The following is a 144,179-nucleotide window of genomic DNA, read 5'->3' as shown; positions in this document are numbered from 1 at the left end:
ACTATGACATTTATCAGGGACTGGATGAACCACAACCATCTTAAACTGAACCCCGACAAGACCGAGCTGGTTCTCACTGGTGGTTCATCCAGCCCCTGGAACTCTCTTTTCTGGCCCCCCTCTCTTGGCCCGGCACCATCCCCCTCCACCACGGTCAAAACACTGGGTGTCAAAATGAATAATCAGCTCACTCTTCACTCACAAGTCGGTTCCGTGGTCTCCTCCTGTTTCCTCACTCTCCGAACTATCCGCTCTGTCTCCCGCTTCTTCTCTCCCCAGGCACTTAAGATCATCATAGCCGCCTTGGTAATCTCACGATTGGACTACGCCAACGCCCTCTATCATGGCATTCCAGCATACAGCCTGCGTAGACTCCAAACCATCCAGAACCAGGCGGCCAGGCTGATCTACGGCCTTCCACGCTATCACCACTCCACCCCCCTTCTAAAAGAGCTTCACTGGCTCCCCGTGAAACAACGCTCCCTTTTTAAGATCGGATGCATGGTCTTTCAGGCCCGCCAGGGCACTGCCCCCGACTTCATCGCCTCACTAATTAAACCCTATGTCCCCGCTAGAAATCTTCGGTCTTCCTCCAAGTCCCTTCTCCAGATCCCCCGCTTCTCACGCAAAAAGTGGGGCGGTTCTAACTTCTCAACCCTGGCCCCTACTTTTTGGAACTCACTCCCAGACAATCTCCGTTCTGCAACTCAGTATCTCTCCTTCCGCAGAGACCTGAAAACTTTCCTTTTCAGCCAGGCTTTCCCCGCCTAATACTTATTCCACCTTTCCATGGTCTTTCCCCCTCAGGTCTGAACCTCCAGCGCCAAGAAACCGCAAGGTGTACGCCGCGCTCTACAAGTGTTTTAAATTAGAAATAAATTAGAAATTATGGCTGAGTGAAATGAGTCCATGGATGGCTGAGTGAAATGAGTCCATGGATGGCTGAGTGAAATGAGTCCATGGATGGCTGAGTGAAATGAGTCCATGGATGGCTGAGTGAAATGAGTCCATGGATGGCGGAGTGAAATGAGTCCATGGATGGCGGAGTGAAATGAGTCCATGGATGGCGGAGTGAAATTAGTCCATGGATGGCTGAGTGAAATGAGTATATGGATGGCTGAGTGAAATGAGTCCATGGATGGCTGAGTGAAAAGGGTCCATGGATGGCCGAGTGAAAAGGGTCCATGGATGGCCGAGTGAAAAGGGTCCATGGATGGCCGAGTGAAAAGGGTCCATGGATGGCTGAGTGAAAAGGGTCCATGGATGGCTGAGTGAAAAGGGTCTATGGATGGCTGAGTGAAAAGGGTCCATGGATGGCTGAGTGAAAAGGGCCCATGGATGGCTGAGTGAAAAGGGTCCATGGATGGCTGAGTGAAAAGGGTCCATGGATGGCTGAGTGAAAAGGGTCCATGGATGGCTGAGCGAAAGGGTGGGTGAATGGCCAAAAGGATGGCAGGAGAAATGAGTGAAAGGGTAGATGGATGTTTGGATAGGTTTGATGGACAGGTTTGGAGATGGATGGATAGGGTTTGACAGAGTTGTTGTGAACCACCCCCTCTACTTTAGCAGCTACAGTGGGGGTGAAGTTCTTGATGGGCCTCTTCTGTTTGCAACTGGACAAAGGCTCATAATTAACATGAAAGGGTGGGTGGGTGAGTGACAGGAAGACTGGATAGTTGAAAGGGTGGGTGAGTGAATGGAAGGATGGATATATGAACGGACGGGTGAGTGAAGGTATGGATGGATAGATGAATGAATGAAAAGATGGGTGTAAGGATGGATAATTGAAAGAACAGTAGATGAGTAAAAGGGATAATGGATGGACAGATTGTTGAGTAAAAGGTGAATGGATGGATCGGTGAAAGTATGGAAGGATGAGTGAGCAAATGCATAGATGAGTGAAAGGATGAAAGGATGAATGGATGGATAGATGGATGAGTGCATGGGTGAAAAGATGGGTGGCTGAGTAAAAAGATTGATGGGAAATGGTGGGTAAATGGATGAGCAAAAGGGTGGATGGATGAGGGAAAGGGTGGATGGATGAGGGAAAGGGTGGATGGATGAGGGAAAGGGTGGATGGATGAGGGAAAGGGTGGAGGGATGGATGACAAAGGATGGATGGCTGGAAAGGTTTGGATATGGATGGTTGGACAACATGGTGGGAGACTGAATGATGGATGAAAGAAAGAATAGATGGATGACAGAATGTAAAGGTCAAATGGTGGGTATCAGTGAGTGGATGGAAGTATGAATTGATAGATGCTTGGATGGAAGAGACTAGAGAGCTCTTCTGGGGAGGGTTGCCACGATTTGCTTTGTGTCATAAGAGCTTTGGTTCAAAGTGAGGCTATTTTTTTTTTTAAACCTTTATTGCACTTTATCATTTTACACAGCCATAGGCCTACAACCCAGAGGGCCGGCCGCATCAGTATTAAAACAAGTATAAATCAATAGGATAGTATCGCCTACCGGCCGCCATGCTCGGTGTTTGGCTAATTCGCAACATAATGAAGGTGCATATTTCGCAGTAGCATGCTGATCTATTTAGGTTTGGTTTTCTGTTTTATAACGTTAAACAACATAACAATGGAGAAACCACATTTAGGTCATCAGTAGAATAAGTAATTAGCTCTAACTGTGTCTGGTAGTGTTCCCGCTAAGGAAAGCAGTATAAACACTCCTAGCAGCGGCCGAGGCCGCAATGCCTGTGAATGAGTGCGGTCATGTGTGTCAGGTCCTACTGGGGCCTTGCACTTTCAGTCCCATCCTCTTCTACCCGCCGATTCTCAATCCCTCCCTCCCTCCCTACCTACCTGTGGCACCTCCCACCCCGCTCCCACTTCTAGGTTCCTTTAGTCGTCTTCCCCTTCATCATCTGATGTTAGTGCGTCTTCCTCCGGTAAGGGTTCACAAATCTCCCCCCTGTATACATTCCATGGGGCCCATATCTTGTTCCATTTGTTTGGACAAGCCCGGCCTGCATACACCGCCCTTTCTGTTATCACCCTGTCCATATTCATACACCATTGCGTTTTCGTTGGCACCTCTACCGCCCTCCATTTTTGCGCTATGTCCCTTTTTGCGATTATTATGCCTAAGGTAACCCACTGCTGTCCGTGCCTGGACAAATCGTTGGGTCCCCATACATTTAGTAAGCATTTTCGCGGCTCCGGGACCAAGGAGGTCTCTACCTTCTGCGATATTGTGCGCATTACTCGGCTCCAGTATTCCTGAATGCGTGGGCATTCCCATATCGTGTGGAAGAACGTGCCCTCCTCACCACATCCACGAAGACAGTATGGGTGTTGTGCACGGTGTATGAGGTGTAGCGTTGTTCTTGTATAGTACACCCTGTGTAGAATTTTTAATTGTACAAGTCGGAATTTAGCAGAGATGCCGACTTCTTTAGGCGACGCCAGTGCTGCATTCCATTCATTCTCGTCCATAGCTTCTACGTCTCCCTCCCATTTATCCTTGAGTTTAAGCATGGGGTCTGGCAAGTTATTAATTAACTTGCGGTATACGAGGGAAGTTGCTCGTTCCGGCATGAAGCCCGTAAGAAGGCGATCCTCAAGCGGAGAGGCCTCTGGGACCTCTGTCTCGGGGGGGGAATGGCCGTGAGTAGTGCGTGCCGAACCTGGACATATCGGAACAATTCCCAAGTTCCCAGTTCGTATTGCTCCCTCAGCTGATCAAAGGGGACCACCGCGCCTCTTTCCATAAGTCTCCCACCGCAGATATCCCTATGGTATCCCAGTGGGAGAAGCCCTTGCTATGTCGCAGGCTCCCCAGAGCCCGAGAGTCCCACAGTGAGGTGAGTTTGGTTATTCTTCCTTTCCATCCCATGGCTGCCAGCGCCGTGTGCCACAGTGTTGCGGTAAGTCTTGTGGGTCCCACCAGTTTGTTTATCTTTCGCTGGTCGTATAAAGGGGCCATTAAGGTGTTGGTGCCTAACTGCGCCCTGTCCGCCTGGAATGCCGGGTCACCCTGGGGAGCATGCAGCCATTGATTTATGGGTTTCAACTGCGCTGCCCAGTAATACAGTTTCAAATTAGGCAGTGCGATCCCCCTGTCGTACCAACCCCTATGCATTTTAGCCTGTGCAATGCGTGCCGGACGATTACTCCATAGAAGACCTGCCACCAACGCTGATACTTTCCTGAAGTATCCTGGTTCCACCGGGTATGGCAGATTTTCTAGAATGTATAAAAAACGGGGCACTGACATCATCTTATAAAGTGCCGCTTTACCCAGCATCGTTAGGGGCAGCCCTGCCCAATATGCAACGTCCTGTTTAAGCCGCTCCATGGGTGGCATCAAATTCTTCCAGGCAAATTCTAATGGATCCGCGGTGACATGGACTTCCAAATATTTAAAGGAGGAGCCGGCTACCTTTAAGAGGCAGTCTGTGTTTAACGCCAGAATCGGGCCCCTCAAAACATATAGTTCCGATTTAGTCCAATTCAACGTGTATCCCGAGACTTTCCCGAGTTCATCACAGAGGGCCAAGAGCGCTGGAACACCACGCTCTGGATCTGTTAGGTACACCAGCATATCGTCCGCATATAGGGAGAGGCGGTCCTCCCACCCCTCTGCCCAGGATATCCCTTTCAGCAGCGGAGTAGACTGTAACAGGTTCGCTAAGGGTTCTAAGGCGATTGCGAAGAGCAACGGCGACAGAGGGCAACCTTGGCGGGTGCCTCTCTTCAACGGGAATGTTCGCGAAATGTGGCCATTTGCCACCACATGTGCCACTGGTTTAGCATAGAGCAGCCTGACCCATGCTACGAACTTGGGTCCGAAACCCAAATGTGTCAGGACCTCGAACAGGTAATTCCACTCCACTAAATCGAAAGCCATCTTCGCATCGAGTGCCAATATGACCGCCGGTTCGGGGATCGATTCCGCCCTTGCCAACACCCCGTGTACCCTGCGTAAATTCATTGCCATGTTTCTATGTGGTATGAACCCGGATTTATCGGGATGTATGAGGTCAGGCAGGTGCTCCATCAACCGGGTAGCCAGGAGTTTGGCCAGTATTTTAACTTCCGCGTTAAGCAGAGAAATAGGGCGGTAGGAGGTGCACTCTTCCGTTGGCTTCCCAGGTTTAGGGATTGCAACGATGGTCGCCACTCTTTGATCATGAGGAAGTTCGCCCTTTCCCAAGCAGTCTTTATACATAGCAAGTAAGTGTTCGCTCAGTCTCTCCGGTGTGGCCTGGTACCACTCTATCGGGATGTCGTTTGGCCCAAGCGCCTTACCGGGCTTTATCACTCGGCCATTTGTATTTCTTCCGTAGTTATGTCAGTGTCCAACTCTGCCGACATCTCTGGCTGTAGTGTTGGTGTTTGGATATATTCTAGTGCCACCCTGGCCATGTCGGCAGATACCTCCATGCCTTGTGTCTCCACTATTAGTTCGGGGCTCGTGTGAACCACCCCTCGCCTGTCTTTCACTCGTTGGATACCTCTGGAGCTCCCCCCCTTTTTATCTAGCCAGGCCAGCATCTTACCTGCCTTGTCCCCTATATCGTAGATTATGTGCTGTGTGTCAGTAATTTGCCCCCTCACTTGATGACGTAAATGTTCCGCGTATAGTAGTTGTTGGATGTGTAGGGCATGGGACGTGTCGGGCCCGGGGTGCGCTTCGTGTGCTGCTGTCGCATCTCCCAGCGCCAACTCCAGTCCAGCAAGTTCAGTAGCTTTTTCCCTTTTGTAACCCGTGATCGAAGCTATGACCTGGCCCCTGAGCACCGTCTTATATGCCTCCCACAAAATTGCTGCGGACGGCACCGACGTTGCATTCTCCGCAAAGTAGTGCGTCGTCGCCATCTTGAGTGCCTTCCTGACCTTGGGGACCTTTAGGTATGTGGCCTGTATGGGATAAATTAGTCTACGTGATTTTTCTTGGGTGGAGATTGTCAGGGTGACCGGTGAGTGGTCCGATATGCCTCTAGGGTGAATGTCTACGGTGTCTACGTGCTGTATGCCATCTCCCAGTGCCAGGAAATAGTCAATCCTCGATAAACTGTTGTGGACAGTGGAGTGGAAGGTGTATTGCTTCTCTTGAGGGTGTGCATGCCGCCACACATCCACCAGACCCATAGCGGTTAGGAATCGCTGAAAGCGGGAGGGACCTCCCGTCGGGGCCACCACTGGGAATTTGTCTAGTAGGGTGTCTATTGTGGCGTTGAAATCCCCCCCCCGCGTATAACATCTCCCTCTGGTAGGGTTAAGAGGAAATCACCTAGTGCCGGGAACATGACGAGTGAAGCGCCGGGGGGGGATGTACACTGAAACCACATTGATGAGTCGCCCCTCCCATTGTCCCTGCAGTGCTGCAAAGCATCCCTGTCCGTCAACCTTTGTGCCCATTGGTATGAATTGTGAGGATTTCTTGATTAAAATGCCGGTTCCTCTGGAGCCAGAGGTGAATTCGGAATGTACTACCATTTTATAACCTCTCCTGTCTAGAGCCTAGGTTGCCCCTCCCATTAAGTGTGTCTCTTGGAGAAGTGCTAGGGTAGGCCCTTGTCTTTTCAGTGCAGTAAGTACCAGTTGGCGCTTTACATTATCCCCCAGCCCTCTTACATTCCATGTCAGCATGCGGAGTGGTGCACCTTGCTTCCTCGGCTCCTCTCCCTCTGCGCTACGTACCGTGCAAACGGCCATAGTTCAACTCTGAACTGACCATGCTGATTGAAGAGCTCAACCCCGATGCTCTCTTTCTGACAGAGACATGGCTCCAGTCAGAAAGTGACCCGACTATAGTATGGGCCACCCCCCAGGGTTATACTCTTAAGCGACTGGATCGCCAGACAGGCAGAGGCGGTGGATTGGCTATAATCTATAGAGACACCTTTAGATGCCGCATCACCCCTTCCACCATGCCAACCTGCGAGTCTACACTTCATTCTAGAATTCTCTCCTACCACCACCTTCTCTGGCATCCTAGCTTACCGACCTCCTGCCTCCCTTGGTAATTTTGTCACCAACATAACGGACATAGCTGCTAATCTAGTGCTCACCTCGGCAAATTTTACCTTGCTGGGTGACAAACCTACACCTAGATGATCTCCAGGATTCAGCAGCCAATAGTCTCCGATCTAACTTACAGGCTATTGATCTGCGCCAAAAAGGCTTTCATCCGACACACACCAAGGGACACCTTCTAGATCACATTTATAGTAATCTAGAGAGTCTTACTGTCGAGATACTCATTCCATTGCCCTGGACTGATCATTTTTTAATACCTTTCACGTGGTCCATAAGTTCCCCCCCCCTCACAAAATCACAATAAACACTGGGGAAGGAAATGGGCTTCGCTCCCGCTCCCTGAATGGGAAGGGGCTCTTACCAAACATCCACCTCAGAAGGTGACCAATCCCAATGTTGCCACGGTTAACTTTGACAACTGGATTTCCAGTACCCTCGATCAAGTCCTCCCGAGGAGTTCCCTGAAATCCATAACAAGATCCAAAGTCACTCCTTGGTATACTCCCGCCCTTAGAACGATGAAGCAATCCTGCCGCAAACTCGAGAGAGCTTGGAGGCAGGACCGTTCTCAACCAAAGAAGGCAGAGTATAGAGCCGCAATAAAGCTTTATAAAATTGATATAAAATCTGCTCAGGCTCAGTTTTATGAATCTAAGATTAATCTGGCTGTGAACGCCCCTAAAGAAATCTTCAAAATAGTTAAATCTCTTATCTCTCCCTCTCAGGAGCGTCTATCAGCCGACGGCGCACAAACCCGCTGTAACAACCTAGCTACTTTTATTTCGCAGAAGATTCAGGTCATCTATTTCTCTTTCAGTACAGACAATGATGACACAGAACTCACTACCACAACTGATTCCGACTCTCTTGCCCCCTGTCTGCTGGACAGATTTCCACTTCTTGATTCTATTACACTGGATAAATTAATTTCTAAAATCCCCTCGGGATCTCCTAATGATCCTGCCCCCCCGCAGACTCTCATGAAGGTCATTGACGCCATCCGTCCGGTCATCTTGGATGTCCTCAATGCCTCCATCACTTCCAACTCAGTCCCAGCCCCTTGGAAGTGCGCGATGGTTAAAGCCTTACTGAAAAAGCCCACATTGGACCAGAACAACTTGGCTAACTATCGCCCAATCTCCCTGCTTCGGCACGTCAATAACATCTTAGTAGATTATCTAGAGTCCAACAATCTGCTTTGCGTGTCTCAGACGGGGTTCCGTCCTCAGCATGGAACTGAAACTGCTGTGTTGGCGGTGACGGAGGAGGCCAGAGCTGTGCTGGACCAGGGAGGAAAAGCGGCCATCATCTTACTCGATCTCAGTGCCGCGTTCGACACGGTCCACCATGCCACATTATTACATCGACTGGATGGCTTGGGCCCTGGAATGGCTGACCTCCTTCCTGGATGAGCGATTCTTCCAGGTGTTTGAAGGCGAGACAGTCTCCCCCAAACATCCACTTACCTGTGGGGTTCCTCAGGGCTCCTCCCTAAGCCCCACCCTTTTTAATGCTTATATGCGACCTCTAGAAAAGATAGTTCTTCCCTTTGGTGTGCGTATTGTCACCTACGCCGACAATACCCAACTGGTGGTCTCTCTGGACCACTCTGAGGGGTCGTCTAACACCTTAGGCCCCTGTCTAGAAGCCGTCGCTAAGTGGATGCAATCTTCGTGTCTTAGACTTAACGGGGAGAAGACGGAGATTATGCTGCTGGGCAACCCTTCCCCGTCCGCCCTTACATCCATTTGGCCCACATGTCTCGGCCCTCCCCCCCTCCCAAACCTCAGATAAAGAGCCTCGGAATCTGGCTTGATAAAGCACTTGACTTTTCGGTCCAAGCCACAAAAACCGCTTCTACATGTATGGGGCTAATGAAAATGCTTCGTAAAGTGTTTCCTTTACTTCCATTCCAGGCGAGGAGGGTCATGGTTCAGGCCCTGATACTCTCCCGCCTGGATTATGGAAATGCCCTATATATGGGGGTCCCGGCAGGAGTGACCAATAGGCTTCAAGTCACGCAAAACTGTGCGGCCCGACTACTGTATAACATTCCACGCTGGCAATCAGCCAAGAAAGCTCTAAATGAACTTCATTGGCTCCCAGTAGTGGCCAGAACACAGTTTAAGGCCATGTGCATTCTGCACAAATCCTTCCACCGTACTGGTCCTGCCATCCTGCTTCCTATAGTTGTGCCCTACGTTCCGTCTAGAGCCTTGCGCTCTAGCGCATTACACCTAGCAACCACAACTAAAATTAACAAAGCCCGTTGGGGCGGTCGCTCCTTTTCCCATACTGCGGCCAGGCTTTGGAATTCTCTCCCGCTATCCCTTCGAGAGAATAGTAACCGGATGTCCTTCAGAAAGGCCCTGAAAACCGACCTGTTCGCAAAAGTGTGTTGATTCACCCTGAGCTCGCCACAGTAATCAGCTAAAAGCGCTGCGAGGCCTCCGGGTAGTCAGGCGCTATATAAGTGCAATTTTTCATTTCATTTCATTTCATTTGTGGTGTAATGTATGTTTGTCGCGCACTGCGGCACATGCGCACCACCCTTCTCCGACATTCAAGCAGTGCAAATATCCATTTGTACATCGTGACCCTATTTGTGGTTTTGTCATGTTTTCGAGTGTGTGCCTGTCGCACCTTTCGGCCCAGGTGCATCGTTTCTTCCTGACCTTCAAGCCGCTCAACGGTAAAACATTGTATCTTGACCGTACATGTGGATTTCTAACAACTACTAAACAACCCCCCCCCCTCTCCCCCCCTCCCTGCCTCACGGACCTTCAACTGCCCGCCTCCCCGACTGAGCAGAGCGCTTAACCCATCCCAAAACCAGAGTACTTGCGTGTTGGGGGAGAGCGTCTCCCCAGGCAGGCGGCATCCCTGCGCTCTTCCGGGCGACCCAGGCCAGCGTCCAACCGCGACTGTTAAGCAATTAGTTCAATCAGAAAAAGACAGCGTCCATTATTGCCCCGGTTGCTCCGAGTTATTCTCCTCCGTCGGCCTCAGTTAGTTCTTGTGTCGGTGACCTGCCCGCGCATCCCCTGCCTGACGTCTGCGACCCGGTCCGGCTGTCGTCGCGGTGTCCGTGGTTTGTTCTATGCGTCCTGCGTGGAGGTCCTGCGGTGCGGCACCCCTCGAGCCAGTCCCTGGCGGCATCAGGGGTGTCGAAGAACCAGACTTTTTTGTCAGCGACTACCCGAAGTCGGGCAGGAAACAGCATTGAGTAGGGCAGTTCTTTTTCTCGCAGAGTCTTTTTAACCTCGAGAAACGTCCTCCTTCTCCGCGACACTTCCGCCCTATAGTCCGGGAAAAAGGATACCTTGGAGTTTTGAATTTGGATGGCCGGCGCCACTCTGGCCGCTTGCAAAATGGCGTCCCGGTCACGAAAGTGAAAGAGTCTCGCTAGTATTGGCCTCGGTGGGGCCCCCGGCTTCGGCTGCCCTCCTGGCACTCTATGGGCGCTTTCCACAGAGAAGTGTGAGAGTCCTTTGGGATTGAGCTGTTTTTTGATCAGATCCTCTACATAGAGGTCCATAGCTCCTGTGGCTTCCGACTCCGGCACTCCTAGTATTCGGACGTTGTTCCGCCGAGAGCGCCCTTCCTGATGGTCCAGCTTCTCTCTAAGTGATTTATTGTCAGCCTGCATTTTCGCCATTTCTACTTGTAGCTCAGACACATCTTCCACTAATGATTTAGTCACAACTTCGACTTGTTTCACCCTTTCATTCATCTTTTGGAGGTCTGCACGTATAAGGGTTACTTCCGTCGCTGTCGCCCCCACCGTCGCTTGCACCTGTCCAGCGTGGCTTTCTTTGCCCCTTCGCTCTCCGCCGTTTCCCCCACAGACTTGCGTTGTTCCGTCAGAGGGGGATTCTGCTTTTCATAGGCAAATTTATCAAGCTTTGTCTTGCGTGGAGTTATGTTTAGGTCCTCTGCCCGCCATGGTTATGACCTAGGAGTCTTCCCGCCACCGAGGGGTGCGCCGCTCGTTTAGAGGGGGGGGGGGTGTTAGTCACTCACGCCTTTTGTGTGGGTACTGTACTGCTGTCCGGTCCTCGTGTACCCACCCTTAAGTGTTGGGTGCCAAGTGCAGGTCCAAGTGCGCTCGCTTTTAATCGACTGGAGCAGCTGTGGTCAATGTCTGTTCTGATTAGAGCCCTTCGAGTGGCATCCTCACCGGGGCGGCTACTTCCCTGTATGGTGTATTCGCCGTGATGCACCAAGCCCACTGCTCTCCCGCGCTGCCCGCGTAGCTCCAGTGCTGCTGGCCAAAGGAGGATGCGTGATGTCCTACCACCACCTTGCCAATCGAGTTGCCCACTCAAGCAGATGTGTGGGCCAGTCGCTGGAGTCTGTAGACACGCTGCGGGCCGCTACTCCGTACTTCCTTAGTAGGCACTACCGGACCTGCCCTGCCTGCTATCACGCGGCCAATTGCTGCCGCATTTACACAGAAGGGGGGGGGGGTCGTCTGTACTCACTTTGTGCAGCAGGTATTGCAAGGTTTGCTGTGCCCAGGCTATGTTATGCAGGCGACATGACCAGGCACTCAACGGGGGGTATGTATCATGCGCTTAGCCACCATGCCCTACGATCCTCCGCTCCGACACCTGCGGCGTCTCTAATGCAGGTGTCCAGCGTTTGCGTTCAACGGGTATTCTACCCGGGATGTTGCAGTCTCGTAAAGTGGCGGCGCCGTCACCTGTGTCGCGGCGTTTGCTTCTCCGCCCCTTCGCCGCCTCTCACAATGTTTTGCCGCAGCTCGATCTCACTCAGAGCCCGCTGGTGGTTCGTGAGGCTCCCCAGGCTTTTTTGTGATGTTTCCCGATTTTTCCCTCACGTCGTCCACTTCCGGTATTCGGTGCCCGCCAAGGCCACACTTCCGCCCGGGCGCCGCTTCTGCTTCAGTCCGCTGCTCGCCGGATGGCACTAGGCCCCTTCAATTGCGTCGTCTCCCCGCTAGTTTCCTGTGCGCCGCTGCTTCAAAATTGCTCCTCCGGTTGCCGCTTGGTCACCAGCCCCGGGCCACCTCTTCCGAGCAAGTTATTTGACGGATGTGCATGCGGATTGTTGCGGGATGCCGCCTTACACCGGGAGCCTCTCTAGGTTGCTGCCGCCATCATCGGCTGCGAGCCACGCCCCCGTGAGGCTATTTTTATTTTCAGACTTCTCCCTTGGGTTGGAGTGCGTACTGAGGGCAGTAGATTGGTCATCTGATTCTACGTTCTAGCAAATCTATTCTACACTAATAATACATGCAGCTACGACAGTGGTGACAATCTGAACAAGCATAATCTAAACATTAAGTCTTGACATAGAATTAAAAGTTTCATACCTTTCTCAACAAGAATTTGTAATTCTAATAAGGAGAGGAGGGTTATCCAACCCACAAAATGAGCATACGTATATGTATATTTTCAATAAGTTTTGTGCATTTTAATTGCTTCATTGCTGACATTGTCTGTAGCTCTGTAAATCACGTTTCATGCACAGAGATAAAAACTAATTGACAATTATTAGTTCTGCTCGTCTTTTGTTGCCAGCCTGTAGATATGATGGATTATCATTTATGTATTGTTGTTCCAGGTACGGAGCAATAGTAGGAGTGTGGATTCCTGAGTTGGGACCTGCCATTCTAGACCAGGGTGGAGTCGTTACAGTTAAATGAGGTAGATAAATGCAAGGGCTATTTTCCATAAATGTTGAATGTTCGAACTTTGCTGGTTCAAATAGAAAAAGGCAGCAAGATGGGGGTCTTTCAGTTTTGATTGTTTGAAGTATCAGTAATTGGTGGACTGTAAGTTAGGGTAGGGACGTATGGTCCTGAAATTCATGGGATTTCTAATTTGAAGTATATTATTGTGTTTCTACTGCCTTCAGTCCATGACAGTAGGGAGCGAAAAAGCATAGCATGATCCCCGCCTTCGTGCCCTTCCATGGATGAGAAAGTTGAAGACCAAGAGCAAGCTATCTCTTCTTATCTTTTGGGAACTGAAAGTCTGAGTGTTGATTTACCTTCTGTAAGAATTCAAACCGTTTGTTTGGTTTGAATAACTTCTGCCACTAAAACATCCCAGGTGAGGATTTGCTTTAACCAATTGAAATCAAAAAACACTAGCACCTGCCAGTAAAGGACAGCAGTGTCAGACAGCTGGCATCAGAAGTGTCAGGGAGAGACTTACAGCTAACTCCCCCTCCCACTCTCACTACCTGCACTACAGATGTGCACAAGTAGCACTGGTGGGAGAGGGTATGTCAAGAGTGGTCAGAATCCCTTAAACTGAGGATACTACTGCCTCATTTTGCTAGCAGCTCTCCACCCCTTCCACAAGAGCTAGAGAATATCTGACAAGACTACGCCACAGAAGATCTAGAGTTGCTGTAATGCCTGCAAGGCTTGCTTGAGGTCCCAACAGGCAGACACAGCGTGGAAGTCAGGGAGGATCCCTACAAAATTCGGGCCATAACAACTGCTGGTTGTAGGGATCGGCCGACATTACGAGGTTGAAAGGCCAACCTGGCTGCCTGGCTTGGGGCTCGTGTAAGTAGACATTATAGAAGTAGGTAGACTGCAGAAGCTTCCACACCCTCTTATGTAAGGAAAACAGAAATCTGCATGCTGTGCATGCATAAGGAGAATAGAATTTTTCCCTTAAACACTGGAAAACATGGTCGCCACCGAACCACCGGTTATGACAATTTGGGAGAACGGAAATGACCCACTGTAATAATTAAGAAGAAACAGTAAAAACAGAGCAAAGCCTACACATTTTCATGACTCCATAGTCTAAATGTACCTTTATTTATGAACAGAGGGGCGATCTACACCCTTTTGAATGTCACTATAGTTCTCTCTGGCGATGCAGTGTGTTTAGATTTCCATGAAGTCCGTGAACCTTGGAAAACGATAGATGGAGCTAAATGAATATGCTACTTACCAGTATGCATCTGTTCTTGGCATGTAGGGCTGCTAACATTCATATCTTTTGCATTAGATCGCCGCATAGTGTTGGGTCCGGATGATCGCACATTGTTGTCCTGGAAGAGTCTTCGAAGTATCCGGAGATAGGTGGCTCCTCCCCTGGACTACAGTGCGCATGGGCATCGGCTCCATCCCCAGATTGTTTTTAGCCATTGTGGCAGAGATGGAGTGTAAAGTGTAAAGGATGTCCATGCTAATGATTGAATGCAAGAGTATGTCTGCAGCTGTGACAGGCACCGGGGAGGAGGGTGGGCGATATGAATGTTAGCAGCCCTACATGCCAAGAACAGATGCATACTGGTAAGTAGCATATTCAGTTCGAGGCATGTGGGCTGCTAAATTCATATCTTTTGCATAGAATATATAGCAGTCCCTCCATTAGCGGCGGTTGCCCGTGCCAGCTGCAGAAACCTGAAAAAGTGTCTTGAGAACAGCCTGCCCAACAGCTGCTTGCTGTTTGGAATGCACATCAACACAGTAGTGTTTTGTAAAGGTATGTGGTGTAACCCATGTGGCTGCTCTACAAATGTCCTCTAAAGGAATGTTCCCCAGGAAAGCCATGGATGCCCCCAATTTGCGTGTGGAGTGCGCCCTTGGGGGTATTGTTAAGGTGCGTTTAGCCTTTTGATAGCAGATCTGGATGCACTTAACAATCCATCTGGCTATTCCTGCTTTGGAAATAGGGTTGCCCTTGTGCTGTGGCGAGAAGGCAACAAAAAGTTGATTTGTTTTCCTAAAATGTTGTGTCCTGTCAATATAGTACATCAACGCCCTCCTAACATCCAAAGTATGGAGCATTCTTTCCGCCACCGTTTGAGGGTTTTGGAAGAATGCAGGCAAGTCAATAGTTTGGTTGAGATGAAACTGTGACACCACCTTCGGAAGGAATTTGGGGTTAGTACGTAGTACCACCCTATTTGGATGAATTTGTATGAATGGCTCTTGGATTGTGAGCGCTTGCAGCTCACTGACACGTCTCAGTGAAGTGATAGCAATAAGGAAAGCCACTTTCCATGTTAGGAACTGGAGTTCACACGAGTGCAGTGGCTCAAAAGGTGGTCCCATCAGCCTGGTGAGGACCACATTGAAGGTTCCACACCGGAGCTGGCGGAGTCCTTGGGGGAATGACTCGTTTCAGACCTTCAAGGAAGGCCTTAATGGCAGGCACTCTGAAGACAGAGAGATGTTGCCTGTTCTGAAGATAAGCTGCTATGGCGGTTAGATGTATCCGAATGGAAGTGTAGGCTAGATTGCACTTGTAAAGATGTAACAGATAGCAAATGATGTTAGGGATAGATGCATCTAGCGGGTTTATGTTATTGGCCGTACAGTGAAGGACGAAACGCTTCCATTTTGCAGCATAGCATGCTCTGGTAGTCAGCTTCCTTGCCTCCTTGATGATGTCCATGCATTCTGGAGGTAGGTGAAGGTAGCCAAATTCTAGGACTTCAGGAGCCAGATCGCCAGGTTGAGCTGTTGCGGATCTGGATGCTGAATGTCTCCATGGTTCTGCGTCAAAAGCCTGGGCGTTAGGCGCAGCCTTTGATGCGGCACCACCGAGAGTTCCAGAAACGTGGTGTACCATGCTTGGCGTGCCCACGTTGGAGCAACTAGGATGAGTGTCATGGAGTGCTGCCTTAGTTTTCTTGCCACTAGCGGTATCAGAGGTGCTGGTGGAAAAGCGTACGCAAATTTGCCTGACCAGTTCATCCATATCGCATTCCCCTGCGACTGTGGGTGAGGGAACCTGGCGGCAAAGTGTTGGCATTTTGCGTTTTCGTTTGTGGCAAACAGGTCTATCTCCGGATGACCCCACTGCTGGAAGTACGGGCGGAGTACTGATGGATGTAACTCCCACTCGTGCATTTGATGGCTGTATCTGCTGAGCAGATCCGCCATCTGATTGTCCTTGCCCGGGAGGTGTTCTGCCATGAGGAAAATGTTCCTCTGAATGGCCCACTTCCACATGCTCTGAGCCAGATGAGACAGCTGCGGTGAGTGGGTGCCTCCCTGCTTTTGAATGTAGTACATCGCTGTCATGCTGTCCGTCCGGACTAACACCACCTTGTTGCACAGATGTACATTGAAGGACTTGAGCGCCATGAAGATTGCCATCAGTTCCAGATAGTTGATGTGCATCTTCTGTTGCTGCGTCGTCCATAGTCCCTGCACTGTGTAAGTGAGCAGATGAGCTCCCCATCCCTGGAGAGATGCGTCCGTTGTCAGGATAATCTGTGGCACTGGCTCTTGGAACAGTCGGCCCTTGCAAAGGTTGTGTGGATTCCACCAATGCAGAGAGTTGTACGCCCGACTGGTAACCAACACTAGGTCTGTCAATTGTCCCTGAGCCTGTGTCCACTGATTTGCTAAGCACTCCTGGAGCGGACGCATATGTAACCTTGCGTGAGGGACTATGAAGATGCAGGAGGCCATCATGCCAATCAACTGCATGAATACTCTCGCTGGAAGCGAGTGTTGTGGTCTGAACCTTTGGATTAGAGACTGCATGCTGTCTATCCTGACCTTGTTTGGCTGAGCCATGGCTGTCAGGGTATTTATCGTCGCGCCCAGAAACTGCCGCACATGTGCTGGTTGAAGGTGCGACTTTGGGTAGTTCAGCGAGAAGCCCAGATTGTGAAGGAGGTGAATGGTAGTCGACATGTCCGCGGCGCACTGTTGTTCCGACTTGGCTTGAACGAGCCAGTCGTCTAGGTAGGGGTAGACATGGATGTTCTGCCTCCTGAGGTGCGCCGCTACCGTCGCCAGACACTTGGTAAATACTCTTGGGGCGGTGGTCACTCCGAAGGGTAGGACTTTGAACTGATAATGCCTGCCTTGGATAGTGAACCTGAGATACTTCCTGTGGGACGGGTGTAGTGGTATGTGGAAATAAGCATCCTTGAGGTCTAAGGTTGCCAAGAAGTCCCCTTGGTTCAGCAAGGGAAGAATCTGTTGCAGTGTAAGCATATGGAAATGTTCTGATAGTATATACAGGTTGAGGGGACGCAGATCTAGAATGGGTCTGAGAGATCCGTCCTTCTTTGGAATAAGGAAGTACAGGGAATAGACCCCTGTGCCTTCCTCCTCCACTGGCACGAGCTCGATTGCGCCTTTTTGCAGCATCACCACTACTTCTTGCTGCAATAAGTGCAAGTGCTCTGCGGACATAGGCCGTTGCCTTGGTGGAATGTTGGGTGGAGTGGACTTTAACTCTAGACAATAACCGTACTGGACAAGCTGTCGTACCCACCTGTCTGTGGTGATGTTTGTCCAGAATGGCAGGAACTGCTGGAGTCTCCCCCTGACAGGTGTTAAATGGTCGGGGGGCAGTGACAGAGAGTCACTGTTTGTTTGGGGCAGAGGAACGGGAGTTGTTGTTTCCTCTGCCACGTCCTCTGGTGCTGTTTCCTCGATAACCCCCTTTATTCTGCTTGGGGTACGAGGACTGTGCTCCACCTCTAGTGAACTGTGATTGTTGACCCATCTGTCCTCGGGTGACTCCACGTGCACCTGAGCGACGAAAAGTGTTGCCCCGGAATTGTTGTGACTGAAGGGCCCCCATAGACTTAGCTGTTTCGTTGTCTTTCTTAATCTTTGAGGGTGGTGTCAACATCGGGACCAAACAGTCTATCAGGATTGACGGGCTGATTGAGTATGGTCGTTTGAATGTCTGGTTTAAACCCTGATATGCGTAGCCACGCCTGTCGTCTCAGCATGACGCTAGTGTTAATAGCCCTAGCTGCTGTGTCTGCGGCATCAAGTGCACACTTTATTGCTGCGTTGGAGATGAGTTTTCACTCCTCAATAAGCAGTTTGGCACCCTCTTGAAACTGCGTAGGCAGGTGTTGTAAAAGGTGTTCTAGGGTGTCGTAATGCGCCCTATCATAACGTGCCAATAGCGCCTGTGTGTTCGCAATACGCCAGAAATTGGCAGCCTGCGCAGCTACTCTTTTGCCCCCTGCCTCAAGCACTTTAGACTCCTTGTCTGGGGGAGGAGCTTCACCCGTTGTCTGGGAGTTTGCCCGTTTGCGTGCATTTGCGACCACAAGAGAGTCTAGTGGCAACTGTCCCCGAATGTATGCAGGGTCTGCAGGTGCTGGTCTGTATTTCTTCTCAATGCGTGGATTGACCACCCTCGCCCTGGTAGGCTCTTTGAAGATTTCCGCAGCATGCTTAAGGACACCTTTGAGCATAGGAAGTGTCTTGACTGTCCTTTCAGAGACTGAAAAAGTGTCAAACAGAAAATCTTCCTCTACTGGGTCAGCATGCATGTCCACATCATGATTAGCAGCTGCCCGTTCAATGAGTGCATGAAATCCTGCAGAGTCTTCTGTTGGGGATGCACATGCACTGAAAGGCTGTGGGTCTTGTCCCACATTTTGGATTCCCTGGTCACCTATGTCGTCATAGGAATCCTGTTGTGCATCGGGCTCATTGATGGGGAAAGTGTACTGGTCATCTTGTCCATATTCCTCTCCCTCAGAGTGGTCAGGGGAAGGTGTTGGGCTCCTTCTAGGAGGAGGCTGGATAGGTTCGATCAGGGCTGGAGTGTCCTGTGCAAGCCTTTTCTTTTTAAGTGGGATAACATAGGAGTCCACTGGCTGGGAAGTGATCTTCCTCTTGTAAAGGGTCAACTTGCCCGTGTCCGCGTCGATAAAGCGTTCAGAGTCGTCTCCTGAGTCGAGTTGTCGACCCAATACTCCAGCAGGCGTGGACGAGTCCGATGTCTTTGGCGCCGTCTTTGGCGCAAAGGCCTTTGGTGCCTCCTTTGGCTTCAGAATGAATAGAAGTTTGCCAGTAGGCTTTACCGGCATGTCCATCGTCTTCTGGTGCGACGGCGCCGGAGTCGCAGAAGTCTTATCCCGTATTCTTTGAAGTGAAGTGGCGATGAGGGATGCGTCACTCACAGCGTCACTTGGCGCCGACGAGGAGGACTTCACCTTGCCTTCGGTTCCGACGTCTTGTGGGCCCTTCGGAACCTTAGACGTCGATGCTGCAGCTGTAGACAGAGTCCTTGGACCGATGTGTTGAGCCTCCGCCCTTCGATCCGTGTGATTTTGCAGACTCCGCCTCAACTACGCGTCCGACTAACGACGTCCCAGTCGGTACCGGAGTCTTGTCGCTGACTTTGGCGGACTTTGACGGCGTCGTCTCGGTCGACCCGTGCCGGACGACTTTCTTAGAGGAGGCCTCCTCTGCGGACGACTTCGGCACTGTCGGTTCGACAGTTTTCTTCGACTTCTGTGGACCGGAGGCCGACGGAGTCGATGAGGTAGCAGGCTTTGGTGGTTTTGGTTGAACGACCTCCATCTTAGGTGCACTCGAAGCCGTTAGTTTCGGTTTCGTTTTCGGGTCGGCCATTTTAGGAGCAGTCGATACCGAAGGTTTCAGTTTCGGTTTCGATACGGGCTGCGTAGCAAGTATGTCCGTGGCCGGGCCTGAAGGCGGGGCCGTGGCTTGCGGTACAGGGTCTTGGGTAAGGCCGAGTGGCGATCCCGTGACCCGAGCCTGATCCGCATAAGTTTCGGGGCATAGCTCATCCCCTGAGCTATCTTCCGCGGCCCCATAAACTTCTTCGACGTCCCCTACCTCGTCGACGTATTCAAGGCCTTGATCCACGACCCCGTCGTCGTCTTCCGGATCTGCCTCGACCTCCGTCGCGGGCGGTGAGATTTCAAGATGATGGCTTAGGCCCTCTTCTTCCTGGTCGCCGTAGATGTTATCTGGAGCCGGGGCCGCTTGTCTGGCCTCAAGGCGCACTGCGCGCCGAAGCTTGAGCGTCTTCTTCGACCTGAATCTGGAGCAGGCCATGCAGCTGTCCTCGTTATGGTCTGGCGAGAGGCATTTGTTACAGACCGGGTGCACGTCGATATGTGGGTATTTGGACCCACAGACGGGACAGTATTTAAACGGGCTCCGCTCCATGTTGAAAAGTTGTGGTCGTGTTGCGATGAGAAGGCCTCGATGTCCGAAGAGTGATACGACTCCGCAGATTCCGACTCAAAGAGACGGAAGAACTCGAGACCGTACGCAAACAATACCGACGTAATGAAACGAAGGCCTTTTGGCCTTAAAGAAGCTAGTTTTCTCGGTTCCGACAGAGAGACGTCGAGACCGCATCCGAACCCAATGGCGGAAAAAAACAATCTGGGGATGGAGCCGATGCCCATGCGCACTGTAGTCCAGGGGAGGAGCCACCTATCTCAGGATACTTCGAAGACTCTTCCAGGACAACAATGTGCGATCATCCGGACCCAACACTAGGCGGCGATCTAATGCAAAAGATATGAATTTAGCAGCCCACATGCCTCGAACCAAATTATTAGCACTGAATATCTAATCGGATTTCACATCCATACATAGCTGGTACATCCGCCAAGATCTATGTATGTTTTCAATTTAAAACTATTGAATAAACACCTGATAAAAAAAGTGGAAAGAAGGTTAACAAATGGCCACAAGCAGATGAGGCCATATTGAAGAACACTTTAAAGACAACACTTTTTCCAGCCGCACAGACTTGTATGCACCGCATAGCATTGCTCAAATTATGATTTTTTTTATTGCTATATAATGGTATTGCCTCACTTATTCTTAAATCCAGCTTCATTTGACTTTTTTCCCAACGTTTTATTCGTTTTCAGTTTACATTTAAAGTAGAGCAACAATAGGAATAACTGTGCTGCAACGAACTCGAACCCCATGATTCCCAGACGAAGGAGTTACAAGAATATGTCACATAAGAGCTCATTCACAGATGAGAGATTCCGAGTATGTCATTCACCCCATACCATTTAGTGCTCGTCTAGGCACCCTCTAAATTGGTATACAAAGTTTTCTGCAGCAGTGGCAGCTACTCCCCCATGGTCCATTTCAGAAATGGCAGGGCCATGTCGGGCAATTATGAGGTCCAGGACCACCAGCCATCTCGTATGGTGAACCCTTCCCCAATGAGTCCAGCAGGCTCAAGAGAACCAACTTCAGGTCAGGAGAGACTGTTCTGTTTACGATCTGGGAAAAATGACTACAGATTTTTCCCCCAGTATGCTTGGATTATTGAGCATTCCCAGGCCATGTGGAAGAAGATACATGGGTGTCGGCACAGCCTGCATTGCAGTGGCAGTGCCTGGTGAATGAGGGGGGTGAGGAACATCAAATCCAAAATTATTGGCGAATCTGGGTTTTCCGCGGTTAGGGAGGAACAGAGGTAGTGCCCAGAGGTCGCCCACCTTCAACGATGCCTCATACTTTGGAACCAAGGGAGCGGTTAAAAGGGAGGCATATTTTTTTTTATAGACTTTGAGCGGGAAGCTGCTAGGTCCCGACGACTTCCCCGGTGGGGAGTGCCCTGATGGCCTCTGCCGTAATGGGTTCCTACAGTGTCTGTTGGTCGGTGTCAAACAGGCTGGGGAGGAGAAAATCTTCTACTATGGAATTGAGGTGTTCAGCCTCTGGCACTAGGCGGCTGGCCTAGGTGTGTGAATTAGCATGCAAATTGTTGGGCAATCAGTTGAGGGACTGACACCTCTCGGCGTGCTTCAGTCACTAGGGTAGGAACCAGGCACAGTGCTAAATCCCCGCTTGCTTGCCAATGAGAAGCGTTACATCTTGGTGCTGCAAAACATTCACCCATTGCCACCAAATCATTCTGGGGTTTGCCCTCCTTCAGGGCTCTATTAGTATCCAATCAACCCCTTCTCAAAACAAAATTAAAAATGAGACTAGAGAAGAACCTGAATGCATGGTTCATTTATCTACAAACCATATGCTCGAAAGACTTGTCCAACACTGAACATCACATGATTTCAAAACTTCCTACTCAATGTGCTATTACATGGAAATATATAGCTACCCAGAAGGAAGGCGATTTAACAGACTAGTGGAAGAGAGCAGATGCAGAATAGTTCCAATATCATTGCACAATACGACTAAGGTCTAAAAAAAAAATCAACTCAAAAGATAGTGTTGTTTATTCCATCTACAAATGTCTTGAAGTGATGTAAACTTGGGCTATGGGTTGGTCTATTGTAAATACCAAGAGTTAGATAAGCATTTGCTCTGATGTAGTGATACAGGTTAACAAGTTGTCCTGTAACCATGGCCCAATAGATTATTTTTGGCCCTCAGACTAGCACAGTTAAGCACCAACCTAGCAGCTAGAGTGGAAGATATAGACAAGCTGTGGCTCACAAATGTCCCCCAACTTCCATGGAGATATGCATTTTGGGCTACTATCATATCTTGTAAGTTACTATCTGTAATACATTTATATTTTTAGTGGGTTACTGATTGGCCTTTTTACAGGCAGGATAATATGAGCAATCTTCAAGTATGTTAGGTTGCTTTTCCTGAGAAACCTATGCACCTAGAAAGTGCTACCCTAATGCAGAATCTTAGGTATTCCTTCTGGAATGTCTGAAGCTCTTCTCTGTCCAATAAGCTCACAAATATGCTCTATATAAAGTTTGAACCTTATTTTAGAGGGAAATAAACCACATGACTTGTGATGTAAGGCGAGAAGAGAAGCTTGTGAATTATCTTGCACATTTGTTCAAAACCGGTCTTTAATTGTAACACTTTAGGATTACATAGCACATGAAAACATGACAAGACATGGTTAACGCATATGTATGAAAATAGCATCTGCACATTGTAAAATATATGGGACGCCTTAGGCAACAATAAGCTTCACAATAAAATACACACTGTGAAGAGGACAGAGGCAGAAATAAGGCAAAACAAGTAGCAGCAAGTTGGAACTTTTTTTAAATGACCCAAGTGCTCAAAGAGCATACCCGTTTATCCAGTCAACCAAATGACTGCCCATCAAATGAAATAAAGCCCATATAAGTTCATGATAAGCCCATAATAGGTCTTTCACAACCAGGCAGCTGGGACGGTTTCGAATGCTTGACCTAAAAACCAAAGTACCCATCTATTATATCACAATAATGGGGAGAGGATGTGGCCAAACAGCTAGGGCGGTTGACCTCAAATCTGGGGAGACTGGTTCGAGTCTCTACAACGACACTCAACATCCTGTGATTCTGTGCAAAACACTTTAATATCACGGTGCCTACCAAAAAAACCAAACAAAAAAAAAAACTGGTGCTCATGTAAAGCGCTCGGATACTTGATACCTTTTGGGTCAAGTTTGCGCTATATAAAACTCAGAACAAATAAAGAATGATCATTTGATAAACACCTTTTGGCGCATGCATGTCTGTGTCAGGAGACACTATATGGCTATCATGTGTGCTTCAACAAGGTAACATGCCAATTGGTACACCATAGATATAAGAACCATTAAAAGCAACTGCAATCAACTGGAAATAAAAAGGCACACCAGGAAGGACTCTGCAGAGAGCCACCTTCAAGACTGCCCTCGACTACTGAAGGAGACAAAAAGAACGCCCTGGCGGACCGCATCAAACCCAGCTCAGACCACAGCAAAGAACTCTTTAAAATTGTCAGTTCTTAATCACCATAGCCACCAAAAACGTAATCACCCCTTGCCAGGAACTTTATGACACCCTGGCAAACTTACTCCACGACACAATCTTCACCATCTGCAAAAACTTCGACCTTCAACAGCCCCCATCCGATCTCCTACTGATGCGAGCCCCGACCACCTACTCACCTTATGCAGCCAGCTCACTACACAGAATACCGCATCCATCATGAAATCTGTCAACTCAGGATCCCCTACAGTCCCCACCACATCTTGAACTTTGTGAGCAAGAAAATTAGAAGCAAGCTCACTACCTTCTTCAATGCATCCATCACCATGGCCACCTTCCCCGAAGAATGGAAGCACGCTGAAGTCAAACCCCTTCTTAAGAAACAATTTGCTGACCCAAAGAACTCAAGAACTACAGTCCCATCTCTCTGCTCCCCTTTCCCGCCAAAGTCCTTGAAAAAAGACATCAACCTCAAACGCACAGAACACCTGGAGAACAGTCTTCTGGACACATCCCAATCCAGATTCCAGACCAACCACAACACTGAAACCACCTTGGTCGTTGTAGACATCAGAACCATCCCCGCCTGGAGAGAAACGTCAGCCCTGATCCTCCTTGACTTTTTCCAAAGCGTTTAACACTGTATACCACCACACACTCATCAAAAGACTTCATCACATCGGTATACAAGGAGACGCCCTCAAATGGATCACCTCCTTACTCACTAAATTAACCCAATAAATATGCCTACTGCCATTCACATGAGAACCTAACAGCATCATCTGTTGCGTCTCCTAAGACTCATCCCTCAGCCCCATGCTGTTCAATACTTAATGACCCACCCCTTCCAACGCCCAGCCAGCAATGTCGGAGCCCATAAACTAAATATCATATCCTATTCAGAAGGCACCCAGCTCATCCTCTAATGCTCAGAAGACCCTACCACCACGAAGGCCAAGTTCTACATCTACAGGACCAGTGTCGCAAACTGGATGAAAAACAACTGCCTGAAACTAAACACAGACAAAACTTAAGTGCTGATCTTTGGCAACACCTTCCCGTGGAACCATTTCTGGCCGATCTCTGAACTAGGACTATCACCAACCCCGATAGAACATGCTCACAACCTCGGCATAATCCTAGACAGCAAACTCCCCATGAAAAGCCAGATCAACGCAGTCTCATGTGCCTGCTTCCTCACTCTGCGCATGTTCCATAAAATCTTCAAACTGCTTCCTGTCAATACCGGATGAAAAGTCAATCAAGCCCTAGTCACCGGCAGCCTGGAATTCAGCAATGCACTATGCAGTTATCACCACTCACCTCCTAAAGAGCCTGCAAACCATACATAATTCTGTGTCCAGACTCATCCTTGACCTCCCCAAACGGACCCACATCACCCCTCACTTCAAGAAACTCCACTGGCTCCCTTTAGATAAGAGATGTCAATTCAAGATGCTGATCCAAACCTACAAAGCCCTTCACAACCAAGGACCTGCATACATCAACCGTCTGAATTTCCACCAACCATCCCAACACCCATGTTCATCCTCCTTCTCACACAGCCTAAGCAACATTTGAGGACACTCCTTCCCCTACCTCACAGCTAAATAATGGAACAACCTCCCTCCATGAAAAGCCAGATCAACGCAGTCTCATGTGCCTGCTTCCTCACTCTGCGCATGTTCCATAAAATCTTCAAACTGCTTCCTGTCAATACCGGATGAAAAGTCAATCAAGCCCTAGTCACCGGCAGCCTGGAATTCGGCAATGCACTATGCAGTTATCACCACTCACCTCCTAAAGAGCCTGCAAACCATACATAATTCTGTGTCCAGACTCATCCTTGACCTCCCGAGACGGACCCACATCACCCCTCACTTCAAGAAACTCCACTGGCTCCCTTTAGATAAGAGATGTCAATTCAAGATGCTGATCCAAACCTACAAAGCCCTTCACAACCAAGGACCTGCATACATCAACCGTCTGAATTTCCACCAACCATCCCAACACCCATGTTCATACTCCTTCTCACACAGACTAAGCAACATTTGAGGACACTCCTTCCCCTACCTCACAGCTAAATAATGGAACAACCTCCCTCTAACCTCCAGACCTTCTCCTCTCCTAGAATTCCAGAAGGCACTAAAGACCTGGATGTACAACTGAATCCCATCTGGAGCTGCAACTCCCTCAGCACCTGGATACCCTCACGGGTGATAAGCTGCACTTTATAAATCATGTTTGAAAGGAACTGATCTGATCAACTAGGATTTAAACTTGTGAATGAAAACACTGTGCAAGTGCAAGGCATCATCAAAAATATGCACAAGCACAATATACATTCAGGTACAAATTGTGGATTACAAAGTGCTTTTGTTTTAGGAGTACCTCAGGAAACCCAAACAGCCACTATTACATATGCTTGGAAATGTACAACCGATTCAAACATTTTTAAAAACAAGCTATTTTCTTGCTTATACCACTGTTGTATGGCGTTTTAGATTCCAAATGAATTTTCCCAATTCGTGTCCTTATATAGGTACAATTTGCGTTGCCCTTATGAAGGCATAAAAATCAAGCCCTTATTTAGGCATAGCACATGCTACCCAAATAAGGCATGGCTATTTCCATCCGTTCACCAAATGTCACAACGATTTCTTGGAAAACCAGCTTAAGCCGTTAGGGACGATTTCTTGGAAAACCAGCTTAAGCCGTTCGGGACCCCTTGCTTGAATATTGATTTCTCCAAGAACTCAATTACTTTACAATGAACAACTATTCCCTAAGGGTTCATTCATGACGTTCATATGCCCGACTCTACGTCAAACATGGCATTCCTAAACACCTTCAAGGTATAAATATACCTTCACTTGCTATAGCAAGGTACGGTGGTTCAGTGCAGTTCGGCGACCTGCTTGCTGCAGCAAGTGCTGAAGGAAGCAGACTCTCCAAGCTGACGCACTGATCAGGAAGCTGCCCTTCTCTGCCAAGAAATCCAGCTCCAGTGTTTCAGACTCCCCTTGCGCGGTGTTGGGAAATCGAGTCCCGAGACAGAGATTCCAACCTCCTTCATTCTAAGGTATGGAGCCGATTAGAACCTAGAGAAACCTTTGGCAATTCTTGGCAGAACTGAAACTTATGCTAAACAATACTTACTTCCTCCCTCGTACTAGACCTAGGTTAGGTACATTGGGGTAGGCATATTTAAGAAGCACCAGTTGAGTATTTTTTGCCTGTGTTATTTATGTATGTATTTTTATATGGCTTAGAAACCATACAATGCTTTTACAGTATTATTTTATAACACTATTCTCGCTGTACGCATTATACTTTGGATTCTGTCTAACGATTGTAGCAGTTCACCTCTCTTGCATGAGAAAGAAGACTGTTCAATAAACCCTTTTATTGAAACGCCCGTCACTATTTTTGTGCACCCCCTGTAGAAACGAAGCATGCACGATTGACTGAGTGAAATACTTATCCATTGTTTCTACGACTCTGAAGATATTTTCCAGTCCTAGATAAACAAAGTTGTCCTGTGTATGCGGTTGTCAGAAACGAATCCCTTCTTGTGTATTCGAGAAAGTTTCTAGTGACCTCTGAGCTAGCTGGCACTCACAATTAAGTTTAGTATAGTCCTATGTCATATCTATAGGATATATTATTCCAATGCGCAGAGCCTATTGGGAATATAGGAACTACACTACACCACAGAGCTTTGCGGAAGCTGCTTGAGATGTAATTGACGCAAATATTTGAATTATACCTCCAGCTAGTACATGACTTTTAGGCACCGATGTTGCAACGAAGTCTAATATGTGGAATGATATGTGATTGCCTTAAGTTAATCCCCAGTAGCCACGCTGTTAAATGATATACGGTTTGACATAGGCCTGCAGTAGAGGAAAGGCTTCAATACAGTATTGAAATAAATGTGTCTGCTGCATGTTGCACCTTCGATAGCCGCATTCTCACGCTTCACCATGCACAACATACGTTTTTCAGTCTTCAGTCATGTACTTTTTAAAACGTTCTATAAAAGTGCTATGCAAACGGGAGGAACAAACAACATTTATGAAACAATAAAGAGCACAGACATTTCAGTGAAATTCAGAATTTATTTAAATGAGGATATTACTCTTTCATGGTGACACAAGGTTTGAATTCTAGCCACCAAAAACTCAATTCCAGAAAACGCAAGCTTAATTTGAGGGGTGGAATGCATGATATCTAGCACAGATTACTGGTGATGCATTTCCTTTCTCTGTATACAATGCATAAAAAGCACTCATGCGAAACATTAGGAAATAATTTATACCAGACTGAACCAATAGTGGTGCTTTCAGAGCAGAAGGGACTAGAAGCTCTTCTGAAAGACTGTTTTATTGTCGCAATAAACTAAGCATGGTGAAAATTCGAAAAGGGACAAACTCCAGGATAGCATAGCTCATATGGCACAAGTACTCCCGGGGTCACAGGTTCTCAACTATAGGTTCTCTAGGTATTTTCAATATTCAGAAAAATCAGGAAGAGGAGTGCACACAAAGTAGACTTCAAGTAGTCCTCCTTTGCACCCCTTAACAGAAGTAAATAAGGCAGTTTTTGGGGTGGAAAGAACTAGATTTAGAAGAATGTATTGGTAGAAGGGAAGGGACTCTTGAATAGAGAATGATGAAGACACTTCTACAGTAAGCTCTGAAAAAGTTAGAATAGTCATCACTTGCCCCAAACGAGAGCCACATTAGAATTAACTTGAACCGAAGTTGCTTTGATGAAAAATACATGGTCTTCAGGACACTCCCCACAATTCGGATAGAAAACAAATATTTTCTGGTGGAGTTTTCAAAGAGCAGCACTGCCTAGATACAGCATTACAGTGAAATGTGTTAAACTATTCTGGACTAATCCAGCAGTTCAGATCTGGCCGAGTTTCCTGTAATATTAAAAGACGGCTGGGATTGAGCGGTTACTCAGCATGCATCTTGATTTTCTTTGGCGTCATTCTTTTTGGTGCCTGTTTTTTAGCACTAGAAAGCAGACGTTGTACACTTTCTTCACTGATCTCACTACTGTTAGAAGTCATTTTTGGAGTTTTAGGAGTGAGTTTCTTTTTATGGCTCTTTACAAGGGGAGATTTATTTTTTGTGACATGAAGCGGAAGTTGGTTAGGTGTATTGGATGTCTCGAAGGCAGATTTTGCACTAGCTGGTAGGTTGACTATATTCCGTTCAGCTTGACCAGTGTTCTTAGGCGTGTTTTTCTGATGTGATTTGGGGGTCTTTAAATTGGGTGATACACCGACAAGACCATCCTCCCGATTTTCGGACGGTATTCTTTTCGGAGTTTGTTTTTTAGCACACTGTGTACTGACAGGCTCGTTGTGGACAGTCTCTGCATTATCCTTTGTAGTTATTCCTTTCGGTGTTTGTTTTTTGGCACTCTTTGCACTGGTGGGAAGATTGATCTCTTGATTAGACTCCAATTTCTTTCTTTTAGGGGTTCGTTTTTTAGCACTCTCCTTCCCAGCAGACTGATCCTGGATAATTTGTTTACCATCGTTCTCCGCTGCTGTCAATTTTTTCGGAGTTTGCTTCTTAACACTCTTTTGGACATTCTCTACACCTCCATCGTCCAAAGCCACCCTTTTTGGGGTTGAAAGATTGGTAGCAGTTTCTGCCTTGCCATCAGCTTCAGAGCCTGTCCTTTTTTGTGCCTGGGGTGTCCGCTTTTTATTTTTCTTTGCACTGTGTGGTACATTAAGGATAATTTCATCGTCGCCATCATCACTATCATTTGGCATCCTCATAGACTTCCGACGCTCCAGGACTGAAGGCGTGCAGACAGGTGTGAGGTCCTGAAAATAATTCAGAAAATAACTTAATTCGTATATTCAAATGTGTAACCCATCAACAACTAACATTGTTTCAACACCTTGAGATGGCAATTTTTGCATTAAAAAATTCTACCCAAAGTGAAAATTAATTCTCAAATATTGACGCCCTCTATGGTCTTTAATTTGGGAATGAATTCAATCACAGACAATTTTTTCCCCAAGCAGTTAACAGTAGGCCTAGGTGACATTTAAATTATGCTAGCATAATTTCTGCAATTCTGTGTTACGCTCGTGTGAAAATCCCGAAATTCCGCCATTTGCATACTTAAGCAGCATTTGTGATCAGAAATACCAAGAAATGTGCCATTTGTGGTAAAACATTAGCACAAATGCACGGGAACCAGACAAGCTTTTATTGCATAAAAAACTGATGAGTACGTATATCACCCTAAAATATGGTGCGAATTGAAGGATTTGCATTTTGCAGAAATTTCAGGCAATTATGCAAGAGCAAATTACGTGTATTTTCCACACACCTACAACGGGACAAGTATAAAATAAGATGCTGGATATCATTGGCAGAACAAGATGCATAGCTCATTTTAAGAAGGAAAGGATTTCCTGTGCTTCGGAAGATCCACAGTGGAGAACTACTGTTACAAACTGGCATCTTTCAGTTCGCTTTCATGGCAACTGCTACAGCCTCATGCTTGGACAAGAGCATAACAGTAAGTCTCCAGTGACAGCAAAGATTAAGCGTTGTGTTTCTCCATGCCAGACGTTTGGACAGACTGTAGGTAAACTGACACGCACACAAAATATTTACTGTAATAACAATAGAATATCTGTCTAAAAACAAACCTCTAGGATCCACAAACAGGACTATTAAAATAAAATACCAATTATCAATGCAAATCAATCTAAATAATATTAAAATATGACCCGCAACTGAGATTTTTTGTGAATAAAGGTGTTCTCGCGGGTGCCTGGAGGCATCTACATGTGCAAACTTCTCCAAAGTTAAGGGCAAAGTAAAAAGGGGTAGTGAGTGGGTCATCAGAATGTGAAGGCGGTAGTGAGGGACAAAGGGAAACTACTGTTTACCAGCAGCGCAGTTTAATGTGTGTAAGCTCCATTTACAGATACAGCATCCCCCTGCCCCTTCACCACATTAAATGTATGAATGGATAGGGCATGCAGCCTTTTCACAGACTACATAGGGTCTTCAGAACAGCTTAGCCAAAATGAGAATCAGGTCAAGAATGGACATCCATACAGTAAGGCTCATCACAGCAGGTAGCTTAGCCGCTGTGGAATCAAAGTGGTCATGGAGCCTAAAGGCAACAGACAGTAACTTCACCATCACCACAAATGCATAGAAGCACAGAGAAAAGGCAGAGGACAAAAGCGCTCATTAACTTTCTTGAAATACAATCAACCTCAGGCTGTGAAATCTAAGTTGTGGAGTCTTTTTCTCCGGAAAGGCTGGACTATAGGTGAAACAGGTCATGTAAGAGCCTGATGCTTTTAATCCTCTGGCTAAAAAGCCCAATGTTTAGAAAGTTACATTGCATCAGGAATGGATTAAAGATGACAAGGTGGGAGGACAAATGAAACCTACACTGAAGGTGATACTTCACCGGAGCATTTTGCACAGACTAACAATAACAAAGCATGCAGGCCGCTTATTCTGGTAAACTACTGTAGCAACTACACATTTGAGTACTGGAGAATAAGTGGCTAGACTGCATGCTTCACTGAAACCAGTCTTTGTTTATTATGTCAGATAGTGCCCACATCACATTCTAGCTACTTCAGAGGATCCATCCATGTTAGATTGTTGTGCACTAGACTAATGCCTCTCAGTGATGGGACCACTGGATGCGAACGGGTGACGTTAAACAGAACTTGTGAAAATATGATATAGATTGCTGGCAAAAGGTCCACCCAACAAGCATCCGCCATCTGAATAAAAAGGGTTTGGCAAAACATCCCAAAAAATGAATCTAGATGAGATTATGGATGGAAACCTACGTGGAACTACCTGATGTTTATAAATTGCTACTGGGTGAAAATGCGGTGAGGTGCTTTTTTAAATTCTCTGAGCCCAGCTATTACAAAAAAACTAAATTTAAGACTCGGATTGCTGCTTTCAAGATTTGGGGGGCCTTAAAGAAGAAGATTGGCCTGGGAAGATTTAACTACTATACAGTGCTATATAAAAACCCCACGTTTCCAGAACTATTTTCCGATGAAACCATGGCAGGGTGGGACGCCAAGGGTGTCCATAAGGCTGGGGATTTATTTGGAATAGATGGTTTTCAGCAATTTAGCGATATGCAGATGGAGTTTTTGATGGAAAATTGTCATTTTTTTAAAGTATTTACAGATTAGTCGTTTTTTTGCTAAAAAAACAGGGGGGTTTTGTGGATTTGAGAGTGTTATTGTTGACATTATGCAAGGAAGGAATAAGGGGGGTATCAAGCTGATATATGCAGAATTAATAAGGCTAAAGCAAGACGATTTAACTAAACAGGAGGCTAAGTGGGCTGAGCAAGTAGGAGCTGTTCCGGGTGCACTTTTGAGGACAGAGCTCGGTCAGTCGATTTTATGCTATGCCGGGCTTCAGGCACAGCATTATAGAACTATGTTTTCGCTATATTACACCCCAGCCATGATTGCTCAGTGGGGCGGGGCATCAGGGGTAACCTGTCCAAGGGGTGGGCGGTGGACGCGGATCTGGTTCATATGTTTGCATCCTGCCCCCATTTGCAAGACCTTTTGAAACAAATTGAGGAATATCTAGATTGGTCACTGGGGATTAAAGTTAAACTAACCCATGAATTAGTTCTGTTAGGAGTCAGCAGCATGACCCAAGTGGAGAATATATATTGGTTATTATTTGTTGCTAGGGCTGTTTTAAGGATTAAAATTGCTTCTGCATGGTTAGATCCTCTGCCCCCCACATTTCAGCAATGGCTGGCCCACCTACTATATATATATATATATATATATATATATATATATATATATATATATATATATACACACATACATACACACATATACACATATATATATATACATATACATATATATATATACACACACACACACACACACACACAATAGAAAGAGCAATTTATGATAGGAAAGGTAGGAAATTGAAGTTACTGGGTCAACGTATTTGGGCTCCTTTAATAAAAGGAAAAGAAAGCATGACCAATGTAGTTTAAGGAAAAAATCTAAGGATAATAATACTATTTTCTAAACATGGCTATGTCTTTTTTCTCTCCCTGACCTTTTCTTTGTTGCCTTTCTTTTTTCTTTTCTCCTTGCTTTTTCTTTTCTTTGTTTCTCTTATGTCTAAGGTATAACTGTGTGCTCTAGGGAGCAGAGTATAGATTTCTATTCAGTGTTTAGTTGAGGAGTCGTTTTATGAATATGATTATTTATGATTACGCATTCTTCACTTTGTCTGATGTAGATATATGCCGATATGCTTGCGGGGGGGGAATATATGAAAAAATTTCAATAAAGATATTTTAAAAAAAGGAACTAACTTTTGAAGGGATCGTCCAACGTGATGAGGTCTATGATGATCAGAAAGCTACGCAGAATCCAGGTCATGTAATTAGAAAGCTACGCAGAATCCAGGCCAAGTGATCAGAAAGCTATGCAGAATCCAGAACAGAGCTGCAAGACTACTTCTTATCCTTAATATCAGATCACACATTGTCTTCCGCCTTTCTGTCTCTACAACGTCTAGGTCAAAGGTCTTCAAACTGTGGGGCGCCCCCCCCAGGGGGGGCGCGCACTTCACCTTCGCAAGCCCTGTGTCTCAGCCTGGGCTTCTGCAGCTCCAGCTGCTGGGGGCTCGGCTGAGTGTCTGAAGTCACAGGTCAGAGGCCAGAGGCGCAACAGTTGGGGGGTGGGGCTAATTCTTCCAGCAAAAGGAGGAGTAGACATTCAGGGGCTCTAAGAAGGGGTGGAAAAAACAAAGCCTCGTTAACGCGAAATGGTCTTTTAAAGACCTGTGAAGTACTCGGGTGCGGCTGTTTTAAGGTGCTAAATTCAATTGAACAGATGTGAATTGCAATTTACGACTGCGTTAAATTATTACAGCAACTCGATCCTGGTATATTTGGAAGCAAGTGCTTCATGGTGAAGTAGGTTGCGGTTGATATTTGTGTAGGTGGAATTGTAGCAAGGCCGAAACTTGGGTATCTTATATTTCGGAGTCTATTTTTCATGAATAATGCTTTTGTAGTTTAAGTTTTCACATGCTACGAAGACCACCCCTCTCTGATTAGGCCATGCAGCAATCTAGGTTCTGGCACCACCTTTGGATCATGACTTTAAATCCGAGTCACAAAGGTAGAGGAGAATTTAATAACACAGAGTAAAACTTTGCTTTTATACATTTTTAACAGAATGTCTCAAGATGAGGGACACCATGACGGATAAGGATAGGAGCAGACCAGAATAATTAGCACAGGTAGATGTTGGGTACAGAATTTATTGAAATGGAGACTTTTAAAATATTTGCTTAGCTTGAGCAGGTGGCTTTCTGTCGGACCTTGGGTCAGTCTTACTATAGGACCCTGTTCTTCACAAAGTGTGTGTGATAATAGTACATGCATGTGCCTTAGCAGGGTACAGCAAGATCTAAACAGCATGTGCAAAATTTGTATAAACGCCGCTGTAATTTTATGCAACTTGAGTTATTGAGTGCATATTATCTAATTTCTGTTTTTCCTACGCTTACACTAATCTCGCAATTTGCAATGGTAGGATACTGGTTTTGAGCAGAAAATGTCTTGCGAGAAGTGTGTGGCTGCATGTCTGCTGCATCCGCATGTTCTGTGCTGGTAATGTTCACCAAGTGAATTTAAAATCTATACGGAAAATTCATTAAGTAGGTTTCTCGGATGACTTCTGTACCGAATTACATACCTCCGGGCATATTTATGAAATTAGTGGTACAGGGTAACGCAGCAAGCCACTTTGCTGCGCTGCGTCACTGGAAAGTGCAGGAATGTGCCTTATTTATCCAGCATGGTGCATTTGTATCCTTTTCTGTGGTGTTGGTGCCAATTTGTCAGCCTACTGCCAACACAGGTACCTGTGTAAGGAGTGTTTTTGTGTAGGAAGGGGCACCTTCCTGCACAAAAACAATACTGAAAGGCTTTTTGATTTTTCTTTCTAGTTGTGCTGCAGAATTCAGCACATATAGAAAGAGGCCTCATTACGCCTCTCTGTGGGAGCATATTTTTGAATCATTACCATGTTTAGAAGTCCTTGTAAATCTGGGAATATGTCAAAACCTTGGGAGCTGTGTGGGAACACTCACCGCAATGCCTATAGAACATATGTCTTCAAACTGTGGGTCGCGCAGCATCACTTCAGGGGAGGGGCGCACACTTCACCCCACCACTTCACCTTCGCGAGCCGCGTGTCTCAGCCCGGGCTTCTGCAGCTCCAGCTGCTGCTGGCTCGACTGAGAGTGTCTGAAGTCACAGGTCAGAGGCGACAGGCGCAACAGTTGGGGGGTGGGGGGGGACGGTGATAATTCTTCCAGCAATAGGAAGAGTAGACATTCAGGGGCTCTAAGAAGGGGTGAAAAAAATACAAAGCCGCGTTAACGCGAAATGGTCTTTTAAAGACCTGTGAAGTACTCGGGTGCGGCTGGCAGCTCCAAAACTGTCTGTGTGTGTGCCCGGGAAGCTGTCTCATACTGGGATGACACACATGACAATGCCCTTTGAGCCCTATGGGCGTTGCACACCTGATGTGAAGGCATTTGTATCCCCCAGGTCTTATTCAGAAGCGCCTTTATGGGCGGCACCCTTATCTGGTCAAAATACACCACTGGGCCCAGCAGCTACCTCATCCCTCTGGTCTTTGTAACTGAAACATGTCAAAAGAGTATGCCTTTGTTCCGGATTTCTCTTATCTCTGATCCACACTTTGGGGAGCCTCCTACACCCACAGGGTGCGTCCGAACTGTGACCCTTTGCAAGTCTAAACTGGTCAGACAGGAGGTCCTGTATATTTAAGGCCTTTGACACTGATGCCGCCACCGATTCAGATACTGTCAATTCTATGATAAAATCCGTGTCCATAACATATCTCACTGTTGTGACCTGCCTCATGTACCCATGCTCTTCAGCCATGTCTGCGTGGAGGTGAGTGACAAAGGAGGACTACGGATTATCAGTGTTTAGCAATGCAATCAGACCCCACGGCCCTAGCTGCTGTTGGAACTTGCAGGGAGGGCAGAGATTGAAATAGGATAGCTCACAGGGGAGACTGCCCACTGGAGCTCTCCTCGAGCCATGTGACGTCTAAAACCGGAAGCATGGCAACACATGGCCGTACTCCACATAACATGCTTTCTGACACAATTGAAAAATTGATTATGTGGAACTTCTTTTTCTGATATCTTGTTTAGGGGCAAGGATGTGGCACAACAGCCAGAGCTGATGACTGTAGAGCTGGGAAACCAGGTTCAATTCTTGATGTCTGCTCAACATCCCGTGATTCTGGGCAAATCACTTAATTTCCCTGTGCTTACAGAAAATGAATGTGTGCTTGTGTAATGTAAAAGATGCTCCTGTAAAGCGCTCCAATACCTTTGGGTCATGTTTGCACTATATAAAACTGCAAAAAATATATTACAAAATGTTGTGAGCACTCCTGTTTCAAGGCACTGCTCAAGACTGGAAGTGGAGCTCAACCTAAGAATGGCAGAAGCAAGAATCTATCCACGCATTGTCTCTGTTGGGAAAAACATGCACTCCCACACCTGTGTTTTGAGAGTGTTTTTGCTAATCTATCCTAAATTTTGTGTTTTATGGAAAAATAAAGCACCAATGTAATTTTTTGTGCAAATTTTTTTCCTGGAGACTTTTCATTTGAACTTTAGAATAAGCACATGGACTACCAAAGCTTCAGTTTACTAAACACTACCTTTATTTAATATTATTTGCCCTATACGACCTGGGCTCTGCAGGAGGGAATGGCCATCAATGATGCAGAGTGCCAGCTTCCAGAACTTTTTTGTCAGGTGGTGGCGGCGGTGGGGGGCTCGACGTGTAAAAAGGTTTAAATTGGGGGGCTCGGCCCACAAAAGTTTGAAGAACTCTGGTCTAGGTAGAAGTATTAATTTCAAAGCAATGTGCATAGCTAGTTGTACTTTTTAAGGCTCAGACCCCAGCTTTTTTTAAGCAAACAAACAGTCTGGTCTGCATTTACCAGCACTTCACACCAGGGTGACTTGACTCCTTTCTGTTTTTTTTGCTTTAACAACTAAACAAAACTTCTTCTCAGTCTAAATGCCTAAGTTATGGATCTAACTCCCCACAAGAATAAGAGTAATCCTCAACCATCTTGAATTCTGGAGAGCACCAAAAACCTGGTTCGTCCCCACTTTACACCGAGTGGATAGGTATAAGCATGCTCAAATTCATCTCTTTTCAGGCTATTTGCACCATATTTATGTCTTTGCTAAGTTTGAGCCGGTGGAAGACAGTGGGGGTCACCAGCACTCATTTTTGGGCACAGGTATTTATTTTTTCAGACATTTCCTGAAAGCAGCAGAGGGAAAAACGCACAATGGAGAAATAAGTAGGAAGAGAAAGATGGTCATAAAGAGAGAAATCAGAACACCACACGAGTGAGAAAAAAAAGCAGAAGTGTCTGGCAGTGGGTGAAAGAGGCTTGGGGTGGATTCAAGACTATGAAGCCTTGGTATTTGGTGTGCTGACATTAAATAGCACCGGCCACAGGTTTCTGGGTAGAGTTTTGGGCACCAGCACCCATTCTATTACAAGTTAAGCACAGACATCTTCCAAATAGGTCTAATAATATTGTTTCAACCCTGCACTCCAAAAAGAGTGCCTATGATTCCAACCAAGATCAGAGAACTTTGCGCCACTAAGGGACCTAGGGTGTAAGTATCTATAAATAAAACAGCGGCAACTGTCAAAAGGCACAGGCCTAATATGGAGTATTTTGGAGACTGACCTCGGGCCTTGCGAAGCCATGCATCGAACAGAGTATTGAGGACACGCCTTGCTTCTTTCTGGATTAAAGTGCAGATATGGGCTTACTCTGGTCTCGGACCACGTTACCCCTTTGTTTGGCAGGAACCTTCCCTGCTCCACGCAAATTCTTCTTATTGTTGATGCAATCGCTTTTTGCCACTGTAATCAGACTAAGACCTTACTCCTGTTAATTCACGCACTGTTCGAACCACCACCAAGTCTTACTACAAGGCAATCTCTCAGGCATAATTCGTTGTGCCCTGATGATGATCCCTCTACCTCAGTAGGGATCAAAACGTCTTCAATTTCAGTATTTGTTATGGTTTATGAGCAAAGATACTTTGGAATTGTGGCATATTGAATGTTTACTTAGTTTTTAGCCACATAATGTAGAATTCCTGAGTTTTGGAAATCTCATGATTTCTCTTGTTCTTTCAGTCTACCTATTGTCCCAATTACATAGTTCTGAAATATGGTTTGTTAAAATAAATTACTTCATCTCTATTTGGAGTCCAGACATCATTGTATTTCTATGTTTATTACTTAATGTTACCTCTTTTGAAAGGGACCACTGCTTTTGTTATGGATACTAATCACATATAGCACATCAACACACATTGGCAAATTCAAACATCAAGTATAAAGACAGTAGGGACACGGGTGGGTGGGACAATTATTCTGTGCAATTGTAGCAGTAAGCTTCTGCAGCCACGATATATATATATACAAATATACAAACTAAACCAAAATACCTTCTACCAGTTATTATGTTCGAAATGATCCTATTATGATCTAACCCCTGGAACTTACTGATATTCATATATAGTCATGAGAATTATTTTGTTAAAAGACTAGAAGGAATGGAAATGGTATGCCTTTAGATATAAATGCTACAGTCACTGCAACATGCTGGCATACACAATTTCATTAAAAAAGTAGCACATTTGAAGTTTGCAATGCCTGTGCCCCAATTGCCGTACTGGAAGTTGGTACGGTTGTCACTTTGTGGTTTCTGCTCTAGTCAGAGGGTTTATTTCAAAATATGTAGGCTCAATATCAATAGCATGATCAGAATTGAGTGGGAATGGCCTCCAAGTAATCTGCAGTATTAATTTGATTGGCAAATGAAAAAGACGCTGTATTAAGCTCACCTGGCTGTTCACTGTCAAGTTGAGATCAGCTGTTAAGTCCATAGCTATCTTTTTATGTATTGGAATTTGGGAGGCCTAAAGAAATAAAAAAAGTTCAGTTAAAAAGATGCAAGGATCAAAATGGAAAAGCGATACGGATTTATATCTCACCTAAAGTTCACCAGGTTCTGACAAAGTCCTGATTTTAATTATACGTATTATATGCATTGCGAAATACCAGTTTGTAAATTGCCACAGAGAAACAGAAAATAAAATCTAACTGATGCCACAGCTTAGAAAGGAGTGAACATATTTCCATAAGCGATATTCAAATCTCTCAGTTCACGATATTCGGGTGTCTCAGTTCAGATTCTGAAAAGCTACTTGCGTTTGAATGGACTGAGATTTTAACAAATTATTCCTTAACTGCCCATTTTATAGCAGTGTTTGATGACAAATTTTGCAACCACTTTTTCAAGCTGGGATTTTTGTGTCCACTGAAATGTCAAAACTGCACTTGCACAGAAAATAGATGGCGACTGTTCTACAAAGCATTCGCTCCCCGCTACACGTTTATGAGGTCTGCAGAAGAGGCCTACATTTGAAAGATTAAGGCAAAATACTGCTGCTTAACTCCCCTTTCGGCCCCGCCCTTTCTCTGCAATGTCACAGACAATGCTTAAGCAACTTGGTGAACTGAGCAGTCTGCTGCACAGGCTTCACAGCATGTTCCACCAATGTAAGGGTACCCGCAGGCCGACCTGTATGCCAATGGATAGAGAGAAGGCGCCAGAGAAGATGTTGAGGAGCAGTATATTGCCATTTCAGAAACTGAAACAGGCCAGTCAGTACACTAGTAACCTGGTGGGCTGAAAACATGTGAAATACGTTTTCATGAAAGTTGAGCTTAAACACTAGGAGAAAGCTACAGGGCACTCCTTCCAAAAGTCACTGCTTCTAATGTCATTTTAAAGGATGCAGACAAAATAATGCATCCAAGTACCCAAGTAGATCCACTCTTTTTCCACCGTAATGCTCACCGAATCAATAGCAGAAGTAGCCATCGTCGAGCATGTCCCAGAGACCTTTTTGCATTGTTGTTGGATACAGAATTCGTATGAAGTGAAAGTACAATGAAGCATAGACAAAAGAACAAAAAGTAAATAAAAGATACTTACAAATCCTGGAAAATCATAGTCTATTCCTTTCGCAGCGAGCCTTTTCCGGAGCATCCTTTCTTTTGCTAGCAGCTTTTTGGTCATCTTTTCTTTCTGCTCGACGGTCCTCTTCTTGTTGTACCTGGCTACTGCAGGGTGCGATGGTTTCTTAAAGGTTCTGTTACAGCCTTTAAAAAGGTTTTCATGGACTTTTTCAGGATGGATAAATTCGCCTGAAATACAGTGATGGCTCTTAATAGAAATGGAATTATTGTAATTGCTTGCAATACATTAGTCTTAACCATCAATGAAAACATTGTATTTTGTGATAAACAAGGCTTTTCAGAGTCTTTACTAATATGTATAATACAAGCACTTCTAGAACCCTTCAGTGCTTTTCTTGTAAATATCAACGTAGTCATCTGTAAATAGATCTACTGCTTGGTATGGATAATGAAGAGAATGCTTTGAGAGGCATCTTTTGGCATCAAAGAACATCAAAACTGGAGCAGTATCATTGTAGTCACAGAATGAGATAGACAGTAAAGATGGTATCTGGTTACTGCCAAATCCTGGGGTCAGGGTAATTTGCTGCGGGAGGCATTCAGGCCCTATTCTCTGCCTTCAGGTTGCAGTATGGTATTGGTTCTTCTGGTTGGAGGGTACTGGTACACATAAAAACCAGCCCTCTTCCTTCTGACGGCTGCAGTAGCTTTGCAAACCAGTGCATCGTCTTTATTTGCTGATGGGCGTTTTGTACAAGAACCAGATTGCCTTGCTCCCGCCATAAATCCCAGACCAAAAGAACAAGCTGAACTTTGTTTAGAAGTGCTTGAGAAAGATTCACAAAACCGTTGGTCACAGTCTGTGGCGTGTAGAAGCATCGTCATTGGAGCGCATCGCAGCACGTATGTTGTTACGTTATGCTCCTGCATGCCTCCATCTTGAATTCTATGTCAGGACGGAGGCGAGGATTATGCAGTCCTTTCTTCGCTTTATTACAATAGCAGATTCAAAGAAAACCAATCACAAAACTTTTCTGGAACTACAGCTCCCATGAGCACATGGGGCACAGTGTCCATAGTAACCACCAGCCAATGATGATGGTGTCCGTAGTATAACTGGCCGTGACGTCCCTTCCGCTTCCTCTTTCTTCTCTGCTCGTCAGATAAGTCACTTTCATTATCTTTCTGACGTTCTGTGGTAGTCTTTTGTTAAACAATTGTGCCTGTGCATTATTACTTGCTTCTAGCGAAGTGTGCTTCCTAACGCTATTGCTTCGGCAGATTGACGCGCGACAGGCGCTGCTTGCGCCGTCACTGCCGCTTCATCGCGGACCGTGTGAGGCGCGTCCTCGCGTTTTCCCGGCTCTGTGGGGCGCCGTCGCTTGGGGAGCAGCTGCGCTCGCGGTCTCCTCCTCTTTGTGTGGCGCGCTGAGGCGATCTATCTTTCTGCCTCACCAACCCTCGCCTGACACCGTCTACTGTGACTTTTGCCGCGCGTTGCTACGCGACGCCATCTAGTGGCGAAAACAGGTACTGGACCTGCATTTTTGGCAGCTAAGCTGCGTGAGCACCGGCGAGGGGGCTGCCCTTTTTGTATTTTAGGCTAAAGGCGTTTTGGTGCTCACACCCTCCTGTTATGCAATCTTCGGAGCAAGTAAACCCCCCCCCCCCCATTCAGGAGGCGGAAGAGTTATGCATCTCCCAAACCTTGCTGCCGGCGGTTGGTCGCGCGCTTTCTCAGGCTCTGGACTCGGTACTGGCGCCCCTGAGGGAGTGGACGCACTTGCCCAGAGCATCCCCGGGGTGTTTGGTAACGCAGTGCCCGTTGATCGCGGACCCAAAGGCGCGCAGGGTGGGGGCAATAAATTTGCAAAACGTCACGCGGGGCACCTGGAGGAGTTCGACCGATTGAGGGACTCCTTCCATAAGAGTGCGCGGACGTTAAAACACGTACCCTGCCGGGAGAGGTTCTACTCCGGAGAGGATGGCGACGAGGTCGCCCCTGAAACGGACCAGGAGGATGGTGTCCCCGTGGAGGGAGAGGGTGTAACTGATGAGGAGGCCTCCTCGGAGGATGAGGAGGAGTACATGAGTCGGCCTTGGCGCCCGGCGTCTCACTCATCGGGGTCCCAGGAGGGTGATGACAAGACCTCTGACATGTTTGATCCGACGAGAATTTACCACCCTAGATCGTCGGAATGGATCCCTGACCCCAAAGTGGCGGCGTATGTCGCGGGTAAAGTTCGCCAACCCCTGGACAAGGAGGATAGGACCCGCATGCGGGGTGAATGCCCTCGCCCCAAATTGGAGGGCAGTGTGGCTGTCACCCCGGACATTGATGAGAAGCTCTGCGCGTTCTTTGCGAAGTTCATGAAGGACCCTAAGAAGGGCATAGATCGTTCATGGCGCAACTGTCAGGATAAGCTCCTGGACGCCGTGGGCCCCGTGTCCCAGATCATCCAGTTGGCCGAGAGGGCCAAGGAGTCGGGGACGGCGTTGTCCATGGAGGTAGTGGCAGGTTGGGCACAACGAGCCCTATGCTTCTTGGGTAATGCGAACTGTGCATTGGCGGCTGAGCGGAGGAGGTCACTCCTCATTAAGATAGATCCCAAGCTTGGGGACCTGGCCACTTCAGAAGCAGGGCCTATTGCACAGGGCAAGTTGTTTGGCGAACACTTTATAAAAGGAGTTAAACAAGTTTGTCACTACTTTCTCCGCTTTGGATAAAGCATAGACGTTGATCAAAAAGATTTTTCCCGGACGGGTTTTTGCTGGGGCCGGAAGAGCGAGCTTTGGATCCAGTCTGGACCTGATCATCGAATCGGATGCCAGCAGGTCTGGCTGGGGAGCGCGCTGCGGCGATGTAACGATGGGGGGCCGCTGGTCGGAGGAGGAGCTCCAGCTTCACATCAATTGCTTGGAACTCCTAGAGGGTTCCTTCGCGGTGAAGTCACTGACTCAGAACCAGGTGTCGTGCTGCATCCTGCTGCGCATGGACAATGTGTCAGCGGTGCAATATATCAATCGCTTGGGCGGGCCTCGGTCTTGGGCCTCGGCGGACCTGGCGAAGGATTTCTGGCATTATTGCCTGGAGAGGCGGATTTCGGTGTCGGCGGAGTATCTTCCGGGCACACAGAATTCGATTGCGGATTGGCATTCCAGGAACTTTCACGACTTCAGCGACTGGCGACTGCACCAGGCGGTCTTCCAGGCTTTGATGGACAGGTGGGGGCTGTGCTCGGTGGACCTTTTCGCGTCACGCCTCAACCGGCAACTCCCGAGGTTCGTGAGCTGGAAGCCGGACCCGGAGGCAACGATGGTCGATGCGTTCTTGCAGAACTGGACACTGGAGCAGGCGTATGCGTTTCCACCTTTTCTCATGATTCCACGAGTGACGGCTCAAGTGCGCCGACAACAAGCGTCCCTGATCCTAGTGACCCCCTTCTGGCGGGCCTAGGCGTGGTTTCCTCCTCTGTTGGAACTGTCTTGGGACTGCCCGATTCGGCTGCCCTTGTTCCCTTCATTGCTCTCGGGCCCTCTGGGAGAGCCTCACCCAATGGTGCTTCAGGGGATCTTGCACCTCATGGCATGGAGGATTTCAGGGGACGTTGGCAGGACGGACGCCTTTCGGCAGACGCGGAGGACCTCATCCGTAGAGCTTGGGCTCCAGGAACGGTCAAGAGGTACCGCTCGGCTTGGCAACGGTGGCGTCGTTGGTGTCTGGGAAGACACGCCGATCCCGTGGGGGCAGGCGTTAGCCACATCCTGAATTTTCTGGCCGAATTGGCTCAGTCTGGGTTAGCCTATCGGTCTATTAATTCTTTCAGGTCTGCCATTTCGGCGGGACATGCCCACATTGACGGTAAGCCGGCGGGGGAACACCCTCTCTAAGCCCCCGGAACCCAGGTACGAGTTCCTCTGGGATGTCAACATCGTACTGCGGTTCCTCGGCTCCTGGCGGGATAATCAATTCCTTACCAGGAAAGAATTGTCGGCCAAGCTGGCGATCCTGCTGTGTCTGGTTTCGTGCAAACGTGTCTCGGACGTGAGGGCACTGGGTATCACGGTACGGATGTTCACCCCAGATGGAGTCACTTTCATGGTTGCTAGGAGGACCAAGACCAATATCCAGACCCCCCAGGATATAGCGGCATGGATTAGCAAACTTAGCGGCACAAATATGGAAATTTAGCGGCAATTTTGCGGCATTTTATGTGGCCATTTTTCCTACAACAAACACAGATATCTTAGTTTTTTTAGTTATTTAACAACATGAAGCTATGTATATTTGGTTTCTTTACAATGTAGACACTTTGGGGCAGATTTACAAGCCCCTTGCGCTGCTTTTACGCCGCCGTTGCGTCACATTTGTGACGCAGCGGCGGCGCAAAAGATGCACCATGGTGCGGGGTATTTACAACGTGACGCCGGAGAGTACGGCCAGGGTGCGGAAAGTACGGCCCATGTGCGCAGATTCCGGCCCACCTGCTGATGTAAAGATACGACTCACAAACGATCTCTGTAAATACTAAAAGTCATAAAGTTAGACCTTTTGTCTAAGATTACCTTTGGGAATCGGCCCATAAGTTTCTCATTGCTTAGATGGGTGTAATTTCTGATATTTATGTTTCCCTTGTCTTCATTGCTTGATTTGCTTGTGAGAAAGTGTCAATCATAATCGTTGAAATGTAACTCATATTCACACTGAAAGTATGAAAATGTGACACATAGCAATCTGAAGCCTTGACAGTTATGCTGTTTTATTTGCGAATAGAGGCCACTATTATTTTGGCTCCAGCGCGTACTTTCTGTTCCAGAGGACACTGCTTGTTGGTGGTGCAGCAGATCGCAGAGTGTTGTCACGAAGGGAACGGTGGAAAACCACTCGAGAAAGTTTTAAATATTTTTGTTTGAGAAAATTCAACAAAAACAAGTGAATCCCAAAAATAAATTGCTGCTCCTCAACAAAAGCGTAAAGATGAGATCGTTATTCTTTACCATTCAATGCTTGGTTTTAACATTAAATGCACCGCACAATTAATTGTTTAACAGAGAGGCTTTTAATTGGGCACCTGCAAAGAGAGGCACTGTGGCATAACAGACAGTACATCACTACTCAAGGCTCAAGAGGCGCTAAAAGGGTTTGTTTATTGAGTAGTTTACACAACGCCCCCGCCCCCTCGAGATCTCCCCCTCCACTGATTTATAACCTTGTGATAAGAATTCCGTTTGATTAATCTCTCTGAAACCTTGTAACGAGAAACATAACAGCCCTGTATATATTTCTCCTAAAACCATCAGGGAGTTAGCGGGTATTATATGTGCCTCGGAGATCAGCACCTCTCACCCTTCGTGAACATCACGAAGAAAGGAAGGAAGGCCTGTCGAAAGAGCCAGCACCTGGCCATCAGTGCCGGGAGATAAGAGCAGGCGCCCTTAGCTCGAGCCATCAGTGCAGAAACAGCAGGCGGCCTTAGCTCGAGCCATCAGTGCAGAAACAGCAGGCGGCCTTAGCTTTGACCAATATGCAAACCAGCAGGCGGTGGTGACGGCTAATCAGCAGGCGGTGGTAACGGCTAACCAGCAGGCGGTGGTAACGGCCAGGCGATCACTTAAAGCAGACCCCCCAGGATACCAGGATATAGCGGCTTTTGTAAAAATGCCGCGATTTTTAGAAAAATGCCGATTTCGCGGGCACTTTTGTAAAAATCGCGGCATTTTTTCAAAATTGCCGATTTCGCGGCAAATCGCGAAATCGCGATATCCTGGAGGGTCTGAATATCAGGTCGGTATCATACCCTACGTTTCCAGACCAACCCAAGCCGTGTGTGGTGCGATGCCGCAAGGCGTATGAGGACATGACGGCGGAATATCGCCCTCCTGGAGAGCGTCAGCTCCTTATTGCTCTGCAGAAACCTTTTAAGGCCGTTTCAGATCTATCTATCCATCGCCAGGTGGGTCTGTTGGATCATGACGGAGGCGGGGTGGATGTCACCAGATTTGGAGCCCACTCCACGAGAGGAGCAATGGCCTCTAAGGCCGTGCAGGTGGGCGGTCGACTGGAGGATATTATGGCTGCGGCGGATTGGTCCTCCGAGTCCACGTTCAAGAAGTTTTACTTCAAACCCATCTATGGCGCGGCAGAGCTGGTCGTGGATAGGCTTTAAACCTGCATAATCCTCGCCTCAGTCCTGACATAGAATGAAAAATGTCCTAGCTAACGTAACGGAAAGTTTCAATTCTATTAAGGACTAGGAGGCGAGGATTATCCCTCCCGAGACTTGCTGGTCTCGACCCACCCGTGATCCTCGTACTTTGGTAAGTAGTGACTTACTGTTCATTTTCGATGTGTTTTGATGCTGTTTGGCCTAAGATGGAATTCAGTCATATTTTATATTCAAATGAGTTGAGTTCTCCTTGACATGGTTTCAATGGTGTGTGGTCTCATGGAAGTGCGGTAGACTGCCTTTATATGCTTCCTTCCAGGGAAGAGGAACAGGATAACGATTTGTCTTGTGTTGCTTTAGGACAAGACCAGCAGGATTGATGAACGTTCCCAGGAGTTTTCCTCACAGAGAAGAAGAGGAAGCGGAAGGGACGTCACGGCCAGTTATACTACGGACACCATCATCATTGGCTGGCGGTTACTATGGACACTGTGCCCCATGTGCTCATGGGAGCTGTAGTTCCAGAAAAGTTTTGTGATTGGTTTTCTTTGAATCTGCTATTGTAATAAAGAGAAGAAAGGACTGCATAATCCTCGCCCCCTAGTCCTTAATAGAATTGAAACTTTCCGTTACGTTAGCTAGGAAATTTTTCATTTCCTTCAAGTCAGAAGCAATGCGCTTACGTCATCACGCTGAGCAACGTACGTGCCGCCATATTGGATGGGCGGAAGTGCAGTTTTTTTCTCAGGCAGCGTACGCACAGCTCTGTCTTTCTCCTCCCTAACTACAGCTGATCAACAAGGGCGTTGATCTGTTCAAGATCAAAGCATCGGCGCATATCCTGCGAGGTACCAATTCTTTGTTGATTGTGTGGTAAACAGTGACATGGTGACTTGCATACCTTTGAGTACAGCATGCAAGGTTCCTTTTCTACATCTGTTATCTGACCAACATTTACACTGATTTGTACACCTTTGAGTACAGCGTGCATGGTACTATCTCTTCATTGGGGATATGGCAAACAATTACATGTTGATCTTTCACTTTACTGGGCATACCATTTACGTCCTTTTACTTCACCTCAGACTACTAGCTTGTCAAGCACGTCTCTTTGTTCCTTGAGGAAATATTTCTTCAAGCATTTTTTCAGTGATTTGCACACCTTTGTGTATTTTGTCAGTTCTTTGGTGCAGATACTATCACGGTGATTTTCACACCTGCTTGAACTTTTGCTTTTCACAATATCCGCTACGTCTTGGTCTGTATGTTTATACAAATTATCGTATCTTGAATATGGCGGTACAGTCAAATGTCTTCATGCCATCTATGTTTCTTCCGCATCCTGGCACTCCAGTCACAGTCTGGGAGGATTGGGTGGAAAAGTTGGAAAATTATATTACTGCCTTAATTGGCCACACTTTTTCCCCTGCGAGAAAAAAAGCTTGGTTACTTAGTGCCCTTGACAGTGAGAGACCACGTATTTCCAAGTATTTACCGGTGGCCATGGGTCCCAATGGTCAACCAATGGATGACTTGTATAGAGAGGCCATCAAAACGTTAGTAACTAGGTCTGCCAAAGAAGACAATCTTGTTAAGGCTAGATAGAAGTTCTACACACAACCTCAAATCGGAGTGCAAGTCCATAGTGGACTTTGTTGCTAGACTGCGCAAACTTTCAGTTAAATGTCGGTTTGGGGGTAATGACTGATGAAATAATTTGTGATAAGTTGATGGTTCAGTGTCGTGAAAGATAAATCCAAGAAAGATTGTGCGCTGGAAAAGACCCCTCGTTGAAAGAAGCTGTGGCTATGGCAAAAGTAATTTAGGAATCTCAAAAGTGCATTAAGGAGTTGGGGAAGAATAGAAGGATGAATGATGGAGTTGGGGAAGAATAGAAGGATGAATGATGTAGCCAGCCTTGATTTTAGATTTAAAGGTGATGTCACTGAGATTAAAGCTATCTCAAAGAAAAATGGTAAGAGTTCTTCTTCTTTCAGTCCTTTTCCTAAAAGTAAAGAGAGAGAATGTTTGAGGTGTTGGAGTCAATACCACTTAGCTGATTCTAAGAGGTGTTTTGCCATTGACCAAGTGTGCAAGAAATGTGGTCGTATAGGACATTATGCACAAGTATGCAGACAAGGTGATGGTGCTGACAAATACAACCCCATGGTCAATTTGGTACAATTGGGTTCTGAAGTTAAAGTACTGATGAAATATTAGTGGTTGAAGAAATTGTGAGAGCACAGTCTCTGAAGAATGTGAGGATCCGAAGAGACTCACCAGTCCTAAGGCTGTGTTTGATGTCTGTGGTCAAAAAGTTAGTCTCATGGTTGATTCAGGATCAATGTTCACGATTATTCCTGAAGCACTGTTTAAGTCATTATGGGCAAATGTTGTGTTAAATGTTAAAGACATCAACCCAGTGGGTTACCAAGGTCAAACCATCAACATTTGGGATACATGTTTGGTGTCATCCGATTTGACACCAGGAGTACGGAGGGCAAGGTTTATGTTGCCAGAGAAGGCCCCTTCCTCCTTCTTGGTTGGATGCACCATTATGATCTGCACATGGTTATAGACCTTAGGTCGCCTAACCAGGTTATGGTGGTGAATGAGGCAATGCAAATTTAAGATATCCTACATGAGCCACACAAAGTGTTTGAAGAACTGCCTTCATTCATCACCACTGAGGCCACGTTCCAGTTCACTCGCATGCAATTCGGTTTAGGATCAGCAACAAGTGTTTTTCAGAGATTAATGAACAGTATATTTGAAGGTGTGAGTAGTGTAGTTTATTTCCAGGACAATATTTTAGTTTCTGGTAAAACAGTGGAGTAACAGGATGCCATTTTGAGACATGTTTCGTGGAAATTCGAGGAGGTGGGTATGACGGTAAACAAACACAAATGTACATTTTTAAAAGAGCAGGTAGAGTATTTGGGATACACCATTTCCAGTGGAGGCATAGCACCTAAACGTAATCTTTTGGAAGCAATAAAACTTGCACCCTGTCCTAAGGATAAAGATCAGCGGAGGTCCTTTTTAGGGCTAGCAGAGTATTAATCTAAGTTTGTTAAGGGGTTTACTAACATAACTGAATCCTTAACGAGTCTTCTTCGAACGGGCAGTAAATATATTTGGGAGGAAGAACATCAAAAGTCCACTGAAAAGGTGAAGAGTGAAATTTGTAACGCTGGTATATTAGCTACATTTAACATGACGTGCAAATCTTTTCTTACTGTTGATGCCAGCATGACCGGTATTGGTGTAGTGTTTTCCCAACTCCAGAATGGTACAGAAAAAACAATAGCCTTAGTTTCCCATACCCCGACTCAGGATGAGAATAATTATTCAGTGATTGAACGTGAAGCTTTAACTGCTGTATGGGGTACGGAGTACTTCAGAGTGTATTTGTGGGGTACCAGATTTGTATTAAGAACAGACCACAAACCACTGATCAAAATGTTATCTGCTGGTGGTGCTGGGAAAGGGTCTGTGCGTTTGGCCAGGTTTGCTGCCAGGTTACAGGAGTATTTATAGGATGTGGGATTCATTCATGGCTGGAAAAATTCTCAGGCGGATTGTCTCACTCGTATGTCATTGGATTGGGAATACGTTGATAAGAATGTTGTGAAGAGGTTTGAATCTAAAGAGGCGGTAGCCTTGGTTTGTGATATACAAGACCGTAATCTCTGTGCATTTTCCAGGATGCAGTGGGAGGACGGTAAGCAGTCTGACGCTACGTTGAAGGAGGTGATCAGTATGATTAAGTTGGGTGCACGCAGAGAGTACAGTGTCTGCTAGACCTTTTTGCAAAATCATTGATGAGTTGTCCTTGTGTGGGTCTGATGTGGTCATAAGAGGAGATCGTTTTATTCCACCTGTTAAATTGAGATTTAATATTTTCAGACTCGCTCACGAAGGTATGACTATTAGAAGAGTCAAGGAGGACTTCTGGTGGCCTGGGATGGATGACCAGATCAGAAGGTGGGTGGGAGAGTGTAGTCTTTGCAAGGAGAGTGAGAAGAGATTGAAAGTCGGTAGTCAGAGCAGTATGGGACAGATTACTGATCCTGGAAGATCTTGGAGCTCTATTTGTCTGGACTTCTAGGTCCACTTTCTGAGGAGCCTGCCGATATGTGGTTTGCTGCGGTGATTGTGGATGTTCACTCCAGGTGGTTGATTGTTACGTTTTTGAGAGACATAACTACTTCTTCTACCATTAAAGTTTTGGAGTAGGTATTCTTGGAGGAAGGGGTGCCTCATACTTTGCTTACAGACAATGGGACACGGTTTCTTTCTGGTGAGATGCGTTGCTTTTTTGAGAAATGCGGAATTAAGTACTGGTGTACTTCTCTTTATGACCCCATGAGTAACGGTATGGTCAAAAGGGCAATCAGATTGGTGAAAGGGACCATTCAACTGCCGTTATCTAGTGGTCGTTCTCCTAGTCCGCTAACTGATGAAATGCTGTGGGCCCATCGGTCGACTGTTCACAGTGTCACTCACAAATGTCCTTTTATACTTATGAGAGGGCGTTTGCCTGGTTCCAGATTGGTTCCCTCTTGGTTGCAAGATTGTATTTTTGGTGGTGGTGAGCAAGTCCATAAGGAGGTTTCTTCCAAGTAGTTTAAGGTTGGAGATTGGGTCAAGGTGAGGTCTGGTAGGTTGAGAGGTGGCTTGAAGAAGTTTACAGGACCCTTTTGTGTCTTTAGGGGTTGGCAAGCTTTTTGTAGTCCTTGAGGGAGGTGACAGATGGAATGTTCGTAGAGTGGCTTTGTATCAGAGAGGTGGCAAGTGCACTGAACAAAGTAATGGCGATACAGGTTGCTCTGGAGCCATGTTCATGCAGGATTTAGTGGATTCTTCCAATGCACAGGGTAATGGTCCCAATGTTGAGTAGGGTTATGTACTGAATGAACAGTGACAGTTTGGATCGGGCAAGTGGCTCCTTGGTGAGGGGTGATTTGAGTGTGAGAGGTCGTAGACCACCCTCTTATTTACAGGACTACGTTGGAATGATATTTGTTAATTTTTATTTGCTTTCATTTTCCTTGGTTATTTCTGTTTTCTTGTTGTTGCTTTTGTTTCTTTGCAAAGGACAAGGATGTGTTATGTTGTGTTCTTACTAGGAATGTCTCCTCTGGTTCCATGCTAGAATGTCTCCTGTGGTAATTTCGACGTTCTACCACAACAATAAATTACTTGGAACATGTAGGGTGGAAACATTAAATGTATACAAATATTACAACGGCCGGTCAAATAACGAAGAACACTGATTTTGCCTGCAAGCTACACAGCATGCTACCTTACTAGAACGTAAGAGAAAAGTGCTTTGATACACGTGTCCTCACAAAAATGTAGGGTTGTAACTCAGAAAAACAAACTTGGCCTGATTCTTCTTTTATGTAGCAGCATGAAATCCAGAGTCACCAATTCACAAGTATAGAACCCACTCATGAAAATATCCACTGTAATACATTAATGGGCAGAAGTGCAGCCATGCGTGTTTAACATACTATGGAGTGCATCCAACGTGTTTTTTTTTTGTTTTTTTAAAGGTGAATAGTCCTGTAGAAAAAGAAATGCACTTACATTTCAAGAGTCTTTCACAGAAAAGGTAGTTGTTCATGGTTTCGGCAACAATCTTGGCTACTTCGTCGCACTCAAATTCCACAAAAGCATATCCTTTACTGCCTCCAGTCTGCGATGAAAAAAAAGTATACTTAATAACATGCTTGGGAAAAAGATGCATTACCACAGTAGTACCACATATTGGATATCATCCATCAGCCAAAATTAGCACAACTAAAATCACCAACTGACGGTTGAAAGCACACACAAACAGCCTAAGTTAGCATGAAGAACGGATGCGAAGTTCTAATCCCACATTCAAACCATTAAGTACAAACTACTATTGAATAATTCACCTATTCAGTAAAGCAACAAATTATTTTGTACAATCAAGAAAATGTGGTAGGGCAGACGTTCCTTCCAGAAAATAGACAAAGAAAAAACAAATCTGACATACTGTGGTGTTTATAAATGAACTCCATCCTTATTCCTTCAATATTTAAGCTAATATCATCTATACATTCTGTCAACTTTATTAAAAGAAAAAAAATGAAGGAGAAATTAACTTGATAGAGGTCATAATTTTTTACTGTTACAAACAAGAATATGAAGACACTTTTAAAGGGTTGATGAAAAAGTAAACAAATTTGGTCCTAGCAGAAATTTCAAGCTCTTTTATCTCAGACCCACTTAAGTATTGTGATCTGTTTTAAGGGACTAGGGCAATATGCTGTACAGCTGCAAGTGATGGAAGAGCCCCAAAACAAGGAAGGGCCTGTCCATCAAAGGGAAGACATTTTGGGAAACACAAATACAATGCAGTCGCAGAACAGAAGTACTCCTAGATAACTATGGGGTATTTTGTTTATTTTAGGAGCAGAGACAAAAGACTCCTCTGCCCTGCGTAAATGTATATTTATGGAGTTTTGTAAAGTGCAATAATCACTACTGACGTATGCTTCATCTCAAAACGTTTGTGTATGTGGCTGGTTTTTGTGCATCTAGTTGGTTCTCTGTATGCGAGTGGTTTGGGAATGTAAATGGTGGTTTTGCCAGCCGGTGGTTTGTGTGCCTTTGAAGGATTTTTGTGAAGATGGGGTGAAGTGCGAGTATTGTTTGTGAAGATGGGGTGTGCTTGTTTAGTGGGTATGTGGGCGATTTGTAAAGCGTACCGGGTTTTGTTGTGAGTGTGGGTAGTTTGCATGCATGTTGGTTGATTGTGTGCAAGTGGTAGCTTTGTTTACACGTGGAGGGTTTGTAGGCATGTGGAAGTTTATCTGGATGTATGTTACTTGTTTATCATAAATATGTCCATGGTTCCGAATATTGCAGTTATTGTGGTTACACACGGGGGAGTGAGTCCCTAATACATGGGTCTCAGAAGTCTCTGTTCCTTTAAAGTTAGTAAAATCCGTACTAGCACTGGTAGGATGATCTGCGCGTGCCAGATGATGCGGAGCAGGAGCAACATTTTACTTTACCACGCGTCCAGGGAGCGTGCTTACTTGGTCCGCCTGGCAGTAGCCCGGAGTGAATGTCCCACTACCTTTGGACATTTATATATGGTCATATTGTTGTAACTAACTGATTTCCCTTTAACATAAGGCTTCCCTGTGGTCTTCCGCATCCGCATTTAATCCTACAGACTCCCCCATCACGTAAGTTAATATAGATATTTGCATAACTGGGACACGGGAATAGGAAGGTGGCTTTTCTGTATCCTGCTCAGACTAGTTCCAATTCATTCAATGACTGCCGCCTAGTTCTTAATCTTGCCATCTAATAATTATGTTTCCCTTGTCTTCATTGCTTGCGGAAAAGTGTCACTCCTAGTTGTTAAATGACACTCATAATTTCACTGAAATTACGCAAATGTCACACACATGCAATCTGAAACCATGGCAGCTATGGGAATGAGGGGCACCCCAGCTACCACAGACTGAGGATGGAGCAAGTGGCGGTGCTGTGGGGATTCACAGACTCGACTGCTGGACTCTGTCTCACTGGCCAATTGCCCCCTACCCAGCACAACCCAAAAGACACGTCACTCAAACAGTGTTCACCATTGCCTCAGACGACTGCGGTCTGAATGATGACCAGTGTGAGCGACTGAATGTCCGCCCAACAAAGGATTGTAAATTGTACCCCCGAACACCGGGGCCTTGTCTGCACATCACCTGCTCAACTCGCTGATGACAAGGTGAATACACCCTCCAGCAACGAGCTTCAAACAGCTGTCACCGAACACAGCAGGCAGGGCTGGCTTTAGGGCCACTCCTGGCTCTGAGCTCCATGAGGGCAGAGAGACTGTGTTTACAAACAGCAAACCATGTTTAAATTCACCTGCTGCTGCTGAGTTCCTTGTGTGTCCAGCAGCTTCCAGGTAACCAAAACGAAAAAATTGAAATGCAATAGGACTTGCATTTGCAAGATTTTTAGGTATTGGCATTGTGAATGGGAATGCCTATTTATTTATTTTTGAAAACCTGCAATAATAAAAGGTATACAGCTAGATTCATCAAGCTTAATTGCGCTCGCAAAGGGCCAGATTCTGAGAATCTGGCCCTTTGCGAGTGTAATTTTTGCATTTGGGATTCATCATCCCAAATGCAAAAATTTGCTAATAAAGAATTCGCACATTTGCGAGGAATTGCATTTAAGGAATCTCTATTTGAGATTCCTTAAATGCAATTCATGAACCATTTTGAAATTGCGAAATCGCAATTTAGGACCACTATTTACCACGAAGTCAAACCTCGTGGTAAATAGCGAAAACTTAGAAAAATGCATTTAAATGCATTTTTCCCAAGTTGCATGTTATACACACACGTCCTTTGGACATGTGTGTGCACAACATCAGTGTAATTTCACATTTCAGGGGTGCTACAGGGTGTCCTTTGGTCACCCCTGCACCCTTGAAATCGCATCCTTATTTGCGATTAGCAATTTGCTAATCACAAATAAGGAATGTGTAGGAATCGCAATTTATTTAGCAATTCCTACATGAATCCCGTTTTGCAAGTCCTTAATAGCGATTCCTTATGAATCGCTATTAAAGACTCGCAAAACGGCCCTTTCATGAATCTAGCTGATTGTCATTTACAATACCAATAGGTCACATTTTTGAAAATGGAGACCTATTGCATTGCAAATGCTGGTTTAATCTGGGAAATGGTTAAAGACGTAGGTCTTTGTGCATATTTTTTTACCTTAGTACTCAGGTCAGGATTGCATAACACGATTGTTTTTTTTAACCAAATCCTTTGTTTTTCATTTTTTTTTTGGTTCTACTCGTATTCTGTTAAAGCAATCTATGCCTATCAAGGTCATACTAAACCAAATATATTATGAACTTCTGACACACTGTAAGGTGTGTCTACATATTTGTACTTCTTATTTTTGCTGACCTATAACATTAAAGCATCACAGTTTTTTTTTTTTTTAAGGACCGTCATTGGAACATTACTCACTTGATTTCTAATGCACCAGCATTCTATTTAATACAGTCTCATACGGGAGAGCTTGGGTAGGTTTGGACAATCACAAACATATAGGGCACTGCATGAAAAGGAAGACTCGACCTGTGAGGTCCTCTTAGGCGAGTGAAAATACCTGGGAAAGATAATGCAGCTTTTCAGCTCCCTCCCCAAACCAGAATGGCAAAATAAGAATCGGGATACTAGGCCATTCTCCAACAGTGGAACCCCTAATGCAGGCAGTGATGAAGGAACACAGACTTCAGCATCCAATGGGTTCAAGAGAACTAATTGCTTTACATCATGTTTCAATGGGAAGTTCTGTAGGGACCAACATGAACAGCAATACCCCTCAGGAAAAGTCCATGCCATGCTCGTTCCCAAAAGGTTCAGTAATTTTAGCATATACAGAAAACTGTGTCCTATTAAAGTAACACAGAAAACGTTTTCTAATTTTAGCACCAGCACAAACTGTTAGCAGCGGCTAACAAAATGGTATGCGTTTAGCCTATTGACCACTGTTAAAAATGATCCCGCCAAATTAAAATCTAAACTAATTGAGAAGTTAACACTTAAAACCTAACTGACATCTAGCTATTGCTTGCAAATATGACAAAGCTGAGTTTTAGGGGAAATTGAGCAACTTCAGATACAGTAGTTTCTTCATCTTGAGGGTTTCAATGAAGAAAGGAAATAACACAGGGTTATATTATTTACCTTTTTGCTTCTCGAAAGTCGAACTCTTGTGACATTTCCAAACTGGCTGAAGTAACCTTTGAGTTGTGGCTCAAAAAGTCCCCTGGGAATATGCCCCAAGTAAATTACACCAGGAGTAAGCTTCTCGTTCTTCTGCAATGGGGAAAAAACAAATATATCACAAACTAAACAATGTTGATTTGAAGTGGTTAGTTTGGCAGGAATGCCAATTTACATTTGCAAATTAGAACATTGTTTTATTCAAATTTTTATAATGAACAATGAGTTCTCAGGTGCATTACAATAAGAAGCATATTTTTTAACCAAACTTACACCAGAATTCTTCCAAGTCACACATTTATTGAAGCTGAAAACAAGATACATAGTACTGTCATTGATAATCAGGACAATTTATTAGCAAGGGCATATAAATGTAATCTTTTGAAGAAGGTCAGTTATTGGAAGGGTCCAACAGTCTGCTCAGCATTGCCAACCAGTCTACTAGCTTTTCTGTCAGTTTCTCGTGGCTTTCATATATTGTTAATCTACCAGTGTCCATTCGACCAATTCACATTTCCAGAGCTAATTCTTCGGGGCTCCAAGGTTCACCCAGTAAATGGCTATGCATCCTTTTTGCGAAAACATTGCCCAGTGATGCCAATCTTCTTCTAATTTTATTATTCTGTAATTTCAGGAAATATACAAAATAGACATTGTTCAATACATTTAACAGATATGTCTTCTGTAGCTCAATATAAGCAGCTTACCACTTTATCCCAGAAGTCAGCTATTTTGTGGCGTCAACTTCATTTTCAGGATGCTTATCCACTACCTCCACATCAGAAGTTATATTTGCCAAGGCTAGGATGTCTGTCAAAACCTGTGATTCTGGTGGGTGAGTGGCTTCAGGGAAGGTGGCCCAAAACTCAGGTGAAGCATGCATGTTGTAAGAACAGGCCAGAACCCACTTGATAAATTTCCCTAGCATCTTTAAATGCCATTACCCCTCATCCCACCCTCACTTAAATTCATCACAAATTGAAGCAGTTCTGCTCCGATAGACACAATTTGATCACTGTTTATGAGTTACACCCATGGTGCATATGACTGATTTTTTTTTTTAAACATCTTTTTATTGAAAGAAACAGTTCCATCACATGACACATCATGGAGCAGTGAAAGTGCAATGGTGCTTACATTATAGAAATTCACATCAAATCAGTCGTTGGCGGGTATATTGACGGTCTGCCTCCAAGCCAGTGCGTCTTCTACCCCAACCCCATCCTTCAGCCCTTCCCCCGCCCTTCGGACCATCCTCCCTCTTGCCCTCCCCCCCCCCCCCCCCCCCCCCACCAGGTGTGCAGAACGTATCAGAACCAAAGTCTATCGCCTCCCAGGAAAGGAAGTGTCATATGCATGTCGTGGGCGGTGCCTAGCAAGGGAAGCTTCCACTACGACTCCTCCTATATACCTCCTCCAGGCCTGCCAGATCTTTTCCCATTTTTTGGGACAACCCCGACTATTGTAGATGACCTTCTCCGCCCTCCGGCACCAATCCATGTCTCGCTCCCATTCCTCCATTGTCGGTACCAAGTCATTTCCCCAGAGGCGTGCGATATTCCTCTTTGCCACCATGCTTGCGAAGGTCAACCACACCTTGTCTCCCTTGGGCCATGTTACCTCCCCCGTGACCCCTAGAATGTGCCACCTAGCCTCCAGCTGCACCTCTGCCCCAACCACTTCCTCCATTATGTCCTTCAGTCTAACCCAATACGTATGAATTTTGGGGCATTCCCAAAGGATGTGAAAGAATGTGCCCTCATCCCCGCACCCTCTCAAGCAAAAGTGTGATGTCGCGTATCCCATTTTAAATTGCACCATGCGTGGGGTGTAGGACCTGTGAAGGATGCGGAGCTGCACCAGTCGGAATCGCGCTCGAATCGCCACTTCTCCAGGGCACTGCAGGGCCTCATTCCAATCATCGTCCTCTATCAAGCCCAAGTCGGATTCACACTTTTCCCTCAGTGATCCGAGTGTATCTGGGACATTGTTAATTAGCTTCTTATATGTGAGCGATATGGCCTTTTCAATCATTGGGTCCAACAGCAGCCTGTCTTCAAGTGAAGCAGATTCAGATATCTGATCCCCCTGTGATAAATGTGATTATATAGCATGTTTGAATTGCTGATAATGGAGGAATTCGCAATTTCCCATATGGAATTCTGACTGTAGAGCCGCGAATTCCACCACCTGCTCCTTCTTCCAGACATCTCCCAGTAGATCCATGCCTATGAGGCTCCACTGGCGTAGGTCGCGGAGTTGCACGACTTCCCTAAGGAAGTCGCCCCTCCATAAGGGCGTCTGAGCCGTGAGCCTCCTCCCCCAACCAAGCAATTTCGTTGCACGTTTCCATACCTCGACCGCCACCGCGGTCTGGGGGGGGCAAAAGCCGACTACTCCGTGCCTTGGAGTAGAGGGCCGCTAAGTAGGTATCCGCGCCTAGGGGCCATACGATCTATCCGATACGCCGGTTCTTCCTGCGGGGCAAATACCCACCCGTTAACATTAACCAGCTGCGCCGCCCAATAATATAGACGAATCTCGGGTACCGCCAATCCCCCCTCATAGGGACCGCACTGTAATTAGCGGAGGGCAATCCGCGGACACCCCCCCGCTCCACAAAAGGGAGCGCTGATCTGCCTCCAACGTTTTAAAGACATGATCCGGGATCGGAAAGGGAGAGCTCTGCAGCACATACAACAAACGTGGCAGGGCCATCATTTTAAATAATACAGCTCTGCCCATGAGGGAGACCGGGAGGGTCCGCCAGTGTTGCACGTCACTGTGCAGGCAATCAAGATGACTGAGTTTTTGATTTGTTTCTTTTGTAGATGCTCTTATACTAAATGTTTCTTTAGGTCAGTGCTAAATTGAATGAGGATTAAATAATATAAAATAGTTCAGAAATCTTTTTTCCTGTCACACAGGATTCATGTTCTTGGTTGTGTAATATCTTCTTAAAACAGTAGGTGATTGATGGCTGTTGGGGGGGGGGTTCATTTGTCTTGGTGCCAGGTAAAGGCATGAGCATGAAACGGCACACAGATTCTTTTTTATAAATCCAAGGGGTTTTAGGTGCATTTAACCTATTGGATAATGAAGTTCCTATACCCCCTTCACCGTTAGTGGTATTAACAGATGTGAGTCTTTTGGGTCGGGAGCCTGGCTAGGAGTAAGACAGATTCAGGGATCTTGACCATAGCTTAAAAACAAACCTTCGCAAATTGGCGAGAACTGGACGGCATCAGAAGAGCTCTGAAACAGTTTGCCCGTTTTATTCATGGAAGAAATATTCAACTTCAAACAACGTTATAGCCAAGGCCTTCGTCAACAGGCAAGGAGGAACAAGATCTCCAACAATCTCTTTTTCTGGGCTCATAGAACACAGCTGTCACCCAGAGAGCAATTCTCATTCAGGGTATCAACAATGTGATGGCTAATGTGTTAAGTAAAGAGATTCCATCAACTAATTTTTCTCTTCATCCTGGAATTTTCAACCAACTGGTACGGAAATGGGGGATGCCCGTGTTGGATCTTTTTGCCACAACAAGAAACGCAAAGTCCAAAGATTTTGTTCCAGGACTTGGAAAGCAGGGGCTTGAGTGGTGAACTCTCTGCCGTGCAGATGGCTGTGCGGCCTGCTAAATGAATTTGCCCCCATCTGGTCCTTTCTAGTTAGGCTCAGGAGGGTGTTGGGCTAAGATGATTTAATAGGCGACTCTTGGCCTCAAGCAAATTGGCATCCTCTGCTGAGGAGTCTGAGAGAGTCGGAGGATTGGCAGATCCCAGTAGTTCTGTTTCCCCTATTGCTTCATTCCCTGAATCTCCAGGTCTTGCAGGGACGACATTTGACGGCTTGAAAGTGGAGAGGAGTGGTCGGAATGTATAAGGACTCATCAGATGAGCTAGCATTCACTTTGCAGCCCTCAAGGAGGCCTTTGACACTTAGATCTTATGCTAAACATTTGAGATCCGGTGTGGTGCATGCATAGGGAGTTAGATCCTACAAAGGCTGATTTAGTTCAAGTCTGCAGTTCCTCAATGATGAACTTCTATGGGGTTGAAGATGGATTCCTTGAAGCTTTGAAGAAACTTCAGCCAAACATCACTATAAAGTCTTGCGATAAAGGTGGCGGTATTGTAATAATGGATACCAACGACTGTCAAAATTCAGACCATGCTATAGATACCTGAGCATTACCAAAAAGCTATTTTGAGAGCCTTAAATAAATGGAAAATTCAGATTGAAAGGGTTACTCGCACAGCATTATCTAATGGTGACATATGTAAAAGAACGTGAATTTCTGATTACTCAGAAGCTAGTCACTCCAGCCATTTATGGTGTGCCAAAGACACAAAAGATCCTACTTTGCGTCCCATCATTTCACCTATTAATTTGATTACAGAGCCATTATCGAAATACGTGGATACATATTTGTGCCTTATGACTAAAAGCCATCAATACTATATAAGAGATACTGGTGATATGATCCCCTTGTAATCAAGAACAAGAAATTCTGGTCACATTAGATATAGAGGCGCTCTACACAAACATTCCTCAACAAGAAGTCAAAGAACTTTTAGAAAGATTCTCAGGCAACAAACCGAATACATTCATATTGGAATTCCTAAAAATAGGGCTCTTCCACATTATTTTGAATTCAATGGCAACATGTACCATCAAACCAAAGGGGAGCATCTTTTGCTAGTAGCATAGCGAATATTTATATGGGAGAATATGAATGCAAACCCATTTTTAATGAAGTTGTTCCACTTTTTTGTATTAAAACGGAGCACTGGCATTGCTTCATAGATGACTTTTTTTTGTATTGTCAGGAGAAAAGGAAAGTCTTGTAGATTTCATACAATGGCTAACCCTCAGTGACAAGAACTTAAATTTACAGTTAAACATAGCTCGAAGAAAGTAGTACCTAGATATCTGGATTACAGGCACTCAAGGTATGTTACAAGTTGACTTTTATAGAAAACCCACAGCTAAAAACAGTGCTCCAACACTCAAGTTTTCACCCCAATTGCCAAAAATACTAAAAAACGAGGGTATACCAAACGCTTGGATCGACAAGCATTTAAGAGAGCCAAGTACTACAATTGCGATGCTCTCCTCCAAGGACTCCATCGTAAGAAAGACGACAAACACGCCTGTGTCATAAATCACTCCAAGTTAAATCATAAAGTCAAAAGGATTTTTGACAAAAACTGGAAAATCCTTAATACCAATGGAGATGACACCATATTGGATAGACCTATGTTTTCAAATAGAAGAAATGCTAATATAAGAGAAAAAATAATTCATACATGGCTAAAATCAAAAAAAGGAACGAGAACAAGGTTTTATAGTGGGTACTAAATTGATAAAGGGGAACCACAGATGTGCCACATACCATGCTTGTGATAATGCCCTAGTCATAGACAGATGGGAATATGGAGAACAAAAAGTGTTGTTTTTTTTAAAGATATGTCAGACTGTAGAAGTTCCAACATTATAAATATATATATATTACCATCTGCCCATGTGGACTTGGATATGTAGGTAAAACAGGGAGAGAATTCAGGACCCACTATGCAGAACATAAATCTGCGATTAGAACTAGAAAATTGCAATCACCCTTAGTACAACATTGCAGTGATCAAGGTCATGCAGAGTATTAACTTAAGTGGATCATCTTTGAAACAAGGACAAGCTACGACAGAGACACGTAAAGATAGAGAAACATATTGGATTTTCTCTCTTAACACGGTAAAGAAGGGGCTCAATAAGAATCATATGGCGAGTTACCTGATCTTGTTCAACCCCTAAGGTCTATCTATATAGATATTGCACTGGAGAACACTTCCTGCTCTCGCCAGCATTTTGGTAGTATGGCTAGACCATGCTATCCATTATTGACATTCTATCATAATATTAAGATCATAAATAGTGTTGAGGGCCTACCACTGTGTTCAACTAAACTGTTCTTTTCTGCTACTTTCTGACAGACCACCGCTCGGAATTCGAAGAGGATTTACAGAAATTTACACCAGAGGGTCATCTCTCGTACGATGGCACCCACGTTCTTCAGTATTCTGTAGTCCTTTGTTCATGTTCAGCTGCGAGTCTCTTTTACCTCAACATCTCAATTGCAGTCCATTACGCGCCACCGTTTTAAATCAAACCAGCGCTGGAATCCAAAAATCTTCTACGGACAAGAGCCCGTCTGATAGACGGAAAGCAATGAGAGTCAGACTTCTGTACTGGAAGGTAAGACCATGCTAATCTCCACTTAGTAGCACAGGAGTCTTGCAGCAGCTCGGCTATTGACAAATAGTGGGTAGCACTTATTATATAAATCGCCTCTTATTTAAGTACAGCAAAAGAGCCCTCTGTAGCTTTTTTAGGCAATGGAGTCTAGCAGAATAGATCCCCGCGCCACAGGGAAATACTATTTAAATCTGTCACAAGCAGCGCACGATACTGGAGAGGACCTGGTCAAAGATACCTGTAGTTTTTGCCCCCATCACTGAAACTATAAAAGAGATAGCTGTAACCTAAAACTGGCATATCAAATACTGGAGGTTAAAACAACATGAGACAAAAAGACAACTAAAATGCCATTGGTGCTTGTCTGACTTGGACCTCACATTTCTTCATGATTGAATGCCGGTCATCTACATCGAGATGAGGAGTAGGATGGCAAACCATTAAAAGCTGTCCCCTTCATGAACAAAATAGGACAAACACAAAGCACAAAATGAGCAAGAATTACAGAGAAGTAAACGTAGAAGTAATGTCAAATATAAGGAAATGTAACCAGCCCATCAGTATAATAAAATTGCACATGTTGTAAGTATTAATACTATTCTACTGTATTCTGCCCCATTATCAGTAGTTCTCTGAATGGGAACAGATTTCTGATTTAATATACACCGAGCGCTTGGGTACCTAGTAGACAATACGAGGTCTAAAAAGGTAAAACTTGTTTCTAGCCTACCTTCCCCATACAGATGGACAGATATATTTTCGAAAATTGTGCTCATACATGCAAGAGAAAAATTTACATTTCCCTTTACGTGCATATCACTGCTACAGCAGGAAGATCACAAAGATGTTCGGAATAAGACCTCTGACTCGCTGTGGGTTTTAAAGGTAGCCTTCATCTTGTCCACTTATATCAGATGCACTTAATAATCCTTTCACAATATCTTTTCTTTTGCACACCTTTGGGTGCAAGCTTCCCTTTGTGCAGAAACAACACTGGATATGGTTTGGAATTGAAACCAGATGTTATTAAGCTGGCTATTGAGGAGTGCTCATATTATTTACAGAAACAAGTTTTTTCAAGACATCCCCATCTTTATCCGCCATTTTATGAGTTATCATACCAGGTGGTCCTCAACAAGGTGGAGCTTTTACACACTGTCCACGGAAACGATCGTAGACCAGACTATATAAGATTCCGACCCACAGCACAGCACAGACAGAGAAAATAGTTACTTCCCCGTTTCTGTAGGCAAGGATTAAACCCAGAGGTTGGAACACTCATAAATGGCTGGAGTTAGGGAATGAATGTGTGAGAGTATAGAGAATGAGTGGTTTTTAGTTGGTCTGGGGGGTATATCATTGTTATATGCAAGTGTTTTTCTAAAAGAAAATGACTACATACGGAGACAGATATTGGTGTCGTAAAAATTGAAAAAAGAACTTCCTGTATATCAAACAAAATGAATGGGCACGTTGATGGACTTTTATTGTATAGTATTGTTCAGCACTGTATATATTGTTTGTAAACACTTTTTTTTAACTATTTTTCTATTCAGCTAATACATAAAGAAGCAAAAAATTCAAATAGTAGATATTGATACAAATTATAAAAAATAAAATAACATTGATGAAAGCCAACCATGAATTAATCCAATAAATGTATGGCAAGATTTGGGAGTCTACTTTGGCCCCATAGGAACTAATGCAGGTCAGGTGGGACAGCTTATTGAGTCATTGTGGCTTCCTTGTCAGTTCAACTGGTTGCTCTCAAGGTATTTTGAAACTCTTGAGGTAATTTGAAGACTGGTGAGAATTTGGTTCTTCACCTTTTAAAGGCAATCCGGATCACCATAAGCAGTTTCCAGCATGGGCCCCAGTCTATCTGCTTTCGCTATAAAATGGACTCTATGTACTTTAGGTACATACCAGATTGGTTACTGGGTCACCCTTGTGAGCCCCTGTATAGTGTACTCTAGGTACCCAGGGCATAGGTGCACCCTAGGCCTACCAGGGGCTGCAGCATGTATTGTGCCACCCCTGGTTAGCCTTCCAAACTGACACCACAGCTCTGTACTTACAGCCTGGGTAAGGTGGTGTAATCACCCCTTACTTAGATATAATATATCTATATCTACCTTATATATAGACACATAGTAACCTATAAGTCACTCCTATGGCAGGCCTTAACAATCCTGGAGGCAGAGTGCTTGGTTTTATTTGAGAAGGTGCCCTAGCATGAGCTGAGCCCCGCTGCAGCTTTCGGAACCATCTCCTTATAGCTGTTTTATGATATAGCCATACCATATACTTTTTTTTTTTTAAAGACCTTTATTCTTCATATATCATAGTACACATTACATATCTCACAGTTTCTCACACAAGTGGTCAAAGCAGCATTACTTAGCGTCATAGTGCGAATATGGTGGACACAGCCGTTTAGCCGGCATCCCGGGGGCCCGGCGGCGTACAGTACAGCAGATGTGCAAAGTCAATAATGTCTAGTCATAACAATGCAGGAGTATAGATAGCTCTGTATGTGTTTGGGTTCTCGTGTCGCTACCACCATACACATGACTTGGCTGTGAGTCACACATCAGGCGTCTTATCTTCGTGTGTATCTAAATCTTGTAATTACAAAGAAAGCAATAAACAAAACTACCCCAACCAACCCTCGCCCTCCCCAAAGTGCCAGCAACCTTGTGCTTAGAAATGTGCCCTAGTTATTGCTACCGGCTAGTTCATACCTTGCTGCCTACAGAACACTACTATGAAGGCGCTAATCCTAGAACTATGTTGACTGGTAGAAGCGCTACATGTGGTATCACCAAGTTCCACCCGCCCCCACCCAAGATCCTGCGTCTACTGTCCCTCCTGTCCCTCTGGGGATTCCGGGGGGTCCAGTGCCCCGGTACAGTCCGAGTGCTTCTCCTCACTCTGTTGTATGTATGCCTGGTATAAACCCCAGAAATTTTTGAGCCTGCTCTTGGGCGGAAGTAGCTCGCTATAATGTTCGGACTGCGTGCAGCAGTAAAGTAAGTCGCCTGCCCATCTCTTCTTGGTGGGAAGCGGGCCCCTCATCCAGCACATGGCAACCACTCTTCTGGCTATCAGTAGAGCCATATCCACGAGTCGTCGCTGGGATAACGGAAGTGGTTTAGAGAATCCTAGGAGCGCCAATTCCTGGCTAACAGTCAGCTCCGAGCCCAAAATCGTATTGAGTTCTGAGAAAACCGCCACCCAGAATTTCTGAATTCCCGGACAGTACCACGCCATGTGGATAAAATCTGCAACCTGCGCGTGACACCGCTCACACTCCGCCGTCTGCCTAAGCCCGTAACGGTGCAGCCTCTCCGGAGTATAGTATACCCGTTGTAGAAACTTAAAATGCACTAGTCTATGCCTTCCATTAAGGGAGAGTCTTCTTGTGCAGGTGCAGCAGTATCGCCACATGTCGTCATCGATTTGTAGTTGCAGATCTCTTTGCCATTCCGCCCTGGCTTTTGAGTGCTGAATCTGTTGATGTGCAACACCCAGTTTGTTTAGGGTGGAGATTAGTTTGCGGGAGGACGTGGATTTGATCACATATGTGAGTTCAGGGACCTCCGATGGCTCCGCCATCTCAGGGCCCAGCAAGTCCTTCAACGCACTCCGTACCCTGTGAAACTGGAAGCGCTGTAGAAGCGTAGCCTCCGGCTGCGTGGCGGAGAGCTGCTCCCAGGACCTGGAAACCCCCTTGACAAACAGGTCTTCCATTTTAGTGAGTCCCAGCGCACGCAGTGCCTCCGTTACTCCTTTTTCCCATAGCGGGCCCAGCCAGAGTGCCCAATCTATCTGCATCTGAGGCGAGTACAGAAATCTACAGTCCCGCGCCCGGGCCAGCGCGTGCCACGCATGATTGGTAGATTTAAGAGAGTCCAGTTGACCAATAGTTCGGTCTACCGGGAGAGAGACGGTGGCCGGAAGGGGAAGAGGCTCCGCAAACAATCGTTCTAATGTCACGTGTGGAATGCGCGGGTCCCCATGAATCCAAGAGTGTAAATGGGCAGCTTGCGCAATGCGGTATCTTTCCATGTCGGGCGCACCCAGCCCCCCCATTTCACAAGGGAGCAATAGTGTCGTCCACTTAACTCTAGGCTGTTTACCCCCCCATGCTAGCCTGATAAGCACCTGCGTCAGCTGTTTAAAGAACGCCTTTGACAGTACTACTGGTATGTTGTTGAAGAGGAATAGGAACCTAGGCAGTACCACCATTTTCATGATGGCTATTCTGCCCATTAGGGACAGCGGGAGCTTACACCATGCGTCCACGTCCTCAACCAGTTTTGTGTACGCTACGCCGTGGTTTTCCCTGACTAGAACATCCGGATCAGTGTGAAGGTGTATGCCTAAGTATCTAACTGAGTCAGTGGTCCATTTCAGGGGGTATTCCATTTCAAAGGGCTGAGTCGCGGGTGTAAGTGGAAAAGCGATTGATTTGTCCCAGTTCACTCTGAGCCCCGAGAGGGCGCCAAATCGCACAACCTCCCGCAAAACGGCTGAGAGGTTCGTTTCCGGATCGCGAACATAGAGGAGTGTATCATCAGCATACGTTGATATGCCAATCTTGTACGTTGGAAAACTAATACCTTCCAAGCTGTGGTATTCCCTGATTGCACACGCCAGCGGTTCCGCCACCAGCGCATACAGGAGGGGCGAAAGAGGACATCCCTGTCTAGTACCTCTGCTTATATCAAACGGGTCCGTAACTCTAGCCCCTATCTTCAGCCTCGCTGTAGGCCGGTAGTACAGGGCTCCCATCATCTGCAAGAATGGTTTTCCCAACCCCAGCTTCCTCAGAACTCTAAGCATGAAAGGCCACTCCACAGAATCGAAGGCCTTTTCCACGTCCAGGAAAACTGTTAGAGCTGTGTTTTCCGGACGCACGTGCTGCATTGTCCCCAGCACCGTTCGGATATTATATGTCAGGTTCCTGCTGGGGACGAAGCCGGCCTGTTCAGGCGCTACCAGGTCCGGTACCAGGAGAGCCAATCGCGTGGCCAGAACTTTAGCAAATATTTTAGTGTCCACATTTATCAGGGAGATCGGCCTGTACGAGCTACAAGACTCCGGGGGGTTCCCAGGTTTTAAAGTGGTGATTAGTAGGGCTTCCCTCATGGAGTGGGGCATACTACCCTACTCGCATATATCATCAAATAAGGTGATCAGGTGTGGGACCAGCTTGTCCTTGAATGACTTGTAAAAGCCTACCGTCAAACCGTCCGCTCCCGGGGCACTACCAGTTCGCATGCTCGCCAGTGCCTCCAGAATATCATCCTCCTGTATTGGAGACATCAGGAATTCCCTGTTCGAGTTTGGCAAAAAAGGCATGGCAATATGCTCTAGGTAGTCGTCAATCTCCTCCTCTACCCGCAGCGCTCTGGATTTATACAAATCTGCATAGTACTGTCTAAATGTTTGGAGGATCTCCTCTTCGTCAGAAATAACCTCACCATCTGGCGTGAGTCGTTCATCCACCACCAGGGGCCTCCTGGTACTGCGTATCATTCTAGCCAGTAGTGCACCCGGTCGGTCCCCCTCCCCGTGAGTACGCGCTGTAGCGTATTTGCCCATGTGTTGTACTTCCCTGTCGGCCAGGTCATAGTATTCAGTCAGTAGGATTTTGATTTGGGACTCAGCAGCGGTATCGGAGCCATTCTGTAGGTGCCTCTCCAGATCAGACAGGCGGGCTTCAAGTTGTTTCAAGTCTCGTCTTATAGATTTAAGCACACTCGAGTGCTTGGACATTGCCATACCCCTGATGAAGACCTTGAAGGCTTCCCACACTGTCTGGAAACGGTCAACAGACCCCAGATTTGTCTCAAAGAACGTATCTATATCTTCCGCCAGTTCACCCCGAAACACATCGTCCAGGAGGGAGTAGGGGGGGAATCTCCAGGTGAAGGGGGGGATTGTTTTCTTTGGGATCACTAGGTGGAGCAATACAGGGGAGTGATCAGAGAGGGTGCGGGGCAGCACCACACAGCTCCTTATACTATCTAGTAGGGTCTGGGACACTAGCCAGTAATCTATTGTAGTGTGGATATTGTGGAATGCAGAGTAGTGAGTGAAACCGCCTTTCATGGGGTGCTTACTTCTCCATACATCCACCAGGTCCAGTCTAAGCATCTCCGCCTTCATGTGCAGAGCAGAGGCCACTGGCCTCCGGGCCGGCCCCGCCGACCTATCCAGGTCAGGGTCAAAAACAAAATTGAAGTCCACTCCCCACAGCAGTCTAGAGGGAACATGTGTTCTGCAGTGCGCCGCCAGTGATGTGTAAAAGTCAGGACTATCATAGTTCGGCCCGTAAACATGGACCACTACCAAATCGTGTCCCCCTGCCCACACACCTAGTAATGACGAAGCGACCCTCCGGGTCAGACATCAGTGGTACTAGTTTTAACTGAGAGGTAGGGTTGACCCAAGTGAGTACCCCCCTGGAGTGTGTCGTGAACCCCGCAGCCACACAGTGTCCCCCCATCCCCCTGGCCTGTAGCCTCCTGCTAGTGAGTGGAAGGTGGGTCTCCTGCAGAAGAGCGAGGTCAACATGGTGTCTGTGTAAATAACTGAGTACCTTCCGTAGCTTACGGTAATCATTGAGCCCTCTCACATTCCACGTCAGCATTTTCAGTTCCTGCAAGTTGCGCGGAGCAATCCCATCAGTAGTAGTAGTCATTCTAGCATTGATAACAATAGGGTGCAGACAGCTGTACTACTAAGCCGTACAGTCTCCTTAAACTTAAAAGCAGACAGCACGTTGCATGGCATGGTTTTCAAAACCCCACAGTTAAGATAGCAATTACAATTCCCAACATATTCCCCCCTCCACCCACAGCCGACCTCCCCCAACCTGGCCTGGCAGTACCCAATCCCACCCAACAACATCCAACTTATGGTGTCGTCACGCCCAGTCCCCAACAAATTGCCCACAAGGACAATTAGAGCCAAAAGCGCTAGGGCAGAGGTCGCCATCAGTGGCACCAAACAGTGCATCGGAGATAACTAGTGCAAACATGGCTCCCGCCACCAACACCCAAGTCAGTGTGTAACAACAGAAGGACTGTTCAAGGTTCAAACGAATATAGTGACCAGTGGTATCAAAACTCTTCCCTACAGTTTCATCCACAGCCCACCCCAACACAATAAAGGACCATTATGGTGCACAGCAGTGCACTCGACAGTACAGGGCCACTAGCTTAGTCTCGAGCTCACCGCAGCCAAGGTCAAACAAATATATATTGGATTGATCTCACCCAGCGCCTGGCGCAGTCCGTCCACCAGCCACAGCTATCGCAAGGCAGCCATCCAGCTGGTCCCCAAGGTGCTATCTCGAAGCGGTAGAGTCACCGTCTCAACACCACCCTGAGTCTGATACGGACATACACTCCCCAAGGCCAGGAGTACATAGTGTGCTATTCTTGTTCGTCCAGACGGCTGCTGTCTTCGTGCTCTTCAGTCTGTCGGCTGGGGCTGTTCCTCTGCTCCTTGGACCATTCCTTGAGCGACTTTTGTAGCTCCTTGGGGTTTGTGAAAAAGTGCGAGTGCCCATGCCTGTTGACCCGCAGCTTCGCCGGGTAGAGCATCGCATAGTCTAGGCCCAGTTCTCTCAACTGTTTTTTATACGGAGCGAAGTGCCGCCTTTCCTCCTGCACCCTCGCCGTGAAATCAGGATACAGGGAAATTTCCATACCCTCAAACTGGAACCTCCCTTTGTCTCTGGCCACACGTAGAGCCGTGTCACGATCCCTGTAGTTGAGGAGTTTGGCAATTATCGGCCATGGGGTAGCTCCAGGCCGCGGCCGCGGCCCGAGAGTGCGGTGGGCTCTTTCCACTATAAACATCAGAGAGAAGACGTCGTCGCCCAGCAGGGAGACCAGAAGTTTCTCCACGAAGAGCTCCATTTTGCCTGTCTCGGTCGTCTCTGCAACCCCCGTGATGCGGATGTTGGAGCGCCTCGACCTGGCTTCTAAGTCCTCCGACTTATCCTGGATGACCTGTAGGAGTCTGGAAAATTGCTTGCGGTCCTTGTCCCACTCGGTCTGCGCCTCCTCCACCTCCGTGAGGCGCCTCTCTGACATGTCGAGGCGTTCCGCATGTTTATCCACCCTTTCCGACATGCGGTCCATGCGGTAAGTGAGTGCGTCTATTTTCGTGCTGATAGACAACATACTTTCTTGCAGTCCTTTCTCCATGGAGACAAGCATTTCTTTAATATCCGTGTACATTGTGTTGTCCGCACCCTTGTTCCTAGGGGAAACGTCCAGTGCCGGCTCCTCCAGGGCCTTCGCTTTGCGCTGGTCAAACGCCAGTTTGGTCTGGGTTCTGTCGTTCTTGCCCATAGTGCGTAGGGAAGTCCAGGAGCGATCCGCTTCTGTGTATGGTCTCCGATGCGTAGGCAGTGGTTATAGTCAACCTCGGTGTCCCAGTCTCGTGTTAACTTACAGGTCTTAATACGCTATGTCCTCCGGAGCTTGCATACGCCAGTACCAGGGGTCACCGCAGCGTGGGGTCCCCAGTCAGTGAGCAGCACAGCCAAGTTCCCCCAGTCGGTGGTGCAGGCCCACACTCGATGTCGACCGGGCGCAGCCGCGGAAACACAGTCCAGGGCCAAGGATCTCCACACAGACCCACAATCACACCAAGGTATGGCGTCAGCAGCGCCTCAATCCGCGACGCCTATATGCAGGAGGGTGCAGTCCCATGCACATCAGGGTCCTCAAGTTGTCCACAATTCCCGATGCCGCAACACAATCACCCAGGCTGTCCTCCCCGACTCCCCGTTGCAAGGCACCCGGCAGGAGGCGAAAAGACGCAGACTCAGGTCCACCCAAGCAGGTCCAGTGGCATGTATCGTTGCGGGGGGGCCTTCACAAGTGTCCGGCCGCTACCTCGGCCTGCGGGGCTGTAGGATCTCCAATACGGGCCCACACAATGCACTCCCCCCTCTAAGAAGGGGGGGGAGGCGCGGGAAGTCGCAGGGGGCCCCACCTCACCGTCAGCTAGGCACTCCTCTCCGCCGGGTCTTCGAGGGGGTCACCGGGTCGCAGCTCCCCCAGTGGCCGCACGCACAGGACGCACGGCGGCCAGATATTTAGGCAAGTCCGCCGCCTCAGGCCTGGTCGGCCGACGTCGTTACACTGCCGGAGTTCCGTGGGTCTTCCACCGATGTCGCCGGCGGCTTCGCCGTTCGCTGCAGCAGTGACCCCAGAACAAGTCCCCACCCCGCAAGTCCGGCGGTGGCCGTTGTTTTAGGATATTATTGCAGGATCTTTCGGCTGTTGGCGCGGAGCTCAGCACACACGCGTCTCACATCGACGCTGGCAAGCTCCGCCCCCAGCCATACCATATACTCTTAAGTGCATTATAATCCTCGCAGTTAATGCTAACTTTGGTTTGGCTTTATCAAACATGTCGTGTAAGGTGTCAAACACTTTGAATACTACCCCCCGCCAGTCCTGCTACTGGACGAAACTCCGGCAGGGGAGGCCTGGACAATAGGTTTCCTGTCCAGGGAGGTGCTCGCACCTCCCTAGACAGGCTTTGGTATTGGGGCAGGGAGGGTTGCATTCAGTGAATGCAGTCACTGCCTGGGGCACACAAGGTGCTCCATGCATTTCCCCGTTCAAACCGGTTGCAGGGGCACTCAGCCCCAGCTCTGGCGTGAAACTGGACAAAGGGGAAGGGGTGTAACCACCCCCTCCCCAGGTCAACCCATAGGAGGGACCTTAGAGTTAGTCCAACCCCTAAGCTTACTATAAGTATAGAACCCCAGTTCCTAGGACTTTAGATTACCCTAGACGAAACTCTGCAACATACATCTTGGACCTTCGACATTCCATATCGACTGGAAGACGGAAGAAATCGCCCTTGTGGTCAAGGAGTGACCTCCCTGTTCAAACAGGCACCAACTGCATCTTTGCCGGTCTGCATTGTCGAAGCTCCCGCCAGATTCCAAAGAATATGCGACACAGGACACAAACTCCCAGACATCTCTGAACCGAGCTCCCAGCAAAGCCGAGACCCGTAGCGGACACGAGAGACAGGAATTCCTGGACATCCTGCATTTTGCAACCTGCACCTACTTCTCGAGGTATCTCGAAGTTGTGCATTGGGGTGCTTGAAGCCCCAGCCCAGTTTGCACCGAAGCTTAGAGACCCACACTCCACGAGTGTCCCTTGGGCCCGCTTTGTGCATTTCAGCTCGACGTGTCTTCGCGGTTCCTAGGCCGTTGGCAAGTGAGCCCCCAAGAAGACCAATCTTTGAATTAGTTTGTTTTCCTGGTTGCTCCAGGCTTGCTCCAACTTCTCCCCAAAAGAGAAGTTCCTCAGACCTTGCTGGTCTGCACTGAAGACAATCTCGACATCTTGCGTGGATTGCGTTTGACAAGGCTTGTTGGGTCCAATCCGGATGCCGACACCGCAGTCAACTAGATCCTTCGTGGGACAGCTCGAATCCAGCTCCTGGTAGTCTTCGTCAACGCCTCCTGAACCTCGTGGCTGAAGAGACAAGCTTCACCTTTTCACCTAAAATCACCCAACATCTGGTGGCATCTTCCTATCGCCATCCTGGTCACTGGCTAGTGGCCCAGACGGCCTCCTCTGCTTTCAGGTTCTCCAGATCTTCGATCTACCATTGGATCCACCTGGACACTTTTCCTCTGGTCGCCAGCAGCACTTCTTCGCAGCTCTCCATAGGAATCGACGACAAAACCAGACACCAAAAGGCACCTATGCACCCGGCTTCCCCGGGTGAGGTAACACTAGTACTCCGGTGCGCCTGTGGGTCTTGACTCTCGAAGTGTCTAAGTCTAAAAGGGTTCCACCGTAGTTAACCTAGAAGTGTTGTTTAATTATAAATTTATAGCTTGTTAGTTTCCCATAGAAAGTCCATGGTAACGTGTGGCTGTGTTTAGACACTGCACACGTCTCCCGTGGGCCTCCTACATCCTAACCTTTGGATGTTCCTAGAAGCCCCAGCGATTCCACAGGCCCCAGGCCTGCTTTCTCTCACTTGGTTCTTATACCACTATTTTAGTATATGGTTTGTGAGGCCCCTAGGGCATAACGTATACTGTGCAACTTATCGGATGCTAATCAAGTTCCTTGTATTGTACTTTTACCTCTGACTCATAAAGAGTGCAGAGGAGTTGTGTTTAGAATAAATACATATATATTTGATATATACCTTGTGTGGTGTGCTTTTATTTGGTACGCAAGAGATTATAAATGGTAAAAACTTGCTTAACTCGTCTCCAAGTCTCAGCCAGAAGGCTGCTCTCCACAGATACCACTAGGATAGCTTTCTATAAGGTTGACTTTATAACCTACCATCAATAAGGGTCGTTTGGACTGGTGCAAGGTGCCCACTAGAATAGTGGACAGCATATACCAGGCCAACTTCTCACACACATTAAGCAGAATATCTTCTACTCTCTCAGTCGTTGGATGAGGACACTTATTTCTCTAGCTTATGGGGCAAGGAGTCAGATTCCCCGTTCTTGGAATCTGGGTAAATCCACCCGCATTATGTAATCATTAATGGCTGCACTTCAATGAGCTTCCATTGCAGAGATTTGCCGCACAGTAAAGTGGTCTAGTCCTTCCACTTTCATGAATTATTACAGAATTTCTCAGGGGTGGAACTGGATCAGGTGTTGGGTAGCATGGTGCTTTGTTCTATGAAGTAATAGCTCATGGTCCTTGTATTACTACCATTGTGTATCATCATTAAATACAGAATGTGGGATTGTATAGCATCCTTAGTTGTCTGTTTGCTTTACTGCTTACTAATTCTCAATTTGTGATGAATTTAAGTGAGGGGGTGACGGATTAATGCCTCAATTACTTACATGGTAATTGAATTACTACAAGTCATACTCCCTCGCTTCAATACATACTTTCCTCCAGCCCTCCCTTGCAGTCAGGACAACTGAGTCTTTATTGGGCTTGGCTTTTGCACTAAACAGCAGGACCAATGGTAGGGAGGGGCTTTATGACCTAATTCAAAGAGGTGAGGTGTCTACCAAGGCAGGAATGCCTCACTTTGTGTTAAACTGAAACGAGAGAGTAGGACTCCCGAGTAATGCAGTTACCATATAAGTAATTGAGGCAAATATTTACAGATATAAATCACCGACTGTTTATCAGCAGCCGAATCATGGACATGTCTTTATTATTATCCCTAACAGGGGTAAATGGACAAAAGAGGGATGCAGAGGGAATAAGGGGACCTCTTCAGCGTACTAGTTATCACTTTTTCCCCATATACGCTACCCGCCTGTTTGATCAAGTATTGTCAGTCTTTTAGATCAGTACTTCCCAGCATGAACATGTCCGGTGGGGCACCTGGGCGGTACACTCCCTCCGAGAAAGGTTTTTCCCCATTTGTCCTCATCAGCAAACCAGAGAAACATGTGTTGTAGTAGTGATGCTACAGAGTACAGAAAAAGGTCAGGAAGCCCCAAATAATTTCTCAGTTTCGATAGCGCCAGTTTCATTCTGCTAAGATTTCCAGCCAAAACTAAGGAGCCCTTTAATGTATCCAACTCCTGAAACATCCTAGCGGTCATGGGCAACATAGAATTTTGAAGAACATAGAGGCATCTCTGCAAGAAAACCATTTTTGTCATGAATATCCTCTACATGATGAACAATGGTTTTGTCTTTAAAAACGCAAAGGAGCATTTAAGGACTTCTACTGCCCTCCCAATGTTAACAGTACATTGGGAACCCTCATAATTGATGAACTATAGCGCCAAATATCTAAAGTTGCCAGTTTCCCCAGGTAAGTCCAAGATTTGTTAGGGAATTCATAAGCCACTTTCGAGTCGCGTAATCTGATTTAATATGTAGATGCATCTGGACATGAAATTTCTTAATATATGAAATTGTACAAGAATTTCTGGAGGGCAGACTAAAATAATCAAGAAAATGAATGTAGGGAAGTAAATCCCAGAAAAGAGGCAAGCCAAGACATGTTGGCTATGCCAAATACCTGGAGTACTAACAACGAAGTAGTGGTAAAGGAGTAAAAGGACCATGGTTTCACTTTTGCAAAAGCTCAAAGAAAACCCAACACAATAGTATGCAATGCACTATACAAACCCATATAAAAAGTTTTTTTTAAAACAAACAAAAAACTTAACTAGACGGTGTGACAGCCTAAAAGTGGGAGAGGTTCAATGGATTTAGTGATTAGTTCTTACATGCCAGCAACAACAGGTGCTGGCCTCAGTCACCTGTGATCGGAACCCATCCTAGTATATACAACATAAGGTTTGATTTACTAAATGTGCTGTTATCAGTCAGAAACATTTGCACATATATTAATTTCTATTGCAAAGCAAGCATTTCCAAACCCAACAGGCTCTGCCTTTGTGACTAATGGGTTTGGCAATGTGTTTGGTGACAGCATCAGTAAAACGCTAGGTGTGTGTTGCCAATGCTGTGCTGCATCAGCAAAAGGAACAAAAGTGTGTGCCATGTTGCAACACATACATATCGCTCAAATGCCATGACCGTACTGGCGCTCATGGCATTCATTAGGCGAGTGCAAGTGAAACTAGACACGTATATGCTATTTTTTATTTACAGAGCCAAGATAGTGGATGCTAATCGGTGGTAAATAAAACATTATTTTTAATTCTTCAACAACATTAACTTGCATTTCAGCAAGCGGAGCAGCCCAGCAGCAATTGAACCAGACGGGTTCTGAAGAAATTAAAAAAAATAAAAAAAGTTGACAAAAACAAAATGTGTAATAGGACCATGCGCAGTGGGTGCACAATAAAAAAAATCCAGATGGTGCAAATCTACAAAAATTAAAATCAGACAGCTGTGTGTATCATTCCTACCTCAACGATATCACATAACATTATTTAGCACCTTCCAACTGTTATGCAGGAGAATACCACGAGACGTAATTAGACATCCTAAAAGACTTTGGAAGGCAGATGGGGCAGGAGACATGGACATAAGAACCAATTTATATATACTGGTTCTGGACAAAACACTTTTGTTAAGACCAATCTCATAACAGACTAAAATTGTCCTTCCAACCCTCAGGGCCTCTATTGCTTCACAGTGATTCTTTGTTAGTGCTACTGTTACTTTTGGTCTTTTATAAATTTTATGAAAAGATCTCAATTATTATTTAGAAAGTATTATTGCATACAGTTGGAATTTGTCCGCCTACAAAACCTCACATAGGCAAGCAAACACTTTAAAAAAAGAGAAGATGTGAGTACTAGCATGCCGTTTCGATAAATTCTTCTTCCTTGATGATGTTTTATCATCCACTGGAATAGAGGTGGGGAAGGTCTGGAAAAAGTAAAGTAGATGGGGTAAGGCATTCATCTTAACTACATTCACCCGGCCCAGCCCGGAGATGTGTAGTTGTTTCCACTGACACAGATCTTACAATATGGCCCTACGAAAAGAGGGTCAATTGGCTCTGATCAAAGTCTGTAAGGAGCCTGTAACTCTAAGCACTAGAATGGTTGGCCCAATGAAAAGGAGCTAGTGTGCATAAAGCTGGGAGATGCTGTAGCCGGATGGTAAGGTTAAGAGCCTGCGATTTCGACATATTAATCTTGTAGTTCGATGCTAATTCAGCCTCCTGCAACTTTTGTAGGACTACGGGGAAAGTGGAGGCAGGTGCAGTCAAAGTCAACAAGAGGTCATCGGCGTAGAGCAGAATCCTACGTTCCTGTATCCAGTGCTCCCATGTCCCTAATTCTAGTGCTCGGTGGAGGCGAATCGCTAGGGGTTCAATAACTAAAGCAACAAGCATTGGAAATGCAATAGGTCTCGCATTAGGAAAGTTTGACTTTTTTTATTTATGTGTTGGTTTTGAAAATAGCAAAATTAATAGCTTTGTCAGTTACAATGTCAATAGTTTTAACTTTCGCAAATGTGACACCTATAGCATTTGTAATGCAATGTGTGTTGGATTTACGTGACTTAGATGTATTGATATTACAAATAACAATGGCTTTTAATTTTGTGAATAATTATTACTGAAATAAAATGTATTGTAATTTATAATGGCAATAGCTTAAACGTTTGTTAATATCTTTTGTGAAGATTATGTTCAGTGTATTTTATTGTGACGAAAATCCAAGAACCTTGCATTTGCACCTCCACACACACAGAGCGACACACACACACACACACACACATATAGATGGGGTGGTGGTGGATCTGGGGGATATGGTGGTGGTGGTGGTGATGGTGGATGTGGTGGTGGTGGATGTGGTGGTGGTGGTGGATGTGGGGGTGGATGTGGTGGTGGTGGTGGATGTGGTGGTGGTGGATGTGGTGGTGGTGGATGTGGTGGTGGAAATGATGGTGGTGGGTGTGGTGGGTGTGGTGGATGTGGTGGATGGGGTGGTGGTGGATGCGGTGGTGGTGGATGTGGTGGTGGAGGTGGTGGTGGATGCGGTGGTGGATGCGGTGGTGGATGCAGTGGTGGTGCATGTGGTGGATGCGGTGGTGGTGCATGTGGTGGATGTGGCGGTGGATGTCGAGGTGATTTTGGATCAGGTCCAAAAGGGGTTAAGGGCCTGTTGAAGACCTATACTCCAAACCGAGCTCTTCGATCTGCCTCAAGGAATATGCTGGAGGTGCCGAGAATCAGCAAAGCGAGGTGGGGCGGTAGAGCTTTTTCTTGGCTTGTTCCTAGGCTTTGGAACTCGCTCCCGCCTGAACTGGCCACCCAACCTTCACTGTCCATCTTTCGCAAATTGCTGAAAACGTGGCTGTTTCCTTCTTCGTGTTAGTTCCTTAGGAATTTGGCTCTGCTTTTCTCCTCTAACTCTACGAACTGGCTATGATTATTCTTGCTCTTGGTATTTCTCAGGTTCTAGCGCCTTGATACCCTTTTTGGGTTTAGTGTCACTATTTCCAACTCGACTTTTAGCGCTATATAAATCTTATTCTATTCTATTCTATTCTATTCTATAGTGGATGTGGTGGTGGATGTGGTGGTGGATGTGGTGGTGGATGCGATGGTGGTGGATGCGGTGGTGGTGAAAGTGGTGGTGGATGCGGTGGATGTGGTGGTGGACGTGGTGGTGGATGTGGTAGGTGTGGTGGATGTGGTGGTGGATGCAGTGGTGGTGCATGTGGTGGATGCGGTGGTGGTGCATGTGGTGGATGCGGTGGTGGTGCATGTGGTGGATGCGGTGGTGGTGCATGTGGTGGATGTGGCGGTGGATGTCATGGTGGATGTCGAGGTGATAGTGGATGTGGTGGTGGATGTGGTAGGTGTGGTGGATGTGGTGGTGGATGTGGTGGTGGATGCAGTGGTGGATGCAGTGGTGGATGCATGTGGTGGATGCGGTGGTGGATGTGGCGGTGGATGTCGAGGTGATGGTGGATGTGGCGGTGGATGTGGTGGCGGTGGATGTGGTGGCGGTGGATGCGGTGGCGGTGGATGCGGTGGCGGTGGATGCGGTGGCGGTGGATGCGGTGGCGGTGGATGCGGTGGTGGTGGATGCGGTGGTGGTGGATGCGGTGGTGGTGGTGGATGGGGTGGTGGTGGATGGGGTGGTGGTGGATGTAGTGGTGGTGGATGTAGTGGTGGTGGATGCGGTGGTGGTGGATGCGGTGGTGGTGGATGCGGTGGTGGTGGATGCGGTGGTGGTGGATGCGGTGGTGGTGGATGCGGTGGTGGTGGATGCGGTGGTGGTGGATGCGGTGGATGTGGTGGTGGATGCGGTGGTGGTGGGTCTGGTGGATGTGGCGGTGGATGTGGTGGTGGATGTGGTGGATGCGGTGGTGGTGGATGCGGTGGATGTGGTGGTGGTGGATGTGGCGGTGGATGTGGTGGTGGATGCGATGGTGGATGTGGTGGATGTGGCGGTGGATGCGGTGGTGGTGGATGCGGTGGTGGTGGATGTGGTGGTGGATGTGGTGGTGGTGGATGTGGGTGGGGTGGTGGTGGATGCGGTGGTGGTGGATGCGGTGGATGTGGTGGTGGTGGGTCTGGTGGATGTGGCGGTGGATGTGGTGGTGGATGCGATGGTGGATGTGGTGGATGTGGCGGTGGAGGTGGTGGATGTGGGTCTGCTGGATGTGGCGGTGGATGTGGTGGTGGATGCGATGGTGGATGTGGTGGATGTGGCGGTGGATGCGGTGGTGGTGGATGCGGTGGTGGTGGTGGATGCGGTGGTGGTGGATGCGGTGGTGGTGGTGGATGCGGTGGTGGTGGATGCGGTGGTGGTGGATGCGGTGGTGGTGGTGGATGCGGTGGTGGTGGATGCGGTGGTGGTGGTGGATGCGGTGGTGGTGGATGCGGTGGTGGTGGATGCGGTGGTGGTGGATGCGGTGGTGGTGGATGCGGTGGTGGTGGATGCGGTGGTGGTGGATGCGGTGGTGGTGGATGCGGTGGTGGTGGATGCGGTGGTGGTGGATGCGGTGGTGGTGGTGGATGCGGTGGTGGTGGTGGATGCGGTGGATGCGGTGGTGGTGGATGTCATGGTGGATGTGGAGGTGATGGTGGATGTGGAGGTGATGGTGGATGTGGAGGTGATGGTGGATGCAGTGGTGGATGCGGTGGTGGTGGATGCGGTGGTGGTGGATGTGGTGATGGTGGTGGCGGTGGTGGATGTAGTGGTGGTGGATGTGGATGTGGCGGTGGATGTGGCAGTGGAGGTGATGGTGGATGTGGCGGTGGAGGTGATGGTGGATGTGGTGGTGGAGGTGATGGTGGATGTGGTGGTGGAGGTGATGAAGGATGTGGTGGTGGATGTGGTGGATGTGGTGGTGGTGGATGTGGTGGTGGTGGATGTGGTGATGGTGGATGTGGTGGATGTGGTGGATGCGGTGGATGTGGTGGTGGATGTGGTGGTGATGGTGGATGTGGTGGTGATGGTGGATGTGGTGGTGATGGTGGATGTGGTGGATGTGGTGGTGGTGGATGCAACAAACACATGCACACTCAACACTGCACACTTTCAAGGCTGATGCAACGGTGTACACAATGTCACCTCTCCCACTGCACAACTGGACAGTCAGTGTACAGAATCGCCTTTAAATAAAACCCATTTGCACCTCGAAAACAAGTCCATCTCCTCCCGTTTCAGCTGGCTCTTGGAAGAGGCACAAAGGAGAGGGGATAAGGAAGGGGTAGGGCAGGAGGCTTTAGCAAGCGCGGCCACACGAAAGCTAAAAGTGAAAGTTTATTTTACTGCACTTGTGACTCCTCTCCCCCATAGCCACCTAACCTTACATTTAAGACCATACAGTGGAGTAACTGTTATATTTTAATGGCATTTCCCCATGTGCGTACCGGTAACCACCGGCTCAAATTATGCCCCTCTCCAGGTGCCTGCGTTACGCCCCTGGGTTAACAGAACCCCAAAAGCCTGGAGTGTAGACACAAAAAACACTCAAATAAGTTGTAAAAGAAGAGACACACGGTAAACAGCGTAAATTCGTAAAGGCGAGGACGGGGCAGTAAAGGCAGCGTAGGCAGAAAAAAAGAGAGAGATGGGGGGGCAGAGTGTGAAGGGAGCATGGGGCCGAGAGAAGGAGTGGGTAAGGGAGGAGAAGGTGTTGGAAGGGAAGAAGTAACAGGGAGAGAAGAGCCGATGAAGAGGGGAGAGCATGTGTGTTAGGGGGAGTGTAAGAGGTAAAGCATGTGGGAGATACCTTGGAGGGTAGGACATTGTTAAAGGGTGAGGAAGGTGGGAGGAAGCAAGCGAGTACGATGGATGGAAGGCTTGGGCTGTGTGTGAGGGGGTCGTCGAATGACAAGTCAGGGAGATGAGGCAGAGGGAGGAGATGGGAAGGGAAAGCCGGAAAGATGGGACTAAACAGGTATAAATGTGAGAGGACGAAGAGGAGTCCGACAGGTGAAGGAGCAGGGAAAGCGAGTGAAAGTGTGGAGAGCCTGCGTGAGAGGGTGTAGTGTTAGAGAGTAGGGAAGAGTAGAAGTGCAGACGTGGAGAGTTGAGGCGTGGGGGGTAGCAGTTTGTGGTACAGAGCAATTTGCGCAGTTAGTTAAGAATTAACAAGCTCTTGGCACTGCTGTGGGGGGCATGGCGGGAGCGCATTGCTCCAAATGGTGGGTTGTGACGTGGCTGTTGTGCTGAAACAGTTTCACCGACCAGAGACTTGGAGACCAGAGTTCGAGCCTAGGCGTTGGCTCAACGTTAATCTCCTAAACTACTAATTTAAATACACAAATCACGGGAATCGACTAATTAAATAAAAAAAAAAAAATAACAGCGATCTCGAAGTGTTGGGGTTAGGGGGAGACGAAGTAAACAAGATTTGGCCGTGAAAGAGACAGGACTTGAAAGTGCGGCCTTGAGACTTGGTAAAAGCTTGCGGGAATGAGAACAAAACAAGGAGAGCGAGGGATAGAGAGGAGGCGGGGCGGGGAGCAGAGCCGGGGAAGTACATGCGAGTCATGGCCTGCGGCCGTGAATAAGTGACGGCTCAGGATCGGGGCCGGAGTGGTGCCGAAGGGTGTGAAGGAGGGGGGTGGGCGGGGAGCGTAGGGATGGCTCAGGCTTGGGCCGAAGTAATGACAAAGGGTGTGAAGGATGGGGGTGGGTGGGGAGCGTAGGGACGGCTCAGAGGCCTGAGGCAGAGCGCACCATATGGAGAGGGAGGGGGGTGGCAGTGGGATGGTGATTGATGGGTGGGGCAGTGCTGGGGAAGCCTTTGATGTGGCCTGGCGGCCGTGGAGAAAGTGCCCTGAAGAAATGCGACACGGCAGACAGGGGAGGGGGCGGAGCGGGGGTGTGGGAGGAGTGCGGCTGAGGGAAAAGACATGCAAGGCAGGCGGCTGGGGGCATGTGCACGCGCTTTTAATGTCAATGCGCATGCGCATTGAGCTTGAATTTCACGGGCACTGCAAGGAATCGCCACGATTCCTTGCAAGTTGGTTAAAGACTGTTTAAGCCCCAATAGTCTCGCAAGCTCGATGCGCATGCGCATCGACAGGCGAGACCTAAAAAGGAGAGGGAACAAAGGACACACCCGTCGGGTGCCTCGCTAAATTGGGATGGAGTCTGTAGATTTGCCATTAACCCGAATAGAGGCCATTGGTTCAGTGTGGGAAAGCATGATCCTAGTAACCATGACCGGGGCCCAGCCCTATCTTAAGAAAGACAGCACATAAGAAATCCCAGCTGACCCTTTCAAACGCCTTCTCAGCATCTAACTACAAGAGAAGGGCAGGAATATTTAGCATATGTACTTTTTCTATTAAGTGAGCAAGGCACCTAGGATTATCTGGACCCTGGCAATGTTGAATAAAGCCGACCTGGTCAGGATCAATCAGGCCCGGAAGGAGGCTGATTGATCCAGCATTTTAGTAAAAAAGTAGCATCAGTATTTAATAGGTCTAAGAGGAACCGAGACCCGAGTCCCTCTCTGGTTTAGGAATGAGGGAGATGTCTGCCCCCAACATCGTAGGCGTAAGCCCAGTTATGTGGGTAAAGGAATTGAAGAGCAAGAGCAAATGGTCTTTCAAGGCAGGGAAGATCTTAAAAAGGAAACTGGTAGTCCATCGGGACCAGGGGCTTTTCCCACTGGCATGTCCCCTAGAGCCTTTTTAAGTTTTGCCACCGTAAAGTGGTTTTCTATATCTCAGGCAAGTTGTGGTATCAAAGGCGTCCATGGGCACTCCCGCAGAAGGGCATAGATGGCTGCCAGATCTTCCCCTCCACTTGTATAGAGAGGCTGATAATAACTGAAATGTTTTCCGCTTCTCTACTTCCCACACTACAATGCCAAAGTTTACGGTGCGGAGCTTAGTGATGTGGGAGAGTTGGCGCACTGACAGCGGCGGCAAGCTAGAGGGTTTCCACTTTGTTCCCCCATCATAATATTTTGGCTTAAGGGCCAAGAGGATGCGTTCAGCTTTGTTTACTAAGTGGGCTCGCAACGGACCACAAGTATCGCGAGCTGGGGCTTGCAACGGGTGGAAGGGTTGCACTCCTCTAAGCCTTCCAGGGTTTTAATCTCTTCGGTGAGTATGGTTTCGAAAAGATGTGCTTCGCGTGTCCACGCTATCGAGGAAATGACGGCCCATACTGTGGCTTTAAAGCCATCCCATAGCACATGAGGAGGGATGTCCGGTAGGGCGTGGAGTTCAAAATGTTATTGAATCGCTTCAGTAATGGCAGCCCTAACTACTGCATTGCACAATAACTGGGGTAGAAGCCGCCAGCGAAGGGAAAAACCTGGGGTGCCAGTCCAGGACGGCCAGGTCAGCTTTATATGCGCGTGATCTGAAACAGATATCTGAAATCAGCACTGTCTTCAGGCTGCGCAGAAGGGTATAGGTAAGAAACAGTCAATTGGGGAGTATGACTGACGCACATGTGAATAAAAGGGTTAATCTTGGGCATTGGGAAGTGGGTATCGGCAAGCATCAACCAGGCCAGAGTTGGCGATCTTCCGTTTGAGCCGAGCTGACATGCTCCCATGCCATAAAAATGGGAGGAACTCCTGTCCAGAGTGGAATCCCATACCAAGTTAAAATATCCTCCCAGTACTACCTCAACCCGGGTCTTATGGAGCTAGTCCTGAAGAACCCCACAGAGAAATAAGTCTTATGTCTGGTTAGGGGCATATACATTTAAAAGCAGCAATTTAGAGCTAAATCACCACTTAAAAAGGATACCCACCCCCAGTGTTTTACTATCAGTGTTTGGCCAGTATTGGGAAGGATATTTTGGATGTGTCATTCGAGGGAAATCCTCCCTATGCAGGTGGGTCTCCTGTAGAAAGATTATGTTGGGATTGTGAAGTAGAGGGTAGTGCCATAACTGTTTCCGTTTACTGGGGGAATTAAGCCCATTTACGTTAAGGGAGAGGAGTTTAGTTTGATTTAGGGACCCAACATTGTAATAGCGAAGAGAAGGGAGAGAGAAAGAAGTAGTAGTACTCTTACAGTCATGGCATCGCCAGAGTATTCTGATAAATCCAGTGGAAGCAAGAATTTCAGATCAAGAACATGTCCTTCCCCAAGAAGAAAACGTCCAGCTCCGACGCCGGGGCCCTGCAGAAGTCTCATTCAGAGTCAAATGTCCGAAATAGAGTTCTGGCAAGATTCCTGCTTCATGTTTTGAAGGTGAGATACAATGTCTTCTTTCACTGCTTGAAGGGCTCTCGCTTTACCCAGACGACCCCTGCCGTGTTTGATCCACTCCGGGCACCATGGATCATTCTCCTCTGGAGGCAAGGGCAGGTCTCTCTATCCGGGGACCCCTAAGGAAGGCCCAGCAAGCACTTGGCCTCAGTGAGGGGACACACCAAGCATTGTTTACGACTAAGCTGGAAAAGCAAACCAAAAGGGTGAGTCCATCGATAGGTTTGCAGGGAATTCTGGGTAGTAAAACATTGGGGGGCCCACGCAAGCCATACCTTGATGGACCCCCCCCCCGTGTCTAGTTTTCAGAAATGTATGGGTTTGGTAGGTTTCCCAAGATGGGCACCAAGCCCGGAGTCAAAAACTCAGGTTCAAGTTCAAGCATTTATATAGCGCACTACTCACCCAGAGGGTCTCAAGGCGCTAGGGGGAGGGGTTCACTGTTTGTCGAATAGCCAGGTTTTTAGTTCTTTTCTGAAGGAAATGTGGTTCCGAGTAAGGCGGAGGTGGGTGGGGAGTGAGTTCCAGGTCTTGGCAGCCAGGAAGGAGAAGGATCTGCCGCCCATGGTGGTTTTTCGGATGCGCGGGACTGCGGCGAGGGCTTGATTGGATGATCTTAGTTGGAGAGTGGGAATGTAGAAGGACAGTCGGGTGTTGAGGCATTCGGGTCCTAGATTATAAAGGGCCTTGTGTGCGTGGGTAAGAAGGCGGAAAGTAATTCTTTTGTTGACGGGAAGCCAGTGGAGGTTTTTTAGGTGTCCGGTGATGTGCTCTTGGCGACCCCCTTTGCAAAACCAGGTTGTTTTGTGATAGGTAAGTTTGATGTCTACGCAATATGTTTTGGTCCCTTGCTTGTTGTAAGTACTTAACCCACTCACGCGACTGAGGTACCATTTTTATCAGGAGACCTGGGGGAAAGCTGGGTGGTAGGAGATTTGTGGATCCACGCGAATTCCAGAACTTTCCACTTTTTAAAAAAATAGTTTGCATGGTATTCTTGGTACCAGAACCCGGAGAGAGCCAGACAAGTCACCCCAACCTGGAGTCCCCTGGGTGTCTAGTTTTCCAAAATGTACAGGTTTGCTAGGTTTCTCTAGGTGCCGGCAGAGGTAGGGTTAAAAATCTACAGCTAGGTGCTTTGCAAAAAAAGAGTCAGTTTTCACAGTGAAAATGTGGTGTGTCCATGTTGCGTTTTGGGCCGTTTCCTGTCGCAGGCACTACACCTACCCACACAAGTGAGGTCCCATTTTTATCCGGAGACTTAGGGGAACATAGAATTATAAAGCAACTGATATTGCCTATTGACTTTCAATGCATTCTGCCTTCCAAATGTAAGAATGTGTAAAAAAGAAGTCACTTTCAAAAATGTCCTATAATTCACATGCTGGTATGGGTGCCCACAATTTCGGAGATGTGCAAATAGCCACTGTTTCTAAACTCTATATTTTGTTCCCATTTCAGAAATACATAGGTGTCTTTCATACCTATTTTCCCCTGTTTATATTGTCCCAAATTAATTGCTATACACCCAGAACACAATAAAAAAGCATTGCAAGACGCTGCTCAGTTATTGGCTCTGGGTTCCTCAGTTTCTCGGTGGACCTACAAGTCCGATATATCCCCACAACCAGAAGAGTCCAGCGGATGTAACGGTATATTGTTTAAAAAAAAAAAAAAATCTGTCATAATTGCACAAACTGCTTTTTTTTTTTAACTCATTTTCAATTTTTCTTATTTTCAACTGTTAGTTTCTATAAGAAAACCTTGAAGGATCTACACAAATGATCCCTTGCTGAATTCAGAATATGGTCTACTTTTCAGAAATGTATAGCTTTCCAGGATCCATCATTGCTTTCATACCCATTTTTACTATTAACTGGAAGGAGGTTGAACGTCCAAAAAACAGCAAAATTAGGCCATGTCCCAGTAAAATGCCAAAACTGTGTCAAATGTTTTGGTTTTCTGACAAAAGTCTGTCAGACCTTGAAAACCTGGGAAGATGGCGAGTTCAGCACCACAAACTCTTTTTTATACTATTTGCAGGGAAAAAAACAGATGCTTTCATCAGCAGTCCTTTTTTCCCATTTTTTGCCAAAACCCCCCAAATGCATCTGTATTTCGGCGAATTTCTGGGTCTCCTCCTGGGGAATCAACAAACCCGGGGTACCAATAAAATTCCCATGGTGTTGGAAGAAAAGGGCTCAAATTTGGCATGGATATCTTATGTGGTCAAAAAGTTACAGGGGCCCAAGCGCAAACTACCCCAAATAGCCAAAAAAATAACTCCTGTGATTAATGTTCTTCCTGGAGAGACATTGGAGTTTTGTCTAGTTGAGGTTTGGACTCATTGGTAGAGCAGAGCGTTAATATGCCTGCTGCAAAGAACATGTCCCATGCAGAACACAAACTGCCTATAAAGTAAACAGGTCAGTGGGTTACTGCTTTTAAAAGAGACATACTCATCCTTTTGTTACTTGCTATTTATAAGTAAAAATTCAAATATAGAACAGTGAGCTATTAACTTTTATCTTATCAAAGAACTGCATGCATGCTGCAAAGTATAGATTAGAGCACAGATTAATGTTGCAGGAAGGTTTATTTTATGCAGAACTCTGTTCTTATTTTTAAAGAGAACCCTTAACTATGGTGTTTCTTTTTAAATTGTGAACTTGTGTTTTTCTAGACCAAACACTCTTAAACTATACCGCTTACCAGTATAACATGTCACTCCTACACTTTGTAGTCCTCTGGCTTTTGTCACATTTCTGACAGTGATTTACAAAAGTATGATCTATTGGCTCTGTGTAATGTATGTGCGATGCAAAGTTCACTGACACCCTACACTGATATGAGTGGTGCTATATAACTAATTAAATGCATCTGAGCGAGAGTGGTTCTGGAGACTTGAGGGGTACTGCTCAGGGTGGTGGTGAGGGAATCCGCGGTGGATCATTGCAGGCTGGTGGACTTGCGCGTGCCATGTGAATCTGCAGCACTACATGCCAAGAACAGATGCTTACAGGGTTAGTAACAATCTATACGCCCTTTATGTGGTCAACATGTTTCAGACTGCAATTGACCCTAAAAAGGGTTCCAAGGCATTCAAAAGGGTTCCAATGCATTTATCAGGACCCAAAAGAGAAGTCACACTGCTTAAGAATGTAAGCAATTTTACCGGCCTCTAAAAAGGTAAGCCTGGTAAGAATGGGATGGCCCAACGGAACATAGGATCTACTTACATTCCAAGACTGAGAGATATAGTACACTCTCAAGACTAAAAGGCTGCCTTAACTGCAGAGCCTGGAAGTCACTGATTCAGGTAAGGAAAAAGTACCCATATATACTCCCATCCACAGGAGGCAAGCGGAAATAGCTGCTCCCTCCAGACGTGAGCAATGTCAGCTCCTGTACCATGCGGGAGTTGGCTCTGCCATGGGGCTTCCCCCGCAGCCTTCAATATCTGGTATGTAGGTGCTCCCGGTGACAGATGGGGTCTCCAGGGCCTAATGAGGCACGCGGAGTGTGACTCAGATTCTGGCCCCAGGGTTGGGGTCCACGGGCCCAAGAAGACTTGGGGAGGGAGAGCAGCACGCTTCACTCCCCTGTTTAATTGTATTTGGCACGGGGGATGAAATCCCTAGTGGGGATCCGCCTCATGGCCTCCCCTTTTCAAAAGGAACTCTCCTCCGGGAATGGGGTCTCCGGAGCCAATTAAAGCTCTGAGAGGACTGCTGCACACATTTATATATACACACACACATACACATATACACACACACACACACACATTTAGAGAAGGCGGACATTTGTTGAGTATGCTTTTTTTGTGTCCTCTCTCCATGCCTATGTACCGGTAACTTGAAATGTACGTGTATAGATAAATACTAATGGCGGCCGCCGCGTTTTCGTGCAACAATTGACAAAGGCTAAGTGCCGAAACAGGTCTTGGTGTGCCCGAGTTCTGAGTCTTTGAATACATTTTCTCAGAACTCTCCCCGTGAGTGCTTAGTCTGTTTCAGGTACAATTACTTGGTGGATTTGGGATAGACAGATAGATTTTTGGGCCACTGGGGATGGGTTCCGTCAGAGGCTGAGCACTGTGTGGGGTTGGCAGCCAGCTGGACATGTGGCCAAACTCATGCTGAGCTGGACCAAAGGTCATGCACAGCATGAGATTGGCTGCCGGCAGGGAGCTGGATGCATGGCTCTGCAGCCAACCTCATGCCATGCATGAGCAAAGGCTGAGCGAGGTTGGCTGCCTCCAGGTGGGTTGGGAAACATGACCTGGCAGTTGCCGTGTGTGCAACCCCCTGCTGTGTATGGCCGAAGGCGGTAAGCAGCGAGGGGTTGGCCGCAGGGCCTGGCCCGGTAGGCAAACCTCAGCTGGGCGCGGTTGAAGGCTGCGTGCAGCATTGCGGTATTGGCATTATTTATTGTAATATTATATTACTTTATGTTGAGAAAAAAAAAAAAAAGAATTTCACTGGAAAAAAAACAAAGGTTAAAGTGATGTTATAGTTAAGTGAATATCTCAGTGTCCACATTAACGTTCTGAACTATAAAAAAAACCACAGAAGAACCGCCGAAGGTGGCCATTTCGTGAAGAGGCTCCGCAACCCACCACTATATTTCCCCAAAATATCCGTCAATAGATCCATGCGCCAGCGGTTTCTCCCTCGACGAAGGGCTGCTCTATGAATATGGCGTGAGCGCTGCTCCGTACAACCGGGCTCAGTGGCCCCGGAAGGGTGAACAACGTAGTGGTTCAGTGTAAATAGACGCCACAATCTGACTTTCCTGGAACTCGTCGGAGCACCCAAGGCCGGAAACAAAACTCCTGGGCGTGGAGATGGCCTCCCGACTACGGTGGTTAGGAGAACAGAGTGGGACGCCGGCCCCTCCCGCTATGAGCGTGAAGAGCTCTGGGGCTGTCTTCGGCACTAAAATCCTTGTCCAGCGGAGACGAGACATTCGGCACGGCCCAGTCTCTGCGGACCTGCGAGGTGCTTGTTGCCAGAGGGACAGTGGGCAGAAGTTGCCTTGGAAAACCAGAGGGTCTACTGGAACCTGGCATAGCCAGACAACAAGGGGGCGGCTTGGGAAGGGAAAACCTGGCCTAATCACTACCTTAATGCAGAAGGTAGTCCTGGAGTATTATCACCACTCCACGACCAAGCGGACAGAGCAAACAAACCGCAATTCTAAAAATAATACTGGACATGCCTCGAGTTCCAGCACCGAACTGGGCCCCGTGACCATGGGCCACGAACTGTGGTGCTGGGTGATTAGAAGGGTGGAATGCAGGGAGAAACCCAAAAGGCTGCGCTGGACACACTAGTCCCCAGGGGACACGCTGCGGGGAGTATCCCTGCCCCCCACAGAAGCTACTCTGAACATTCACAGGATGACCAGTGGAAAGGCTGCGAAGGGGTCCCATCAAGCGAAGATTGATACATTTCAACAGGCAAAGAGACATGATGTTCTGGAAGGCTCTCCGGATCAACAGGCCTTAAATATCCCACTGACACCAGAGGCGACCCTTTCATCTCTTCACATTATAGCGGCCATTCAGGGAGTTCGTACAGCGCTGGAACTCCGCATAGACACAGTCATGACCGAAGGCTCTCTAATGCCGGCTGATCTACGCAACTTAGGGTCTCACGTCAAGGAAGTGGAAGTTTTAACCACTACCTTGCTGCAGGACACAAAATGTCTCAAGACGCAAGTGACAGAATTAGAGACCTCAAACAAATTTTTGGAAGAGGGAGAGCGATTGGAGGATTACGAGGGCGGATCCCGGCCCCCTAATGTCCGAATTTTAGAGATCCAGGAACGCGCTGACGGGCCAGCAGCGGATCTATTTGTGGAGGAACTTATCCTCAAGCACCTCCAGCCCCAACGACTCTCCAAGTTCTCTTCCGTGGAAGAGGCGCACAGAGTACAGGAGGGTTGCCCTCACCAGGGGCTCCACCGCACCCCCTACCTGCCCACCTTGTTTTTTTTACTTCAGAGATCGTAATTCTATTCTTCCAACTGCCTGGACTGCTCCGCCAGTATTGTATGATAATGCGCGGATTACCTTCTTTAGAGACTTTACGCTAAAAGTGCAAAGGCGAAATTTTTTAGAAGTCAAAAAGGCCTTGAGAAAGAAAGAAGTGAAATACTCGATGCTCTATCCCGCCAAAGTGCGCATTGAATCTGAGGGGCAAGACCTGGTTCTTTACTTCCCCTGATGAGGCCTGGGAATAGTTGGCGACCAGTTGGAGACACCAGGAGCCGGTTACTAGTGAAAATGAAGAGTGATACCAGAGTGAAGCAGACACATGTAAAGCAATGTGTTGCCTTTTAGTTTCTTTTTCAGTAGGACAGTTTGCTTGTCACTATTGTGCTTGGCAACAGAAACACTGCTAATCCCGGGCAGCTGTGTGAGGGGGGGCTTGTGATAGACGGACTTGAACATTAAGAGGGGCATGTGACAAACACTGCATTTGCGGGACTTTCGACAGTATGGTCTGTGTCAAACACAGTGTAGAAACTTGTGGCAGTCTTGCTCTTAAACATGGACAGGGTGCCAAGGTATGTCAGAGAAATCGTACTAGCCTCCTTCTCTCTGACCTGCCATGCTCCTGTTAATAATCTTGGCAGCATCCCAGTTGCGAGCTGCAGGGACACAGACTGCTGTAAGCCACCCCTTCCCTGAGAGAGGATTTGCGGAAAGGTGGTTTTGGACTGGAAATTTGTAAACATTACGTGGCCATGTTTGCTGGCTTTTTTTCTGGATGTTTTCCTATTTTTTAGCGGTTTATTTTAAAATGTATTTATTTTATTTGGCCCCAAAATGAATCAATTCAGTTGCAAATTAAGTTTACTTTCCCGTTTTAGAGTTCACAGCTGTCAAACATGTCTGGGAGGAAGGGAGAGCTAGAGAGCCCCCCCTTCCAGTGCAGTAAACTGAATGGTGGTGTTTGGCGCATTGAGGCAGCCACAACCTTGTAGTGCAGCAGAAAATACATTTTTGGATGCAGAGGAAAAGAATAACAAGCATTTGCAATGCAATAGGTCTCGCATTAGGAAAGTTTGAGCTATTGGTATTGTAAATGACAATTTTTTTATTTAGGTTTTGTTTTTTGAAAATAGCTAAATTAATAGCTTTGTCATTTACAATGCCAATAGTTATAACTTTCGCCAATGTGACACCTATAGCATTTGTAATGCAATATGTGTTGTATTTACGTGACTTACATGTATTGATATTACAAATAACAAGGGCTTTTAATTTTTTCAATAATTAATACTTAAATAAAAGTTATTGTAATTTATAATGGCAATAGCTTGAAGTTGTATAAATAACTTTTGTGAAGATTATGTTCAGTGTATTTTATTGTGATGAAAATCCAAGAACAGAAGTGAAATATTAACATCTTTTTGTTACATTTGTAATAGAGCTTGAAACATTGAGAGAACATATTTGAACCAGGTATTGTTGAATGGTTGCACAGATTGAAGCTGTGGTGGCGCTGAGCGATGTTGTGATGGCGAACGAGTGATGCTGTGGTGGTGCGGAGTGATGCTATATGCGATGCTATGTTTTGTTATGCTATCCTAGGTTTTGTTCTGTTATGCTATGCTATGCTGTACTATCCTATGATTTGATTTGTTATGCCATGCTATGCTGCGTTTTGTTATGCTATGCTGTTTTGTTATGCTATGTTTTTCTATGCTATGCTTTGTTATGCTATGCTGTTTTGTTATGCTATGATATGTTTTGTTGTGTTTTATTATGCTATGTTTTGTTATGTATGCTATGTTTTGTTATGTATGCTATGTTATGTTATGTTTTGTTGTGCTTTGCTATGTTTTGCTATGTTATGGTTTGTTTTGTTATGCTATGTTTTGTTATGCTATGTTTTGTTATGCCAATTTGTGTTATGCTATGCTTTGTTGTGTTTTGTTAAGCTATGCTATGTTTTGCTATGCTATGTTATGTTTTGCTATGCTATGTTATGTTTTGCTATGCTATGTTTTGTTATGTTATGTTTTGTTTTGCTATCCTATGCTTTGTTTTGTTATGCTATGCTGGTGAGGGTGAGTGGGTGAGGGAGGGTGAGGGAGGGTGAGGGAGGGAGGGTGAGGGAGGGAGGGTGAGGGAGGGTGAGTGAGTGAGTGAGGGTGAGTGAGTGAGGGTGAGTGAGTGAGGGTGAGTGAGTGAGGGTGAGTGAGTGAGGGTGAGTGAGTGAGGGTGAGTGAGTGAGGGTGAGTGAGTGAGGGTGAGTGAGGGTGAGTGAGTGAGGGTGAGTGAGTGAGGGTGAGTGAGTGAGGGTGAGTGAGTGAGGGTGAGTGAGTGAGTGAGGGTGAGTGAGTGAGTGAGGGTGAGTGAGTGAGGGTGAGTGAGTGAGTGAGGGTGAGTGAGTGAGTGAGTGAGAGGGTGAGTGAGTGAGTGAGGGTGAGTGAGTGAGGGTGAGTGAGTGAGGGTGAGTGAGTGAGTGAGTGAGGGTGAGTGAGTGAGGGTGAGTGAGTGAGTGAGGGTGAGTGAGTGAGGGTGAGTGAGTGAGGGTGAGTGAGTGAGGGTGAGTGAGTGAGGGTGAGTGAGTGAGGGTGAGTGAGTGAGGGTGAGTGAGTGAGGGTGAGTGAGTGAGGGTGAGTGAGTGAGTGAGGGTGAGTGAGTGAGGGTGAGTGAGTGAGGGTGAGTGAGTGAGTGAGGGTGAGTGAGTGAGGGTGAGTGAGTGAGGGTGAGTGAGTGAGGGTGAGTGAGTGAGGGTGAGTGAGTGAGTGAGGGTGAGTGAGTGAGTGAGGGTGAGTGAGTGAGGGTGAGTGAGTGAGGGTGAGTGAGTGAGGGTGAGTGAGTGAGGGTGAGTGAGTGAGGGTGAGTGAGTGAGGGTGAGTGAGTGAGGGTGAGTGAGTGAGGGTGAGTGAGTGAGGGTGAGTGAGTGAGGGTGAGTGAGTGAGGGTGAGTGAGTGAGGGTGAGTGAGTGAGGGTGAGTGAGTGAGGGTGAGTGAGTGAGGGTGAGTGAGTGAGGGTGAGTGAGGGTGAGTGAGTGAGGGTGAGTGAGTGAGGGTGAGTGAGTGAGTGAGGGTGAGTGAGTGAGTGAGGGTGAGTGAGTGAGGGTGAGTGAGTGAGGGTGAGTGAGTGAGGGTGAGTGAGTGAGGGTGAGTGAGTGAGGGTGAGTGAGTGAGGGTGAGTGAGTGAGGGTGAGTGAGTGAGTGAGGGTGAGTGAGTGAGGGTGAGTGAGTGAGTGAGGGTGAGTGAGTGAGGGTGAGTGAGTGAGGGTGAGTGAGTGAGGGTGAGTGAGTGAGTGAGTGAGGGTGAGTGAGTGAGGGTGAATGAGTGAGGGTGAGTGAGTGAGGGTGAGTGAGGGTGGGTGAGTGAGGGTGGGTGAGTGAGGGTGGGTGAGTGAGGGTGGGTGAGTGAGGGTGGGTGAGTGAGGGTGGGTGAGTGAGGGTGAGTGAGGGTGGGTGGGTGAGGGTGGGTGGGTGAGTGAGGGTGGGTGAGTGAGTGAGTGAGTGAGGGTGGGTGAGTGAGTGAGGGTGGGTGAGTGAGGGTGGGTGAGTGGTGAGTGAGGGTGAGGGAGGGTGAGGGAGGGAGGGTGAGGGAGGGAGGGTGAGGGAGGGTGAGTGAGTGTACTGGACGGATGGGAGAGAGGTCTTCTGTGCATGCGGTTCGAAGACCTGCTCCAAACATTGTGGCGTGTGTTGGCAAAGCGAAAGAAACGTGGTTTGGGAACAATCAGATCAGTACATGAGGGAGGTGTGGCTCTAATGCATGCTGCTTGCTTGATCTACTTTAGAAGGATGAAAGGCAGAGCCCACTCACAATTCTGAAGCAGGACTCCCTTAAAACGCAGTTGGAAACTTGGTTTTCTCACTACAGTTCCCTTACTTCTTGGTTGGTTTGACTAGGTAGATTAGTCTGTCTCGCAATAGCGCTTTGGTACCTTGAGTTTTAGTGCGCTTTATAAAACAATATCATTTCACGTCATTCCTGGGAATGATTTTGAAACCTGCAGCTTTAAAAAAGATCCCTTCAGGGGATTACTTTCTGGGGGAGCTGTCTGCATGGGCATGAAGTAGAGCAGATTTGGACATCACGTGTGAGTGGAGACGAGCTATAAGAACCCCAGCTTGGCGCATAAAGTGACTAGCCCAGAATCAAGCAGTGCTGAGTCAAGAAGAGACATGAAGGGGGCGGAGTGCAGCGCAGCAGTACTGAAAAGCTGCCACAGGAGTACACGTAATAGGCCTGCCTGCCTCTGTCACCCTATCAATAAACACCCGCGCGCAATTAACATGGTGTAAAACGGTCCGAATTCAAGGTAATGTGGGGGGAGGAGGGGTGGATGGGGGATCCAGGCGCTAACCTCTCAAATATAACAAGGGCAGGAAAAAAAGATAAAAGTGACGTGCATTCATCAGTATAATCGGTTTCCGCTCTGTGGTCTCTGTTCCTCACAGGTAATGTGTAGCTTTTAGTTGCTGTAATACAGCAGATAGTGGGTTAAAAGGACTTGGGACTACTCACCTACAGAAGCAAAGTCAGGGAGCAACAGGCTTTCTAAATATGCATCAACACAGTCCAAACTGCTGCCCACAGACTCCCATAGAGCTTGTGGATACAAAACAACAGGAGGGAACCGCATGTCTGGCCCACACTGTGCAGTGTAAAAAGTGGGACTACGAATTCCAGAATGCAAACTGCTTTAGACTTTAAAAAATTTTTTTTTAAATACAGGGGCTCCAAGTGTCACTTGTGGTATACGGACATCTGTGCAAGGCCCTCGGAATTGTGTTACCGTAACCGGTAATGGCCTTTCAGGTGTAGGCAGAGAACACTGCCCGGGATTTGCCATTGACCTTATTGCTTGAGGGTCTATGCATCAAGCTATACATTGTTTAGGTGTACTGCTTGCGTTTTTAATTGGTATCTGTCTGTCCCTTTAAGTGTTTGTGAAAGAGTTATGAATCTGTTGAAATCAGAGCTTCCGCCTCCAAGCAGAACAAAACGCACACTGGTCCTGCTCACTGCAAGTTCACATACTGCTCATTCAATTGGTGGCCTCTTTGCTGAGGCAGCGAGTGGAAAGCTATTTAGAAATAATTTGTATTAGCGCAGAAATTACAAGAGCACCGAGTAGTGAGACCACCCAACCATGGTCACCCGTTGCCTAGTAGGGAAACTAGAACTTGCTTTCTTTATAGTCAGTTTCACAGATTCCAGATTAGGTACAATTGTCTGCTGGTTGAAAATGAGAACTCGACATCTCCATGTTTAAAATACTGTCCTGGGCTTTGTAGAGCGCTTGATAAAGCAGTTGATTAGTTTCATAGCACTTTAATAAACTTTTGTTACTATTTTCTAACTCAGTATCAATATCACAGCACTCCTTAGTATGAAAAGTATAATTGGGCACGGTGGGATTCCAGCCGTGAGCAGCTTGTTACATGCCTGTTTCTGCAGCAAGAACTTAACTCGCTGCGCTCTCTAGCCAGCACTCATCAGGAATGCTCGTCTACCCCGCTTGGCTATCGTGTTCCGCGCTGACACGATGTGTTTTCTTTTTCAGGGATGGGCCCTTTGAAGACTAAATGCTCCAGGGACAAGGGTCCATTCAAGGTTGAAGGTTTGTTATGTTATTGGCACAAATGCACTTGCTGTGTCTAAACACACAAAGACATTGCCGACTGTTGGGAACTAGACTTCATATAAATGATTAATCAGAGTACAACAAGGCAAGTCGCAGTGATGGTTAGCACACAGACTGCGCACTCCCTAAAGAAGGCACGGACGCCAATCTGATAACAAAAATAACACACAGAAGAAGAAAAACAAGCTCCAACAGGAAGAAATGGCCTTGCGCAAAACGCGAAACTGAAACGAGCAAGCAATGGCTGGGTCACTTGAATGAAAGTAGTGAAGGCGGGTCTTGTGTAGATGAAGGAGCAGGATTGCAACCAGAGAAGAGGCTGCGCCGTGTGTGGTGCAGAGGCGGGGGATAGATTAACAGAGGGCTGCCTCAAAATAAATAATGTAACTGGTGAGCTTTGAGTCTGGTTCACACTATAAAACAAGCATTTGAATGCACAAACATGAAGGGGGCGGCGAGCGAGAAGGCATTGGACTAAGGGGGGAGTTTAGAGGAACGGGAAGAAATTGCCTTGCGCAAAACGCGAAACTGAAACAAGCAAGCAGCTGTGTCTCTAAGAGACACAGAAGGAAGGGTCTGCTCTGGGAGAGACAGAGGGAAGGGGAAACATGAAAGCTTAATAGAACAAGCTCTTGGCATTGCTGTGGGGGGGGCGGGCGGGAGTGCATTGGCAGGGGAGCAGCAGCCTTTGATGTGCGAGCGAGTGGGAGGGAACGACCATATGGGGTGTGATTGAGAAGTGAGGCCAAGCGCGCGCTGGGGAAGCGTCGCGCTTGAGTACCTCACATGCATTGGGGACAATCCTCACTTGTTCAAGAGTTTGTTTCGCCTACTATAGATCTCGACATCTGCAATGCGCAAGCGCATTGGCAGAGGTCGAGACCTAAAAACTAAAAATGTGAGTATGCGCTAACATGTGAAGCTTCCTGTGCTTTGCTGCTACCTCATAGGTGTTGGGTTTTACAGCTGCCATGAGGTAGAGGTACTTTAACCCGGTCTCCCCCAGTTGGCTTTTTTGAAACCGTTTACCTCTGCTAGGGGAGTTTTACATTGTTATCCTGCCTTTAAAATTGCCCATACCCAAAAACAACAAGACGGAGACAGCTACCTTTCCTTATAGGGAAAGGTAAATTTCAATATGTTTACATTTTAAATGTCGTCCAAGCTGAGCTTCAGTCACAGCCTTTGTGTAGCGAAGTCCTTTAGAGCAAGACTGCCTCTAGCTTGGAACATCCACAACAGAGGCACAAAGAGGTGCGAGGGCTCTTCACTAAAGTGTGATTAAGGTAGCTTGGCTTCACCTGAAGGGTCCCTTTCAACCTTCAGCACCACTCCTATTCACCCACAGCATCTACAAAAAGGGCAGACCTTCAGGAAGTCTAATCAGCAGCCACTTGCTAAGAAAATTAATAACTCTGAGCCAAATCTGAGGATTAACACCAGAATCTCTTTTTCAACATGTACATTATTTACCATGTATTTTCTTGACATGCGTCCAGCTGTTATTTGTCACTTTCAACCCTCAAACTGATATCTCAGTTAGCTGGATGTGTGGTTTAGCAGATGTCTAGCAGCAGAGAGATGGCTTACCCGATTCTAGTAACTATTAAAACATTTCACAATATAGCACATTCTTCACAAGTAAATAACTTTTCTTTCTATATTTTTGCATCCTTAATTTGCATGAGGTCTGAAAAATATTCACTACATTCCTTAAATCTGGCACTAAAATAAACTGTCCCTTAATTAAAACGTCTAATGGGTTGCCTCTTTTCTTCTCTTTAAATTTCCCTTTTCTTCCATCCTATGCATGCCTTCTCTCGCTAAGCACAACCTACTCTGACATATTGCATGTTTGACTATTCTCTAAGTCAGCAAATTTCCCAAAACTAATTTACTATATCACAATCTCTCTTCCTTCCGCTGAAGGTCATAACGATGCAACATAACAATACCTAATCTCCTCTAACTCCTGTTTTAATCCCACCAACCATGTGCTTGAGTTCCCTTACACTAATGATTGCATCTCACCACTATTACTTTAGTCCAAGATAAAAAAAATAGCTGAAACAACTACATGGAATGGTTTACTTAGAGCGCACAAGACTAAACCCAATAACTAACAGTAACCAATAACACTGAACTAACCATTAACCTTGGGTCTGGAGCAGCGTGCTGCCCAGCATAAAGTACTTCCACGCCTCATGGGAGGGGGCGGGGGGGGGGGGGGGGAAGGAAAGAGGTTTGTAAGCGATAAATAAATGCATTTACGATTTACAACAAATACTGTCACATTGGGCACCACTAGAGCTAGAGCCAGCCCTGGTTACTGTAGTGCTCTTCCATTTCTGGTGCTTTGCAGCCGTTTTAAGATCTTAGAGTTTCTCGTTACTCAAATGGGTGTAATTTCTGATATTTGTATTTTGTATGTTTCCCTCGTATTCGTCGCTTGATTTTTCTCGCGAGAAAGTATCACTCAAAGTTGATGAAATGGCACTCATAATTACACTGAAATTATGACACTGCCACACACAGCAATCTGAAACCTTGGCAGCTATGTACATGCTCTACCAACACCCTTTCAGTCTGTGCTTGTACCCTGCTTTACTGTACTTCAGAAGAGGTCTCTATGGTCAGCTCTTCAAAATGCTTTTCGGCTTGCTTCCAGGGCTACTCTCAACTCTTTCTCGAACGCACGACGTCCACACTCTCCCTACTGCCCTCGACGTATATATACCCTGCTCCGAGAGCTCAGGATCCCAGATCTCTGCAGCCCCCATCCTTCCGCGCTGCATCTTATGCTTCCGGGTTCTCACCTCGCCCCGCTGCTTCACACCCCGCACGCGCTGCTGGAACTCCTTCTGGCGCCCCGGTTCCAGCGACAACAGCGGACCCTCCGGGACAACCTTTTCCACTTCTCCCATCATAACAGGAGCAGTGAGCACACCTCAAGAACACCACGCTGCGGCCCGGAACCGGAAAAGGGCACCCATCTGCCGGAAACAGTTACAAGCGGAAGAAAACTGTTCTGTGTCTGCAACAACTCAGGGAAAGGCTATGACTGGAGGAATTATGGGGCGGGAAGTTTCTGGGCAGTCCTCGTGGCATTAAGAATCAAGAACTACAATTAAGGGGGCGCGGTATTATGACGCAGGGAGCTGGCGCCTATTCGCCGCCCTCAAGTTCAGTGGGACTCCGAAGGTGCTGCGCCTGCGACTGTACAGGGGTGGTTGAGGCAGGGATTTTCCAGCCCGCACAGGACCACATTCTGTCTGTGCTCACTCATCTTAAATCCTGGACGAAATAACGAACTTCATTGTTGGGATTTGGATTATATATATTTTTTACTATATTTTCTTATTATAGATCTCACTTCACAGCTTGAATAACACTGTTTTCATTTAACAAATGTTTATTTCGGTTCGACTCCTATTTTGTCGTATTCCGTACACCCCCCGTTTCTTGTTTATCTTTTAATGTCACAGGCTTTCTTTTAACTTCATGCAGAGCTCGCGACTCATATACTACTCGATATATAATAGCCTAGTTCCATACCAGAAGTATAAGTTTCGTGCCAACGTTTCAAAATAGGGAAGAGGGACATCGTGCAGAAAAAATCGGTGGGATTTATTTTCCCATTGACTAACGTAATCACAACAGAAACAGAAAGCAATTTCAAATGGGAGACTGCTAACATCCTGATGTGAGTCTGTTGGTATGTATGCAGTTTACTTCTGCTGCTCCTGCTTTACCTCGCTGACCAAGTTGCAATTCTGTTATAAACTTACCTGTAATGAAGAGTCGTCAAGGTGTAGCAATTAAAGTAGTCTTTATTGCATAACAAGCAGGTACATCTTCTCCATGCCAGCTTCTCCCTTCAACGACGGGAAAGTGTGAGCTTCAACTTAAGGAAATAAATGATATTTATATTGCAATTAAACATACTGTACATAATGTCAATATCATGCTAAACAAGGTACAAATAAACAGCATATATGAATCATCATGTGTTATTGTTCTGTTAAAAAGTATAATTAATCCTTGAAAAGGTCATCATGGTAACTGTAATGTTCCAAGGGTCTTTATAAAAAGCAGTTCAGATCACAACGATCATTCAGTCCCTTTGGTTGAATGGTACTGATAAAATTCATCCAAAATATCTCCCATTTTAGTAGGTGCTGGCAATTATCTCTGCCTGGTAGAATCGAGGGTTGCTCCAAAATGAGAAAACTTACTTGACTAGCCGTGTGATTAAAGGTATTGAAATGTGCAGCCAATGGTTATTTAACACTTTTTGTTTGAATGTTACTTTTGTGTTCAATCAGTCTTGTCTTTATTTTTCTTTTAATTGCTATATAAATATCATTTATTTCCTTAAGTTGAAGCTCACACTTTCCCTTCGGTGAAGGTTTCACTATAATCGCCCTAGAGTCAACTCATTCACGTTTTCACTTTCAAAATTCCGTCACGCTTTTTCAATTGAAATACACTTTATTATTTACGTTGACACTTCTAGTCCGATTAGTGTCACCGTATTGAACGTTTCAGTCTATCTTTCATTGCCGGCACTTCGTTCGCGAAGTCTGCCGTCTATGTCAGCTTGCCGGGACCGATTTAGACGTACCTCTGAGCCTATCAGCGTGCACTTCCTGGTCACGCCCACCCGACGCTACCATGCCGCAAGTCTGCTAACGTTCGGTAAGACGCCGACTTTTGTCTATCTTAATCCTAATCTTCATATCACTATGGCATCTTGACCGAGTGGATTTTGTTTTATGTTTAACTTTTAGAACACTGACTGATTTCACCACAATTAACCGCGAGGTTACGACTTCACAAGGCTTGACAAGGTATTTCAATGGCTTTGTATTAACTGCCAGATGTCGGCGTTTATCTTTACGAACTTTGTCCCTCATCAACATTCACTGTTTACTTTAGATATGTACCGTGAGTGAAACCGGAATACAACCCTATGTCCACAAGATTGTTTAGCGCGACATCGGAGGTATGACTGTGGTACAGCACAATGTTTTATCATGTTCACACGGTGATTGTTTACTTTCTTCATCGCTTCTACCAGCACTCGATGTTTATAACTAGACCGCTGACTATCATGCTTATAAGCAGGGTTTTCTGCATGAACAATTCTATAAACATATGACCCCCATTTTTAGTTTTCGTTACACACTAGATGGATACTAAACCAAAACTTCATTTGGCACCTAGAGGGATATAAGGTTTCTGAGCTTCAAGTGACCAGCACACGTTTGTTTGGTTTATAATAATTGTAAAATGACATGTAATGTTTTTTGAATTAACAATTTTTTTTAATTAATAGTGGTGTATATCCTTTTTAGGTTTCGCCTGGGGCACGGAGCTCCTAGCTCCGCCCCCAGGAGAAATCTTATGTCTCTACAGTGTACTGCTTAGTCCCGCCCTCTGTTCCATTGGCTAGCTCCATAAATGGAGGCTAGCCATTGGAACAGAGATCTGTCCGTCAAGGCCGGACCAGATTCGTGGGCGTTCCCGCGATTTTTTCGCTCTCCGCCTCTGCGATGTCGTCATCGCGGCCGTGGGCGGAGTTTCGTTTTTTTTCCATCTGTTTGTTTTCGCCATTCTGCGCCGACCACCAGCACTGAAAGCAGCGGATCATCTGTAGCCACGGAAAGGGACCGCGGAGCAGCCTCCCCTGCCTTCCGGGGTAGAGCATGGGCAGTGGATCTACCTTCGGGACTCCGAAGAGAGGAGCTTTCATCGGCCCCAGTGTGAAGAGCACCCCTGAGCCCAGGTGCCGACAACAGGCACTGCACACCGGATCGGCTACACGTCACACAGGGGCAGCAGGCGAAGCCCCATTCCGCTTCCGTAATACAACAGGACTGGAGAGCTACGGACAGTGACAGCACTGAAGGCGGGGAGCAGAGGATCATTTCAGAGCCTGAGAGGAGCGGGCAGTCTTCGGCCGGATCATCTTACACACAGTGGCGGCTGGTGACATTTGAAAGTGTCGGGGTGTAAAATCCCTCAGAGGTTTCCTTCCAGGCGCTGAACCCCGAGGCATTACAACAATGCACTCCAAGAAGGATATAGTTTTCTTAACCTCGCTTTCAGAGCGGACTTCCTTCTCGTGCAGGTATGGCATTCTTAGCACGTGGACACAACATCCCTCGTTCTGCCTGCATGCACGCACTGTTACCGAAGAGTACGGGGATGCACCGTAGCATGATCCTGTGGCATTCCATTGTGTGGAGTCAGACTGGTAGAAGATTAAAAATAATAGAAGGGTTGCAGAGGTGCAGGGAACATTGGAGGTGTAACTAACTGAAGGACATTACAAAAAGCAGGCGTGTTGTGTATATCAAAGTTATTTCCCATAAAATGCAAAGCCTTTAAAGGGGAAAATCGAATGCAGGATACATAAAAAGGTGAAAATGCGTTTCCTCGATGTCAGAGATTGTAAACAGCGTGTCTGTTTAATTTCAATGACGAAAACTCACTGTTTAAGTGCGTGTTGTCTGGAAGAATCAAGAATGTGCCTGGGGACTGTCAGGTCAGGTCTTGCACCCTGTGACCTGTCCTTCCTGCTCCGCGCGCAAGAGATGAATTACCGCTGGCATCTAATTTGCCTGGTTTCTGTAATGTTTAAAAAGAAATGGGGTTGGGGGGGTGGGGTAGAGAGGTGCAGTACTGGAGCGGTGTCTGTGTAAAAAAGTCTGCCCACAACCTAGGTGGCCCGGCCGGGCCTGCTCCCAATTTGCCTCATTGCTGATGCATGTGAGAGACAATGTATTATGCTGGCTAATCACGATAATGCCGACCCGATCAATCCTGGCGCTGTTTACACTCGCACCCTTTGTGTTTCTAATATGCATGCATGGCCTGAGCATGGGAGCCTGGGGGCTAGGGGTGTTAGGCGCAGTCACAAAATGGTGCAAGTAACATGAACTGTTTAGGGGCAGGGCTTCTTGTTTTTCGAAGCATTGTGGGCGATGTAGTTCTCAAAGGGGAAGCTGCTGTGTTGCAGTCTTAATTCTATAGGATGGCACAGGAAAATTCCCGCCTCATAAGGAACCAGTGGCAAAGAAGAAACTAAGAGCTTTTCGTGTAGCACACCGCCAAATGTCACTGCGGTCTGATTCCTACCCACTTCTGAGCCCTCAGATCTCTGTCTATGTAATTAGCACCGCTTTGAAAATGCCGAGAGAGTGAGACAGCGACCCGGGCCTGCGTCTGTCCCGAGGATTCAGGATTGTCTCCTGTACCGGGGGAGGGAGCTTTAAGCAGTACTACTGGCTTTAAGTGCGCATACTATACAGCCCCGCCACAAATGGAGATTAAACATCCTGCCCTGCAGCGTGAGAACCTGCGAGCCCAGCACAGGCAGCTGAAGCCGCAGCTCGGGAGGCATCGCCGGTGAGTACCGGTGGAGGCTGCGAGGCCTCTATCACGGGGCGTGGGCGGCGAAGGGTGGGGTTTCAATGGAGAACTGTCAACAGGACATGTCCTGAGCCTTGGCTGCACCATGTGAGACGTGCTGCACATAGGCCTCTGCTGTGTGCCACGAGGGGAGGGGGTCCAGTGATATAACGCAAAATGGCGCTCACATGCAAATATTTTTGAGCCTCCCGCCTCTAAAATGCCACATGCCTGACAGATGCACAGAACTGTGAAGAACGCCGCCTGCGGTACGGCCCTAGGCGTGCTCCGAGTTATGGGTATTGGGCTTTGCATTGAAGCGCCATGTAGTGCTTGCCTTGACCCTTGTGTCTCTGCAGTCAGTGGGCCGGCACTCCTTCGCCACAGCAACATGCAGAGCATGTCATCCACTCTATCTGGAGCATTCCCCGAGCAAGGGCTACTGGAAGAAGTCTGTGTTGAGGGCCCTATAGACCATGTCCTTACCTGACCTGTGGAGAAGAGGCCATCCAGTGCCTCTGCACAGTGTTCCCTTGGTAAGTGACCCTTGCAGCGTATGGCTAAGTCATATACTAGGCGGAAGTGTTTAGGAAGCATCTAGTAATAAGTATTTACACAAATGAAAGGAAATAATTTCCCGCATGAATAACCAGAAGGATCATAATTCATTAGATGACAATTTATGCTAGTGAAACCTGGTAAAGGTGGACTGTAAGATATGAAACTGGAGCTGTCACATAACAAGCGATCAGTGGCAGGGCTATTAAAGTCAAGGTATATACTTGAATATCTTCAAGGCGGGTTTGCTGGAGTGCTGCTTTACACATAGATAGCGGGAAGAGACTCAGGTTGTCCCTGCAGGGATTATAATCTTACTGTAAAAGGAATACTAAAAATGGTCCTCCGTAAGGATTTGTTAGGAGTGCCCTAGTGTCATGCTCTTTATTGAAGAGGGCACCTGGACCCCAGGGCTAAACCAGTTCTCCCATTGTCCTGAACCATGGACCTCAAGCCTGAGTGGTACTTCTAGGATAGGAGAGGCAATATCAGCCAACAGTCCACATCAGTACCACAAAAGGCGTATCTCTAACCCTGGCCCTGGGGCATCTGCTGGAATGGCAGCCTAGGATCAGCAGCATGCCATCTGCGACCACAATCTCAGCACCACGGAGAGAGGATCTTGAGCCATTGATTTTATGGTCTTGCAGAAACTCAAGAACTTTCCTAGATATCGCCTGGGCTTTCCGGAGAGAGTTGCAGCCTAGTCTCCTGCCTTAGCTTCCAGCCTTTCCAGGATTGTGTGTAATCAAGACTCCAGCACCATGAAAGGCAGGCTTTCGCCCATGGGATCTCTAAGGTTCTGCAGGAATGGATGACAGGTTCTGGCCATGTATCCAGCTATGAACATGGGGTTCTACAGCGAGTGTTGTTTAGTGCCCCAGGACCTTGCACCGTTGGCACAAATGGTTCTGTTAGGTAGAGAGTGGGAGATCCCGAACTTCCCAAGTTACCATGTCAAGAGCCAAGGCCCTTGGTGCTCTGGAGAAAGATGTGCAATCTAAGCTATGGCACAACGAAAGGCTAGTTGTGATCGGCATGGCCCTGAGATTTGCAGGGAAGGGCAGGAAATGTGCAGGGAAGGGCTGGTAGCGAGCTTTAGATTTCCGGGTTTTCAAGGGCAGGAAAGGGCCCTGGTAGCATGAAAGACAGATTTTCAGTTGTGAATGCTGAGGTTTTCTTGGAATGGTGGGATCCCGGCATTGGTAACATGAAAGGCCCTGATTCTCTGCTGAAAAGGGCAGGATCGTGTTATCATGAAAGGCTGTCTTCACCCGTGAGCCCCGCGGGTATGCAGAAACGGCCCTGGCCTGGCACAGTAAAAAGCACGTTTTGAACCATGAAGGTGTGGTCCACCCTCAAGAATAGGTGGCATCCAGGGTAACAGCACCTTGAATGGTGCTGTTGCATCCGTGACCGAAATCTTGCCTCACCATTGCATGCATGTTCTCTGGCACCCGATAGCTCGGAATAAATTATAGGATGCCGACCCGAGTACTGTTTTAACGGCAGCACTCTTTTACGTGGCACAGGGGCTGGGCTCAAGCAAATCGTAAGGTTCAGGACCCTGAAGCCACTCGAAGAGAGGAGAGGACAGGAGCACGGCAGAGAGGCGGTGAGCATGCTCATCTTTTTTTTGCCCCCTTCCTGTTTTTTCTGTTCCCCTCTTCCAGACTCCCTGTTTCCTCTCGGGGATTTAGAGCAGCCACAGAGTTGTGAGTGCAGAGTTGTGAGTGCAGAGTTGTGAGTGCAGAGTGCTAGGGAGTGCAGAGTGCTAGGGAGTGCAGAGTGCTAGGGAGTGCAGAGTTGTGAGTGCAGAGTGCTAGGGAGTGCAAGGGAGTGCAGAGTGCTAGGGAGTGCAGAGTTGTGAGTGCAGAGTGCTAGGGAGTGCGAGGGAGTGCAGAGTGCGAGGGAGTGCAGAGTGCTAGGGAGTGCGATGGAGTGCAGAGTGCTAGGGAGTGCGAGGGAGTGCAGAGTGCAAGGGAGTGCGAGGGAGTGCAGAGTGCAAGGGAGTGCGAGGGAGTGCAGAGTGCGAGGGAGTGCAGAGTGCAAGGGATTGCGAAGGAGTGCAGAGTGCAAGGGAGTGCGAGGGAGTGCAGAGTGCAAGGGAGTGCGAGGGAGTGCAGAGTGCAAGGGAGTGCAGAGTAACTAGGGAGGGCTAGGGAGTGCAGAGTGCAAGGGAGTGCAGAGTGACTGCAGAGATTAAGCTAATGGCAATGTAAATGACAATGCCATTTATTTATCTGTTTTCAAAACCAACACATGAATACAAATTTTGTCATTTACAATGCCAATAGCTCTAACTTTTCCAAAGGCGAAACCATTGCATTGTAAATGCTTGTTTGATTAGAGATTGAGCCCCTGAAGAAGGGCCTAGTGCCCGAAATGCATTGGGCAACTGACAAGAAAATGGAATCATGAATAATAATTTGATGTGATTGTAACATCGATAACAAATAAGAAGAAATACCAAAAAGAATGAGAAACTTTTGAATAAAACTTTATTCGGTTCAACCAATAACAAACTTTTGAAAGATTTATTGTATCAGTGTGCGTTTGGGGACGTTACCCCCGATCGGGATAACACTACATAATTCATAAACAGGACCCTGGTACTCAGAAGGGTACACCAAACAGCACCTACTTATCAGCATAACACTCGTACGACCGATTCACCATTTAAAAGGAGTGCGATTGTTCTTTCTAAATAGACGATACCTTATAAATGACAGCCACGTCGTAACTCTTATACATAGCATAAGAATCGTCACGACAAGGTAAGGGTGACCTGCTGAGGTAATCAGCAATCTGATTTTTCTTACCAAGCAGATATTCAACATCATAGTTGTAACCTAACAATTTGAGGCTCATTCTGGCAAGTCTTGGGGTGGCCTTTAAAATGCCCTCTGACGTAAGTATTTTGAGCAAACGGGGGGGGGCGTGGCTTGGCCGGCTGCAAGATGGCCGCACTCTGAGTGGGCTCTGCCGGCCAAGCTTCCTTATCCGTCAGAATCCTGCTGCATCCTCACTGTTTTCTGCACCGAAGTTGGCATTTTGGACGTCCCGCACTCCCGTGCATCATTCGCCCCAACTCCCGCTTTCCTACCTGGTCTTGTGGCTGAGTGAAGAATCTCGAGGCTGGCGCTTTGGCTTCATCTTGGCCTCTGGTGTGCCTTCACTGTCGCCGCTGACGCCGCGTGGACCTTGGCCACCCTGTTTGGACTGCTGCTTCGTCCGTTGCTGTGGCTGCCTGTGCTTGGTGAGTGGCGCTCCCTCTGGGTGTTGGTTGCCGGGGGTGGGGGCCGTCTGCTCTGTGGCGGGGCTCCGGGGCGCCGGGGCTTTGCTGCTTTATGCATTCCCCGCTTCCTCCTACGCAGGTGCCCGGTGCCCGAGCCTAGTCAGGTGAGTGGCGGACCCCCCGGGCCTCCCTCGTCTGCGCACTCCCCCTTTGGGGGCGCCCTCCTCCAGTGATCAGCTCTGCCTCCGCCCGTTCAGGCCCCTCGCTGTGTGCCTACCTCTGTGTTCCTGGGGAGGTGCAGTCTGCTGCGTCGGCCCAAGGCTGTGGCCCGCCAGGGGGCCTCCCTTCATCGACTTGTCAGCCTGCTGCTTGGTGTGCGGCGGGGCGGGCTTCCCCCGTCTCCCTGCCTGCCCATCTGCCTTCCTCTGTCCTCGGCCGGCCGGTCTGCTGCTATCCCCGGGACGCTCCTCGGGCGTGTGCTGCGGGGGGGTCTTCCCTGCCTGCTGACTTCTCCGACGCTGCGCACTGTTTGGGGCGGCCCTTTGAAGTCTGCAGCGGGATCCTGGAGCTGCGGGGTCCCCTCCTTCTGTGCCCGCTATCTTCCGCCTCGTGTGGGGGCCTGACTCTGCCCTGTGGACTGTATGCTGGGGCCTGCCTTCCCCTCCCAGTTTATTGTTGAGCCTTCAGCTGCTCCTCCCCAGGTCTCCTGCTGTGATTTCTTCGCACCTGCCTGTCTCCTCACGTTGCACTGCATGCCTGCTTCTGGGCCATTGCGTAGGCCCCCAGCTTCTTCTGCTGTTTTTCTGGTCTGTTTGGGCATCAAGGCGCCTTGTGGCACCTTAAGATTTACTCTCCTACTGTTGCTCCTCCCCAGGTCTCCTGCTGTGTTCTCTCCGCACCTGCCTTGTTCTTCACGTTGCACTGTACGCCTGCTTCTGGACCCTCGTGGAGGCCCCCAGCTTCTTCTGCTGTTGCCTGTTCTGCTTGGGCACCCAGGTGCCTTGCTACGTCTTAGGATTTCCTCTCGCTGTACTCCTGTCTACGCCGCCATGCAGATTGCACCTTGATCCCTTATCTGGGCACGCCGGCCTGTCGCTGGAGGCTGCTGCGTTAAAGGCTCTATCAGCTTCAACTTTACACTCATGCAGGCCCACCCTCTCCACCTTGGAATGTCTTCTGCTGGCTGTGCTGTGCTGCCGGGGACGCTCCTCCAGGCCTGCTGGAACCTCCTCTCTTCCGGTGCCCGGGCTCTGCTCCCTATTGGTCTCTGTGCGGTTGGTTACTGGCTGCTTGAGTATATCTCCCCCATCTCTTGCTCCCCTCCTATCTTGGTTGTCAGGTGCCCACTTTAAGTTCTCTACGACATGGGGAAATCATACCCTAAGCAGCCCAAGATCGCCTTTGACCTCAGGAGGTCCTCACGTCAAGACGGCGTGGGCTTGGACGCAGCCGATTCCGCTGCATCGATGGACCCCCCTCCGAGCCGAGACGACGACCTTAAGGCAATCATGTTTAAGGTAAAATCTACCGTCACCGGTATCGCGTCCCAGCTTGATCAGCTTTCGGCTCGCCTCGACTCAGTGAAGGCTCGTGTTGACTCTCATGATAACAGACTGCTCCACGTTGAATCTATAATTTCGAACGTCGAAGATGCGGCCACCCAAGATAGGCAGAAGCTCCTCCAAATGGATAAGATCCTGGCAGTGATTCGAGAGAAAACTGAAGATTTGGAGGCTCACTCTCGTCGGAGTAACCTCTGCATCACTGGCCTTCCGGAGTCCACCAACATCTCCAAAATGGAAGACTTTATCGAGCAGCTGCTAAAGGATCTGGAACGAGCCCACTGCTCTCTCGGCCCGCGCCCGAATCCTGGTCTACCACCTCGTCCCATTGTGGCGAACATCCTGAACTTCCGAGATCGTGATGCTATCCTTCGGGCTGCTCGTGACAAGGGCACCATCACACATCAGGGTAACACCCTCTCCTTCTACCCGGACTATAACCTGACCGTTCAGGCTGCCAGGAAAGGGTTTTTGCCAGCCAAGCACATTCTCCAGAAGCACGACGTTTCATACCCCCTGGTCTACCCGGCGAAGTTGAGGGTCCGACAGGATTCCAAGACACTCATTTTTCCTGACCCTAGGGAGGCCCTGGCCTTCGCCAAGAGACTGGAAAAAGAATCTCGATCCTCCCCTCCGAAGTCCCCACTTGATGGTGCTAGTCGCCTCAGCGACAATGATTGACTGTGCAGGCAATGTTTCTTGATCAGCATGTTATATGTTTGGTGATGCCTCTACCTATCTTGAGCTTGGTCACCCTGCTCTATTGCAGGGGTGTTCGCCGAGTCCTGCCATGCCCCCACTGGGATGATTCCCATTAATGATGCTATGTTTTTCCCTCCAAGTTGTGGGTTCCTGGGGCGGGGTAGGTGGTTTTCTCAGCCTGATTGGGGGGTTGGAGTGGGTGTGGGGTGGTCGGGTCTTTTTCTGTTTGGGTTGGGGGGGATAACTTGGGGTGGTGGGTGGTTGGTATTGTGGGCCTTTTCCAGTTTGGCTTTTGACACTGCACCGTGTTTCCTTTACGGAAACGTCGCAAGGCGACTCCAGTCTGCAATCTGCATTTTTTGGTCTTTTGCATGGTGCAAGGTCGTCCGACTCCTCTTGATTGTACTCATGGGTTATGTATGACAGTTCCATACGCTGCTCCACTGGGTTACTCCCTTGCTCCCTTGGCTGCGTCCTCCCGTGGTCAGACATGTCTGGCGCTTTCGCCACTCGCTGGCGCGTTTTGCACCTTCAGCTACGCTTGTCAGTCCGACGCTCCTGTGCTTTGCCCCATCTGCTCCGTTGTTGGGAATTCCTCGTGTCCTGTCTGCCTTCACATGCGCTGCTCCCCATTAGCGTTTCCACCTGCCTCCACCTGGCTCCCTTACTCCACATGGGCGTTGCTGCGAGCTGTGCTGGCCGTCTTCCGCAAGATGCTGTACCCTTCCCCGCCCCCTAATGGCTGACATTGTCTGCTGGACTTGGAATGTCCGCGGCCTGAATGACTACCGTAAGGCCCGTTTGATACACTCCCATCTACAGCTCCACAAGGTGGACATTTGCCTCTTACAGGATACGCACCTGTTACCCAGTTCCGTCTCCAGACTTCTCTCTCGTTACTGGGGGGAATCCCATTCCTCAACATACTCCTCGTACGCCAGAGGTGTCTCCATCCTGCTGTGGCATGGTCTCCCCTGGCATACCTCCCGGGTTCTTCTCGATCCTTCACAGTCTATTACTAGCCCTGCCTTTTACGATTGCCGCGGTGTACAGCCCTAATTCTGATGACCTGGCCTTTTTTAATCAAGTTTGGCACCTCATCTCCTCCTGTGGCCCCGCAGCAGTAGTTTGGGGGGGGAGATTTTAACGTTACTCTTTCGGCAACCCTGGATCGTTCTGGCTCTTGCACATCTCATCCGCGCGCGGCAGCAGCTCTTACATCTATTTTAATTGACAATGCACTATATGATGCCTGGCGCCACTTCCGTCCAGATGCCCGTGAAGGCACCTGCGTCACTGGCGCGCGGGGCTGCTGGTCGCAAATTGACTTCTGGCTGACGTCGCCGGATGTCCTGTCCTGGCTTGCTGATGCTGAACATATGGCTCGCACCTTTTCCGATCATGCGCCTGTCCAGCTCCGTCTTAGGCCTCCCCATTCCCAGCGACGTGCCTTTACCTGGCGTCTTTCTCCTAACGCCCTCCGGGACTCCGTGTTCTGCTCTGAACGCCATACAGCGATCACAAATTATTTCAATCTCAACGCGGGTTCTGTTGACTCCGCCTCCACCCTATGGGAGGGTTTCAAGTTTGTCGTTCGGGGCGAGTGTATTTCTAAGCAGGCGGGCGTTCTCCGCTCCATTCTGGCTAGGCTTGAGGGTGAGATTAAGGTTTTAGATGCCGCCCAGGCGAGGTTCCCCGGCCCGAGACTGTGGCGCTGCTTCGCCAAAAGCATACCCAATTCTCGGAAGAAGCCGGCCGCGAACTGTCCTTCCTGGGGAGAGAGGGTCGAGCGCGAAGCTTTGGGGAGGGGGACCGCCCGGTGCGTACCCTTGCCAGCCTCCTACGTCCTCCGTGCACTGCCTCCTATATAACTGCCCTCAGTGACGGCGGCCCGGATAGAACCACCTCTCCGGTTGAAATTAAATCCTGTTTTCTCGACTTTTACTCTAACCTCTATTCTGCCGGCACTCCTTTGCCACAGGAGGTGTTTGACCAATATTTTGAATCCATCGCCCTCGTTTGGCTCGAGGACTACCATCGTAAATTTCTTGAAGAGCCATTTTCCAGGGAAGAAATACTGGCTGCCATCAACAGCTTACCTAGCGATAAGGCCCCAGGCTTGGATGGCCTGCCTGCCTCGTTCTATAAAACGTTCGCTGACATCCTGGAACCGCATCTGGCGGCCATGTATAACGAGTCTTTCGACACCGGGCTATTCCTGCCATCCCTTCGTGAAGCATTGATAACTTTGCTCCTTAAGCCTGACAAGCCTGCCGACCGTCGCGACTTTTACCGTCCTCTTTCTGTAATAAACATTGATAATAAAATCTTCTCCAAATTGATTGCCTCCCGTCTTCTTCACCTAATGCCCACCATCGCCCTCCCTGATCAATCTGGCTTCATACCAGGCAGGGCAACCTCTCATAATCTTCGCACCATTTTCTCTGTCCTGCATCAAATTGACCCCAAATTTGGCCATTCCTGTTCTATATTCTACCGCGTATGGGTTTCAGCGCTCACTTTCTGCGTAATATCAAGCTCCTCTACACCACTCCCTCCGCACGTCTCCGCATTAATGGACAGGTCTCTGACCCTATTAACATTGCCTGTGGCACACGCCAGGGGTGTCCATTATCGCCCATGCTCTTTGCCATTACCATGCAGCCCCTGGCTGCCAGGCTTCAGCAGCACCATACACACAGGGTCATTGGTTTCTCGTCCCGCTCTCTCCTAGTATCAATGTATGTGGATGACGTCACCCTATATGTCTGCCACACCCAGGAAAACCTTACCCCCTGGTCCAGGAAATCATACATTTTGGCGGGCTCTCGGGCATCCAGGTGAACTGGAGTAAGTCGGTCCTATTTCCCCTGACTGATGCCACTGTCCCCTTCACACCGGACTTTCCATTCGTATGGGCATCTGGCCCCACATGCTATTTGGGCATCTGGTTAAGTAGGGATTTGGATGAACTGTGGAGGTCGAACTTCGGGCGGGCTGTGGACTGGCTTGAATCCAGAATCCCTTCCTGGAGCCGACTGCGGCTATCCTTGGCTGGCCGCATCGTCATAGCCAAAATGGCGGTCCTGCCCAAATTCCTCTCTCTTTCCCTGAACATCCCTATCCTTCTCACCTCTCCTTTCTTTCGCAAACTGCGCTCTCTAGTCATTTCGCTTGTTTGGGCAGGTAGACAGCCTAGGGTGGCCTATGATATCCTTACACTCCCTATGTCTGCCGGTGGGATGGGTGCGCCTGACTTTCGGATCTACGCCTTATGTGCCCAGGCCAGCTTCTTGCATTTTTGGACTCACCCCACTCCATATCAGCCCCACGTCTCAGTCAAAGCCGATGTGGCCTCCCCTTGGCCCTTGTCCACTGCTCTGTCCCCGCCTGTAGTGCGTCCCCGGGCGGAGGTTGACACGGTTGCGGCGCTGTGCTGGGCGTGGTCTTGCCTGGGCTGGTCTCCCTCTTCTCTCTGCCAACGCAATGCCCATTGTAAATCACCCAGATTTCCCAGTACTCCAGTCGTCCAGCTTGTCCAGACATGCGGCGCGTCTGGGCTTGAGAACGGTGGCGGATCTTTACCCGGGAAATTCCTTTTACTCTCTTCCGGACTCTTCGGGGTTGCAGGACTCGTTACTTTTCAATCAGTTAAGAGCCACTTGCCGGAAACTGCACTCCACTTTCCCTCAGCCCCCGCCCGCTCTCCTGCCTCTTGACCTCATTTACACTTCCGCGTCACCGCACAAGTTAGTCACTAAACTGTACGCTTTATCCCTGGTGTCTGCCCCCATCTCATCGGATCGTGCACGGGAGGCGTGGAGCGCGGACCTTGGGGTTGACATATCTGAGGCCGACTGGTTGTATTGCTGTAATCAAACCAAAAAGTTGTCCCCGAATTACCGGCTCCGCCTGATCCACTTCAAGTATTTGCACAGGCTGTACCGCACCCCAGTGCAGCTCCACCGACTTGGGCTCACCCCTGGAGATACTTGTGCGCGTTGCGCTGCTCCCGCAGCAGACTTTGCCCATTTAGCATGGCTCTGCCCCAAGGTCTCTGAGTTTTGGCAGGCAGTGTGTTCCACCGTCTCTGACATTACCGGCGCTGCAGTGAGCCCAGACCCTCCCTTGTGCCTCCTTGGCTTTGTTAAGTGTTGCCCGGATGCTTCCCGCCACCTGATCTCGATGCTTCTGGTTCTAGCCAGACGTAGGGTGGCCATGTGTTGGGGTCGGCGTCCTACTCCAAAGGTGGAGGATTGGTTGGAGGATGCTTCTCGATGCCAGACTCTCCTCTCTGAGTTTTGGGATTTAGGGCCAGATGTAGGAGGCCATTTACCGACCGGTAAATGGGTATTTGGGATGTAGGGGCATCATTTTACAGATTCAGTAAATTTACCGAATCGGTAAATTTACCGAATCTGTAAAATACCGAATCGGTATTTTTACCGATTCGGTAACGGCCAGATGTAGGTGGGACTCTTCAGAGTCCCTAAAGCCTTACAGATTCGGTATTTTACCACCCAATCCAATTGGGTGGTAAAATACCGAATCCAGGTGTGCATGCACATGTGTGCATGCACACCTAGCCATGTGACAGACAGACATGCCCTTAGGGCATGTCTGTGTGCCACATGGCACACATGCCCGTCTTTGGGGTGCTAGAGGGTGTCAAAGTGACACCCCCTGCACCCTTGCTGAAATCGGTATTTACCGAATCGGTAAATACCGATTCTGTATTTCCCATTGATTCCTATGGGCTTCAAGGCCCATAGGAATCAATGGGCATTACCGAATCGGTATTTACAGAATCGGTAAATACCGAATCTTAACTATTTGGTATTTACCGATTCTGAAACACCTACATACCCCCACCTCTATTTTACCAATTCTTAAATACCGAATCGGTAAAATACGGTATTTAAGAAGTGGTAATTACCTACATCTAGCCCTTAATGCCTGCTAGGTCCCGCCCTGTCGACATTTGGGGGCCTCTGGTTGCCTATCTCCTTTCCCGCTCCCACCCCAGCAGCGCTGCCTCCCCCGTGCTTCCCGCCGGCCCTGGGTCCGCGGCGGCCGCCGGAGTTGGTTAGTGAATGCTCCCACCTTCCCTATTCCACAACAGCGCCTCTGCTGCCTCAGACTTTCATCTGTTCAGGCGCCTCCATGCGTGTTTCTCCTTGGTAGGCTGTTGCCCTGGAAGGTGGAACCGTGTCTTTAACATTCCTGAGTTCTTGCTGAATTACTGTAATGCGTAACCCGAATGTAACTCAATGTCAATGTTGTACATTATTTGCCTACTACGTGCGGTGGTATTTTGAGCAAAGGCTTGTGGTCTGTGCGCAAGGTGAATCTAGTCCCCCACACGAATTGCCTAAATTTCTCAATGCTCCGGACTGTAGCAAGCATCTCTTTTTCTATCACAGAAAACGTTCCTTCCAATGTCGTTAGGGAGCGGGAAGCAAATGCAATTGTTACATCTGATCCTTCATCACCTAATCCTACCCGCTGGAAGTTGCCTAAGATTGAAGGTTTTACTGGCAAAGTTTTTTTTATAAATTTTGAGTAAAACTCAGCCATACCTAAAAAGGATCTTAGGTCATCTTTAGTTTTAGGAATGGGAGCATTAGCAATAGCATCAATTAATTTCTTCTTTGGAAAAATACCATCTGGACTTACCTCATGACCTAGGTAGGTTAATGAATTCATGCCCAATTTTCATTTTTTAAGTTCTGCAGTTAAACCCTTATTTCCAAGTACACTTAACACTTTGACAAGTCTTTTGTCATGCTCCTCCCTGCCTTTTCGCATGATTAGAATATCGTCATGGAAATAAGTCACTCCCTTAACGCTCTTAAATAGCTTGTGCATAAGGCGCTGAAAGACCGCAGCCGCCGAAGCCAGTCCGAAAGGCATTCTGATGAATTGATAACATCCAAAGGGAGTGATAAAGGCGGTTAGTTTCTGGCTGGTGTCGTGTAGAGGGATCTGATGGTAGGCAGACGTCAAGTCTATTGTTGAAAACCATTTTATACTACAAGTTTGTGACAATAGTTCATCAATCCTAGGTAGTGGGAATTTGTCGATCACAATATTTTTGTTAAGGTCTCTCAATTCCACACATAGACGAAGACGGCCGTCCGATTTCCTCGCGACGACCAATGGAGCCAACCATTCTGAGCTTTCTATCGGCTCAATAACACCCTTCTTTTCCAACTCACATAGCTCCTTCATTACATCATCCTTCACACTTAGAGGGATATTCCTGGCTGTATGGCAAACTGGTTTGGCACCATCTTTGAGTACGATTTTGTGGGACAAACCAATTAATTTCTCAATGTCACCTGAAAAAACTTTTGGAAATTGCTTTACAACTTTATCTAAGAATTCCTTGTCACCTTCATCCAAAATCATAACTTGGATGTCATTCTTTGCATTTAGAATAATCCCTAAAGCGCCTTGGTCAACCCAACCTAAGACTGAGGGACCAACTTCAGCAACATAGAGTTTTCCAATACATTTCCTGCCTTCAAATTCAAAAATTTCCTCTACAAACCCAACCATCTGATTTTTTTCTCTGGTGAAGGTGACAAATTGGATATCTGGAGGTAACAACTCTTTTTTTTAAATTATCAGCGAAGAGCTCATTCCAAACCTCCTGCTTAACGATCGTGTAGGGTGAGCCTGAATCGGGTACAATTTTAATGACAACATCGCAAGTAGGCTTCTTCTTTGATTTTGAATTTACATTTGACACAGTGTCATCTGTGTCACAATAATCAAGAATGCAAAGAATGCCGTCATCACTGGAGGAATCGGAGTTATCAACGTTATTTCCATTAGATTCTTCAATACACCTAACAGACTTTTTCTCTTTGTTAGATTTAAACAAGCCTTGGTGAAATGTCCTTCTTTATTGCAAAAATTACATTTGGATTTTAAGGCTGGACACTTTGGGTAGTTCACATAATGTCCACTGTAACCACATCTGTAACAGTTAGGAATTTTGTCACATTTACTTTTAGAGGAACCACCTGCATTCTTTTTGTATGAAGAAGAGGATGCACCTCCATTTTTTTAAAATGGCTTTGCGAAACTTTATTAACAGATAAGCCCTCTTCTTTGTCATTGTCCTTAAGAGCTACTTTGGCACACCTCTTCGACATTCCTGCTGTTCTTATTATAGCAAAGATTTCATTAAGGGGGAATCTCCACATGTCCATAACATTTCTTGGATGGAGTTGTTATTAGAGTGCATCACTAATTGATCTCTAATAAAACTGTCGTGGAGTGTGCCAAATTCACAATTAATGGCCAATTTCTTTAAAGAAGAGACGTAATCTTCTACGGACTCTGACTTGCCCTGTTTCCTTTTAAAAAATTCATATCTGCTTATACCTACGCAAACCGGAGGGTGATAGTGAGTGTCTAAATCATCAAAAGCATCTAAGAATACACTGTCACTATCAACAGGTCTAACCTTTTTCTCCATCTGATTAAACACTCGATTGCCCTCAGGTCCCAGACTATGAAGTAGCATTTTCTTCTTTCTAGATTGTGAAAACATCTCATCTTGTTCCTCTTCTAAGGCCTCTATGTAGTTTAAAAAATAAGCTTTCCAATCCAACCACTTTATTAGAGGTTCGCCAGGATGAGGCAAAAAAGGAACAGGAGTATTTAACCCTCCTTGATACGCCATTATAAACACAATTAATACCTGAAAATAAAGTGTTTCAACAATAGATGAATTGAGTTTAAATTGTAGTAAATAATTAATACTCAAAAGACATATGTTCAAAATGCTATGTAGTAGAGTACCTTAAGTGCCATTAGAATGAGAGTAACAAAGGTGTGCACTACACCGTGAAAATAGTTAATAAACAGGATGTGCAGAACTTCACAGTGTGCACATCACTGTGAAGAATAAGGAATTGTACACATAAGCAGGATGGTGTGCACATCATCGAGTGATAACAATTTGTTGAATTGTAGTCCCTTGATCGGGAAATCAGTCTTAAATCAGTGACACTTTCCGATAGCGTACATATCACCAGATAACATGCGGAATAGATGTGCACGTCATCGTAGATAGTGAGTACCCTCTTCTATATATATATTTTTTTTATATATTTCTTTGTATTGGAGAAAAACAAAGCAAGGCATTTACAGGATATAAGATTGCAGTGACTCAACGAGGGTAGAGCATCATATCATCCAATAATACAATAAACATTACATTGACGGGGGAGGGGGGAGGAGAAAGGAGCAGAAAAATCCTACGAAATTATCAATAATAGTAAGGGGTCAGGGGGAAAGCAGAACATCGGGGACCACAGGCTCAGGTGGAGCACATATATCTCCTCTATATCGGTTCCAAGGGCCCCAAATCTTATGCCATTTCCGGGGGCGACCCCGAGCCAAGTACACTGTTTTCTCTCTGAACATGCACCAATCCATGTTTTCTACCCATAACTCAAGTGTAGGAGGCCTTTGGGACCCCCACAGCTGTGCAATGTTCCTTTTAGCTATCATGGCCCCTAGAGTCACCCACTGAGTCTGTGCCACAGTATGGTCAGTGGGCTCCCAAACATTTAACCGCATGCGCGCTAGTGGTTTTCCCGCTGCGCGCTGAAAATTCGAAAAACCCGCGTTACGTGACAAAGCCAGCTCGTCATGCGCGTAGCGCAGGTAACGCCCATGACGAGCTGGCTTTGTCATGAGCGCTGAAGGGGTTAATGAGCAACGTCTGGGCTCCGGTAAGAAAGCCACGCCCGTGACCTCATGCATCGTTTCATGGACCCTTCTCCAATAATCTAATACCTCCCGACATTCCCAGATGATATGGAGGAACGTCCCCAGCTGACCACAACCCCGACGACACAGACCCTCCTCAGAAAAGCCCATACGGACCAGACGTGGCGTATATCCTATGTAATATTTTGAGCTGGACTAATCTCAATCGTGCTGGAATCGCCAACTCCTTTGGTGAGGAGACCGCCGATTGCCAGTCCTCATCATCAAGCTCAAGGCCATCACGGGTCCATTGTTCACGTAGCCGGAATAGAAGGTCCGCCCTTTGATTAATCAATTTCTTGTACACCAGGGAAATAGTACTGTCGGGCATATGGCCGTCCAAAAAACGATCCTCTAAGGGGGTAGATTCCGGTATCACCTCCCCTTCCGGGAAGACAGACGTCAGCGCATGCCGAACTTGAACATAACGAAAGTACTCCGTCTCTCCCAATTCAAATTCGGCCTGCAGGTCCACAAACGATTTCACCCGTCCCTTCACCCACAGGTCTCCCACCTTGGAAATGCCAATAAGGTCCCATTTGTCAAACCCCTTAGTGTTCCACAGTTTACCAAACTTGTCGGAGCCAAAAAGCGGGGTAGCCAAAGTCAGACGGTCCTTCCACCCTAATGAATTAGTGGCGTCGTGCCAGATCCGCACAGCCGTCTTGGTTGGCCCTGTCAAGGCTTTCATTACCGATCCAGAGTACAACGCTCTATAATAATTACCGCCAGGAAGTAACCACCTATCCATGGCAAAACCAGGGTTTAACTCAGGGCCGTACATACCATGATTGATGGCACTCAACTGTGAAGCCCATTAATATCTCTTAATATCAGGAAGAGCAATACCTCCGTCATACCACGGGAGTGTTTGGCCAGCGCAATACGCGGTCTTCCATCCCACAACAGCTTACGCTGTAGCTCTTCCACAGAACGAAAGTAACTAGCTGGGACGATATCAAGAGTGTTTTGAAGGGCATAAAGAAAACGAGGAAGTGACATCATTTTGAAAAGGGCCACACGCCCAAGCAGTGACAATGGAAATTTCCGCCAGCTCGCAACATCTTGCTTTAGCCGAGTCAAAGGAGGGAGAAGGTTTCTCTCGTATCGAACTACCGGATCCATCGAAATATAAATTCGAGATATCGGAACCCATCCCCTGCTATCTGGATAGGACAGTTATGCAGTGGGAACATATAAATAGGATTTCGCCCAGTTAATGATCAAGCCTGAGTTTTTGCCGAAGGAGGTCAGAACATCACAGAGTACTATTAAGTATTTCCTGGGGGAGGTCAAATACAGCAAGATGTCGTCTGCGTATAATGAGATACGGTCCTCAAACTGCAGAGACCAGTTAATACCCTTCATTGAGGGCTCCCAGTGGATCCAAGCCGTGAGAGGCTCGAGGGCCAACGCAAATAATAGAGGGGGCAGCGGGCAACCCTGGCGAGTACCCCGCCCGAGAGAAAATGGCTCCGAGACGCGACCATTGACTACAATCTGCGCAAGAGGGTCTGCGTAGAGAAGACGCACCCAGCCAATGAAATCTGATCCAAAACCGAACTTAGTTAGCACCGCCCACAAATACGGCCATTCAACAGTATCAAACGCCATCGTGGCATCTAATGACGCCAAAATGGCCGGTTCACCCAATGTCCAGGCCTTCGCGAGTACTCCGTGCAAACGCCTACGGTTCAGCGCCGTATTCCTGTGTGGGATAAAGCCCGATTGATCTGGGTGAACCAAATCGCAAATAACCTTTATCAGTCTATTAGCCAACAACTTAGCGAGAATCTTAGGTTCAGCATTTAACAATGAGATCGGCCGATATGAGGCTCACCTATTCCTAGGTTTTCCTTCCTTGTGAATCACTACTATCGAAGCCAATCTCTGTTCACGAGGGAGGAGACCACGATCTCGGGACTCCAAAAACATATCTCTCAAGTACGGAGCAATCCTATCCTGGCGAAGCTTATAGAGCTCAATCGGGAGACCATTGGGACCCATCACCTTACCAGAATGCAGAGAACGCATTGCCAACGCCACCTCATCTGCGGTGATCTTACCATCCAGAAGGTCCCTATCCGCCACAGACAGGCACGGGAGCGCGACATCCCGTAACAACAAACATGAGTCCTCCTCCGGTCTATCTGACACAGAGGAGTACACAGATCTACAATGTTCAGCAAAGCATGTCACTATCTCCTGCGGGTCGGTGACCAGGACCCCACCCTCTACCTCGATTTCCGGTACTACACAATTGGCTCTGTCTTTTCTGTCCAGCCATGCAATCAATTTGCTCGCCTTATCCCCAACATCATAGAGACGCCCCTGTTGTTCTCGACTAAGGGCCTTCGCACCGTCCGTAACCAACGTTCTATAGTCCAGCTGCTTCAAGCGCAGGACATGTAGTCTAGGGGGGGTAACTTCTTGTTCCAATTCCAATTCCAAATCAGCTATCTCCGTCTCTATCCTCACCACATCCTCTTCCTTCTGTTTTTTAACACCAGCAATTAAAGAGAGAGCTTGACCTCTAATGACAGTCTTGAAAGCCTCCCACAGCGACATGGAGGAAGAAACCGAGCCCTCATTTTCGGAGAAATAAAGTTCCAATGCCTTAATTAGTGCACAACGAGTCTTGGGATTACGAAGATACCAAGGGTTAATAGGAGCCACCCTCCCCCCAGAGCCAGGCGCTAATTCAAATCGAAACCAGAGCGGGGAGTGGTTGGAAATACCCCGAGCCAAATGCCTGACCTCCGCAACCAAGGATGCCTGTGCAGCCGGCACCAGTACATAGTCTATCCTGGAGAGACTACCATGAACGCCGGAAAGAAACAGATACTGCCGTTGAGTAGTATGAAGCAATCTCCAACAGTCTACCAGGCCCATCGTATCAATGAAGTCAGGCAGCCAGCCCGAGCTCCCCTTAGATCCCTAGGTGGGTGCCTATCCAACACACCAGATACCACTGAATTAAAGTCACCCCCCAGAATCAGAAACCCCCCAGGGAGATCGAGTAGAACTCGCCCCAGGTCGGCAAAGGTAGTAGACTGTATGCCAGGAGGAACATAAACAGACACCAAGGAAAGTATGCAGCCCTCCCACCGTCCCGGTATAGCCACATAGCGCCCCCTCTCATCAAGGATCATTGAATCCACTTCGAACGGAAGAGAGTTCTTAAGGAGGATTCCAACCCCACGAGAGCCGGACGAAAACCCAGCATGAGCAACCAAACGATACCCCTTTCTGTTCATGGCGTGACATGCATTACCAACCAAGTGGGTTTCCTGTAGTAAAACCACGTCCGGGGAGTGTCGTTTCAGGAGTTGCAACACCACCCCGCGCTTAATATTGTCCCCCAACCCATTAACATTCCAGCTCATCAACCTCAACTCCCTACCCCCATCATGAAACAGAAAGAACACCCATCCCCCCTCCGAGTCCAGCACCTCAATAAAAATGTTTTGCAATATAGCGCCTTGCTGAAAAAGGAAACAAAAAACAAACACCCCCCACCACCCCTTCCCAAACAACCCGTTACAATACCCCCCACCCTGCACCCCTGCTTCCGACTATAGAGCCACCCCAACTCGCAGTGTGCCTGTCGCCCCCAAATCTAGACTAAACCACAAAAAGTAAGCTGATGAGGAGAGAGACCCTCCGGTAGCTCATTAACCTCCCCATTCCAGTTGTATGAAACTGCACATAACAATCAGAACCACAACAATAGGAAATACCCTAGCGACCCCAGGAGTCAGATGAGCGAGACTTATTCCTGGTCCATATGTCCACTCTCAGCCCCACCAGATTGTCCCTCCAGATCTTGCCGAGCCGGCAATGTGTCCAACCAATCGGCCACCACTTCGGGCTTGTCGAAGAAATAGGTCCGTTCATCACGTTCGATACTCAACTTGGACGGAAAAAGCATGGCATATTTGAGACCCATGCCCCAAAGCCGTCTCTTCACCCCCATGAAGCTGAGTCTCTGTCTTTGAACCGCTTGAGTGAAGTCCGGAAAAAAGCTGATAGATGAGTTCTCGAACTGCAAGGGCCCGCCCGCACGAGAGGCCTGAAGAACAACGTCCCTGTCTCGAAAGTTAAAGATCCGCGCTATAATAGGCCTCGGCGGGGCACCCACTTTCGGTCCTCCACCAGGGACTCTGTGAGCTCGCTCCACTGTAAAAAATTTACTGAGTCCCTTGGGCTGTAGGTGGTTAGTGATAAGGTCTTCAACAAAGAGGTCAGCAGCTTGATTCTCCGCATTTTCCGGAACTCCGATTATACGGACATTGTTCCTTCGGGCCCTCCCTTCAAAATCCTCCAGGCGACGGACAACTGTGTCATTCACGGCCCTCAGATTTCGGTCTACAGTCTGCAATTCCACGACGTCATCCGTTAGACTTGTCGTTTTAATATCTAGCGATTTGACCTTCTCGTTTGTTTTTGTAAGGGCCGTGCGAATCAAATTCACATCAATAGCCACTGTGTCCAATTTATGTGCTAGGGCCTCAATCTGCTGCCCGAGGGTTGACCTGACACCCTCGATTGCTCCCATAACATCCTGCAAAGTTGGTTCGGTTATCGAAGCAGAGGAATCCTTCGCCGCATCTTGGGACCTGCCCAGGCCACTGGGCGATCCTTTAACTTGGGTATATCTATCCATGACATTGGACTGGGTACATCCACCCCTTCTGTTGGTTCTCAACTTCTGTTTGTCCCCCTCCGGTTTGCTCGCCATTTCAGGACAGTCTCAAGTCTAGAGAAGGGGCAACCAGTCAGATTATAGAGAAGGTTCGGAAAGTACAAGACGGCCCTCGGGCCACGCACACAAATTAGCCCGAAAGAGGGACGGCGAACCCCCTAGGCTAAAGCCAAATAAATCGTGTATTTGTCCAATACGATTAAGCACCAAGAGGGGTATGAGCCGCCGCCACAATGAGGCGTCTTCCGATTCCAAGACCAGTCCAAGTGCCAAAACCGAAAGTGAAAGTGAGACTGGACCGGCCTCCTCCGGGAACCTGTGCCGATGTTGTTCAATTACACCTCGGGGACTCTGCCAACCCAAGCACCGGGCACCCAGAAGATGAGGGCCGCAAACTTCTCCACCTCACAACTTCGGCTCCCGGGGTCCGATCGGGACGCGGTTTTCAGCTTTCACCTCTCTCGTGGTTCATACACTCGGAGACATCAACAGCAAACAGGATAACTGGCAGGATATATGCGGGAGGGTACGAGGGTCTCGGGAGCCCCTAGCTCACGTGGCCATCTTGGATGCGTGCAAAGCTCCTCCCCCTCTTCTATATTTTTTAATTAAATATAGTACCTTGAGCGTTACATCTTTAATCGCAAACAGACGAGTAAACCAGTCAAGAATACTCCGGAAAGCTGGATCCAATATGGCGGCACGTAACATCGTCGACGTGACCCACGGAGTGACGTTGGCTTGACCTAACGCAATTGCCGTCACACTTTGCTTCATGAAGACATCCACACTTGGAATGAAGAAGATGGAGAAGACGCTTCTTCTCCGAATGGCACCCCCTCTCGGAAGATGCGGTTGAGTGTTACAGGGACGCTCGAGGTCCGAATGGAGTCACCCCTTGTAGGATGCAACCTGGAGGTACAGTTGAGGTTAGAACTCGTTGAAGTCGATATCCTTGAAGAACAGGTAAACTGCAATAACTTTTGAATACAGGTTTCTTTTGAAATCGGATTTGCGCAGTATTCAGTGCGGCGATATTTGTTATTAAAAAACAATCAACACCAAAAAAAGTGAAGTCAGGAGATTTGTGCTTGCTTGATAATATTCATAAATACTGTAAGTCCATATGTTAATGAATATACGGAAAGCACTTATTCATAAACTCCACTGTGCATCCAACTCCACTTGTAAGTCTGTTATGTCTTAAACACTCCCACGCATAATTTAAACGTTCCTACTTACATGAGGAAATCCATGCAAAGGAGTTTCGAGTTCACGAAGAGGTTTAAAATTTGAGGAGAAGGTTTCTTAAGTTCTTTGGCCAGAGAAGAACGATTGAAGGAATTAAGTCCATGTAAAATAATCCCAAAAACGGAAAAAAATGATTCGAAGTTGCCAGACCACGCGGGTTCTCAATTTCTTCTGCTTGTTATCTTCTGATCAAATTCTCAGTCGCCAAAATGTAATGAAGAGTCATCAAGGTGTAGCAATTAAAGTTGTCTTTATTGCATAACAAGCAGGTCTATCTTCTCCATGCCAGCTTCTCCCTTCAACTGACTCACAACCACCCATTTTAGAATCTAGTTGCAGTGCATCATCCAGTTACCATGGAACCGGGCAACCAGATGCACTACACAAGATACCACATTACCTGCGGCCAAACTCCCTCCACTTTATTTTTCATTCTCTTTCAGATAATGGATTGTTGAGGGCAGTTCAAGAGTGGTTGTCACCAGGGTCAGTTCGGCACCAGGAATGGGTGTTCCAGCGGAAACTGTGCCCTTTTTTATTCTGATTTTTCTTTTTACCAATATACTTAGATGGACCTTGCTTTGTGGCAATGACAGGAGTGTGGAATTTATTAAAATCTACTTTTCCATGGGACAGGTTTCTTCATAAATCTACCTGTTCTGTATCAAAATCCACTTGTCCCTTTGATGCTCTGTAATGCTGTGGCAAATTATGGCAGCCATCTCATTATGTAGGAGCTTTGATTACAGCCTGTCTGACTATGCCGGAGCTCATATCATAGTAGAGTTTGAATACTAGCAATTCGCTTAATTTGCCACCTTTACACAAACCTACATACTGGGGCTGAGGTAGCGGTAAGCAATAGTTCCCCATGTTTGGAATGCCCTTCTGAGTCTGAAAATCTACTAGTATGTTTTATGGGTTTTCATCAGCTCCTCTCTAATATTTTACCATATAGAGAAAAGCTCAACATTTTCTCCTGACAAGGGCAGAAGTAAAACTTCTTCCAGGGTTGGGTAAAAAAGAGGTTGGCGGGAAAGTGAGGATGATACTGCTCATCAGATTTTCACATGAGCAAATCTACACATGCCCATTTGCTCATGCTAAAATGCAGTTCACAGATATTTTCTAGGAGGACAATTTCCTGACCTACTCCTGTAAATTCTTGAAAAATTCATGAAAGCCGATTTGCACTATTGCAAGGCCATATACCATGACTGCACTTTTCTTGACTTTCTTTAAGAATTGGGGCCCCTATTTAGTTCTGGCGTTAAACAAGACCGTATGTTTTTATTAAAATGTTGTCTCTTCCTCCATCTACTGCCTGGCTTCATAACATAACATGTATTTGTAAAGCGCATGTATCACCCAAGGGTCTCAAGGTGCTGAATAACAGATGTATATTGTTACCCAACTCAGTTGTACTCATTTTATCGACCTCAGATGGATGAAAGGGTGAGTGAACCCTCCGGGATTAGAACCTGTGACCATGAGGTCAAACACAGGCCCCTACAGTGGATGCATTGGTCCACTGCACCACCAGACCCGACTTCACCGTGAGTAACAGCATTCATGTCTTTCACAAGGAGCGTACGCTCCATTCATCTCCTCTTCTATGATCTTTAAATGATGAAACTTTCCTCATGTAAAGCGCTCTGATACCTACGGGTCTAGCCAGCTCTATATAAAACTCAAGTAAGTAAATAAATAAAATAGTTTTATTCAGTGCCAGGAACTACTGTGGCAATGTTTGATTTTTGAGACAAAAGTATTTTTTGCTTTTGCCAATTTTTGTTAGAATGATGAGGTCCTGACAGCTCCCACAACAATAAAGTTGCACAAAAAACCATGTCAAAACAAGACACACGTTGACAAAACCAAAAGGCTGACCATCAATGTCCTATCTGTTGGCTTTGCCAATGCCTTTTTATTGTCATGATTTCTATAGTTTTGTAGAAACTGGTTACACTGATTTCCCATTCTAAATATTTTTGGGGAAATACTAGCGTGCAGCAACACATCTAACTAAATGAAGTTTCAAAGAAGTTGTGCCTTATATTTCATAGTAGTTAGCCAAACGCTTTGTTTCTAGTTGCTTTTTTTATGAACATTTTATTTTGGAAAGCAAAAAATCATCAATTTTGATTTTAAGCTTTTGCATATATTTGCATCTAATCAGAGAGAATCCTGGAAGCATTATACATAGCCTCATATTATTAAACTTGGCAAACTTGCGTACACATTTTTGTTCTGGCACTACTGTTAGTAGAGCAGTCTCCAGTTCCAGGCATAAGAGGAGGAGCAAAGGGTGGTTTACTCATCTTGTGTTCCCTGGATTTAGTAGGGGTTTTCAAAAAAATAGATACCGCTTTAACAAATGCTCTTGCGGTAGAATGGACTCTCCCTAACTCAAAGACGGTTCTGTTGATTAACTTTTATAACTCAAAGGAGTCCGTCATTGCAAATGAACATTTAATTTCTTTGTTGAATTTTTTGTCAGCCTATAGGAGTGATTGCACCACCCCCTCGGAATTGGTTATTCTGGGGGATTTTAACATACACCCCTGTGAGGGGGGTTGTTTTAATGATAGATACGGGGGGATATCCCCTGAAGCTATTCCCCATTTTGAACACACCCCAGAGGGCGAGTACCTAGAGTTTTTTCTAGCGAATCTAAATCTCTTCGAATTCGACCAGGGCATTAGTGAGCCGAGAGCCCCAACTTTTGTTGGAAGAGATGCCAATACAGTTATAGATTATATTTTTGTTTCAAATGGGGTCTTGGCAAAGATACATGAGTACAGCGTAGTTGACCTCATCTCATCGGATCACCATCCTGTTCTCTTGTCCTTGGATTTAGATTGCTTCCGCACTGACAGTCCGCCAAGTATGGCAGCTATAAAGGATCTGAAATCTAAAGAGCAGGGAAGGCGCCTGAAATGGGAGATGATCGTCCCAGAGGACTTCTTTCATACAATTGCTCAAGAGTCTGAGGACAGCATGGCAGTATGTTTGGATCCAACTGCAGAGGGCCCTAAGGTCTTGATAGCCTTCGAAGACATCTGCTCTAGGATTAGTAAGAACTTGGAACGAAGGTCGGTTGGGCAAGGGAATACAAAGACCCATAAATGGTTCAACAAGGAATGTTCGAGGGTCCATAGTGCTCTGATGAAAGCCATCAAACAAAAACCCAGAGATAAGTCCTTAGTGGCCAAACTAAGGAGGGAATATAAAACTATAACCCAAAAACGTAAAAACCAAATCAAGGAGGAAGCATGGAATAGCCTACTATCTGAGGAAGTCCTGAGAGACAGCAAAAAGTTTTGGGCCATTGTAAATCAGCCCTTTTTTTCCGACAATGGGCAAACGGATTTAGACTGTGTCATAGAAGATAACAGATGGCTAGCCCATTTTGGCAAAATCTATGAGTCTACAGCCCCTGCCTTAATTGACAAAACCCACGACCATACCAATCTGGTCATGGACTTTAACATCATGGAAGTTGAAAGGGCGATTAGAGAGACCAACAAACATAAGGCCCCGGGCCCTGATGGGGTACCAGCAGATCTTTATATACAGTACCCACAATTCTGGTCCAAAATTCTATCTAACGTTTTCAATGCTATCCCGACAGCTGGCTTTCCATCCTCCTGGTCTACCTCCATAATTGTGCCCATATTTAAGAAAGGGAATAGGGCGGACCCGGCCTGCTACAGACCAATCTCCTTGCTGGACTCTGCCGTCAAAATCTTAGGCAGAGTCATTTTGCACAGAATGGAGGATTGGCTGGAGGAGAGCGGGATCCTTTCAGACCTGCAGTACGGGTTCAGGGCACATAGAGGGACAATTGACCAATGCCTGAACCTTCATTTAATTATTAGTAAATACACTGTGGTGAAGGGGGGGCTTCTTTATTTGGGATTTATGGACCTATCCTCAGCGTTTGATTTGGTTAATCGCTCAAAATTATGGACCATCTTACACAACTTTGGTTTGGATACTACTTTGGTTAATTTTTTACATGACCTCCACTCTAATTTGTTTGCAACGGTTAGGGCATCAAGGGACGGTAGGTGCACAGCAAAGTTTAGATCAGGGAGAGGGGTCAGACAAGGGTGCATCTTGGCCCCTCTACTCTTTACACTGTACATCAACGCCTTGGGGAAATTTCTGAACACAGCCACCCTGGATATTCCGCGTATGGGGGGCCTACCTATTCCGGTCCTCCTATACGCGGACGACGCTGTTCTTATAGCGCGGACTGGCATAGGGCTTCAAAAACTTTTGGACCATTTCAGCCAGTTTATGGAAGCCCTTGATTTAAAAATTAATACCGCCAAGTCCCATGTTATGGTCGTTGGTTCGCGAAAGAAAAACATGAAGATCAGATCTTTCAGCTCCAATAATTCACCAATTTCAAGGGTGCCCTCCTTTTGCTATCTGGGTGTCACTTTTGACGAGAGAGGAACCTGGAAGCCACAATTGAAATTCAAGGAAAATGGAGTAATTAGGTCAACAACAGCACTTCTGAGCTTCTCAAAAAAATTGGGCTCGAAACCTATGGAAGCAATGACCAGGATCTATAGAGCCAAATGCTTGGCAATTGCTTCTTACGGGGCAGACATTTGGGGCTATGTTCCAGTCTCAGGCATACAAATTGCCGAAAATAATTTCATACGGGCCTTGTTGACTCTCCCGAAATCTTCCCCCACACATTCAACGCATAATGAACTAGGTATGGGGTACGTTACTGATCTTCTAAAAATGTCCCCAGTACTTTGCTGGATTAAAACCTGGACCAATGAAGAAATCAGTCTGAATCACTCCATCCTTAAGGATTGTATATCTCTAGATAAAGCTCTTACTATCCCGTGGCTGGCATATGTTAGAGCGGCATGTGCGAGCCTAGGGCGTCCGGAAATGTACTCTCTTCCGCAACATCTCAAAAAAGAGGATGCAAAGTGGGTGAAGCAACATTTTCGATCTCTGTTGGAAGGCGAAAGAGAATCGGCTGAAATCAGTAAACCTACAGTCAGATTACTTTTTCAACTTTCCACTACTACAGAGATGGAACCCTATTTAAAATATGTCACAAAGCCCTATCATCGATTTCTGCTCATAAGGTTTAGATTTAATTTGATCCATCTCATCCTTGGCACGTATACAGATTGGGGTACTCCAGAAAATCTTCCTCCCTGTACATGCAACTGTTTTTCAACACAGGACACTCTGCATCTGGTTATGCTGTGTGAGCACTATCTGGTTCTGCGAAAAAAAATTCTTGTGCCTATTTTAAAACCTTTAAATTTCGTTCAGGTACGGCCAGCATTACTATATTTACAGATGTTGAACTCAGTGCCAGTCACTTTTGGCGTAGCCTGTTTTTTAGTAGCTGCCACCAGACAGAAAAGAGTAAGAACTGCCGCATTATCAACTCATGAAATTTGATTGTTAGTATATACTCTGGTGAGACTTATATACTGTTATTCTTGGTGTTCCCTGTATCTACCAAATCCCTTCTTATTAATGTCCCCTTTTTTCCCTTGTTTTTAAGTAGGAATGCAATCAACTCTCTTTATTTATTTAATTGGTTTTTTTTTATAAAAAATTATCTTTGTATCATGTACTGCTTTTATGGTTTTAATTAACCGAATAAAGTTTTTTTGACTGACTGACTGACTGAATTTACAACATTTCCTAAGAGCGCTCACCTTAATAATAAAGGCTTTCTATAATGACCCATAAATACAAGTTCGAATAGCATTAACATATGGACGCAAATATTACCTTTACTGCTGGAAATGCCCTTCCCTGATCCATAATGTGGTACTGTAAACTGGCAGCCAAGGGGTTTGTGCTGCTGGGAGGTTGGCCTACTTGTCCCAAAGACAAAATAAACATAAAACATGTTGTTCTTGACCCCAAACAATATGTCCTATGTCCCCACAATGAGGAGTTGGATACAGGGGATCTAATATCCATCTATCATACCCCTGCAATTAGGGGTTGGATAGGATACAGGAATCTAATGTCAGTCTATCCAATGAGGACCTGGAACTGGACAACCGATTTATAAGCTAATAATTAGATTCAGGTATATGACTCTCCAGACTATGCAAGTAAAGAATTATCACTGTTAGTCCGAACCTTCTGAAGAAATTAAGAATGACTAAAATGCAAACCAACAATTCCGTTAGGGCAATACAAAACAATAAAATTAGTACCTGATGCTCAGAGATTTCTCTAAGCTGATCTCTCCTTGACATTAATACATTAATTCAGAGTGCACAATCAAGTCAAGGAGCCAAGTCATGATAAATCATAGACTCAGGTTTCTAGTTAATGATTAGTTTATCATAGATTTCAATAAAGGTCATCACATTATTAATAAACATTTCTTGCTAAACAGTGCAGGATACTCTAGTTAATTTTGGCTTGCCATAAAGTGACTAACGTTTCAGAAAAGTTCAGCTAGGATATGAGCCATAATAGCTCATGGGCAGTGTCCCATTGAGAAAGAGTCTGAGTATTGCGCACACAGCGTATGCGTCAGTCCAGAGCGAATGAGCCAGCAAAGTCCACAAAAGGAATGAGCATGAACAAAGTCGGCAAAAGAGTTCCCAACTGAAAGATGTAGGAAATATCAAAACAGTCCTTTACCAGCCCATCCCTAAAATCAATGTACAATACAGTCCTCTAGTTCCGGGGTGATACCTCCTTGGTCTCCTCATCGTGTCTGACCACTCAGTCCATTGGTCAGTTCGAATAGGATGATTGTCATGAGGCATAAATGAAGAAACATGTTATAGAAAGGGCCAATACTAAGCACTTAATTTGCAGGGTCATTCGGCACACATAAACCTCTAAACAATGATCCTTAGCAGTAGGTGCATGAGTGAGTTCAGGAGGACAGTTTCACATAGCAAATGTTCCCAAAGTGTCAACTTTGTTGCAAGCAGTCCTTCTAAGGGAGTGAAAACTCTTCTAGGAAGCAACAATTTTGCTTTCCATTGTAAGTTTGAGAAGGCTTCTGATGAGTATAAGACAATGCAGAATCGTAAAAATGGAGGCCCAGAATAAAGTCAATTTAAGAATACACAAGATATAAAGTAGTGACATATGTATTTCATAAAGGTAAATCAATATTATAATAGACCGTTTCAACTTATACTCATTCAAATATGTTAATAATCTGTTTGCAAAGATTGCATGTAACTATCATTTTATTGCATTTCCAAAGTACCAACGTGTAAAATTATTTCCAACCATAAAATGCGAATCTTGTTTCCAGCCCTGCCACGCACCACCCATCAGGGGTAAAACTGTGGAAATGTGCCTTTTTAGGCTCACACCTGTGCAGGGGTCACCATTATCTTTGTCCACGGGTCCTTAGACCATCAAAATAGAGATTGACACTGAAGCTGAAATTCAAATTAACAGGTTTATTTACTCATGAGTGAGATCACGTCCATACAACACCCTCGAGTGTTCCAGGAGGTAGTGACTTGAATGCACAGACCATGGGCCTTTTATACTGGGTGTGTTGCAGAGTAAGCATGTAGTTACAAATAGACAGGCCTACACAGGAATAACTACAGACAAACATGGGCAAACGTGGAAATCACTTAGTCAGCAAAGTGGGAGGGGGAGCAGGGGTGCTTCTGGCAGCACTAAGAGATTGACAGTTGAGTCTGAGACCAGGTGTTCTGGCAGCTACAAACTCTTTAGCATGCATATTGCTTTTAGCTGAGTTAGCTGAGTCAGGAAGTTAACTAAAATAGACAGCACAGGCAGGGAAAAAGACAAGCAGCAGAGGATGAAAGAATTACATAGCTGACAAAATGGATGCCAAAAACAAGATGGTTTCAGCTCATGCTAACAGAGATTATTAGCGATTTCCATAGACGGCCCTTTTAGCATATGCTGAAGACATCTCCCTATACTTTTGAGGGAAAACATTGTGCACATCTATCTGCATCAATTCAGTAGCTTCTTGGTCCATTGCCAAACGAGCATTTACAATTGTGACATTTTGTTTAGTCGGTATACATGAGGTACAAGTAGAAATACGGGAAAGACCAAGAGTTTGATGGAGAGAGAATCCGGGACTGCCTTGCGCTGGTCTTCGACTGGTTCCAACGGAACAGTCTGAGGGCCAACTCGGGCAAGTCTGAGATTTTATTTTTTGGTTGCGTTGCCGATCCGGAATGGCAGCACTGGTGGCCGTCCGACATGAATCCTCCTGCTCAGGCCTCCCTGGTTGCCAAAAATGTGGGCGTCAAGCTAGACAACCAGCTGTCGTTGCGAACTCATATCCTTGGCCTGGCCGGCACCTGCTACGGACTCCTGAAGATGCTCCGCAAATTTTTGCCTCTGTTGTCGGAGGAGCACAGGAGGATTACTGTTCAGGCTCTTGTCGGCTCGAGGCTGGATTATGCAAACGCCCTCTTTCTTGGCCTCCCCGATTACTTGGTTCAGCGCCTTCAGGTGGTGCAGAACTCTGCTGCCCGGGCGATTTTCGGTTTAGGTAGACGAGCCCGTGCTTCGGGGTTGCTTCAGACGCTTCATTGGCTCCCCATTAGGAAGCGGATCCTGTTTAAATCCCTGACCCTGATGCATAAAGCTTTGCATGGATCAGGGGCGGGATATCTGCAGCGGAGACTGAATTTCTATCGTCCAGTCCGTTCCCTCCGTTCGGAATCCCTTTTTAAAGCTGTGGTCCCACGGGTGAGGAAGGCCCGCGCCGGAGGGCGATCTTTCAGCTGCAGAGCTCCCCAGCTGTGGAATTTGCTTCAACTTCCACTGCGCAGTACTGCCAATCTGCTCCAGTTTAGGAGGGGCCTGAAGACTTGGCTTTTTAATTCGTAGTCTGTTTTTTTGCCCACTGTTTCTTTTTACTTTTCCTTTATGTTTTCTGTTTTTAGCTGTGTTGTGTTACTTTCTTATGAGCCGCTGGTGGAAAAGCGTCGGGACACTCCTTTCGAGTAGCCGTACGCTATATAAAAACTACGTAACATAACATAATTCAAATACAAAGGGAACAAAGCATCGGGCCACATTGCATACATAAGCAAGAAAGTAAAATATTCACAGTAAATATACATAGGGCTGACAATAATTTCCAGCCCCATACAGTAAACATAGTCCACAGCCATCCAGTCTAGGTCCATGTCCCTGAATCCTGATGGATTTCAGTGGCTATTTTGTGCATCTTGGAAATCGCTTCAAAAACTGAAGGGGCGTGGTCAGGGATATACACACAGGAGCTGCTCCCAATGATTTCTTCTTGGGAATATATTTTTATTAGGTTTTCCAACAACAAAACATCTGGCATTAATATTTCACGAAGATGAGTCAATACACAACATGACATTAGCTCCTTAATACATTTTTCTCGGCGCCCCTGCCATTTCAATTATATTGTTATACTTTTCCCATCCTTAGGCCGCCTCTCATTTCTTCCTTTCTGCATAACATTCAATGATCACATATAGGGTCGTTCCCTGCTCACAATCAAAGCAAGCCTCTGCTAGTTGACTAATAGTGGCATCAATAGAGAGATAAGCCAATCCCGTTCCACCCTCCCTCACCACCCCTTCCCTTGCCACCTGTGTGTTCAGCTACATATAGGGAAAGAAGAGACAATAGTTTACATTGCTCAAGGATAATGAGCTCGTCAACATCTGGACTGCTCAATCCAGCCTGTTATCATTCCATTCCTACTGCAATACTGCCTGGGAATGTCATGGGCCTCCCATTAGTCCAACAGCTCAGGCTTTCCCGCCGGTACATCGAGTGCTGAGTCTCCATCTGAGTCTGCTTCAGGCGCTTGAAGTAATACAACTACGGCCTCCCACGCCCTCGCAGTCTCTTGCGCTCTATCATTTTTAGATCTCTTAGCCTGCTGGAACCGGACTGTGCTTTCGCTTGTTGCCCATTTAATTAATTCTGCCTTCCACCGTGCAATGTTGGGCCCTTGCCTAGATTTCCAATGCATTGTGAGATCCCTCTTACCCAGCAACAGTCCTAAGTCCAAGAACTTACTCGTGACCTTAGTTTTAGATGTATGTGGAAACCAGTGTAGTAAGCATGTCCCCATGTCCGGCTCCATCTGTCTGTCCGTGACCGCACAGAGCAGGCCAACCACCTCCTCCCAATACGTTCCCAATTGCGGACAACTCCACATCATGTGGTTAAATTCCACCCCTTCTAAATTGCAACGCGGGCATTGAGCTGTATCCACTTTAAAATACCTATTGATCTTGGCTGGTGTTAAGTACTCCCTATGTAATTTATAGAAGTGAACCAGTTGGAACCTGGCATTGCGTGTGCTCTTCCACACTCTCTCGACTAGCCGGGTCCATGTTGTCTCAGGAATCTCCTTACCGATGTCTGCCTCCCATTTCCGTTGCAATTGGCTCAATGGTTTCGTCCCCTCACTCACCATCCGTCCATATAAACACGTGATGGCTTTGAAGGTCCCTGCTGCCATCACAACGTACTCGCATGCCATAGATGTCCGCGGTTCCGATAACCCCCCTCCCCAATTACGTTGAATTGCTGACACCAGGGCTGAGTGCAATAAGAAATCTCCCCTGGGAAGGCTGTACCTATCCTGCAGGGGCTGGTAGGGTAAGAGAATGCCGTCTTCATATAGGTCTCCCAATACTTGCACTCCCAACTCCTCCCATGTGGCCAAAGTGGTCCAATCCCCCTCGTGTGGAAGTGCAGTATACACACCCAAGGGAATCTCCGGAGCATAAGGGCGGGCAATCTCACCTCTACTCTGGGTCCGGTTCCAACACAGCCTCAGCGTCTTTTCCTTGTGAGATAACATCCCAAGGTGCAGTCGCTGTTGAAGTACAATAAAGGACAATACATGACGTGGAATCCATCGACCTACCGGGCCATCCGGACCCCTGAGCTCCCTAGCCACTACCTGGGTAAGCCATTGCAGTTGAGCTGCCAAATAATATAACTCAAAGTCTTGGACTGCCCACCCCGCCCCCCTCAGCTCGCGGCCGCATTATTGTGACCAAAGCCACCCGTTGTCTAACATTCCCCCACAAGAATCCTCCTATCAGAGAGCTGAGCGTTTTGAATAAGGAGCCCGGCATCCAGATCGGCAGCGTCCTAAAATAATACAGCAACCGGGGGAGCGCCACCATCTTCAGGAGTGCTCCCCGACCTGCTACAGATAGTGGCAGAGTGCTCCAAAACATTAGACTACCCTTAATTCCTCTCAGAGTTCTGCCTATATTACCTTCCATCAGGTCCTCCTGTGTATGATAAATGTGAGTTCTGAAGTAATGTAAGCAGCAAGGCTCCCACCGAATATCCTCCACCCGTGTGGGGTTCGCCATCGATGTATCCAAAGGGAACAGGCAGGTATTCGCCCAGTTCACCCGGAGCCCTGAAGCCGCACCGAATGTGCGCAGCAGGGAATTTGCCCCATTCAGCGCTTCCTCCGCATTTTCCAGGAAAACAAGTAAATCGTCTGCATGAAGCGATATATACTGCATGTCCCCGCGCAAGTCCAGACCAAGGTAGTGCCTCCCTGACCTGGCTTGCGTGGCCAATGGTTCAATGGCCAATGCAAATAGCAGAAGAGAGAGTGTGCCCCCCTACCGCGTGCCCGCCCCACTGAGCAGGAAGAGGAAACCGTAGCTCCCGTCCATACTCGAGGCGTTGCAGATCTATAAAGGATCTCCGTCCACCCCACAAAAACCTCCCGCAGACCCAGCACTCACATAACCTGAAACAAATATGGCCACTCCAGACTATCAAAAGCCTTTTCTATATCTACCGATAGGACCGTCACAGAAGGTACATGACTGTGATCCTCCCCTAAGATGCGAAGTAAGCGTCACACGTTAGTAAATGTATTCCGAGTGGGGATAAAGCCTGCTTGATCGTGCTGGACCAGCTGCACCATGTACGGGAGGAGTCAGGTTGCAAGGATCCTACTCAAAATTTTATAAACAGTGGTTAACATTGAGAGTGGGCGGTAGGCCGTCCTATCAGAGGGATCCCTCCCGGGCTTCAGTAGTGGGATAATAACAGCTTCCCGAGTAGAAGCCGGCAACGTACCCGCTTTCCGCGCCTCCTGGAACACCGCCAGCAACCGTGGTGCTAAACAGTCAACATATACCGAATAGAACTCTATTGGCTGCCCATTTATCCCCGGTGTTTTGTTGCGTGCCATATGCTTGATTGCACCCCGTATTTCTCCTATCGTGACCTCCTGCCCTAGCAGGTCTGCCTGACCCTCATCAAGGCGCGGCAGAGCCAAATCTGAAAAGAAATCCCCTATGGTGTCCCCGGTATCCCGCAATTTACTTTGATAAAGTTCAGTATAGTAATCTACGAACAACCCATTGATCCCCTGTTGGGTATACACCGACCCTCCTGTCAGAACTGTCAGACCCAATATAGGTGAGCCCCGTGGGTTTGGGTTAGCTAGCCATGCCAGTAAGGTGCCCGCTTTATCCCCCTCCGCATTTGTGCCCTCGCCAGATAGAACCTATGGTCAAAGCAGCGCAACCTCTCCACCTGCGCGGCTACAGCCTCCCTAGCATCTAAAACTTCTCCTTGTGCACTCAGGTCCTGTGGGCGAGCCCTCTCGGCTATTCGCAAACGCTGCTCTGCTGTCTCAATATCATTCACGAGTGTCTTCCGCACCCCCACCATTTTAGTAATACATAGGCCCCTTACCACTACCTTAAAGGCATCCCACTCCAGCGCCAATATTGATGCCGTGCCCTCTTTCTCGCTAAAATACTGGGTGATGCCTGTCCCAGTTTCCTCGCAGAAGACAGGGTCCTCCAGTGCTTCCGGTCGTAACCTCCAGGTCGCTACCATGGGTCTCTCCCGGGCCCAGTGTATCTTTACCAATAATGGATTATGATCTGACAGTGTTCTCGTGAGATATTCACTGTGGGCCACTTTAGCATGGATGTCAGGGGTACACAGCATCGCATCGAGCCGCACATGCAATTTGTGCAGAACGGAAAAATAGGAATAATCCCGCTCCTCTAAGTGGTGCGCGCGCCATGTATCCACCAACCCCCATCTACTTTGCCATTCACGCCTAGCTTTGGAGAGTCTATGTATAGGGGCTTCGGGCAACGGGGAGGTGGGACCTATCCATCGTGGTATCTGCTATAGAGTTGAAGTCCCCTCCCATCAGTACTGGACCAGTCAGGTAAGGTGCTAATCTCGCCGATAGGTGACCATAAAAAGAAATCTGATCCACATTAGGGGCATATATACTACACAGTGTTACGTCTACGCCATTAGGGCAACCCGCCACCACCACAAACCTCCCTTCCGGATCCACCAGATGTTGCATCGGCTGAAATGGGACCCCCGCTCTAACCCATATCAATGCCCCCCTAGTAAAGACTGAGTATGTCATATAAAAAAACTGCCCTCTCCACTTGCGCTTCAACGCCAACCCCTCAGTTTGATTAATATGAGCTTCCTCAAGGAATGCTATGTGAACCCCCCTGCGCACCAAATAAGCATGCACCTTATGCCGCCAAAACCATAAATTCTCCCAACAGCCCCACCCCAGACAGGCTCTACAAATCTAGTACCCATCCAAACTAACACTCTAATTGCTCCTTTGGTAGTTACCAAGGAGCCACAAACACACAAAAATAGGGTAGGCGGCCTAGAGCCGTAGAGGTCCGACCTACTATGTTTCCCTTATGCCGCACCGTACCCCCGATGATAACTAAGCCCCAACACCACTTGAGACAATGTGGAATATGGGAACCACTCATTTCAGATACCCACCCATCCCTGGCGACCCCTCCAACCTGCATCCAAAAGGTACCCACAGGAGGGTGGGAAATCAGCAGCTGATAAAACAACCCTCCCCTCCACATATGCTCTCATTGATTGTTTCTACAATATTAGGCATCTGAAATTTCGTCCACTGTCCCAGGTGTCATGTGGGGCAATCAAACCCTTCCCGCTTCCGAGCCATCAGATTCTGACCCCCATGGAGCCCTTTTTTGATTCTGTTGCCGCCAGCGATGCCGCTCCTTTCTCTTGAGAGATTGCCGTGACAGCCAGCAACACTGCAGATCATTCCTTCTCTGTTTGGATCTCTGTCGGTTTTTGAGCAACAGAATGGCACCTTCGGATGCGCTGTTACTTGCGCGGGCACCCTCGCCTTCACTGACGCACTCATATCGCGTCGCGCTTCACCCGTGCCCGCTCTATAAGATTCCAACCAAGTCCAGGCTTCGTCGGGGCTGTCGTGAAAATATGTTTTACCGTCCATGGCCACCCTGAAGCGGGCGGGAAATATCAAAGAATACTGGAGATCCTCATCACGGAGCACCTTCTTGACCTCTAAGAACGAAGCACGGCGGCCCTGTACATCGAACGTGTAATCCGGAAATAGTGTTATGTTACAGTTGTCCACTTTGTAGGGGCCCGAAGAGCGAGCCATGTGCAGTAAGAGGTCCCTTTCTTTGTAATGTCGTAGCCTCGTTACCACCGGTCTGGGCGGTCTGCCAGGCTCCATCGGCCGAGCTGGCACTCTATGTGCTCTTTCCAGAGTATAGAAGGGGGTTAGGTCTTCAGGGGCAACCTCAGTTCTCAACCAGTTTTCCAAGTAGTCCACCATATCGGCCCCTTCCACTCCTTCCAGCAGTCCCACCATGCGGACGTTGTTTCTTCCGTTCCGCCCTTCAGCGTCTTCGGCCCTCCGCTCCAGGGTGTGCAATCGGTGCGTGAAATCCGCCATCTGAACTTCCAGCACCTTTTGGGTGGGTTCTAAGGTCCCCAAGGTTGCTTCCGTTTGCTTTACTTGGTCAGCAAGCTTAGCATGATCTGCACTGTTGGACTTGGCCCTTTTGGCAGGTTCACACCTAAACTTTTTGCCTTTTCTGTGACCTGATAGTAGTTTTTGGCCTCTGCGCACTTTAGCACCGTGGCCTAGTGTAAAGTGCGTGCGCGCTCTGAGTGCATGTGGTGAGAATGGCCTGCCCTCCCATAGGAATGCATGGGGGAGATGTGTGTCCCTGATAATTCCTGGTATGAGAGGAGTACAGGGGCGAGTTTAGTTCTGCGAACTCGTGAGAGTAAATGCTGGCAATGGTGTGCGCAGATTTATGGTGACTGGTGGAGAAGTGCCACTTTTAGAAGTTGGCATTTCTGGGTGCTGTGTGTCTGCCTGCCTGATGTGAATTGCATGTCTGGATTGTGATTGACTGGTGCTGGATGGTGTGGGTGGCTCCAGGAGCCAGGATGAGTCTTCCCAGTGGTGAATAGGGAGATCTGCATGTAGATGAGAGAGAGGAGTTGCACCTGGGACCTGAATATGGCTGTGCCTTCCCTCGAGAATGCCGGCTCCACCCCCTGTGGTGCGTCTAATCCCTGAGCCCCCACCTGACAAAGGAGAGAGGAAAACAAAGTGATCCAAAGCGCCCCCAAACCATTTGCATCTGGTTTCCCCAGCCCTGTGCTTGCAGACAAAGGAAAAAGGGTGAATAAATTAAGGGGCTGTGACCCCATGAATCTGTTCTTTGGTGTGCTGTTATAACTTGAGGGAGGCCTGCTGCTGGGCTCCAGGAGGAACCGCCACTAGGGACTGCCTCCCTGCTGGAGGGCCCTGTGAGCTGGCCTGCCTGGGCCCAGCTCTTGCCCCCTTCCTCCTGAAAGACTCCCCTGAACTTTGCCTTTATTTTGAAGTGTGCTTTGCTTTTCATTATTGCTGGGAGGGCTGTGTCTTAATTTGCCCCTTTATTGCGAGGAGGGGCCTCTGTGCATTGCCCTGGCAGTGCTGGGCTGCGATAGTCTTCAAGGGAATCCCCAGGATAGGGATTCCCCCGTAGTGCCTTGATTGCGTGTGCCCAACCTGCGTATTTTTTTTATATTCAAAATTACTGGTGCTCACCCCGTTTTACTTTAATTTTAGACGCGTGTGCCCACCCCGCTAATTTCTGCAAAAAAGTGAGCGGGAGCCCACCCCGCATCAGTACAGGTGCCCACCCCGCCTGTGGGGGCTCAGGAACGCGGGTGCCCACCCTGCAGTTGTCATCATTTCAGCGGGAGCCTACCCCGCATTGTCCAGATCCAAACGAAGATCGTCACCGCGATCCGGTGCCATGGATCGCAAAACCGCAAGACAGGCACTCTGAAGACCTGATTGTGGGCGGAGCCGACCTGCGTCCGGAACCAGGAAGCGGAGTGGAGTCGTGGAAGCAGGGCTCCCGCAGCCGCGGTGTGAGCCCTGCGTGTGTGGTCTCCCGAAGCGAAGCGGGCTCCCAGTAGTGTGCGAGAGCCCCGCGGTGCCAGAGTGGAAGACCAGAGTGCAGGACCAGCCAGAGGGAGTTCAGAGGAGACTTTGCCCCGCGCCAGACGGACCCGGTGACTGGGGGCTGCATGCGGAGGCGAGGCACATTGTCAGTGCCTGTGAGGGCGGCCAGAGGTCCGAGGCTGCATTTGAGTCACAAAGTCCCCGTGGGGCTTGGGGGCATTTCTTGGCGCCCTCAGTTTGTTAGTGCCAGTGAAGGCACAGTGCCTTAGCGGTCCCGCAAGGGGAGCGGGCCGCTCCAACGACATGGGCTGAAATTGTGGTTTCCAGGGCACAGTTGATGCCAGTGCTTATTCCTTGAGTGGCCCCGTCTGCCAGAGGGCCGCTCCTATATTGGCATGTATTGCTAGGGTTCCAGTGGGGGACTAACAGAGCACAGTGATGCCCGTGCCATCTTCAGCTGCCCTGCGAGCGCGCAGACAGCTGCAACTTGGGGCCATTCCAGTTTCAGAGTTCCAGAGAGGGGCTCAGAGGGCACGCTGGTGCCCATGCTCATTTGTCACAGCTGCCCAGCAATTAGTGGGCAGCTGCCATGTTTAGGCCTGATCTTTTGCGCCTTCTGCTTTTTCAGCATGTGCAGCAAGCCTGGACATTCGGGACATTGGGTATTTGAGCCCCTGTGAGAGGCCAGTTGGCCTGGGGCTGATTCAGAGTTCATGCCTCATAGATTAATGAATAAAGCATTTTACGCCTAATGAGATGCATCATGGTTATCATGCCTAAAGTGATTTATGCCTATTGAGGTTATGCCTAATGATGTTGCCTTTATGCTTGATCTGAATGTGATTTATGCCTATCGTGATATAGTGCTAGGTTCATCCATTTACCAATAGCTATTGTTAATCATTACTGGTTGGGCGCTACATTTACTATTTGTGCTACATTTTACAATTGGTGATTTGTGATGGTTTTGTCAGTGGCCCCATTGGCCCTGTCTTGTGTATATATAATCCCCTGTAGATACTGCCCAGTGCCATTTGGCACAGTGTACATTGTGTGATTATGCTCTAATGTGTTTTATGATAATACAAAGGCTATTTTTGATATAACCTTGTGTGGAGTTCCCTTTTGTAGTGTGCCTAGTGTGTTGCTGGTGTGTGTGTGTGTTGCGCGAACGCTTTACACATTTCCTCCGGGATAAGCCTGACTGCTCGTGCCAAGCTACCAAGGGGGTGAGCAGGGGTTTTCTTTGGCGTGTAACTCCCTTTCCCTGACTAGAGTGGGGGTCTCTGCCTGGATTTGGCGCAAGCCTTAGCCAACCAGAGATCCCATTTCTAACATTGGTAGTCAGCGGTGAAGATAGGACTTGCTTTTGCGCAGTATCACAGCGACAACTGGTCGCACTACAAACTCTGCATTTAGATAATCACATGTTTGGGGATTATTATTTCTGAGTTTTATTTTATTGTTTCTCCTAAAAGTGTCATTTGTAAATTGCGTACTCATGCTTCAGCTCAGACAGCTAGGTCTTCTGTGTTGCACGTGTCTCTGAGCGTCCTGCCAAGTCTGATTTTAATTTTTGTGGTCTGTTTAGATACAGTATGTGGGAGTTGGTAGAGTTCTGTGAAGAGAGAGAGATAGCAGTGAGTGGGTCAGACACCCAGTCCAAACTTAGGAAAAACCTAATCCAATGGCAAAAGGATGACTGGGAACGTGAGCGCAGTGAGGAGGAAAGGGCCCGGGCCGCACGCCAAGAGGGTGGTGGGTCTGAGGGGCGCCCTGAGGAGTCTGAAGAGGAGGAAGAAAATGACAGGACAGGGACGCCAGTAGATAGTGAGGACCCCATAGATAGGGAGTCCCTTGCTGGGTCCAGTGTCAGGGGCAGCGCCCCATCCCTTTCCATGTCCCCAGAGGAGTGGGTAGATAGGAGGGAAGAAAGGGAGTATCAGCTGGCTTTGGAGAAGCTCAGGTTAGAGCATGCCAAGGAGATAGCGCAGCTGGGTGTGGAGGAGACAACGTTTGTGACCAAGTGGGTCTTAGCGCAGGAGAGGATGGCGGAGGCTGAGAGGGCCTTCGCCAGGAAGAAATTAGCTCTGGAGGGTAGATTATCCCTTGAGCGTAGTTGTGGTTGTCTGGATTCACCAGTGAGGGTGGGGTCCAGTGATGGCAGCAATATAGAGTCCAGTGCAGGAAGTCCCATTCCCAGTTCCCAATGTATGGTACCTTGTTCCCAAGAAGAGGAGTACAGGTTGAAGTTCAGGGACAGTCTCACCAGTCTTGGGAGGAGTTCACGGAGGAATGTAATGAGGCACTGGCTGATTGAGTAGAGGTTAACACGGAACGTGATTTTAACGGAATGTTCAATCTAGTTATCAAAGAGCACCTGCTCAGTTGTTGTTTTCTGGGGTTCTGCCAACACCTGTTGGGGTGTGGGTTTTCTGATCTATGGGAGCTTGCGCTGGAAGCAGACCACTGGGAAAGTGCCAGAGGTTCTGAAGAGGCATTGGGGAGTGATCCCAAAACTAGTGGCTCAGGTATCTTCCAGTCCTGTATTGGAGAAGAGGTTCAGTGTAGCCCAGCTAGGTCCCAGTGTAGTGGGAGGGCTGTAGGGGCTCACGTCCTGTCTCAGTAGAGTAGGAGTGAGTGTGGGACTGAGTGTTCTCAGGTGCCCGAAACCCAGTCACAGAACCTGGATGGTTTCTTGAGGGAACACCAGGTTGGGGGCCTAGGTTGTCCTGTTAGTCCATTTGAGGAGGATCTCCTAGTGTCTGAAGAACCTGGAGCATCTGTAAATAGAGCTCCAGTGGTTCTAGTGTCTGGCGGTGCCGCTCCAGTTGGGATGGTAGAGAAGTCCAGCGAGAGGGGTGACATGGGTCTGTGTTCCCCAGTGGAAGAGCCAATGGTTCAGGGACCAGCCAGTAGGGCTGAGTTCCCTTGGAGTGACCATGGTGACACCACTTCTGTTCTGGGGGATCTCCACGCACTGTCAGGTGGACAGGGGACGGGAGATCTGCACCAGGCAGACTGTCACACGACACATGAGTCATGTGTTACCCTCGGGGGGATACTGTGTGAGTCCCCAGAAGTCCTGGCGTGCCAGGCAAGTATTCAGCCAAAGGGTTTAGACCCAAGGGTGGGAGATCAGGTTCAGGATCTGCCTGACCTGGAGGGAAGGACGTCTGTAACCAGTGTATTGACTGGTTCATCTTCCAGGGGTACCGCTCCAGTTTGGGAGGGTGCTGAACTCTGGAAGGGGGTGCAGAGGGTGGGAGTCCTCGCCTCTGACCCCGGTGCAACCTGCGGGGTTAAACCCTAGGTTGGGAGACCAGTTGTTGGAGAAAGGTCCTGAACTGATGGGAGAGTGGTGTTCTACGGCTACCTCTCAAAGGAGTAGAGGGCGGAACCCTAGAAGGAGAGGTAGGGAGAGGAGAGCCTCACCTGTGGCTTCTGGTCAGCCTGAAGGTGCAGACCCTAGGCTGGAGGATCAGTGACAGTCTAGAACTGTCTAATAAAAGAGAGAGGGACCCAAACCAAAGGGATAGGGTACCAACAAAGGACTTTATGTCAAGAATAAATTCCCTTTGGGTAAATAAATTATACGAACAACAACTTCTCAATGACATAGAAGGAAAACAAATATACTAAACATAAACACAGTTCTAACTATGGAAACTAGGAAACTAAGAGCAATGCATAAGGTTTAAAAACATGAGATAACAGTAAGTTCAAAATAAGCACAGTTTATTCATACATAAAATTAATAAAAATTACATAAAATCACAATTAATTTGGGAACACAGAGAATATAACAAGGGGACGAATCAAACCATAAATTCATCTAATCAAATTCATACACCTAAAACAAGGAAATACACAAAAATCCTAAATCAAATGTTGATAGTATTATTCCCTTCAATTCAACGCGTTTCGACGGACATTTAACCTATCGCCGTCTTCATCAGGAAATAAAGTCTGTATTCCCAAGCAATCTGCAATTACATAAAATATGTCTTAGTACTCTCACCATGGCATAATTAAAAATATCCTGTA

General features: G+C 47.3%; 1 protein-coding gene across 1 annotated transcript; it reads right to left on the bottom strand.

The window, feature by feature from the left end:
* Nucleotides 1-27,548: 27,548 nt before the first annotated feature.
* NIFK (nucleolar protein interacting with the FHA domain of MKI67) lies at nucleotides 27,549-98,826 on the bottom strand. The gene is made up of 6 exons (XM_078682062.1): nucleotides 98,451-98,826; nucleotides 55,552-55,683; nucleotides 51,380-51,488; nucleotides 39,634-39,845; nucleotides 38,477-38,551; nucleotides 27,549-29,298 (listed from the first exon to the last, which is right to left on the bottom strand). Exons 1-6 carry the CDS (start codon nucleotides 98,559-98,561, stop codon nucleotides 28,411-28,413), a joined length of 1,527 nt encoding a protein of 508 aa, XP_078538188.1. The 5' UTR covers nucleotides 98,562-98,826; the 3' UTR covers nucleotides 27,549-28,410.
* Between the last annotated feature and the right edge of the window lie 45,353 nt (nucleotides 98,827-144,179).

The sequence above is a fragment of the Lissotriton helveticus genome, chromosome 3_1, assembly GCF_964261635.1.
Source record: "Lissotriton helveticus chromosome 3_1, aLisHel1.1, whole genome shotgun sequence".
Classification (NCBI taxonomy): Eukaryota; Metazoa; Chordata; class Amphibia; order Caudata; family Salamandridae; genus Lissotriton; species Lissotriton helveticus.
This window is presented reverse-complemented; position numbering and strand designations above follow the sequence as displayed.

Coding starts and splice junctions, on each gene's coding strand:
- NIFK (XM_078682062.1), bottom strand. CDS start 98,561: ATGATGGGAGAAGTGGAAAAGGTTGTCCCGGAGGGTCCGCTGTTGTCG. Junction 38,552..39,633: donor ACTATGATTTTCCAGGATTT/GTAAGTATCTTT, acceptor TTATTTCTTTAG/GCCTCCCAAATTCCAATACA. Junction 29,299..38,476: donor ACTTGACAGTGAACAGCCAG/GTGAGCTTAATA, acceptor AATTATTTTCAG/GACCTCACACCTGTCTGCAC.